This window comes from Hyla sarda, chromosome 2, assembly GCF_029499605.1.
Source record: "Hyla sarda isolate aHylSar1 chromosome 2, aHylSar1.hap1, whole genome shotgun sequence".
Taxonomy (NCBI): domain Eukaryota; kingdom Metazoa; phylum Chordata; class Amphibia; order Anura; family Hylidae; genus Hyla; species Hyla sarda.
This window is the reverse complement of record NC_079190.1, coordinates 420,248,509-420,370,404: the sequence shown is the minus strand read 5'-3', so window position 1 is coordinate 420,370,404 and position 121,896 is coordinate 420,248,509. Positions and strand designations below refer to the sequence as shown.

The following is a 121,896-nucleotide window of genomic DNA, read 5'->3' as shown; positions in this document are numbered from 1 at the left end:
AAGGTGAACACACAGTGACAAAATAAATGTGACATGCAGGAAAAAAGGGGGGGGGGGGAAAAGAAGGGGGGGGAAGAAAGGGGGAAGAGGGGAAGAGGGGGAGAAAAAAGAAACCTATATAAAAATCTACCTAGTAAAAAAGGGGGGGGAACCATAATGTCAATGAATGTGTGAAAAAGTGGAAATATGAAAAATGGCTTAATAATTAGTACCACTGTCATAATTAAATAAATAAATGGGTAGCAGTGAATGTTAAATATAATTTAAGCAATTAGATTAGAGCCCCAAACATAATATAAATAAACAAAGAGGGGCATAAAAATGTGGGTATATAGAAAAAATATAAAATAGGGGAGTGACAGTGTAGTGTGAGATTAGTGTACGGAGTGTAAGATGGGATGAAAGAAGTGAATAGTATGAGTGAAAAACGTATATATGTGATTGAAAGGCCTGTGTAGAAGTGTGATGAGGTGATAAGAAGAAAGAGGGATTGTAATCATGCATAAAAAAAAACATAGGGTATAAGAAGTGGGAGTAAAAATATCGTATCAAGGAATATATAATTAATTGAAAATTAGTAATAAAATTAATAATAAATATTAAAAAAAAAAGTATTAAAAATATATGTAAAAGAATATATAGAGAGAGGATTGTGACCCTGGAAGTGTACATAAAAAAGTATGTTTTAAAATTGATAAGAGAAAGAGAGTCCCAACATGATTCCGGTGGTAAGGTCACTCCAACGATAGAAGGAGGCTAGAAGTAGTCACGTGATGGCCCTGGTTGGTAAGTCTCATAACACATCTAGATAGACAATCAGATAAAAAGGAATAAATTAATAAACAACAGTTAAAACAAAATGGAAGCTGCTAAAAAATCACTTAAAACCCATTAATTACACACACTAATAAAAATCCGAGCTCAGAAACCAACCAATACTCCTCACAAAAATGGGGCATAGCTGTTTACCTCATTTAAGCCGTGAGGTACAAGTGTGTCCAGCCTGAAGATCCATCGCGTTTCTCTTTGTGCAACCAATTTCTTCCATTGGCCACCTCTGATACCCACCGGGACGTGGTCGATACCTATGAATTTGAGGAGAGTGGCATCACTGTTATGTTTAAGTTTAAAGTGTCTTGGTAGGGTTTTCAAAGACTGAAGGTTTGTTTCATTGGCTGCCGCATTAATATCCAGGATATGCTCTCTGACCCGTCGGCGGAGCTCCCTGGTGGTCATGCCCACGTATAGCAATTCGCATGGGCATTGTGCAACATATACCACCCCTTTGGTTACACAGTTTATTTTCTGCCTAATTTCATATGACTTGGTACAGGATGAATTGCGAAACATATCAGTCCGTAATATATTACTACATGCAAGGCATTTACCACATGGGGAGCAGCCGTTTTTGGGGCCCTTGGAGCCAAATAAATATGGCTCCTCAGTCTCATAGTGGCTCCTCACCAGAAGGTCCTTCAAGTTTCTATTCCGTCTATATGCAATCGCTGGTCTCGAAGGTATCATACCATTTAGTGTCTCATCCACTTGTAGAACGGGCCAATGCTGTTCAAGTATCTGCCTAATCTCATGGCTACGAGAGTTATAATCTAAAATGCACCTCACCTGGTTGTCAGTTGTCTTGTTGGTCCTTGTTCTATGTAGGGATGACGCACGATCCGTTTTTTTCGCTCTCCAGTATGCCCTTTTAATGCTCCGATTGCTATAGCCCCTTTCACGGAATCTTTTCTCTAGATCACGGGCCTGCATTTCAAAGTCCTGTTCCGTGGAGCACAGGCGTCTTGCACGTAGGAATTGACCTATGGGAATATTTCTGATCAAATGTGTGGGGTGAGCAGAGCTGGCGTGTAGTACGGTATTAGCTGAAGTAGATTTACGATGTAGATTCGTCTGGATAAATCCATTGGCGTCCGCCTGTATCTGGATATCCAAAAACTCAATATTAGTTTTATTCACTTTATGCGTTAGATGAATGTTTAAGTTGTTGTTATTGAGGGCATCCATAAACTGTTCCAACTCGTCTAGTGTACCCTGCCAAATAAACAGGATATCATCAATGTATCTGCCCCATGACAGTACTTTTTCAGCCAAGGGGCAGGTATCCGACGTAAAAAGGGTCCTCTCCCACAACCCAAGGAACAAATTGGCATATGAGGGCGCACAAGCCGCCCCCATAGCCGTTCCCTGCAGTTGTAGGTAGAAGACCCCTTTAAAGATGAAAAAATTTCTCGTTAGAATGAAGGACAACAGTTCCAGGATTAAGGCACATAGGTCTCCCTCCAAATTGCTGGATTCCAGAAAAAATTTAGTGGCTGCTATACCGTCATTGTGTCTTATCGACGTGTATAGTGATTCTACATCACATGTCACAAGGTAGGAGTTATCATCTAATTGGACACCATCAAGTCTACGTAGAACATCATTTGAGTCCTTAATGTAGGAAGGTAACAGTTCGACTAGAGGCTTCAAGAAAAAGTCAATCCACTTACATATTGGTTCAGTCAGGGAGTTACACCCAGACACAATAGGTCTTCCAGGAGGTATCAGTGCGTTCTTATGGATCTTCGGCAATAGATATATTGTAGGGATGGTCGGGTACTGTATAATTAGTCCTTGTTTCTGTTTCAAATTCAAGATGTTTTCCTCCACAGCATTGTCCAGAATATGAGCTAATTCCTGTTGATAAGACATCAGGGGGTTAAAAGTGAGTCGCTTATAGCAATTGGAATCACGTAGTTGTCTAAACATTTCCTTCTCGTACATATGAGATGGCCATAGGACAACATTACCCCCCTTGTCTGATGGTTTTATAACCACGTTTTTCAAAGCCCTCAGTTCTTGAACAGCCTTTCGCTGGGGGTATGTTAGATTGTCACTGGCTCTTGTTTCTGCCAGGCGTCTCAAGTCCCTAATTACCAATTTGATAAACATATCCACCTCAGGAACCAAAGTCGTAGGAGGGAAGGTGACACTCTTAGGTAAAAGGTAGCGCGGGTACTCACCTGTTCCTAGTTGTGGCATAGGATCCTGTTCATCCAGTAATGATTGTAAGTTTAAAATAGCCTCCTGTTCTACCGTGGAACCCAACAGGTTTTCAGTATTCAGATCAAAGTGTCTTGTGTGCAGTTTTTTGAGGATCAGGCGTCGTGCAAATAGTTGAATGTCTTTTACTGTACAGAAAAGATTAAAGTTAGCCTGAGGACAAAAAGATAAACCCAGGCTAAGCACAGATTCCTGTTCATTGGTTAAGGTCACATCTGTTAGGTTAATTACCTTAAGGGAAGGTCCAGGTGCCGGTGTGTCTCCTCTCTGTCTGGTAAAACGTCTTTCATTGGAGCGTTGGTTATATTCAGGTTTGCGTCGTGATTTCTTAAATTTATTGCGTTGGGAGCTAGATGAAGATGTGGCCCTGGCGTATTCTCTGTGGCCCTCTAGCAGCTGATCAACCAGTCATTGGAAATAGGCTTGGGCATTTTCCATCCCAAAAGGCATGACACAGCACTCAAACAACCCAAAAGGAGTGATAAAGGCTGACCGCTCCTGGGCCTCTGGGGTCATAGGGATCTGCCAGTACCCTCGGCTCAAATCCATGATAGTCACATATTGGGAACCTGCTAGATGATCAAGCAGTTCATCTATTCTGGGCATGGGATAAGCATCAAAGGTAGTCACTGCATTTAACCTTCGGTAATCCACACAGAACCTGGTGGATTTATCTTTTTTTGGGCACCAGAACTACTGGGGAGGCCCAGTGGCTTTTTGACTTCTTTGAGGGGTACTCCGGTGGAAAACTTTTTTTTTTTTAAATCAACTGGTGTCAGAAAGTTAAACAGATTTGTAAATTACTTCTATTAAAAAAAAAAAATCTTTATCCTTCCAGTACTTATTAGCAGCTGTATGCTACAGAGGAAATTCTTTGTTTTTTGAATTTCTTTTTTGTCTTGTCCACAGTGCTCTCTGCTGACACCTCTTCCTAGCCCATCTCCACAAAATTTTGGCATTGGTAATTCATTGTCATTACATTTTACAATACACCCCATTTCACTTTTGGAAAACATCACTGGTTCAGTCCCAGGTAAATATTTATCAATCCCCTGCACTCACTCCCAGTTATCACATTTCACAGTGTCTCCCAAAGTCTCGCTCAGTACCTCAGAATGAACCGGGCTCTCTCCTAGCCCATCTGGTGTGCAGGTAGTGTCCTCCCGAGCATAATGACTGAGAATCCAACCCAAATCATTCCCCAGCAGAACATTAACAGGGATGTCCTCAGAGACCCCCACCTCCTTGAAACCTTTGCCTGTACTCCAATCAAGGTACACACGGGCCATGGGCACAGCAGTTCGCACACCTCCAATTCCTTTTAAAGCCATGGTTCTTCCAGGGATGATGTCCTCTGTATCCACCACTTCAGGCCACACCAAGGTAATTGAGGCTCCAGAATCTCGTAAACCCACTGTCACCCGGTCACCCACAGTTACACTCTGCAAGTTATCCCCTTTTCTCCATCACTCCGGACACCAGAAGAACGGCTGTGTGTCCTCCAGCTGCCGGTGGAGAATTATTTTTATTGGGGCAAGTGGCACCCAATTGGGCTCCTGTTGCTTTTGGTGATGATGGCAAGAATTTACCGGCTGGCCTGGTGGTGCTTTGTGGTCGTGTGGCTCCCCTCCAGGTACTTGCTCCAGCTTGTGCAGATTTGCGCTTTGCGGCTGGGTCCCAGTTATTTGCAAAGTCATCTCCTAGTTCTGCTGTTTCCGCTGCTGTCTTGGGCTTGTGGTCCAAAATCCACTCTCTGGCTTTAAAGCTCCGTGTTTGGAGAAACTGATCCAGGACCATCAAGTGCTCCAGGGCCTCATAAGTAGTGACTTGTAGGCCCCTAGTCCATAGCCTGAATGCAGTCCTTAGCTGACCGGTATGTTCAATGCAGCTTTCTGTGGCGCTTTGTTGCAAAGTCCAAAAATTTTACCGATAAGCCTCTGGAGTCAGATTAAAACTTTTGAGCAGGGCAGATTTTATTGCTTCATAGTCCTGGTCACTTTCAGAGGGAAGAGAAGCAAACTCATCCAGAGCTTTCCCTCACAACCATGGGGTTAGATATCATCCCCACTGTTCCTTAAGTAGATGGAACTGCCGGCAAACCTTTTCTAATCCCCTCAGGAACACATCCAGATCACCATCTTTCTCCAACATGGGGAAATGTTCCAAGCGGGGTTGTGGTCACCTTGATCCTGCACATCACTGCGTGCAGATAAAGCATCCCCTCTCAGCCTCAGAACCTCCAATTCATGCCTCCACTGGGCCTCCATATTTCCAAGATGAAACAAAGTAGGTAACACAGGAGATGGGGAGGGCAGAACTGTCTTGCACTCTTTTTGTATGTCTTTTAAAGCATTGAGCTCTTTCTTTGGAATTTACACACAAGAATATGTATGCAATTTCTTTTAGTGCTAAGATTTTCTTACAGGTGAAATCCAGCAGGCACTAAAAATCTCTAAATATATCCCGACGCTGCCACCAGTTGTCATGATCACACCCTATCGGTCCAGCCAAGATGCTAGAGAGAGTGTGATGGTGCAATGTTTTAAGCCACCAGACCTCTGGCTATCCACTACTAGTCCCAACAAGTCATCAAAGGTGAGCTCCTATATTTAGAGATCAAAGACCAGAGCTGATTAATTAAACATTAAATCTGAAAAAAAAAGGAATCACAGTGCCATGTACAGGGCCGTCTGGATGATGGAGCACTTCATTATGATGCCCCCCCCTCCCCTGACAGTTCCCCCATATTAGGTGCAGTATAGCTCCCCACATTATGTGTAGTATAGTTCCCCACATTAGGTGTAGTATAGTTCCCCACATTAGGTGCAGTATAGTTCCCCACATTAGGTGCAGTATAGTTTCCTCACATTAGGTGCAGTATAGTTCCCCCCACATTAGGTGCAGTATAGTTCCCCCACATTATGTGTAGTATAGTTCCCCACATTAGGTGCAGTATAGTTCCCTCACATTAGGTGCTGTACAGTTCCCCCACATTAGGTGCAGTATAGTTCTCCACATTAGGTGCAGTATAGTTCCCCACATTAGGTGCAGTATGTTCCCCCACATTAGGTGCAGTACAGTTCCCCACATTAGGTGCAGTACAATTCCCTACATTAGGTGCAGTATAGTTCCCCCGATTAGGTGCAGTATAATTCCCCCACATTAGGTGCAGTACAGTTCCCCCACAGACATACAGCCTTAAGCCATATACAGTGTATGACTGGAGGCTGTATGCCTGTTTACTGCCCCAGTGTTCCGACCACCACTCCTCCGGTCCAGGGTAACAATCTACTGCTATGGCCTATGGGTGGTCAGAACACTGAAGATGATGTGTCGCTGGTGAGTGGTGACTTACCATGCGCGCATCCTCCTCGATGCTCTGCTCTTCTATGGGCACATGCATGGGACGTCAGTGACGTCCCTGCGTGCGCTACTTTCCAGCGGCCTCTGCGTTGTTAAAGTAAACGTGGGGCCGCAGAGAGGTAACCGGGGCATCCATGTGTCCTGAACAGATTTTTCGGGACACAGGAATGTCCTGAATGTGACGGGGGGGCTGTGGGCCCGAGGTCCAGAGCAGGCACTTCATGAGCGCCAATGATGATCCAGCCCTGGCCACGTATAAAATAAACAAATGACATACAGGTACAAAAAATACATAAAATAGTTTGGCAAGACAAATTCAGAAAACAAAAAGAAAGTCCATAATGGTATAGTAGTCCTTGTGAGTGGGTCTCCAGCTGTTGCTTAGGGTCTTTGTCCAGCTTTGTGTCCAGCTTTGCAACCCAGGTTTGTTTCCAGCATCTAAAGTTATAGCTGCTTTTCTCCATTTCCCCCTCCCCTCTGACCCTACCAGGTGGGGGGCATCTCTATTCCAGGTTCATAATCTCAGTTTGATTTTATGATGGGCCAGAGTGCCTGAATTCCAAGGAGGTATAAAACAAACAGACAGACCCCCCAATAAAACTGGAATACACAAAAACAACGGACATACAGTCTGAATGAACTTTCACCCATGTCTTGGATTTGTACCTTATACATAAATCTATATATATATAAAAAGAGAAGGCCTGACTTACTGACTCATCAACACCCAGCCTAAACCCTTGGAACTAGAAAGCTAAATTTTTTCACAGGTGTTTTTAAGATGTAGATGAGGAATAAGAAAGGATTTTTTGAAATTCAACCCTTAAGGGGGTGAAAAAGGGGTTGAAAGTATGTATGGAAGTCCGTCATTTTTGAAGCTAGAAGCATGAAACTTTGTTTTTAGGCTAACAATTAGCGATAAAGAAACACATGTTTTAACATTTTCTAAAATTCCACCCCTGAAGGGTGAAAGGCTGCAGTTTCCTCTTAAGGTCTGTTTCGCAATGACGATTAATAAGTCACAGGGTCACTGAAAACTGCAGGAATTGATCTTAGGAGGGACTGCTTCTCGCACGGCCAGTTTTATGTGGCCTGCTCAAGAGTTAGTTCACCTAGAAGCCTGGTCATATTAGCACCTGAGGGCACAACCTCGAATGTAGTATACAAAGAGGTACTATAAATATTTTGGCTGCGTACACTGAAATGTTGGATGACTTCAAGAATCAGAGAACTAATAAAAAACTAACATTGTGGTAAATAATTCTTGCAGCTAGAAAGGAGAATCAAAAAAAAAAATAGCTTGCACAGGGTCCAATCAAGGGCGTGCGCGCGCTGGAGATCACTTTCTTAAAGGGCCAGTACCCAACTAGTTAAAGTGCTTGCACCTGTTCCTGCTCCATATGTATCTGCTCCTCCCTGCTCCCTGGGCCAGATCTTGGTTGTCTGTCTTTGTTCGTGATTCCTATGCCTGATTCAAGTCCTGTTCCCAAGTCAAGTCCTGTTCCCGAGTCTGTGTACCTGTCCCTAGTTCCGGCCTGTCCTGTTCCTGTGTTCCTGCCTTGTCCTTCTGCCCTGTCAGCCATGTCCTGCCCACCACATCCTGTCTGCCACATCCTGCCAGTCTCTGTCTGTGCCACGTAACCCGCCAGCTACCTGTGTGGACGAGTCGTGCCAGGGGTAGCGACCTGGGTGTCACCCGCCGCAGCAAGACCATCCCGCTTTGCGGGGGGCTCTGGTGAAGACCAGTGGCACCTTAGACCCCGCTCCCTGGCACAGCTCACATCATCATCCACACAGGCCCAGAGAATCCACTTCCTCTTGCTGTACTTCTGCCGTGATTCCTAACAGTAAGTTTAATATATTTAAATTGCCTGCTGATAAAATGTAAGCTCATGTTCCATTAATAGGTTTTCTTTAATATTATTTTGTTCTAACAATGTGTCTGAACCCGTTTTTGCTGTGTCCAGTTCTTTTTAAATGTTAGTGATTTTTTTTTTTGTCCATCCATTTTGTATTATAATCCTGAAATCCTACAGCTTACAGTCTGGCAACTAGACCTAAAACCCAAGACCTGCTGGTTTGTACAGATCATTTCCCAGCAGTCTCCTCCTTAACACAAACAGGAGGTGATTTAACGGTGACACTACTATAACACTGGAACCCCGACCATTCACAGCAGAGATCAGCATCCCCCTGCCTGTAGATTGACCTCTGAAAAGGTTGCAAAGAATGTCTAGTACCATCTTCCATTTATCTGAATTGGACAGGCACTGGCTATTGTTGTCTATGGTCCAAGCTTCCTACATTTAATCACTCAATTCTGGCAGTTCTTGACAGATGTGCTGTGTGTAAATACATACTTTTTTTTTTAGCCCCCATAGGGGGCTAAAACATGCAATCTTCTGATTGCATACACTGATTAGTGCTCTGCCATTGCAAAGCAAAGCACTGATCAGTGTAACCGGCGATCTGCTGCTGTAGCCTGCATGGAGCAGTAGATCGCCGATCGGACAACGGATAGGTAGGTGAAGACCCTCCCGTCATCCGCTAAGCTGATCAAGACATCACAATTTTGTTGCGATAGTCCCGATCAGCTCCGCTGAGCTGCCGGCATTCTTTTACTTTTGTTTTAGATGCCGCTATCAACTATGATCGTGGCATCTAAAGGGTTAATACCGGGCATCGGCCGTGCCCGGCATTAGCCATGGGTCCTGGCTGCCCGTAGCAACTGGGACCCACCAGGTTTAACCAGTTCTCTTCTGGTGAGAACGGTTTAAACCCGGTACACGGGACCTGGGCGTACAAGTAAGCCCTGAGTCCTTAAGGATCGGGCATGCAAGGTGCATGCATACACCCTGCGTCCCCAAGAGGATATATCCATATCTAAGGAACAAAAAAAAAACACCAAATCGTCACTTACCTGACAGATCTCCTGCTGCTCTAGTGTCCCAGGGCTCTTTGTTTACTTGACTGTAGTGATGACATACCCATATATACCCATAGCAAATCACCGGCCTCAGTGTTGCAGTAATATACAGGATGTATACAATTGTTCATGGCCACACGATCAAGTGCTTAAGTGGTGAACAGTGTGAACGGTGCAATAGTAAATGGCTGAAATCAGCACTTTATCTGACCATTAAGAAAATGTAATGTTCATTTTGTGTTTTTGCATTTCTCCATATTAGGCCCTGTTATGTATTTTCTGTTTTCTGTGCTATTCTCCCTGGCTAGGGAATAGTTAATGGAATTAGCCAATGAGAACTTGGGTGGGGCTATTTAAACCCGAGCTCTGCTACACTCTGTGCTGGTTATTAGATTTACTCTCACTATGTTATTAGTTTTACTTTTGATATGTTTGTAATATCTGAATTTTAATTATGGTTAATAGTCATGTTTATGATAAATTTTAGTCTGCCTAGTTTTTAGAACATCTTTCAGTTTTTAGGATTACGAATGATCGTTCTGCTTTAACCTTATTATCTTAGTCTGTGTTCACACTGAGTCCTGCTTGTACCGTGCTCTGTATGTAGTATTCCTGTTTGGTATCCTGACTTGTAGTCCTCCATGTTTTGGAGTTTGGTTTTGTGGAGTCTGTTCAGACTCATCTGTTTCTCAGTACAGTGTTCCGTGTATTATATTTCTGTTTCCTTCTAGGCTAGTATCCTGATCATACGGTGGAGTGTGCCCGCTGCCTAGAAGTCTATTTGGAGTTAGTATTTATGTCCTTCCATGATCTTTTGCGTTTTTAGTACTATGCACTGATCATAGTGTACAAGATTACTGTGTAGAGTGTCCTCTGTACATTACCATTGGTTTATAGTGTCCTCTGTACTTTATTGCTGATCTGTGTCCTCTGAACTTTTATCTGTTTGTGTTCTTTGTGCTGTGTCCAGTGTGAACAGTGTTTATGTTTCCTGACCTATTTAGTGGTTTATCTGGTTGTTTGGTTGTTTTACCATTATGTTTCTGGCCTGTCTCCGACAATGTACAGTATTAGTGTACCTTAATGCTCATTCACCTTAGCGCAGGTAGGGACCGGCACCGTGGTTGTCGATCCGTTGTTTAAGGTGGATGGGAAAGTAGGCAGGGAGATTGTTTCCAGGGCCAGCTTAGGGCTCAGTCACCCTGTCAATCCCATTGGTCATGACAGAAAGTGATTTTGGCAGTCTAAGGCTGGGTTCACATATGTCTGGCATCCGTCGTAGGTGAACTAAGTCTAAATCTCAATGCAACTGATACCACAACTGATGACAACGTGCATCAGTTGTCATCAGTTGTATGGCATCTGGCATCCATTGTTTCTGGCACTGGACAGGGGAACGTGGCAAGCTGCATTCCCCTGTCTGGTGCTGTCCGTTGTGTCCAACCATCTGGCATCAAAATTGGGATGCTGGATGATCATGAACTGCCCCATTCAAATGAATGGGATAAGTTCTACCATCAGTTTCCCTCCAGTGCACGCCGGGAGGAAACTATGCCGGACAACTGATAAATGTGAACCCAGCCTTACGCTCTTCGGTGGCCCTGACTGTAGACTATAAAGATGTTTTAGATGTGAATGTATTTGTTTTGAACCTCTTTAATCCTTTATTGGCGATTTTTTGTAAATAGCAGCATTTACGCTATAACCATTTGGATGTGATAGTACATGGTTGTTCTTACAGTGTGTGCAACTTTACGGTAATTAAAACAAAATGATGTAAGGAATATTTTCTACATAATCTTGTCTGAGTGATTGTACAAACTGTTCTGACAAACCAAGGTTCACTATCTAGACACATTACTTCATCGTTCAAGGAACAAAGCATCAGATGCTTAACCGACACTTAATGTACAAACATATTATAAAACCCATTTGTACTTACAAAGCTATGATCTCACTTCCACAATACAGTGTGATGTATAAATCTAAAAACAATTTATCACATATAACATTAAAAAAAATTGAAGTGCTGGTTTGACAGAATGGGGCCTCAATCTGTTCTCCATTATTTGTCCCCATCTTTAATATCTCTCATGTTGCTGTTATAGTCAATAATATATTCACGTTAAGGGACAAGTCACTGCTTCCACCAAGTTAAAGGGGTATGCTCATCTTTTAAAGCTATGGCATATTGTAAGAACCCCCCCCCCCCCCCCTGATCATGAGAACAAAGGTATAAAAAGTGATGAAAATATCGCCACGTGCGTAAATATCTGAACTATTAAAATAAAATGTTAATGATACCGTATGGTGAACGGCGTGAGCGTAAAAAAAAAAAGTCCAAAATAGCTGCTTTTTTTAAATTACATTTTATTCCAAAAAAAAATTAATAAAAAATGGATTAAAAGTTTTATATAAGCAAATATGGTATCAATAAAATTTACAGATCCTGGCACAAAAAATGAGCCCTCATACCGCCGCTTATACAGAAAAATGAAAAAGTTATAGGTCTTCAAAATAGGGGGATCTTAAACGTACTAATTTGGTTAAAAAGTTTGCGATTTTTTTTTAAGCGCAACAGTAATAGAAAAGTATGTTATCATGAGTATCATTTTAATCATATTGACCTAAAGGATAAAGAACACATGTCATTTTGTACTGTAAATTGTACGGCGTGAAAACGAAACCTTCCAAAATTAGCAAAATCTGTTAGCTGTTTTCTTTTTAATTTCACCACACAAATAGTATTTTTTTGGTTGCGCCATACATTTTATGGTAAATTGAGTGATGGCATTACAACTGGACAACTGGTCGCGCAAAAAACAAGCCCTCATACTAGTCTGTGGATGAAAATATAAGAGCTATGATTTTTTGAAGGCGAGGAAAAAAGGAAAACGTAAAAATAAAATTGTCTGCGTCCTTAAGGCCCAAATGGGCTGAGTCCTTAACCTGTTAAGGACCAAGGGCGTAAACTTACGTCCCTAGTCCCGCTCCCGTGATATAACGCGGGGTTACACGGTAACCCCGCATCATATTGCGGCGGGCCTGGCGTCATAGTGAAGCCGGGACACGCCTCTAATAGCGCGCGGCACTGATCGCGGTGCTATTAACCCTTTAGCCGTACGCTCAAAGCTGAGCTAAAAACTAAAGTAAAAGTGCCCGGCTAGCTCAGGGAGCTGTTCGGGATCGCCGCGGTATAATCGCGGCATCCCGAACAGCTGTAGCACAGGTGGAGGTCTTCTTACCTTCTCCTGCTCTGTCCGATCACCAAATGAATGCTTCAAGCCTGAGATCCAGGCTTGAGCATTCAATTGCCGAAAACACTGATTGATCCATTCCTATGGAGATGCATCAATCAGTGTAAAAGATCAGTTAATGCAATGTTATAGCCCCCTATAGGAGCTATAATATTGCATAAGGAAAGTGTAAAAAAAATCATTAACCCTTTCAATGATCCATTCCCCTAATAAAAGTTTGAATCACCTGGCATTTCCAAGAATTAAAAAAAAACATTATGTAAATAATAATAAAAATAAACATATGTGGTATCGCCGTGTGCGGAAATGTCCGAATTATAAAAATATACCACTTTTTAAACCACACGTTCAATGGCGTACGCGCAATAAAATTCCAAAGTCCAAAATAGCGTATTTTTGGTCACTTTTTATATCATGAAAAGATGAATCAAAAGTCCGATCAATGCAAAAATGGTACCGACAAAAACTTCAGATCACGGCACAAAAAATGAGCCCTTATAGCGCCCTGAACATGGAAAAATAAAAAAGTTATAGGGCTCAGAAAATGACAATTTTTAAACGTATACATTTTCCTGCATATATTTAGGATTTTTTTTCATTAGTAATACAAAACCAAACCTATACAAGTAGGGTATCATTTTAACCATATGGACCTAGAGAATAAAGAAAAGGTGTAATTTGTAACGAAAAATGTACTGCCCCACAGTGTTTACTTGGCTCTTGGTAGTTCTGGAAAGGTAAAGCACTGGGGCACATACTGAGATATTTTTTTTAAATCGAAGAACATTATAAACCTAAAGATGTACAGGTCTAAACAGAGTCCCCAGGATCATGCAGAATCCAAGAGATGTGTCTGCTGTTGCTATGAAGTCAAAATGCTCAAGAGTCAAGAGGCTCTTCCCAAAAGCTCTGGCCTCTTCTAGGAAACAGCATGAAGCCAGCTTTTTGGGATTGTATTGTTTGTAAAAAATAAAATAAAAAAAAAAGAGAATTTTTCTGTCACTTATTGGTTGTCACTCCATTGAGACACAAGGTGGCACCAGCACAGAGAGATTGGAATATCCAGCTACAGCTGAATCCTGCATGAGAATCTCCTCTGATCCTCCTTTATTATTTATATTTCTATTTACAATTTACTTTTGATTCCATAAGTTAAATTTTGAGAGACAACCTTTTTTTGAGAAATGTTATGTTATACAGTGGTCCCTCAACATACAATGGTAATCCGTTCCAAACCATCGTTTGTTGAAACCATTGCATGTTGAGGGATCCGTGCAATGTAAAGTATAGGACAGTGGTCTACAACCTGCGGACCTCCAGATGTTGCAAAACTACAACACCCAGCATGCCCGGACAGCCAACGGCTGTCCGGGCATGCTGGGTGTTGTAGTTTTGCAACATCTGGAGGTCCGCAGGTTGTAGACCACTGTTAGAGGAAGTTGTACTCACCTATCCCCGCCGCTCCGGACTGTCACCGCTCGTCACCGCTGCCCCCGATGTCGCCGTCCATGGCTGTCGCCGCGTCCCCGACGCTTCGGCAAGGCCTCTGCTTCCCTGGAAACCGCGCTCTCCGTCGCCGCCATCACGTCGCTACGCACGTCGCTCCTATTGGATGACGGGACGGCGTGCGCAGCGACGTGATGACGACGTTGAAAAGCGCCGGTGATGCAGAGGATTCCAAAGAGGACGCGCCGGAGCCCCCAGGACAGGTAAGTGACCATCACCGGAGCTCACGGGGCACCGTAAACGGCTATTCGGCGGCAGCTGAAGCAGTCAGCGCTGCCGGATAGCCGTTTATGCGATGGCCCTGACATAAAAAAGCATCGTATGTTGATGCTGCCTTCAACATGCGATGACCTCTGAGAGGCCATCGCATGTTGAAATTATCGTATGTCGGGGCCATCGTAGGTCGAGGGGTCACTGTATTGTGTTTTGCATGTACCAAACAGGTTACCATCTACCAGAGGCGTAGCTTGTAGCTTCTGGGCCCTGATGCAAAATCTGAAAATCTGCAACAGGGCCCCATATGCCAATTATAATACTGGTAGGAAAGATATAGGAAAGATGTTCTTTGGGGGCCCCTTAGGCACCAGGGCCCTGTTGCGACTGCTACCTCTATAGCTACGCCCCTGCCATCAATGTTACACACCTTTTCAGTTTGACTAGATTCATATATTATAAAGAGGTTGTCATGTGTGCATCTATTTAACTCCTTGAGTTCACAGACAATTTTAATTTTTGTTTTTACCCTTTTTCCCTTCTTGTCACCCTTCACGTACTGCATATAGTAAAAAAAAAAAAAAAGGAGAGAATATTTGTGGGTAAAATTGGGAAAAATTTGCAATTTTCCACATTTCTTTTTTTTATTGTTGGCCCACTTTACGGTGAAACTGACATCTTTATACTGTGGGTCACTAGGATTACAGACACAGGCAAGATAAATAGACAGACAGTTTTATTTTTATTTTTTATGGCATTTGGTTTTTGTTTTGTTTCTTGTTTACGTCGATTATCATGAGGGATGCATATTTTAATTGTTTTGACATTTCCAAACAAGTAGTGATACCAAATATTTTTATTTTTTATACTTTTTTTTGGGACTGAAAAATTGAGGGGATTTGGATTTTTATTATGGGGATTTCTTTATATTTTCAAAACAAAATATATATATATATATATATATATATATATATATATAATTACATGTTTTCTTTTTATAGGCAATCATTAGATTATCAATACAATATAATTGTTTTGCATTGATTGCATTGACACACAGGCTTTTCTGTAAACCATAGCCATATCTCGATTGAGGTCAGGGCCAACCAGGCAACTGCCTAGGGCCCCCATCCCCCAGGGGGCCCCCTGCCGGCTGGTCAGTAGGGCGGGGCAACTCTTTTAAAGTGACCGCAGCCCGGCCGTGGCCACTTTAAAACCGTGACCAGCTCAAGGCCCCGTGTCACATTCGGAACATCCCTGTGTCCTGAAAAATCTTTTCAGGACACAAGCCTGCCCCGTTTACCTCACAGAGGCCCCGCGTTAACTTTAAAAACGCAGGGGTCGCTGGGAGGAAGCGCACGCAGGGACGTCACGTAACAGTACAGCGGATCGGAGCAGTGAGGAGGACGCGCGGGTATGGTAAGTGACCTGCGGTCATCTTCAGTGTTCCGACCACCACTCCCGGGATCTACTGCTAAGGCCCATAGGCCATAACAGTAGATCGTGACACCGTAGCGGTGGTCGGAACACTCAAGTGGGGAAGTAAACAGGCATACAGCCTCCAGCCATACACTGTATATGGCTGAAGGCTGTATGTCTGTGGGGGAACATACTGCACCTAATGGGGGGACTACTTTATTCTGCACCTAATGTGGGGGACTATACTGCACCTAATGTGGGGAGACTACTGTATACTGCACCTGATGTGGGGGAACTACTGTATACTGCACCTAATGTGGGGGACTACTGTATACTGCACCTAATGTGGGGGACTACTGTATACTGCACCTAATGTGGGGGGACTACTGTATACTGCACCTAATGTGGGGGGACTACTGTATATTGCACCTAATGTGGGGGGACTACTGTATACTGCACCTAATGTGGGGGGACTACTGTATACTGCACCTAAGGTGGGGGGACTACTGTATACTGCACCTAATGTGGGGGGACTACTGTATACTGCACCTAATGTGGGGGGACTACTGTATACTGCACCTAATGTGGGGAACTACTGTATACTTCACCTAATGTGGGGGAACTACTGTACACTGCACCTAATGTGGGGGAACTACTGTATACTGCACCTAATGGGGGGGAACTACTGTATACTGCACCTAATGGGGGGGAGCTACTGTATGCTGCACCTAATGGGGGGAACTACTGTATATTGCCCCTAATGTGGGGGGACTACTGTATACTGCCCCTAATGTGGTGGCACTGTACTGCCCCTAATGTGGGGAACTATACTGTCCTTAATGTAGGGGACTACTAATGTGGGGAACTACTGTATACTGCACCTAATGTGGGGGACTATACTGCACCTAATGTGGGGGAACTATACTGCACCTAATGTTGGGGAACTATACAATAATATAAAATTGTACTATTCTGATCGCTATAACTCTTATTTTTCTGTATATGGGGATGTATGAGGGTCATTTTTTGCGCTGTAATTTGTAGTTTTTATTGGTACCATTTTTGTTTTGATGGGACTTTTCAATTGCTTTTATAGTATTTGAAGTGACCAAAAATGTTCAAATCTGGTTAGTGCACTATTACGACTTTTGGGGCCCCACTTTTGATTTTGCCTAGGGCCACACTAAGCTTAAAACTGGCCCTGATTGAGGGGAAAAAAGTGTCATAAATGTGGGTCAGGTCATGTAAGTACATTTTTTAAGCAAATTTTGCTAGATTTTTGGTGCACATATTTTTTTTTTTTATCACCCCAATGTACCTACAAATGAAAATGTCCAGTGATATTTTAGCTTTGTACCATGGAGTAGTAACATTTCTGCTCAATCACTTAGTAAGCTGGGAAAGTAGATAAAAAAGAAGGGTTGTATAAAAAGTAATGCAGGTTATAACTGACCTTATACACACATCATCCATCATCCATTAAAAAAAATGTAATCAATATTTTTTTTATTTCATTGTCCTAGGACTCAAAGACTCATGGGACTATTCTTAAAAAAAACAATATACCACTGCCCTGTTGCTGGATTCTAATGTACCGTATGTTTCGCCGTATAAGACGCACTTTTTCTTCCCCAAACTGGGGGGAAAAAGTCGGTGCGTCTTATACGGCGAATACACCCCTATCGTGGCGGTCCCTGTGGCCATCAACGGCCGCGTCTGAAGGGAAAGTGACACTAACCCGGCTGTTCAGTTGGGCTGTTCGGGACCACCGCGATTTCACTGCGGCGGTCCCGAACAGCCCGACTGAATAGCCGGGTTAGTGTTTACAGGACACAGGGGGGGACCTTACCTGCCTCCTCTGTGTCTTCTCCGTTCAGGGATCCCCTGTATGGCCGGCGCTCTCCTTCCTCATCATCACGTCGTCGCGTACGTGCGTCGGCGAGCGTAACAACGTGATCTCGGCGACGGAGAGCGAGGATACCCGGCCGGCAGCAGAGACGTTCCGGAGCGACGGGGACACGGCGACAGCGATGGAACGACATCCAGGGCAGCGGTGACGGGTCCGGAGTGGCGGGGACACGTGAGTATTAAATCCTATGCAGTGGTCTTCAATCTGCGGACCTCCAGATGTTGCATAACTACAACTCCCAGCATGCCCGGACAGCCAACGGCTGTCCGGGCATGCTGGGAGTTATAGTTTTGCAAAATCTGGAGGTCCGCAGGTTGAAGACTACTATTGGGTTCAAAATCTTAAATTTTTTAGATTTTGCACCTAAAGATGGTGCGTCCTATAGGGCGAAAAATACGGTACATTGTATTATTTGCTGTATGTTTACTTCCTGACGTGTATGTCTTGGTTCCTGTATGAATATTGTTCAATAAAGTTATCAAAACTAATGCAGGTCTGACACATGGAGATAACCGGGTTGTGCTGTATTGCTTTTAGAGTGGAATCTTAATAGGCTTTAAGCGTGAATTCTTGTACACACTTGAACTATCTATATATAGAACATATTATTTAGAAAGTCTATCTAGTATACAATTCCTATTGAGGATTTCTTGCTTTTTCTTTGTCTGCTTTTTACATTCTTATGCCATTTAATAGTCAAATGGGATTCTTGTTTGATTTATTGAAGGGATTTTATTCAAAGTAAGTAAAGCAGAAAACAGCACCATGTTGGCAAGTGTTAGTAACAGATTTACCAGTCTGGGCTCATTATCAGGTAATAATCTCACTTTAGGCGTTGTGGAATATTTCACACATGTGAAGCGAGAGAGACTGTGTGAGTCTGAAGGTGTTATAATTCCTTCTAGATTCCACCTAGATTAAGTTTGGATTGTAAAGTTAATAATACAACAATAACAACAATATAATGGAAGAAACATTCAGTGCATGCAGACGTCTATAGATTTCTTCTTTCGAAGAATTATTTTGATTCATTCCTAAGTGGTCTTCTTTTAACAAAAAAATGTAGGCATGATGTATTTTGGTAACAAATCAAATCACTAGCTAAATGTGTAGTTTGAAGATTCCTATACGTGTGACCTGGATTGGCTTCTAGTACATATTTAATACAGTGATTCCCTAGCTATACTGCACAAAGGTTTTGACCATGCCAGTATCATACTCCTAGTGATTCCATTCAATGGCTGCAGTTTCTTGTTGGTCTAGTAGGACAAGGTTAAAGGGGTACTCAGCCCATATACTTTTTATCCCCTATTCAAAGGATAGGAGATAAGATGTCTGATTCCAGAGGTCCCATCACTGGGGACACCAGCGATCTTGGCTGCGGCATTCCAGTCACCCATTTAGAGCGTAAAGTGCAGTGCCAAAGCGTCAGAGGCTTGTGATGTCATGGCCACCCCCCTCAATGCAAATCTATGGAAGGGGGTGTGATGGCCATCATGCCCTCTCATATAGACTTGCATTGAGGGGGCGTGGCCGTGACATCACAAGCGGGGCACGGCCGTGACGTCAAGAGCCTCTGGCGCTGCACCCTACGCATTAAATGAACGCTGGGTGCAGCAGGGAGATTGCGGGGGTCCTTTGGATAGGGAATAAGAGGTCTAGGGGCGGAGTACCCCTTTAGCTAATTATAGGGAGTATGACTATTGAGACCAGGGGGATGAAAGTGATTAGCCGTGTTCCCATTGGCAACAGTATGGTTTATAGGTGTAATCACTGCATTGGGGAAGATGAGCCGTCCCAGCTAAATATAGCACTCCATAGATCTCAACAGCTTGGCTCATGCTGGGCCAAAAGTTCACCTTCCAACAAGACAATGACCCTAAGCACACAGCCAAGACAACACAGGAATGGCTTATGGACACTTCTTTGAATGTTCTTGAGTGGCCCAGCCAGAGCCCTAACTTGGCAATTCAACATCTCTAAAGAGATCTGGAAATGGATGTCCACCAACTGTTCCCATTCAACCTAACAGATCTTGATAGGATTTGCAAAGAAGAATGTTGGAGACCATGGGGAATGAAAATGATTAGCCATGTGCAGAGAAGAATTGCAGAAAGTCCTCAAATACGGATGTACAAACCTTATGGCCTCGTACCTGTAACGGGAAACGGCAGGTGATGGATCCTCTGGGCCTGTGTGGAAGATGACGTGAGCCGTGCCAGGGAGCGGAGTCTAAGGTGCCACTGGTTTTCACCAGAGCCCGCCGCAAAGCGGGATGGTCTTGCTGCAGCAGGCGTCACCCAGGTCGCTACCCCTGGCACGACTGGTCCACACAGGTAGCTGGGAGGTGGCGTGGCACAGAAGAAGACTGGCAGGACGTGGCAAGGTGGCAGTAGGTCAGGGCAGGTAACACAGGGGCAGGGGAGGTAAGGTAGCAAGGAACAGGTACACGGTAACAGGGACACAGAACTTTCACTATGGCACAAGGTAACCAAAGATCCGGCAGGGAAACAAGGGAGGAGCTGATATTTAAGGACAGGTGTAGACACTTGATTAATAGAGCACTTGCCCTTTAAGTGAAAGAGCTCTGGCGCGCACCCTGGGAGGCGGGGGCACTCAAGCCAAGGCTGCGAGGACACGGAGAGGTGGAAGATGAGGGTGGTGAGTGACAGACTGGGATTTGCATGCGAGTGTGTCCCGCAATGCGAATCCCAGCCCCGCCAGCAGTTGAGACATAAGCAGAGAGTGCTCACGGCCCATGTGTCCGGCCAGAGCGCAGGTATTACAGTACCCATGAAGACTGGAGGATGTATGTACTAGGAGGCGGGGGCACTCGTTTCGGCGCTGTGATGACACGGAGAGGCAGAAGATGAGGGTGGTGAGTGACAGACTGGGATTTGCATGCGAGCGCGTCCCGCAATGCGAATCCCAGCCCCGCCAGCAGTTGGGACATAAGCAGAGAGTGTTCACGGCCCATGTGTCCGGCCAGAGCGCAGGTGTTACAGTACCCCTGAAGACTGGAGGATGTAAGTACTAGGAGGCGGGGGCACTCGTTTCGGGGCTGTGATGACACGGAGAGGCGGAAGATGAGGGTGGTGCGCGACAGACTGGGATTCACATGCAAGCGTGTCCCGCGATGCGAATCCCAGCCCCGCCGGCAGTGGGGACATAAGCAGAGAGTGCTCATGGCCTATGTGTCTGGACGGAGCACAGGTGTTACAGTACCCATGAACACTGGAGGATGTAAGTAAGGCCCATGTGTCCGGCCGGAGCGCTGGTGTTACAGTGCCCATGAACACTGGAGGATGTAAGTACTGCCAAAGGTGTTTTAGCTTGGTACTAAGTAAAGGGTCTGAGCACTAATGCCATTGCAATATTTTCATTTTTTCAACAAATAAGCAAAGATTTCTAACATTTTGTTTTCAGTTTGTCATTATGAGGCATTGATTCAAGAATTATGTGTGTGGGGACTGTTCCACTATGCTGATGAGGAGGAACTGGCTTGTTCTTCTGTAGGAGAGGCAGGAAGACTAGAGGCATAGAAGGTGTACTGGGATGAGAAAGTTAGTGTAGGCCTATCTGGCCTCTTCGCAACTAGAGGAGGAGTGCTGCTTTAAAAAGCAAGGCCAGGACATTATGGACAAGATGGTGACCTTTGGGTTACCTAGGGACTGGCTGTGGAAGTGAGCAGCCTGTTGTGTGAGCTTCTACTGAAGTGGTGTAGGCTAAATGAGCTATGTAGAATCAGCCTCTGAATAACTAGCTCTAGGGAGTTTTTAGGGCTGTGGGACAAAGTCAGTCTGGTATTGGTAACCTGTAGTGCGCCCTAACTGTCCCTACAACCGCTGTCCTTTCCTATTGCCCATCTGCCCTAAACGACAGATCTACAACAATGAGGTTGGTCCCTACACTGTGAAATAGTGCTGGGGTGTCAGAGTCAAACAAAACAAGCAGAAAAGTACATGTCGGGGAACAAGTCAGGAACATCACAGAAATGCTACATAGCAGCAAACAGATAATGTAAGGCAGGATTTAACATACTAAACAGGTCAAGAAATCAAGAGCACTATTCACACAAGACAAAAAGACACCCTACTCCTTAAAAGGAGAGAACAGCAAAAACAACTCCAAATGTACTCCTTGCTAGAGGCACACTCAACAGTGTGGGATGGATACAGCCAATGGGGAAATATAAATAAAATGCATGAAACACGGGCACAGACTCCAACATGCACCTAGATAGACGGATTAGCACAAAGCTCGGAACAGGATTCTATCCTATGAGATCCAGGATCCAACAAGGACTTATACAAAGGCATAATGTGAACACGGACTAAGATTCACAAAACTCAGCCAAAACAGAATACAATCTGAACATGGGTCTATAATACTGGCACATATCCCGTGAATATAATACTGCCAAACACTGTTCCCTAAATATAATACTGTGACACATTGTACCCTCTGAATATAATACTGCCAAACACTGTACCCTCTGAATAAAATACTGTCACACATTGTACCCTCTGCATATAATACTGCCACACACTGTGCCCATACATACACACATCATACATGCACACATATCACATACATGCACACATCTCACATCCATGCACACATCTTACATAACACAATAACATAGATCAATGCAATGCAATCATTTAACATTGATCTATGTAAGCCATGGTGACTTATGGTAGGCCCCAAGGGGGGCAAAAAATGTGTTAAAAAAAATAAAAAAGGAAATTTTTTTTATAAAAATGTAAAAAAAAAGCGCCCTCTTTTACCAATTTTTATATATAACACTGCAAAAAAAAATATTTGGTATCACCGCATGCATAATGGTCTGAACTGTTAAATTATGATGGTTCTAATTCTGTATGAGATCAGTGTAAACAATCAAAAATTCCAAATGCCAAAATTGCAGATTTTTTGTCACATCGCTTCCCAGAAAAAAAACTTAATAAAAAGTGATAAAAAGTCACATATATTCAAAAGTGGTACCATTAAAACTATAGCTCATGGCTCAAAAATGAATCCCTAACACACCTCCCTGGGTGAAGAAAAAAAAAATAAAAAGTTATAGGGGTCAGAACATGATATTGAACAAACTTTTTTTTTCTTTTTCAAGTTTTCTATTAAATTTTTTTTTACCATAAAGCAAAACAAAAATTATCTCATTTTGGTATCATTAAAATCGTACTGTCCCATTGACTAAAGATAGCATGTCAGATTTACCATATTGGGAATTGTGAAAAAATTATTGCCACACAAATTCGTGCAATTCCATATTTTTTATTTTATTTTAACACATTGTGACACATTGGCCCTGATTTACTAACATGATCCCAACTCTTTTTATTGGGTTATGCGACACAATTTGTGTTGCATGTCCTCTGGGACAAATTGTGCGACACATTTTACTGGTAAAAAACTGACGACTTTGAAAAGGGGCGTGGTTTGCATTATTAGGGGCTTGTTCCCGACATTTTCCTGAAAACCTGACAGTTGTATTTAAAAACCCACCAGAAAAATAGTGAATTACTGAACTTGGAAACCCAACTGCCTTGAGGTGTGGGGAATATGTTAAAAAGTGTGGGTTTTTTGAAAATCCTGTTATTTTGCCCCTTAGTAGCTTTTTATACTTAATCTTGGCCTTCATTTCCTTTTTTTTTTTTTCACTTTTTGTTTGTTAACCCATTAACGACCATGAATGTAAAGTTACGTACTGGTGCAGAGTTACTTTGCTTTATTTATTTGCTTTACACTTTATTTTTCCCATGCAACACTTTTTTTCCCCCCGTGCGACAGAATTTAATATCATACGACAGAATTTACCCGACATATGCGACACATTGATAAATACGTGTGAGAAAAAATAGTCCGGGAAAAAAAAACACTCTGAAAATAACCCGACACTCTTAGTAAATCAGGGCCATTATATACACACATCATACAGACACTTCTATCATACATACACACACATCATACACATACTTCTATCTTACATACACACACATCATACATATACATCATACACATGCTTCTATCATACATACACACACATCATACATATACATCATACACATGCTTCTATCATACATACACACACATCATACACATGCTTCTATCATACATACATACACATCATACACATGCTTCTATCATACATACACTCACATCATACATATACATCATACACATGCTTCTATCATACATACACACACATCATACACATGCTTCTATCATACATACACACACATCATACACATGCTTCTATCATACATACACACATCATACACATGCTTCTATCATACATACATACACATCATACACATACATAGTTACATAGTTACATAGTTAGTATGGTTGAAAAAAGACATACGTCCATCAAGTCCAACCAGGGGATTGAAGGGAAGGATGTAAGGGGATAAGGGAAAGGGATGTAGTTTTATAATTCTGCATAAGCATTAATGTTATTTTGTTCCAGGAATGTATCTAACCCTGCTTTAAAGCTGTTAATTGTTCCTGCTGTGACCAGTTCCTGAGGTAGACCGTTCCATAAATTCACAGTCCTCACGGTAAAGAAGGCGTGCCGCCCCTTTAGACTAAACCTTTTCTTCTCCAGACGGAGGGAGTGCCCCCTCGTCCTTTGGGGGGGTTTAACCTGGAACAGTTTTTCTCCATATTTTTTGTATGGGCCATTTATATACTTATATACGTTTATCATATCCCCCCTTAAACGTCTCTTCTCAAGACTAAACAATTGTAACTCCTTTAATCGCTCCTCATAGCTAAGATGTTCCATGCCCCATATTAGTTTAGTCGCGCGTCTCTGCACCCTTTCCAACTCCGCAGTGTCCCTTTTATGAACAGGCGACCAAAACTGAACAGCATATTCCAGGTGAGGCCGTACCAATGCTTTATAAAGGGGGAGTATTATGTCCCTGCCCCTCGAGTCCATGCCTCTTTTTATACATGACAATATCCTGCCGGCTTTGGAAGCAGCAGCCTGACATTGCATGCTATTTTGTAGTCTGTGATCTACAAGTACACCCAGATCCTTCTCTACCAGTGACTCTGCCAGTTTAATCCCCCCTAAGACATACGACGCATGCAGGTTATTAGTACCCAAATGCATAACTTTACATTTATCCACATTGAACCTCATTTGCCAAGTGGATGCCCAGACACTTAGTCTATCCAAGTCATCTTGTAACTTATGCACATCCTCTATAGACTGTACTGTGCTACAAAGCTTGGTGTCATCTGCAAAGATAGAAACAGAGCTGTTAATACCATCCTCTATATCATTGATAAATAAATTAAACAGCAGCGGGCCCAGTACTGAACCTTGGGGTACACCACTAATAACCGGGGACCAATCAGAGTACGAATCATTTACCACCACTCTCTGGGTACGATCTATGAGCCAGTGTTCAATCCAGTTACAAACTAAAGTTTCCAAGCCCAAGGACCTTAACTTACCTGTCAGATGTCTGTGAGGGACAGTATCAAATGCTTTGGCAAAATCCAGAAACACTATATCCACAGCCATTCCTCTGTCAAGGCTTCTACTCACCTCTTCATAAAAGCAAATTAGATTGGTTTGACAACTTCTATCCTTAGTAAACCCATGCTGGCTATCACTTATAATACTATTATCCCCTATGTATTCCTGTATGTAATCCCTTATAAGTCCTTCAAACAATTTACCCACAATGCACGTTAGACTTACCGGTCTATAATTGCCTGGCGAAGACCTAGAGCCCTTCTTGAAGATTGGTACCACATTAGCCTTGCGCCAGTCCCTTGGCACAATACCAGACACCAGAGAATCTCTAAATATCATGAACAAGGGTACAGATATTACTGAACTTACCTCTCTAAGAACTCTTGGGTGTAGTCCATCTGGCCCTGGAGATTTGCTTACATTTACTTTACTTAACTTACCTTGTACCATCTCTACATTAAGCCAGTTCAATACATTATATGATGTGTTACCAGCACTGACCTGACCAATGTCAGCTCCTTCTTCCATAGTATATACAGAACTAAAGAACCCATTCAGTAGCTCCGCCTTCTCTTGATCGCCCGTGACAACCTCCCCATTATCATTATTAAGGGGTCCTACATGCTCTGTCCTTGGTTTTTTTGTATTTATATATCTAAAAAAATATTTAGGATTAGTTTTGCTTTCTTCGGCCACCTGTCTCTCATTTTGAATTTTTGCTGTTTTTATTAAATTTTTACAGATTTTATTAAGCTCCTTGTACTGTTTAAATGTTATAGCTGACCCATCAGATTTGTATTTTTTGAAGGCTATTTTTTTGTTGTTTATTGCTCTTTTAACCTCATTTGTCAGCCATGTAGGATTTAGTTTTAATCGTTTATATTTGTTCCCCTTTGGTATATATTTAGCTGTATAGTTATTTAGAGTTGATTTAAAGATGTCCCATTTACCTTCTGTATCAGTATTTGAGAACACCTCCCCCCAGTCTATGTCCTGTAGTGCAGCCCTCAGCCCAGGGAAATTTGCCTTTTTAAAGTTATATGTTTTTGCTTTCCCCGTCTGTCTTTGTTTTCTACATTTTAAGTCAAAAGTAACTATATTGTGGTCGCTATTACCAAGGTTTTCCCGCACAGTTACATTACCAACCAGCTCTGCGTTGTTGGAAATGATCAGATCCAACAAGGCATCACTTCTTGTTGGGTCCTCCACCAACTGGCCCATAAAATTATCCTGCAATAAATTTAGGAATTTTCTCCCCTTTGTAGTTTTAGCCAACCCCCGGCCCCAATCTATATCTGGATAGTTAAAATCTCCCATTATTACCCCTGTACCTGCCCGGGCGGCCCTCTCTATTTGTTTATACAGCCGGCCTTCTATCTCTTCAGTGATATTAGGGGGTCTGTAAATTACACCAAATATTATTTTTTCAGTATTTCCCTCCTTTTGTAATTCTACCCACAGTGATTCCACCTCCTCAGAATCATCACACACTATGGCATCGTTCACATTGACTTTCATACCACTACTTACATACAGACAGACTCCACCACCTTTTCTGTTCATTCTATCCTTGCGAAACAATGTAAACCCCTGCAGATTGACAGCCCAGTCATGTGAGGAGTCCAGCCATGTCTCAGTGACCCCAACTATATCAATATGTTCCTCCAGTATCAAGGCCTCAAGCTCCCCCATTTTATTTGCTAGGCTTCTGGCATTTGTGAACATACACTTTACATTTCCATTAAGTTTTACACATATAGTCTCACTAATGGGATTTTCAGAGTTATTGGGGTTAATGTCATTTTTTGAGTTATAAGGGCTAATTGTACTATTTAAGTTATTGGGGCTAATGGGATTTTTTGAGTTATTGGGTCTAACGTTATTATTTAAGTTATTGGGGCTAATGGGATTTTTTGCGTTATTGCGTCTAACGTTGTTATTTAAGTTATTGGGGCTAATGGTATTTTTTGAGTTAATGGGGCTTATTGTAGTTATTGAGTTATTGGGGCTAATGGAATTTTTTGAATTATTGGGATTACAATTTTTCGGGCTACATTTATTTTTACAGCTGGTTTGTAACGCATGAATCTCCTTATCCACTGTTCTTAACCTCCCCCCACAGGACTCCTCTCCACCCGCCATTATGTCCTGACCCCTCTCTAACCTATCCATCCCACTGTCTGCTTTCTTTGCTTTATTATCCTCCCCCCACTCACCTAGTTTAAATACTCAGCCACCCCTTCCAGGATTCTCTCCCCCAGCACAGCAGACCCCCTTCCATTCAGGTGCAAATTATCCGTAGAATAGAGTTTGTACCCCAATGAAAAGTCAGCCCAGTGCTCTAAAAACCCAAACCCTTCCCCCTCACACCACGACTTAAGCCATGCATTTAACTCCCTAAGCTCCCGCTGTCTTTCCTGCGATGCGCATGGCACAGGAAGTATTCCAGAGAACACAACCTTAGAGGTCCTTCCCTTCAGCTTGGCACCTAGTTCCTTGTAATTATTCTTCAAGGACCTCCACCTACCATGTATTCTGTCGTTGGTTCCCACATGGACCACGACAGCTGGGTCATCCCCAGCCCCCCCTAGTAATTTGTCCACCCTTTCCACCACATGCCGAACCCTGGCACCAGGGAGACAGCAAACCATTCGGTTGAGGTGGTCTTGGCGACAAATTATTCTATCCGTCTTCCTGATTATAGAGTCCCCTACCACAACTAACTGTCTTGGCCTACCTGCGTTACCATCCCCCACACTACTAGTTGAGCTGTTCCCCCGGCTGTTAGGGAGACCAGTATGCACTAGGGTTGCCATCTCTGATACTGAGGCCCTCGCATCATCGCCCAACTTGGCAATTTTACTTGGGAGATCAGAAGCAGAAGTGACCTTCCTTTTCCTTGCCCCCTTTCCAGTCCCTCTAACTACATTAACCCAGCTCCCTACTTGGGCCTCCTGGCTAGTTTCTCCAACCTCCATTTCTGCCCCACTAACTGCTTGCTCTGTAAGATTGTCAATCGCCCTCAATGTTGCATTTTGCTCCTCTAGATCTCTAATACGAGCTTCCAGGTGGGCAACATGCTCACATTTGTCACAGCGGTATTCACCCTGAAGCTGCTGCTCCAGAGATGTATACATGTGGCACAATGTGCACTGAAGAAAACCTCCAATCCTGCTGTCCATATCCTTGGTGACAAACAGCTGTTATTAACTATTAAGAAAAACTACTTTTATCAAGGGAGTGTAATACTTACAGTTACAGTGGGTCCTGCTTACAACTCCTGCTTTCTAAACTTCTGCTTATAAAACTTCTCAAATGTAACACTTAATAATACCACACTTTAGAATACAGACCCAGCTTCAGCTAGACTCAGTCAGAGGAGGGCTCACAGAGTTTCCCAGTTAGTTTTATACACCTGAGAGCAGTTAATCAATTAACCCCTCCCCCAGGTGTGCTACAGACAGGAGGGAAAAAAAAAAAAAAAAATGCAAGGGCTATGCAACCGCTGGAGACACCCTGTTTGGAAAACAATGATCCACAGTATACTTAGCACATGAACTTCTGCTTATAAAACTTCTCAAATGTAACACTTAATAATACCACACTTTAGAATACAGACCCAGCTTCAGCTAGACTCAGTCATACATCATACACATACTTCTATCCTACATACACACACATCATACATATACATCATACACATGCTTCTATCATACATACACACATACACACACTTCTATCACACATACACACATCATACACATACATCATACACATACTTCTATCCTACATACACACACATCATACATATACATCATACACATGCTTCTATCATACATACACATACATCATACACATGCTTCTATCATACAAACACACATCATACACACACTTCTATAACACATACACACATCATACATATACAACATACACACGCTTCTATACACACACATCATACACACACTTCTATAACACATACACACACATCATACATATACAACATGCACACGCTTCTATACACACACATCATACAAACATTCACAACTGTTTCCCAACCAGGGTGTCTCCAGCTGTTGCAAAACTACATCTCCCAGCATGCGAAAACAGGGCATGGCTGTCCGGGCATGCTGGGAGTTGTAGTTTTGCAACAACTTGAACTCAGGTTGGAAAATACTGGGCTAAGTGAACACCAACCTAACCCCCACCCCCCCCCCCCCTCCCTAGCCATCACCCCCCACCCCTCACCATCAAACCTTGCATGTAAAGTAAAGCTCCTGGAAGTCCTAATGAAATTACAGGTTCTCCTCTACTAGCCGCAGCCTCTGGTAATGGTTGCCCCATGCTACAGGCCCCCATTACCAGATGAATAGATATTTAGTTAGCAGCAGATCCATCACTCTATGGGTCACTCACGCACATGCAGTATATCAACCTTGAGTTACAGTATGATAAATCCTAAAACAGCATGCATGGTTTACCATGGAAGAGATTTTTAACTTAGTTAAAACCCAAGCAATACCCTTATATCAACATTAGGTGTCACTGTACATTCAGTATTGTGGAACATTTTTCACTTTAGTGTAAATTCCGAACTGAAATTGGAATGTAGTTTGTATCACAATAGCCTACATTCAATTAATGTGCTATTTTGTGCTCCACATTTTTTTATGTACATTGTATTATTGTAGGATAATTACTTAGGGAAATGGTTAATATTTATTTCAGTGAGTCACTTTTTTTTGTAGCCAAATGTGTCTGTATCTCCCTAATATAGTTCTTTGTAGTTCTTTATGCATAGAAACTATAGCCTCAATGTAATTTAGGTTATAAATCAGCAGTTTCCAAACTGTGGACCTGTACATGCTGGGTATTGTAGTTTTGCAACAGCTGGAGGTCCACAGTTTGGTGTCCACTGTGATAAATGTTTAATATCAGGTTATTTATGTTCATCTCTCTGATGGCAGCATGTGAGTAGCCTGGTGGCTTAGTGGCTAGTGCTGCCTTGTAGCCTTTGTCCTTTAAAATTAGATTTTGGGCCTAATTTGAGACAGTAAGTGTGATATGAATGGTGGCAACCTCTGTACAGGGCTCTGGAATATAAATGTGCTGTTTAACCCCTTAAGGACTCAGCCCATTTTCACCTTAACCCCTTAAGGACTCAGGGTTTTTCCGTTTTTGCACTTTCGTTTTTTCCTCCTTACCTTTTAAAAATCATAACCCTTTCAATTTTCTACCTAAAAATCCATATTATGGCTTATTTTTTGCGTCACCAATTCTATTTTGCAGTGAACTTAGTCATTTTACCCAAAAATTCACGGCAAAACAGAAAAAAAAATCATTGTGTGACAAAATCGATTTTTTAAATTTTGGGGGCTTCCGTTTCTACACAGTGCATATTTCGGTAAAAATTACACCTTATCATTATTCTGTAGGTCCATACGGTTAAAATGATACCCTACTTATATAGGTTTAATTTTGTCGTACTTCTGGAAAAAATCATAACTACATGCAGGAAAATTTATACGTTTAAAAATGTCCTCTTCTGACCCCTATAACTTTTTAATTTTTCCACACACAGGGCGGTATGAGGACTCATTTTTTGTGCTGTGATCTGAAGTTTTTATCGGTGCAATTTTTGTTTTGATCGGACTTTTTGATCACTCTTTATTCATTTTTTAATGGTATAAAAAGTGACCAAAATACGCTTTTTTGGACTTTGGAATTGTTTTACGTGTACGCCATTGACCGTGTGGTTTAATTAATGATATATTTTTATAGTTTGGACATTTACGCACGCGGCTATACCACATATGTTTATTTTTATTTACACTGTTTTATTTTTTTTATGGTTAAAGGGGGGTGATTCAAACTTTTATTAGGTAAGGGATTAAATGACCTTTATTAACACTTTTTTTTTACTTTTATTTTTGCAGTGTTATAGGTCCCATAGGGACCTATAACACTGCACACACTGATCTCTTACACAGATCACTGGCGTGTATTAACACGCCTGTGATCAGTGTTATCGGCGCTTGACTGCTCCTGCCTGGATCTCAGGCACAGAGCAGTCATTCGTCGATCGGACACCGAGAAGGCAGGTAAGGGCCCTCCCGGTGTCCTGTAAGCTGTTCGGGATGCCGCGATTTCACCGCTGCGGTCCCGAACAGCCCGACTGACTAGCCGGGATACTTTCACTTTCAGCTTTGACCGCTGCTTCTAAAGGGTTAATACCGCACATTGCCGCGATCGGCGATGTGTGATATTAGCCGCGGGTCCCGGCCATTGATGAGCGCTGGACGTAGATATACGTCCTGCGTCGTTAAGGGGTTAAGGACTCAAAACTATTTTTGTTTTTGCACTTTTGTTTTTTCCTCCTCCGCTACTAAAAATCACAATGCATTCAATTTTGCACCTACAGACCCATATAATGGCTTGTTGTTTGCGTAACCAATTGTAGTTAGCAATGACATCACTTATTTTATAACATAATATGCGTCAAAACAAAAAAAAAACGTATTTGTGGGGTGAAATAAAAAAAGAAAACACAATTTAGCTTTTTTTTTTTGAGCTTTCGTTTCTACACAGTGCAGTTTTCAGTAAAAATGACACCTTATCTTTATTCTGTAGGTCCATATGGTTACAAAGATAGCTAATTTATGTTGGTTTTATTTTATTTTACTACTTAAAAAAAATATAAATACATGCACCAAAATTAGTATTTTTAAAATTGTCATATTCTGACCCCTATAACTTTTTTATTTTTCCACGCATGGGGCTATATGAGGGCACATTTTTTGTGCTATGGTCTGTAGTTTTTTGTTTTGATGGGACTTTTTGATCACTTTTTATTAATATTTTTATGGTATATGAAGTGACCAAAAATGCACAATTTGGTATTTTGGCATTTTTTGATGTGTACGCCATCGACTGTGCGGTTTAGCTAACCTTATATTTTAATATTTCGGAAATGTACACACGCGTCAGTACCACATTATTATTTTTATTTTTTATTGCATTATTTTATAAAAAAAAATGGCAAATGGGGTGGAATTCAAACTTTTATTAGGGGAGGGGCTTATTCACATTTAGTATCTTTATTTTTTTACACTTTTTACAATTTTTTGGTAGCCTTCATAGGGGCTATACCATGCAATCTTCTGATTGCATATACTGATCAATGCTATGCCATAGCACAGCATTGATCAGTGTTACCGGTGCTCTGCTGCTGCAGCCTGAATGGCAGGCTTAGAGCAATAGAGAACTGATCGGACAGCGAGAAGGGAGGTAAGTACCCTCCCGCTGTCCTCTCAGCTGATCGGGACATCGCGTCCCCTGCACCGCCCGTCTTCCCCCACCCCCGTCCCTTTCACCGCCCCTAATCAGCCTCAGAGAAAACTTAGCTCCAGGCTGCTGAGGTCCCAGGATGCTGCAGGGGGGATCATGGGGGGATAGAGGGGGGATACCCCTTTAAGGTAAAAAAATAGGTCCGTCCATAAGGGGCCGCCACCAGCAGCATGAGGTCATATGGCGGCACAATTACAGAGCATGGAGGTGACGGCAGCATAAGGTGACCATATCCCGGCAGAATGACACGGCCTGGAGGTGGCATGAGCATGAAGAGACCATATGATGGCAGAATAACACAGCCTGGAGGTGGCAGCAGCCTATGTAGGCCTCAGAGCAGCACAATGACAGAGCCTGGAGGTGGCATCAGCATGAGGAGACCCTATGTTGGCAGAGTGACACAGCCTGGAGGTGGCGGAAGCATGAGGAGACAATATGGGGGCAGAATGAAACAGCCTGGAGGTAACGGCAGAAGCATCAGGAGAAGACACGGCGGCAGAATGACAGAGCCCGGAGGTGGCGGCAGCCTATGTAGGCCACAGAGCAGCACAATGACAAAGCCAGGAGGTGGCAACAGCATGAGGAGACTATATAGCGGCAGAATTACACAGCCTGGAGGTGGTGGCAGCATGAGGAGACCATATGGCAGCAGAAGGACACAGCCTGTAGGTGACGGCAGCATGAGGAGACCATATGGCAGCAGAATGACACAGCCTGGAGGTGGCAGCAGCACGAGGAGACGATATGGCGGCAGAATTACACAGCCTGGAGGTGGTGGCAGCCTATGTAGGCCGCAGAGCAGCACAATGACAGAGCCTGGAGGTGGCATCAGCATGAGGAGACTATATGGCGGCAGAACTACACAGCCTAGAGGTGGCGACAATATGAGGAGACCATATGGCAGCAGAATAACACAGCCTGGAGGTGGTGGCAGCCTATGTAGGCCGCAGAGCGGCACAATGACAGAGCCTGGAGGTGGCATAAGCATGAGGAGTCCCTATGTTGGCAGAATGACACAGCCTGAAGGTGGCGGCAGCATGAGGAGACGATATGGCGGCAGAATGACACAGCCTGGAGGTAACGGCAGACTATGTGGCCCGCAGAGCGACACAATGACAGAGCCTGAAGGTGGCATCAGCATGAGAAGACCATGTGGTGGCAGAATGACACCTGGAGGTGGCAGCAGCATGAGGAGACCATATGGTGGCAGAATGAGACAGCCTAGAGGTGGCGGCAGCATGAGGAGACCATGTGGTGGCAGAATGACACAGCCGGGAGGTAGCAGCAGCATCAGGAGAAGACGAGACCATGAGGAGACCATATGGTGGCAGAATGACACAGCCTAGAGGTGGCGGCAGCATGAGGAGACCATATGGTGGCAGAATGACAGAGCCTGTTGGTAGCAGCAGCCTATGTAGGCCACAGAGCGGCACAATGACAGAGCCTGGATGTGGCAACAGCATGAGGAGACTATATGGCAGCAGAATTACACAGCCTGGAGGTGGCGACAATATGAGGAGACCATATGGCGGCAGAATAATACAGCCTTGAAAGGTGGGGGCAGCATGAGGAGACCATATGGCAGCAGAATGACACAGCCTGGAGGTGGCAGCAGCTTATGTAGGCTGCAGAGCAGCACAATGACAGAGCCTGGAGGTGGCATCAGCATGAGGAGACCATATGGTGGCACAATGACACAGCCTGGAGGTGGCAGCATCAGGAGTCCTGAAAGTGACCCGGTGACAGAGTGGGGAGGTGGGTGGCAATACCAGTACCCGCTGACGAAGGTGGGTGGAAGAAGGAGCCCTTAGCATCAGATGTGTGTGTGCAAGTAAGTGTTGAAGATACACATTAGCTAAAACTTAACTTTTATTAATATTGCTAGGATAAAATATATCAAACAAAAGGAAAGGTGTGCAAAAAGCACCATGTGCCACCTACACGAAGGAAACAACATATGGTTCATTGTAACCAGTGGGGGTAAAAACTTCCCCTGTAAGGCCTTGCTCTCACCCTATTAATTCCCTTCTTGGTAAGTGTTACTCGCCCTGAAAAGGGCGGCCCCACACAGGAACCTCTCCCTATTTCCTGGCTGATCCAAGCCAGATTCATCTTGACAAAGTTTAGTCTCTTCACATTTTTGGTGGACAGACGAGTTCTCCTTGGGGATACTATGGCCCCCACCACACTAAACACCCACTCTGATGCCACACTACTGGCCGGGCAGGACAGCTTTTCCAGGGCAAACTCTGCTAGTTGCGGCCACAAATTCAGTTTGGCTGCCCAGAAGTCCAGCGGATCTTCAATGTGGGTTGGCGGGGTCATGTCCAAGTATGCCACCACCTACTGTTTCAGGTCCTACTCAAGGTGTACCTGCTGCTGCTGATTAGTTGCTTCACTATGCGTGTGAAGAAAGCTACTCATCAGCGAATGTATACTCAGGCTGCTGCTGATGGAGCTGGTACTGCTCCTGCCACCCCACCCGTCCTCAACAGCCATGGCAGTGGAACGTGAGCAAGCCCCCCGAGTCAGACCTGCGAGAGGATGAATGATGGCGCAGATAGGCATTGGCCAACTGACTACGTAGGATGTCTCTGCAGTAGGTGAGTTTGTCCTTCCTCTCAGTGGGTTTAAAAAAAGGCCCCAATTTTGTGCCGGTAGCGAGGGTCCAACAAGGTGGAGAGCCAGAAGTCATCCCACTGCCGAATGGTGACAATTCGGCGGTCACTATGCAAACAAGTGAGCATGCATCGTACAATTTGTGCGAGTCACACGGAGGGAATCCCTTCCTCCATCTCCACTGCAAGGAGGGTGTGCTTTGCATTGTACGAGTAGTTGAAGTGCATGCAAAGTTTCCTTACCATTGTTAGGATGTCTAGCAGATGGGTGGAACACTTTAGGAAACACTTGACAACCAGATTGAACACGTGTGCAATGCAGGGCCCATACGAATAAAGAACCTCAGGAGAAAAGGGCTGGATTACAAAGGGCGCTGGGAGCCAGGTAATAGCATTGCACATTTATTACCCACAATGATACATGTTTCACAGTAATACCGCTTCATCAGGCTTCAGGCTTCCCATTTCCAGTTGTCGCGGAGAAAGCCATGATTTGATTTCTTGATGAATCACTTTGAGAAGTTCCTCCCCTGTGTGGCTCTGTTCTCCAAGGCGAACCAGGTGAAGAACAGCGTGACACCACTGTGCCCTGCACACATGGTATGCTGGAGGGGCACTGTGACTTGTCCGTGCAGTGGAGGAGGATGAGGAGGCAGAGTCGGACATTGTCGCAGGACCAACGGTGTTGCTGGTGTGGCCGTGCAGGAACCACATTTACACAGTGGGCCGTAAAGGACATGTATTGTCCCTGACCGTAGCTACAGCTCCACATGTCGGCACTGCCGTGCACTGCCAACATTGAGGCCCTGCCCACGCTTCACCTTCTGCCGACGCATCTTGCATGTGACCATGTTAACATCCTCTGGATGCTTGATTAAAAATACTGCCACACTGCTGAGTAGCTGATTTTTCCCCCAACAGTCCGCACTGACTGCCTGCTACTGCCGCCAAGTCCGGGAACCCCTGCTCCACTACCTGCCAGGCAGGTAGGCTGTCGCAAAGCAGGTGTTCTACCCCGTGCATGTTTGGCTCCAGACTTCCCACTGCTGCCACCATGCTGACTCCCAACCATGCTACTACCTTGCTGGCTCAGCTGCTGCCTCATCGGCAACTCTTCTCCTGATGACGATGAAGCCCCTTCTGCACCTGGCTCCCAAGTGCGATCGATAGGTTTCATCATCATCATTGAGTTGTGTCTGCACGTCACTGATGTCATCCTCAAGTTCCTCAATGGTGTCTGTTTCAGGAGCCTGAACGCTCGCAACACCACCTCCCACGCCACTCTCCTCATCACTACTTGCCCGCATCTTGGCTGTGCAGTAGCTGCTGACTGTCCTCTAGTTGATCGTCCTCGCTGTATAGTGGAGCTGAGCCCACAGCATACGATACTTCTCTGGAGGAGGGAACAGCATGGGACAGAGGCAGTTGGACGACTGGGTCTGCTCCCGTGCCATGCCAACTGAGGGATGAGTCTAAGGAACCCATCGACTGTTGACTGGGGGTGTCAGAAGTCACTTGGGATGAAGTGGATGACCGAGTTAACCAATCAATAACGGCTGCTGGGTTGCTGGTTGAGACAAGACCGCTAGCTGATACCGTGAGCTCAGACCTCTTGGTGCGACTCCTGCTTCCATGCACCCCTACTCTGCTGCGACCTCTGTCTGTGCCTGATGAATTCAGGCCTCTGCCACTCCTCTGTGCACGCCTGGCACTTCTCTGCCTGACATACTTGTAGAATAGTGGTGTGTGTATATATCTTACTTTTTATAGAGCAATACACCCCTGTATGGCTGCATCAGAAACTTGGGGAACAACCAATGTGTGTGTATATATCCCTGCTTTTACACTAACAGGCCACTATATGCTTTAATCAGAAACATAGAACTGCTGAGTGCGTATATATTTCAGTTATTTTTGGAGAATACGCCCCAATAGGGTTGCACCAGAAATAAGCTTAACAATCTAGTGCGTAAGTCTTTTAGTGTTTTTACACTAACTACCCCTAATAGCTTTAGCAGAAAAAAACATAGAACTGTTTAGTGTGTATATATTTCACTTATTTTAGGATTATACGCCCCATTACGGTTGCACCAGAAATAAGCGTAACAATCTAGTGCGTATGTCTGTTAGTGCTTTTTCACTAACTTCCCCCTAGTAGCTTTAACCAGAAAAAACGTAGAACTGCTGAATGCGTATATATTTCACTTATTTTAGGATAATACGCCCCAGTACGGTTGCACCAAAAATAAGCGTAACAATCTAGTGCATAAGTCTTTTAGTGTTTTTAAACTAACTACCCCTAATAGCTTTAGCAGAAAAAAACATAGAACTGTTGAGTGCATATATATTTCACTTATTTTAGGACAATACGCCCCATTATGGTTGCACCAGAAATAAGCGTAACAATCTAGTGCGTATGTCTGTTAGTGCTTTTTCACTAACTGCCCCCTAGAAAAACATAGAACTGCTGAGTGTGTATATATTTCACTTATATTTCACTTATTTTAGGATAACACGTCCCAGTGCGGTTGCACCAGAAATAAGCGTAAAAGTCTAGTGCATATGTCTGTTAGTGCTTTGAACAAGTGTGCCCATAAGGCAATTATTTCCTCGTAATCCCTTCTCTTATAAAGCAACTTTTTTTCAAGATTCATTTAACAAAGGAGGAATATTAAAACCAGATCTATTTCCACTGGGTGTAATCCACATAACTGCTAACATCCTACATGTTTCGCCACTATGTGTGGCTTTCTCAAGGATGACAGCTAGCAGACTGAATGCTACACGTGTCAGCTCTGGCTTTTAAGCCCTCTGAGTCTGACATCATAATCAGCTCGTGCTTGTCACATGAGATACTTGTCATACCAATAGGAATTCTGCATACTTCCAATTACAACAGACATTGCGCATGACATGGCCGTCCTGCTCCAATCAGCTGTTCCAGGGGGCATACCTGAGGCCGGACCAGGCTCTACTCCCAGACCAAAACATAAAGGAAATCCAAAGGACTTACAATTTTCCTTTGGATTTCCTTTATGTTTCGCCCAGATGTGTCTCGTCAGGGGGGTCTCTGCATGGGTATTAATGCAGCTAATATGTTTTGATATGCGCCATCTTAGGTCTTGCCAATGTACAGCATAGGACATGAACATAAAGCACCATAAATTACTCCCTGACTATGACAGTTCACAAAATCCAATAATCTATATACCTTCCCATCAGCGGGGTTGGTGAATTCCTTCCCTCTTTTGAGGTATGTAGAAAAACTACAGCTGCCACATGGGCACGTGCCTAGGATTGGATTTTGGAGCCACGTCTGTTTAGGCTCTAAGGAAAAATGGCTATGAACTAATTTGTCCCGTAAGTTAGGGCCTCTTCTATACATCACTCCAGGGTAACTTTTCAAGACATCTTTAAGATCTTCATCAGTTAGTAATATAGGCCAGTAACGCTTAACCTCTTTAGGACGTACCTGTACGCCCTGTGCCCGGTCATGTATAAAACGCGGGGTCACGCTGGGACCCTGGAATAATAGCGTGCGGCACCGATCATTGTGCCGCGTGCTATTAACCCTTTAGATCCGGCGAAGTTGATCGCCGTGTCTAAAATGAAAGAAAAAGCTTCCCGGCAGCTCAGTCGGGCTGATCGGGACCATTGCGATAAAATCGTGATGTCACGATCAGCAAGCACGAGAGCAGAGGTCCCCTCACCTGTCTCCATCGCGTCCGATCGGCGATTGATTGCTCCAAGCCTGAGATTCGGTGAAAATGGACAGCCCGCAACGACTAACCATCCCCACCGGACGGTCCCTGCAGCATAGATGGCCCGGACCAGCTCACCCTAACTTCCCGCTGAGGGGAGGTGAGTACAAAACAAAGGGGGGGGGAGGCTGGATGATGACGAAGGCCGCAGTGGTCTTCAACCTGCGGACCTGCAGAGGTTTCAAAGCTACAACACCCAGCATGCCGGGACAGCCGATGGTTCACTCGAGTATAAGCCGAGGGGGGTGTTTTCAGCACGAAAAATCGTGCTGAAAAACACGGCTTATACTCGAGTATATACGGTAAGTAGGGTATCCTTTTAACCGTATTTACCTACAGAATAAAGGTAAGGTGTCATTTGTACCAACAAATTTCACTGCAAAGTAGAATTGGTGGCGCAAAAAATAAGCCATCATATGGAATTTTATGTGCAAAATTGAAAGCGTTATAATTTTTAGAAGGTGATGAGGGAAAAATGAAAATGCAAAAACGGAAAAACGCAGAGTCCTTAAGGGGTTTCGAATATTATTAACTTCCTTCAATCTATTGTCGAAAGAGCCTCTACACCTGATCGTTTTAGTTGAACCTGATGCCTCAACTGCTCTTATAGTCTGATCACTCAGTAGACTTGATCTAGGGCTCTCCTTTGCCCTCCTATATGCTTTTTGGATCCATTTACGTGGGTAGCCCCTTTCCAGGAAGTGTTTAGTCAGTTTCATACTCTCTACTTCAAAGGTTATGTCTGTTAGTGCTTTTACACTAACTGCGCCCTAGTAGCTTTAACTAGAAAAAACGTAGAACTGCTGAGTGCATACATATTTCATTTATTTTAGTGCCCCCAGTACAGTTGCACCAGAAATAAGTGTACTCTCTCTCTCTCTCTCTCTCTCTCTCTCTCTCTCTCTCTCTCTGTGAACTGTCCCTACCGGCCTGCCTGCAGTGATGCAGGCTTGAGGTGAATGGATTCCCCACTGTAAAGATCTGATTCTGTATTGTCAGTAACACACAGTGTCTGCTCTCTCAGCAAAAAGTCCCAAAAATGCCTGTCTTCATCAATGGCTGCTGAATATATAGGGCTGTGACACCACAGAGCTGGCTGGCTGCTGATACATGCTACCATGTGATTCAGGATGATCCCTCCTACCCACCTTCCCAGAATTCCTTGCCCCATGTCCTCACATTTTAGCCCCCCGGACGGCACAAAATGGAGTGAATGAAACGATTCATTATAACGAATCGTGAAGAATTTCGGATTCGTTACAAATCTGTACGGATTCGGAACAAATTCAATTTTGATTCGCCCATCTCTATTGGCCACTGTTATCAAGCATGTTGTGAAACTAAGCTGGGTAACTAAAAAAATTCCTCTCACTCTTGTATGCCCTGTTTAACCTATATCATCATGTTATTTCCAGAGAAACAAAGTTCTCATTTTTATTATCTCTACAATAAGCTGGTATATAGACTAATTTTTAACAATATGGTTAGTGCTGTGTGAGACCAAGAGCTGATCAAAATTCTGCTGCAAGCTTTGCAGAACGGAATTTGAGTGGAATTGAGTGGAATAGTTTATTAACTCCCTCTTCTGGGTAGAGCCACCTGTTCCATTACATACATTTAAATAAGAAGTATAAATGTCATAAAAATCATAAAAATGTTGGGCTCTTTTCTCAAAAAAGTGTGATCAGGAATATACTCCATGGTCGGAAAACAAACTATTTCAGGTAGGAGTTTATGGTACTTGTGTTCCATGAATATTGGGATACTCTTTATCCTATAGGGGTAAATGTTTGAAAGTAATATGAGGAGGTATTACTTTACTGAGAGAGTAGTGGATGCATGGAATAGCCTTCCTGCAAAAGTGGTAGCTGCAAATACAGTGAAAGAGTTTAAACATGCATTGGATAAGCAAAGGCTATCCTTCATATAAGATAGAGATAGGTATAAGGCTATTATTCACATAATGTAGGGACAACAACTATTCATAAGTATTCAGAATATTGGGCAGACTAGATGGGCCAAATGGCTCTTAACTATTGACACATTCTATGTTTCTATGTTTCTATCTTGGGGATATGTCAAATTTGCCTCCCATGAGAGTAGACTTTATTTTGCCTTATTGTTGGACTATAATTCACAGAAGCATGGTTAGATATCATTCTCTTTAGAAAAATAATTGCTACCTTGCTACTTGAAACCAGTAGAGAAGTCAATAGATGAGAAGAAATAAAGGAATTTGCAGACAATACAGCACTGTTTCATGATCAACATGTCCCATTACGTTACATAGTAGAGCACACGTATCATATTTAAGTTATAAACCTTTGGTGAATACATAACTGTTTTATTACGAATGGGAATTAGTAAATAGGTGTTGGGTTTATGAAACAGCAGAGAAATAAAGAAACCTTATATTGCATTATGTGATAATATAAGTTGGATGGATTACTTATTAGGAGAAATTTCATGCTTGTCAAAAACCAGGTTTACCACATGTAATCTCATGAATCTGATCTTTTCCATTTAAATAACTTATGTATGGATTTTCCAAACTCTCAGTACGTGGGGGTTGGTTCCTCTTAAGCCATTTACCTTTCATGCCCACATTCCTGTCTCCTTTATTTCTCTGCTCAGGTTTTCTCTATAAAAATCAGATTAGTCAAATTTCACTCCTACATGTTGTAACCTCAGCCAAATGAAATAATAATGTAAAAAATTTGAAAAGAAATAAAAGCAAATGCTTAAAATTTGAAGACACAGTCCATAAATGAAGTGAAATACAGTTTTCTCCTGAGACTTCAAAAGACTTCATTTTCCTGAGTTGGTGTAGTTTTTCCTTTGAGCCCGAGTAGGGTAGGCATCATTGCTTGTTAAAAAAAAAAAAACTTGAAATCTGTTAAATGCTAATCTATAAAAATGATCATTTTCAGCTAATGTATTTCATGTGAATGTGAACACTTTTTAATAGTAGACCGCAGCCTCGGGAAAGAATGTGAATAAATGCATCGTGATTTCCTGAGTCAATCTTCATGTTATTTATTGAACTTTGTTTCTGCAGTCATCCCCAGCTTCTATACAAAAAAAAAGCTAAGACCCCAGATCAAACCCCTACATTAATTCAGACCCCCTAAATCGAAGCAAAGCCCAGATCATCTATTTCCTTGGCAATCTTTATGCATGAGAACTTAAATTTGCCCATATAAGGTAAAAGATACCACAGATACCTTATGGTTTACTTGAATATTTAAAGGGGAGCTCTGTTGGGGATAACATCTGAGGGGTGGCCGAACCCCTACGATCTCTGTCGCAGCACTCCAGTAATCCTGTGCACGAAGAGAACTCTGCTCCATGCCGGATGACTGGCGATCACAGCCGCCATGCCCCGTCCATTCATTTCTATAGGAGGAGGGGTGACGGTTATGGCATAGCTGTCATGCCCTCTCCCATAGACATAGGCATGGCATGATGTCACGATCATGTAAGCTCAAGATTTCTGTGACCGTAATGCTGCAGCACCGGACCAGAGATCGTAAGGTAGAGTTCCCCTTTAAAGTGTCACTGTCACTTTCACTCGTCACAGAGACATGTCAAAGTTTTCATCGCTCTGGGTCTCAGTGCTGAAACCCATACGAATCCAAAGAATGAACCTGGCACAGCAGTGCTGTTCAATCCCTGCTCAAAGCGATCTTTGTCTCACTGCTCCATAGACTTATAATGATAGAAAATATTATGGAGATATTATGTAAGTTTTTTTTTTCTTGAGTGCCTCTGTTACGTATTGACATTATCGTTATTGAGATTCTAGAATTTTCACCAAACCATTAATTGAAAATGTCTCCCACTTTGTGTAGTTTTGGCCTCTGTTAATCAGTATAAAAAATCTAAAGGGGTCAAGTGTTTAAAGATTTCTGTGGAAAACCCTTCATTCATTTTTCTTTACTTTTCATCAAGATTTTCCTATTTTAAAGGAAAAGGACAATGCTTTATTTGGATTATAGGTGTTGAATAGACTTAGTTTCAGGAATCCCTGCTGGCAGACATCCAGCATATTATGTTTTCATGTCCTTGTTATGCGCCAATCTTATACTTTTGCCGGTAATTTGTCTTACATGCACCATTTTTCCATCCGCAGCTATAACAATATCATTTGATATTTTGTTTTCAGTGAAATGTGAAATTGAATTAAGTGCTGTAATTTCTCTATAGATATTACATACTGTCTGATTTGTTTAAAAAGTAAAAATATTACAATAACAAAAATAAACTTTTTGGGCTAGATAGACTCAAGTTTCTTTAAAGCTAGTACTTTTTGTCAAACAGAAAGAATAGAATCACCAAGAAAGTTTATAGTTTAGGTTTTGTCCTCTAAGCATTATAATAATAATTCAATGTAATCTTATGTTAATGCAAAATACAGTGGGGGAAAAAAGTATTTAGTCAGCCAACAATTGTGCAAGTTCTCCCACTTAAAAAGATGAGAGAGGCCTGTAATTTTCATCATAGGTAAACTTCAACAATGAGAGACAGAATGGGGGGGGGGGGGGGACAAAATACAGGAAGTCACATTGTAGGATTCCTAATGAATTAATAGGCAAATTCCTTGGTAAAATAAGTATTTGGTTACCTACAAACAAGCAAGATTTCTGTCTCTCACAGATCTGTAACTTCTTCTTTAAGAGTCTCCTCTGTCCACTTGTTACTTGTATTAATGGCACTTGTTTGAACTTGTTATCAGTATAACAGACACCTCAAACAGTCACAATACAAACTTCACTATGGCCAAGACCAAAGAGCTGTTGAAGGACACCAGAAACAAAATTGTAGCCCTGCACCAGACTGGGAAGACTGAATCTGCAATAGGCAAGCAGCTTGTTGTGAAAAAATCAACTGTGGGAACAATTATTAGAAAATGGAAGACATACAAGACCACTGATAATCTCCCGCGATCTGGGGCTCCACGGAAGATCTCACCAAGTGTCAAAATGATCACAAGAATGGTGAGCAAAAATCCCATAACCACACGGGGGGACCTAGTGAATGACCTGCAGAGAGCTGGGACCAAAGTAACAAAGGCTACAATCAGTAACACACTACACCGCCAGGGACTCAAATCATGTAGTGCCAGACGTGTCCCTCTGCTTAAGCCAGTACATGTCCGGGCCCGTCTGAAGAAGATATCCCGACCAAATTTCAAAATATCAAATAGCAACTTTATGCACTACAAAGACCTAAATGCCACTAATGATGTAACAACAATCCTAAAATGCGATGGCCGGGACTTCCCCATCCATGCACGGGGGCAGCAGACCTCACGCGTTCCGTCTCCAGCTACGGAGGCTTCCTCAGGAGTCAGATTTGGTCAGATGAAACCAAAGCAGAACTTTTTGGTAAAAACTCAACTCGTCGCAAAGGGACCAGGACTTAGGAATTAGGGATCAGGGGCGTAGATATAGAGGAAGCAGTCACACTGGGGCCCTATTGCCTAAGGGGGCCCCAAAGCACAACTGCCCCATAAGAGATCAGTATTATATTTGGCATATGGGCCCTGTTGCAGATTTTGCATCGGGGCCCAAAAGCTACAAGCTACGCCTCTGTTAGGGAGTTTGTGTATAAGAAGGGGGCTTTAGTCCTGTATTCCACCCTTATGACTGCCCATAATTACTTACACTAATTTGTATGCAGTCAACCAAGAAAGTCCCATAGAGATTAGATGACATACAGAAACAAAAATCTTTGAAATGGAAAAGAGGATAGCTCTATAACATTGCTCACAATGGTTACATCTAGAGATGAGCGAACTTACAGTAAATTCGATTCGTCACGAACTTCTCGGCTTGGCAGTTGATGACTTTTCCTGCATAAATTAGTTCAGTTTTCAGGTGCTCCCGTGGGCTGGAAAAGGTGGATATAGTCCTAGGAGACTCTTTCCTAGGACTGTATCCACCTTTTCCAGCCCACCGGAGCACCGGAAAGCTGAACTAATTTATGCAGGAAAAGGCAGCAACCGCCAAGCCGAGAAGTTCGTGACGAATCGAATTTACTGTAAGTTCGCTCATCTCTAGTTACATCATGAAGTTAAAGTTGAATTAACATATGTAAGCACTATTCACATCCAGCCTTAAATGAACATGGATATCCCATCAAAGGGGACATCTTTTCTCCTATCCAAAGATGTCTGATCATGGGGGTCTTGCTGCTGGGGCCCCCCCCCCCGTGATCTCATGCAGCACCCGGCGTTCTAAAGAAGCAACGGGTTCCTGCGGCAGTGGTCGTGATGTCACGGCCACACCCCTTGTGATGTCACACCATGCCCCCTCCATTCATGTCTATGAGAGGGGTGGGTCAGCTGACATGCCCCCTACCATAGACATGAATGGAGGGGGTGTGGAGTGACATCACGATCCAACTTCGAGCATCCAAACAGAATGTTCACGCTGGACCCCCAGAGTACCCCTTTAACTTCAACGGTAACTCTCTAATTCTTAAAGTGTCCCTGACATATGGAACAATTTAAGTCATTGAGACATGTCAAAAGTTTGGATTGGTCAGGATCTCAGTGCTTATTAAAATGAGCAGAAAGATGGGACTTAAAAGTTGTAAAACTTGTCAAAGTGGGGTGGAGTTCAATGATTTATGTCTGGAAATAAGTGCATAAAAATTTTTTTTGCTTATGTAATGCAGCATAGGATTTTATTGAATAAACTAAAGGCTGTTGTGAAAATCTAGCCATTAACCTGGAACAGTTTTTCTCCATATTTTTTTGTATGGGCCATTAATATGCTTATATACGTTTATCATATCCCCCCTTAAACGTCTCTTCTCAAGACTAAACAATTGTAACTCCTTTAATCGCTCCTCATAGCTAAGATGTTCCATGCCCCATATTAGTTTAGTCGCACGTCTCTGCACCCTTTCCAGCTCCGCAGTGTCCCTTTTATCCCTTTTATGTACAGGCGACCAAAACTGAACAGCATATTCCAGGTGAGGCATGTTTTCATAAAGTAAGAGAGTGTCTGCCGCTGGATACCCGTTTAATGTGCCCCATGTGTCCTGCTCAATGATACTTATATGTCCCCACCGCTCCAGTCCGTCAGTTCGCCGCTCCTCTGGTGCCGCTGCCCTGCACCGTCGCTCTCCATTGCCCTCATCACGTCACCGCTCACTCTGCCCCGTCATCCAATAAGGGCAGTGTGGATGGCGACAGAGAGCGATGGTGAAGGGCAGCGGAGACGTAGTCATATCGCAGCAGAGGAGTGGTGAACTGACGGGCCGGAGTGGCGGGCACATGTGAGTATAATTGCGCATCCATGTATGAAACCCTCAACATATGATAGTTTCAACAAACGATGGTCCGCCTGGAACAAATTACCATCATATGTCGAGGGACCACTGTACTTTATATTACATTCAATGTACATGTACATATTTATTTATTCGTTTTTCCTTATACTCGGCATCCAGGGTAATATATAAAGAGATGTAAAAAAAGAGGTTGAAATGTTGCCACTGGTCTTAGAAGTAAATGGCTGTGTTGTTAAAATGCCATACTCAACCTGTGACTTCTCCTCTTTCTTCCTGCATGTTGGCAGTAGATGGTTGCATTTCATGTGTGATGGAGTTACTTAACCTTTTCATTCTCACTCACTTACTTTTAACCATTGCCATAATTTTGAGGTTCTTGCTTTAAACAAGGGGCTGCTTGATGTCTGTGATTTTTGAAAGACTTGTTGAAAAGTGTTAGTTGGTGCCAGCATGGCCTGTCAGGAATATTTTGTCAAATAACAGCATTTCACTCCTCTGTGATCACCCTGAAAGCCGATACTCCACTTGTTTTTTAAACTATGGAATGTTAGAGACCTCTGAGAATTTTCATTCTGGAATGAGACAAATGAGAGTTTAAAGTCCCTTGGACCATATGGATCTGAGATGGAAGATTACATTAATCTTTACTGTCTCAGTGGCATTCAGCCATGAATTGTTGAACATGAGCCAAACCAGATTTGCTCACCATGAAAAAAGAGGAGCAGTAAATACTACAAATAATCATTTCAGGTGCCAAAGAAGTGTATAACACACACTATACAACCAAGAATGGAGAAAGATGTGTTATATGAGATATCACGACTCAATAATGGAACTAGAGAGATGAATATGTCATTTTACTCTCACATACAGTACATTCCTACATATAGTATAGTAAAGTGTAAAAATTAAATCTTCAGTTAAAGCATTACTGTCCTTAGAAACAACTTTTTTCTTACTAATGACAGTAATGCTTTAAAGAAATGTGTGAATGGCATTTGGAAATGTCCACCGCTGGGGAATGTTTCAGTTATATCTATTATGCAAAACAAATACCCACAAATTGTTTAAATATATACATGCAATTTAACCAAGGTCAGAGAATGTAGGACTGCTAAAAAGTGCCAATAGGTATTTTTTTTATTCATCATGTAGCTAGTCACCCTATATATCATTCAGCTATTATTACCGTATTTATTTAGTTATTTTGTTATTCCTTTCTATCTGAAAATCCCTAGAATCCTTTCTTTCATTTGGATTATTTGTTCTCAATGTGGCTTCTCCCCCCTTTTGGAAATTACATGCGTTTCTGTGCCCTGAGTAGGGTCACCATCCCAGCTACTAGAACCTCCTGTATGACAGTTCCTTACAAGTTCTCCATGGGGAAGTAAGGGGCTCCTGTCACACTGTTATAAGAAAGGACAGTCCAACCTGCCTGACTAATAGAATTGAGGATTATTACAGTGTTCTCAATAGTGTAATGGGACACGGCAGGTGGTGGATTCTCTGGGCCTTTGTGGATGATGACGTGAGCCGTGCCAGGGAGTGGAGTCTGAGGTGCCACTGGTTTTCACCAGAGCCCGCCGCAATGTGGGATGGTCTTGCTGTGGCAGGCGGCACCCAGGTCGCTACCCCTGGCAGGACTCGTCCACACAGGTAGCTGGGAGGGGACGTGGCACAGAAGGAGACTGGCAGGACGTGGCAAGATGGCAGAAGGTCAGGGCAGGTAACACAGGTGCAGGGGAGGTAAGGTAGCAAGGAACAGATACACGGTAACAGGGACACAGGACTTTCACTATGGCACAAGGTAACCAAAGATCTGGCAGGGAACCAAGGGAGGAGCTGATATTGAAGGACAGGGGACAGGTGTAGACACTTGATTGATTGAGTACTGGCCCTTTAAATGAAAGAGCTCCGGCGCATGCGCGCTCTAGGGGGCTGGGGCGGCGAGGACACAGAAAGGTGGAAGATGAGGCAGGTGAGGGACGGGCTGGGATTCGCATGTGGGAGTGTACCGCGAGATGAATCCCAGCCCCGCCAGCAGTAGTGACATAAGCAGAGAGCGCTCACGGGCGGCGTGTCTGGCCAGAGCGCAGGTGTTACAACTAGCCTGTAGAGATGGTACTCACTCTAGCTGCCCAATTGATTGTGTGCTGATGCATCATGGGATAATTATCAAAGTATAGAGGGAGAGCTTACAGGATGAAATCTGAAAGTCAAGATGGTGGCTGATCAGAAGGACAGTGGAGGCTGGACTGAAAGTAAGTGAGTGCAATATACGTGAAAAAAAGTCTAGAACGTCATAGACTATCAGTTGCTCAGTGTATTGATGGAATAATATGTTTTTCCGGACTGCTTCTTTAACCCCGTAAGGACCTGGCCAATTTTCGTTATCGCCCCTTCATTTTTTCCTCTTCGCCCTTAAACAGTCATTACGCTTTTTTTTTTTCCATTTACAGACCTACCATATTTTTCGCCATATAAGACGCTCCGGCATATAAGACGCACCCAATTTTAAAGGGTGAAAATCTAGAAAAATAAGATTCTGAACCTTCAACCTGCGGACCTCCAGATGTTGCAAAACTACAACTCCCAGCAAGCCCGGACAGCCGTTGGCTGTCCTGGCATGCCAGGACGGAGTTGTAGTTTTGCAACATCTGTAGGTCCGCAGGTCTTCAACCCCGGGGTGTCCCCGTCGCTCTGGAACGTCTCTGCTGCCGGGTATCCTCGCTCTCTGTCGCCGCCATCACGTCGCTACGCATGCCGCTACGCATGCCGCTACGCATGCCGCTACGCACGCCGCTACACACACCACTACGCACGCCGCTACGCACGCCGCTACGCACGCCGCTCCTATTGGATGACGGGATGGCGTGCGCAACGACGTGATGACGATGAAGGAGAACGCCGGCCATGCAGGGGATCCCGGCACGGAGCAGACACCGAGGAGGCAAGTAAGGTCCCTCCCGGTCTCCTGTAAGCTGTTCGGGATGCAGTGATTTCACCGCGGCGATCCCGAACAGCCCGACTGAGCAGCCGGGTTAGTGTCACTTTCGCTTCAGACGCGGCGGTCAGCTTTAATCGCCGCGTCTGAAGGGTTAATACAAGGCATCACCCCGATCGGTGATGTCCTGTATTAGCCGTGGGTCCCGGCCGTTGATGGCCGCAGGGATTGCTGCGATAGGACAGGTTTTAATGTGTATTTGGCGTATAAGACTCACCAACTTTTCCCCCCCAGTTTTGGGGAAGAAAAAGTGCGCCTTATACGGTTAAAAATACGGTATATAAGGGCTTGTTTTTTTTTGTAGAACCAATTGTTCTTTGTAATGTACTCATTAATTTTTCCATAACATTTGCTCCAAAATGAAAAAAATAATAATATTTGAGAGGCGAAATTGAAAAAAACTTATTTAGCAAATTTGGGGGGGATTTTTTCATGCATTTCTCCTTGCGGTCAAACTGACATGTAATCTTGATACTTTAGGATGGCAAAATTAAAACAATACCCAATTAGTATAGTTTACCTCATGTTTTACTAATTCTAAAAAAAATTGAGAACTTTTTAGAAAAAAAATAAAAATGAATTGCCATCTTCTGGCCACTATAACATCCACCCCACTAGACCACCAAGGTCCATTTAAATGTTGCTTTAGATGCCCCTGTCAGCATTGACAGTAGCGATCTAAAGATTTAATAACCAGCCGCAATGATCGCCGAAATTAACACCAAGCTGACATTTTTGTGGCCTTCCTAGAGGTAAAGGGAAGCTTACAGCATGTCACCTGCACTAACCTGGCACTAACTGATTGGTGGGTGAGGCTGATCACAACAACTTTGTTGGTTTCTCTTTATGTTGCACAGTTGTGGAGATAAATTTAAAAATAGAAATATGAAAATTGGTCTCTTTGGTGCACTGGGGGCATTTCATAGCCCTTTGATGCACTGGATAGATGGTCCCTAAACAATACCACCTTAGGATAGGGTCACACGTCCCATATTTTGCTGCATATCTGCTGCTGCATATTTTCCTACCCATGAAAGTCAATGAGTAACAAAATCATGTGATGTGACCATAAATAAGCAATTTTGTACTTTGGTATTTTTTTTCTATATTTACACTGTTCCCCATATGGGATAATTAACATTGTATTTTAATAGTTCTGACATTTCCGCATGTTTTAAGTCCCATAATGGGACTATTTATTAAAATATTTTACTTACTTTTACTGATCAGTGCTATGCATAGGCATAGCAGTGATCAGTGTTACCGGTGATTTTCTTCTCTGGTCTGCTATAAGGCAGACCACTGAAGAAGAGCACAGTATCCAGCCGGAGCAGGTAAGAGGAGCTTTGGCAACCATTTTAACACATCAGACTCCCGCAATGGCATTGTAAGTGTTCCAATGAGTTTCTCTGAGCATCGCAGATTTTTCAGATGCCGTGATTGGAGGACATCAGTGGGATTGCTGTCCGCCATTATCCTTGAGGTCCTGGCTGTTGATAACAGCAGCTTGCCACTTACAATCAACGCACCAGGAAATGCGGTGATTGCTGAACACCACAGTGTACATGTACGTCACTGTCCTTTAAGTACTAGGGCACAGCGACAGACATGTACGTCACATGATCACAAAGGGTTAAAAGCTTTGAAAGCGACTACGAAATCGCCATCTAGGGGCAAGTAACACATATTTTCTGGGTTTAATCAAACATATTCAATTTCTACCTGGATTTAACATAAATACGCATTTAAAAGCAAATGCACAATAGCCATCCAAGGCCAAGATGCATTTATTTTTTACCTTTAATCAAACATACAGTATTTCTACATGTGCTTAATATTAATATGCATTGAAAGCGTTGAGAGTGAAAGTTGGCTAGTAGATGAGTATTTAGTAGAGCATACCTGGATAGCATACGGCGAGCACATATATATATATATATATATATATATATATATATATATATATATATATATATATATATATATATATATATATTGTAAGGATTCCTCCTTGGGGATTAGCTCTGGGATCGTCCTGGACCACGCCACAGGATGCATTTCAGGATCAGCAAACAAACGCTTATAATGCAGATCTGGCACCTTGCCAGTTTTATTAGACAGGTTGCAGGGAAAGAAATAAACAAAAAGCAGGAACAAAACAAAATCCTAGACCGTCTGGTCACTTACTAAACAGATCAGCTTGTCCTGACTAACAACCGCTGAGCTTCCCTCAGCCGGTTAAACATATGTCCCCTGCAACCTTCTACTCACAATTCATGGCAGTCTCTTTGAGCCCCTCATAGCTCGGGCTGTGTACTCCTCAGCAGGCTCTGTCTCTTCCCTACAGCCCACATGCGGTCTCCTAGGAAGAGCCCCAACTATTCTGTTTCTTTTCCTTTTAAACACACACTTTCCCTTCCTGATACCTCATTAATCAGGCCACAGGTGGAGCATTCTGCAGAGATAGCAAGGGAAATGCACCCTTTCCTTGCCACACTGCCACATATCCCCCCCCCTCTGCTCAGACCACCGGGAAGGAGCACTTGTATTCAAAAGGCAGAGTCCAACTGCCTTTCCTTTTCCTTGAACAACTACGTCCAACAGATTTTGAGGCACTTGGCTTCCTTCATCAGTAGATTTTATCTGCACCACTTCAATGGTGCACCCTTCTTTCATTCGCACTTTCATCAGCCACCTAGCACAAGACTTTTGGTCACCTTTGACAAATTCCTTGTAAAAAGCTCCATTCATGTCACACCTTTCCAACACCAGGTTCTTCATCTTGGTCTGTGCAGTGCTCTGGACACTAGGTGCGGACAAGGCAGATGCTCTAGGCCATTGTCTTCTTCTGTCACTGGTATGACCATTGCACGAACTTTGCTGGTGGCCAACCGAGCCTGTATCACCCATTTGCAGGTCTTCTAAGTCATCCTCCACAATTTCAGGAGGCTTCCCTTTAATGCACCTGTCCATCTTCTCCTTGAGACGGACTCTTCTCCAAATTCTACTTCTGCGGACTTTCTTCCAGTGTTTTCTAATCCAGTGCCTCTCAGGGTTTCCACCACGACCCAGTCTTCTATCACAGTGACTTCTTTTTAAGGAATCTGCTTTCTTATTAGCCCTTTCTTTAGGGACACCGACTTTCACAGGCTCATTTTTAGGCTGAGAACTCTTGGCTCCTTTAGCCAGTTTTTCACCTGCACCTTCAGATGTGTCACTGACTTTACTTGCAGCTTCTGCAGTTATCTCTGGTTTAACTTCTACCTCAGAGAACTTCTCTGCCTCAGAATTTTCACCATGCAATGTCAATATCTCTGCAGCTTCAGAGGACTTCCCATATGGTTTCACCTCAGTCTCAGCTTCTACTGTTTCTTGCGTCCATTGTTCAGACTCCGCCTTTTTTAGAGAAAGCATCCCTGTCTCCAGTAGCTTTTGCCCCACAAGCAGTTTTTCTTCTTTTACACGGACGGCTGTGGCTTTGGCCTCAGTTTCCATCTGAGACACTTTTAACCTCTCGTTAGCCAGTTCTGCTATAACTTGGTCACGGCTTTCTTTTAGGACCTTCATGTCCCCTTCCAGCTTTAAATATTTCTGCTGCTCACTCTTGAGCTTAGCAGAGTTCTTCTCACTTTCCAGCAATTCTGTCAAGTTTTTGACAGTATCCTCCAGGGACAGCAGTTGTTCTCTCATCTGCTCATTGTCTTTATTCAGTTGCGCCATCTTGGACACTTTCTGCTCATAGACTTTTAGCTGAGCCTCTTGTTCAGAGAGCTGAGTACCCAGTGAATCCAAGGCAGCTGCGCGAGACTTAATATGCGTTTCGTTCTGTGCCTCCAGGCTCTGCACCTTATGAGCCATTACCACTTTCTCCTTCTCCAGCTCTTCCATGGCTACCAACCTAGCCTTGTGATCACTTTGTAGAGCCAGATATGCCCCACACAGGACATTCACTTCTTCATCCTTGAATGAGATCTGCTTGGCCAGAATCTCCAATTCTCTCTCCTTGCTGGTCATAAGACCCTGGGAGCGGGACAGTTCCTCCTGCAGAGCCGCACACTCACTTTTGTGAAGCTCCATATCTTTCTTCAGCTGAAGCGTCGCTTCCTGCTCTTTATTCAAGTCTGCAAGCGTTTTTTCTTTCTCCTCTGTCAGGTGATGAACTACTTCTTCCTTTTGAGACAATTTAGCAGAAACCATCTGTAAGGTTTCTTCAAGGTTCTGGATCTGCTCCCTTTTTTTACCAAGACCAGCGCGTTTTTTCCGAGATCTCTTACTTACAGCGGTCTCCTTACTCTCGCTGCTGGACCTTGTGACATTCTCTTGTCCTCTGACAGTCACCTGTGCTTGGCCTGTCTCTTCCTTCAAGCCAACTCGTTCAGACTCTTCTCCACCTTTAGGAGTAGTCTCCCCCTTTTCAAGGGTCTTGGCCACTTGGGCTTCAGGGTAGTTCCTGGACAGTCTTTCTGGACTGTCTCTCTGCTCACTGGCAGACTTCTCTTTCACTTCAACACTGTCTCTCTGCTGCCCAGCAGAAAGGTCTAGGGCTCCTGGGTCTGCAACAACATCTGGTCCAGTGGTTCGACCTTCCTGGTCACGATCCATCTCTGGTCCAGACATCACATCTCCTTCACTCAGGACTCTGTCTGTGACAGTAAGCGCAGCACCCAGCTCCACATGTACTCTCTTCAGTACTTCTGCATTATCCACAGACATCTCTGTAGCTTCTTTTCCAGTCACCTCTTCCAGATGACCGCACAACTCTAGCCCCACCTTGGGCTCATCTTCAGATGGCAGATGGAACCCATGTTCCTGTACCTGATCCGTTTCTGGTTTCACTGAAGATTCTGTTTCAGTCAGAGGCACACTTGTCACTTGAGTCACTGGATCCTCTTGGACTTGACTCAGGGTCTGGTCTTCAGCTCCCCCAGCAGTCTGGCAGACCCCTATCTGACCTACATCTAGTGACTGCTGACACTCCCCGTCCTCAGCCTCTGCTGAGTAACTCTCCTCTAGTGTGTGATGCAAGTCAAGTGTTGTGGGCCTATCAGATGTACCTGCTCTAGTTATCCGACAGTCTTCCCATAATTGCTGAAAAAATTGAAAATCCGTCCCCAGTACTACATCATACTCCAAGGAGGGCTCTATTGCAACCTTGTGACCTATAGTACCATAGGGAGTAGAAATACAGACATTAACCGTTTTATAACCCCAAATACCGGCCTGCATAGACCTTATAGCGGGGTCTGGCTTTCTCCTGCTGGTCTTTACCAGACTTATTACACATCTAGGGTCTAACAAAACCATCATCTTTTTACCTTCTATTTCCAGCTCACACAGGTTTTCTTTTGTCCTGTCAGAGGTGGCAGCAGTTCTCTTTACATCTGAACACATCAACATTAGTTTTTCAACAAAAACATTATCAGATTGCACATGTTCAAAATTTACAGGACAGTTCATAGCACTAGGACCTAACTCAGGCAAAGTGTGTTTTGTTACATTTTCTCCCAGTCCTGCATTCAACATTTTCTGTTCACCAGATTTTTTCAATCCGATCTGCACAGAGTGAACAGTCCCATCAGTCTTCATGAGGGGTTCCCCACCCTCACATGATTTTGCAACTGGACATAGGTTGGTACCACCTTGAACACTGTTCACACAGTCAACTAGGGAAACACCACCCTCCGACTCAGCATTTTTATGCACAGTCCCATCATTTTTATGCACAGTCTCATAGTCACTAAACATGGCCCCCATAACCCCTGGAACAGTCTTACCAGAATCTCTTGCCGTCCAGTCAGTTAAGGGCTGGTGCTGGACACCTCTCACCAGCTTCTCTGCTGCAGAACATCGCTCCACTTGCTCTTTAAGTAGCTCTGCAACCTTAAACCCAGCATCACTGTTAGGCTGCAGTGCACACTGTAGTCTTGCAGCTTGGCTTACTCCCACTTTAGTCAGGACCTCTGTCTTGACTTTCTTATAGTCCCGTAAGATCTTTGGATCCAGTTCACAATGAACTTTTTGGGCATCTCCTCCAATGAATCCAAACACCAAGTTTCCCCAGTGTGTCTTAGGCCATGCCTCATGCGTAGCAATCTTTTCAAACTCTGCAAAGCTTGCTTCCTCCTGCGCTGCAGCAGTCTGCAACAAAGCACTTATCAGGACATCCATCTTGCAACACTTCAAACCTTGCAAACACAGTACAGTCCTCTGCCGAAATGTCAGCCGCTTGCCAACAAAATTTTTCCGTTGCCCCTAGCAAAGCCTTTATACACAGTCTCAAAACGTAATCTGCACTCTGCAGGTGGCCCGTCCACCTGTCTCCTTACTTGAGAAAGAGCGCCCACTCGCTTGATGCGATCTGTTGCCCCTAGCAACAACTTCACCACAGGCGCAGTCCTGCTCTTGTACTCCACAGCTGGGCTCGTCCCACTGTCTCCTCTCTGAGAAAGAGTACACCCTTGCAACATGCACAGTAGTTTTCTCTTGGCAACATCGTCACTGCAACTCGACCACTGGTTGCTCCTAGCAACGTGTTTGCCCGCATCCGACACCAATTGTAAGTATTCCTCCTTGGGGATTAGCTCTGGGATCGTCCTGGACCACGCCACAGGATGCGTTTCTTCTCAATAAACCAGCAAACAAACGCTTATAATGCAGATCTGGCACCTTGCCAGTTTTATTAGACAGGTTGCAGGGAAAGAAATAAACAAAAAGCAGGAACAAAACAAAATCCTAGACCGTCTGGTCACTGACTAAACAGATCAGCTTGTCCTGACTAACAATCGCTGAGCTTCCCTCAGCCGGTTAAACATATGTCCCCTGCAACCTTCTACTCACAATTCATGGCAGTCTCTTTGAGCCCCTCATAGCTTGGGCTGTGTACTCCTCAGCAGGCTCTGTCTCTTCCCTACAGCCCACATGCTGTCTCCTAGGAAGAGCCCCAACTATTCTGTTTATTTTCCTTTTAAACACACACTTTCCCTTCCTGATACCTCATTAATCAGGCCACAGGTGGAGCATTCTGCAGAGATAGCAAGGGAAATGCACCCTTTCCTTGCCACACTGCCACAATATATATATATATATATATATATATATATATATATATATATATATGTGTGAATGAACAAGTGTGTAATAAATTACTCACCACCACATCGTCTGGTCTTCTTGCAGATTTCTTTTAATTGCATGATTTCTTTACGGTCACATAAGATATTTCTTTCAAAAATATCATGGGGTACGATGGTTTACTTCCCAAACAGGTCAGATGTTGAATACCTCGGCTCCAGCCTGCCGCGCTACGTTACGGGGACCACCCCCTTAATCATGCGCACAGGTGTGGAGCTCTAGCTAGGTTATATATGCTGGTGAACCCTTTGTATGAACCCTTTTAAAAACAATCGGAGATAGACTGATAAGAAGCAATGTGAAATTTAAAAAAAATTTAAAAACAAGATTTTCTAGCAACAAAAATGAATGGTACTTACCCTTGTCTATCGTGTTCCCAATGCCATAGTATCATAAGGAGTGATTGTATTTATCATCCTACGAAAGGTACCAAAATAAAAAATACGCTTTTTTTTTCCTGTCTGGGTTCCAATGTGATTTACCTCCTAAAATGCCCTTGCGGCAAAGCCTATGTTGGCCAAACTTCAAGACAAATCAAAGTGAGACTCAGTGAGCTTAAATTAGGGATAAGGAGGTATTCACATTTGGAGCAAGAAGGAATGAAAGAAACACACTATGGAGAAACTAGCGTAGCACGCCATTTTAAACAGTTTGGACATATGGTAATAGATCTCAAATGGCAAGTAATTGAAGAAGTAGGGAAAAAAAAGAAATATGGAAGAGAACAAAAAAGCATTACTGAGATGTGAGGCATATTGGATAACAGAATTAGCAACGATCAAACCGAAAGGGATGAATGAAGTGTGCAGTTATAAGGCATTCTTGTAAATAGCTATGGTTATGTAAAAGAGCTGGTGGTGGTTATACTATGTTGAAATAAAACCAGCGCTAAAAGGGTTAATACAATAGTGTTCACCAGCATATTTAACCTAGCTAGAGCTCCACATCTGTGCGCATGATTAAGGGGATGGTCCCCGTAACGTCACACGGCAGGATGGAGCTGAAGTATTCAATATCTTACCTGCTTGGGATGTAAACCATCGTACCCCATGATATTTTCGAACAAGATTGAAAAGAAAGATCTTAGGTGACCGTAAAGAAATCATGCAATTAAATCTGCAAGAAGACCAGATGATGTGGTGGTGAGTAATTTATAACACGCTTGTTCTTTCACATATATATGTGCTCGCCGCATGCTATCCAGGTATGCTTTACTAAATGTGCATTGATGATGAACAATAGCACCAACTATCTGTGATGGACTTGTTATATGTCTAACAATATATTGTGCACAGAAGAGTAACCTACTGTTATTGAATGGCTAGTAGATGAGTGACAAATCATCCAAAAATAACAAAAATAAATAACTTCCAAATCTTTTTCATAAAAAAATAAAATTAAAAATTAAATAAAGTGTGGTAAAGGAATTGATGGATGAGGTAGAGGACAGAATCCCCTTGCCATGTCCTTTGTCAGTAAGAATGTTGGTAACAGTATCAGCACCAGTACAGGTAGCAGCAGACAGGTACCTTGTGGTAAATAAATACCACAATCCAAATTGACAGATAGCAATTTTCCAATTCTTAATAGGTATGTGGTGCACCATGGGGGTGCAATGAGGTGTATGGGGCAGATGTTGTAACCCAGGGGCAGATGGTATTAACCCTTAAATGTTCGTGACACCAGGGCGTGGTTTTCTCGGTAACCAGCCGAACGGTAGCACCAAGACCAGGTTAGGGTTAATGGTAGCTTTACTGAGGTAGACAGATGGAAATAGTCTTTACAGCTAGGCTAGGATCCCAAAGAGGTGGCCAGTAACACAGAAGGACCTCGCAGCTTGCTGGGACTTGTAGTGACATCATGTGAACACATCATGTGACTAACTCAAAGGTCCTTAAAGGTCCTTTATTCCTATTACACCTAATATACGGATAACACAATGGGGGAGAAACTGCAGGAGAGCCCCTAGGACACAGAGGGACTCAACCTGGCAGGGCCTAAGTACTGTACGGGACTATATCCCATACTGGGACATCACAGGTATATACATCCTGTGTGTAACTGTCAAAATTGGTCCTCTATCATATAGGGAAATTCATATAACCAGATGTATACATATATAAAATGAATTCTTAACAACACCCTTTGTAAATTCGTTTAAAAACACAAAATTTAATATATCACAATTTTATAAAAATATATTAATTATATTTTATAAAAATATATTAATATGGTAGATGCTATGATACAATTAAAAAATTAAGGCTAGTACAATACATAGGAGAACCCGTGGTCTGCTACCAAAATAATGCAGCTATAGTATTACTGACACAAATCCACAACAGATACACCTGGTACTAGCTCACTACTAAATAAGCTGTAAAGTAGCTTCTCCGGCTAAAAGACCTCTTCGGTGCTCACATGTATAATAAATGCACATCAACGATAAGATACATACAAAGAATGGAGAACTCATCTGGTCTTGTATTTCAGTTGCAATCTTCTTTATTGCATATCACAAACAGACACATGCAGGAGAGCGGACGGGAACAGAGGGGTGGGGGAGTGGGCGGGCAATGGTCCGTATCGCGCAATCTGGGGCCTGGCTTTGTGGGGCCTGGCGATTCTCACATTGCACGATATGGACCATCGCCCGACCACTACCCCACCCCTTTGTTCCCATCCGCTCTCCCACATGTGTCCCACATATCTTTTGATAAAGAAATATCGAAACATACGTAGGGGTGAAGGAGCGTGGTTCTGTGGCTACGAAAGGTGAGCTTTGATACGCTATTATAGCAGCACCCAGCATTACTAGCGATAATACTTGTGTTCTTGTGTGACTACATTGAGGGGCAAGATGAGCCTACTACTATGTTTACAGAGCACTAGAAGCACTTTGTAAAGACATATGTTTTGCATTGTTTCAGTAATGGTATAGCTGCATTATTTTGGTAGCAGACCATGGGTTCTCCTATGTATTGCACTAACCTTCATTGTATCATAGCGTCTAAGATATTAATATATTTTTAATTGTGATATAATAAATTTTGTGTTTTTTATATAGGTGCCTTGTGGTAGCAGTAGCAGCCACATCAGAAAGTAAAAGTTGTCTCTGTCTTCCAAAAATTGTATTGTTTTGGAGGATAGTATGCCCACAGGGGCAGACTCACCAGCCGGTCCGATCAGACGTTGTCCGAGGGCCCGGCTGGGTAAAGGGCCCGCTGCTGCCGTCGCTACTGGGGATCCAGGACACTTGTCTTTGATCCCGAGCAGACAGCGCTGCCTTCTCCTGTATGTGTAAACCGCCGCATCTGTGCCTATACAGAGGAGACGTGACCTCTGCCCCCTCTGCGCATCGGCACCTGCACTGTAGATAAAGGAAGACGCGGGCCCCTGCTGCACTCCGGAGGAGAATATGGCTGCGTGGGACATCAGTAGTGTTGAGCGGCATAGGCCATATTCGAATTCGCGAATATTCGCGAATATATGGACGAATATTCGTCATATATTCGCGAATATTCGCATATTCGTTATATTCTTGTTTTATTTTCGCATATGCGTAAATTCGCGTATGCGAAAATTAACATATGTGAATATTAGCATATACAAAATTAGCATATGCGAAAATTCGCATATGCGAAAATTAGCATATGCGAATTTTCGCACGCCAGTCTCACACAGTAGTATTACAGCCTTCTTTACACCACACAAGCTGGAAGCTGAGAGGGGTGATCACTGTGATGTGTACTGTGGAAAAAAAAAAAATACGAATATTCGTAATTACGAATATATAGCGCTATATTCGCAAAATTCGTGAATTCGCGAATATGCGATATTCGCGAATAATCGAATTGCGAATATTCGTGAGCAACACTAGACATCAGGTGAGCTTCATTTTTTTTTCAAACTGGGATTAGGGGGGGACTCTGCTGCTTACACGTACTGTGGGGGGACCCTGCTGCCTACACTTACTGTGGGGGGGGGACTGTGCTGCCTACACCTATTGTGGGAGGGACCCTGCTGCTTACACCTACTGTGGGGGGGAACCTTCTGCTTACACCTACTGTGGGGGGACCCCGCTGCCTACACCTACTGTGGGGGGACCCAGCTGCCTACATCTACTGTGGGGTGACCCGCTGCCTACCCCTACTGTGGGGGACCCCACTGCCTACACCTACTGTGGGGGGACCCCGCTTCCTACACCTACTGTGGGGGACCCTGCTGCCTACACCTACTGTGGGGGGACCCCGCTGCCTACACCTACTGTGGGGGGTCCCCGCTGCCTACACCTACTGTGGGGGGTCCCCGCTGCCTACACCTACTGTGGGGGGGACTCCGCTGCCTACACCTACTGTGGGGGGGACCACCGCTGCCTACACCTACTGAGGGGGGACCCTGACGCCTACACCTACTGTGGGGGGACCCCGCTGCCTAAACATACTATTGGGGGACCCCACTGCCTACACCTACTGTGGGGGGACCCCGCTGACTACACCTCCTTTGAAGGAACTCTGCGGCCTACACCTACTGTGGGGGGAACTATGCGGCATACACCTACTTTTGGGGAACTCTGTGGCCTAAACCTACTGTGGGGTAAATCTGCTGCCTACACCTAATGTGAGGGAACTATGCTGCCTACACCTTCTGTGGGGTAACTCTGCTGCCTACATCTACTGTGGGGGAACTGTTCTGCCTACACCAACTGTGGGGGAACTCTGCTGCCTACACCCACTGTGGGGAGCTCTGCTGCCTACACCTACTGTTGGGAAACTCTGCTGCCTACACCTACTGTGGGGGTAACTCTGCTGCCTACATCTACTGTGGGGGAACTGTTCTGCCTACACCAACTGTGGGGGAACTCTGCTGCCTACACCCACTGTGGGGAACTCTGCTGCCTACACCTACTGTTGGGAAACTCTGCTGCCTACACCTAATGTGAGGGAACTCTGCTGCCTACACCTGATGCGAGGGGCTATCTACTATGTTCCTGCCTAGCTAATATGGGAACAAACTACCAAACTAATAGGAGGGCTACTACCTGCATAGGGGTTTTCATACAGCGGCAGCTATCTGGGGGATTTACCCACGCGGGGCATAACTACCTACCTGGGGGACATTAACTACCTGGGGCATGATCTACTAGGGGCTGCTACCTCCTGGGGACATTACCTTCCTGTAACTTCCGTAAACAACAACTTATTTTCTGTCCGCTAACACAAAATACTCTGGACTAGACTCTGGATCCACCACTGGGCGGAGGGGGGTGCTGGCTACATACTTGACTAACTACCTGGCTACCTAACTTTATACTTGGATGCCTAACTACTTACCTAGATACCTGGCTATCTACTACCTACATACCTGGCTGCCTAACTACCTACCTACATATCTTGCTACCTACCTACATACCTGGCTGTCTATGTACATTCCTGGCCTTCATGCATGGCTGCCTAAGTACCTAGCTAGTCACCTACCTACATATCTGGCTTTCTGATCTACCTACCTAGTTACCTATTTACCTGGTTACCTACCTACCTGCCCTTTTACTGTGCAGTACACCAAGGAGGGCATTATTACAGTTTGTGGGCCTATAGATGGGAAAATTGTGTAAAGGAGGGGAGGGCACTGGAAAAATGCAGAGGCTAACATGCTTGTCCTGCAGATGAGATCAACATGGCGGTCTGATCCAGACGGAGAAGAAAAGGAAAGAGGACGCCGCTGATCAGAAAATACATAATTGTGAGTCTCTTTAGGTAACTGTAATCACTGTACAGCTGTACAGATCCTGTGTACAGCTGATATCTAGTGCCATATGGTCCGGTGTATAATCACTTATATGGTATACATGTCCTGTGTTTAGCTGTTTTATCTACCTCTATATGCATACCATATATAATCACTTATATAGTATATACAGACCCTGTATAGTATACTGGTCTGTGTATAGTGGTTTTATTTAGTACAGTATGTTGGTATTATCAAGTTATTGTGTGGTGGTATATATTTACTCCTTGTACGTTAAAGTGTTTCTTATATATAAAATTTAGTTTATTTTGTATGTATGGGTGATGGAGGGATTTGGGTGGAATAGGGGCAGAAGTGTGACCAGCGGCAGAGCATTGCAGGGGGCCCTTGATTTTTTTGGTCCGGGGGCCCTGAGTTTTGTCAGTCCACCCCTGTATGCCCTTGTGGACTGGTTGACTCATTCTAGCTCTTCTCAGGAGGAGGAAGAACAGTTTGACAATATGACATTGAGCAATGTGGATTCCTAATTATCCACAGTTACAGGCACAGTGGAAATGTCCATCCTAGACAGTCTGTTCCATCATCTATCTTTGTTTTCCCCCAAATGCTAAGCAAAAGGATAGCATTAGCCACAAGGAGGAGTTGTGTGAGGACAGTCTGCCTTTTTAGTGTGTTGCAGAGGTGGCGAGGGTGGAAGCTGTGGCTGATCACGGTGACGAGATTGTAAGGCATTATGGTCGATATGCTGAAGGGGCAAGGAGCCCATGATCAGAGATCAGAAGTTCATACTAAGAGGAATAGTGGGGACAATGGGAAGAAGCCTAATGATGACGATGTCAGTGATGAAAAGTGGAGTCAGAACCTCTGTCAAATGTACCAGATATAGGCCTGCTGGTCTAATCAGCTCAGGAGCAGATGACGGTGACACTGCTGCATCTGCAGGCTTGAGAAAAAAACTTCCAGAGGAGGGGCATAGTCGGGTGGTGGTGTATCTGTTTACAGTATCCTGCCGTGTGGAAATTCCTTTCTATGTTAGCAAATGCAGAAAGCCAGGCACAGTGCCCTCTGAAAGTAAAGCACCTCCAGGGTCTGACTTTAGGAATTACAGCTCTATGTAAGCACATAAAGAGGTGCATCACAAGGCCTGGTTAGAAGGATCACTAGTCCACCAATGCCTGCTGTCCACTGGCTACTACTAGCACTAGTCCATCACTATCTGCTTTCCACTTGCTGCTATAACTGCTACCAGTGCACCACTACTTGCTGTCCACTGGCTCCTACTAGCACTAGTCCATAAATTCCTTCTTTCCTGGCAACTCTTAAAAAGGGAGAATTTGTAAGAGTCCCATCTATACCCTACCACAACCTTGGCACTCTCACAGCTCCCACACATTTCCCAGAACTGACTTTTCCAAGGACTGACAGTACACTAAGTAGACATTACTCTGGCAGCAACCCACACGAAACCCACAACCTGTCCTTTCCCATGACTAGACAATTCCAACCTACTGCTCTACTGGCAGTGATTCCCTTTGACAGCTCATTGTCTGTACCTGAGAGACGTTCTCTAGACCTTGATAAGCAATATTACAATGGCACCTCCAAAGTCTTCTTCACATTTATTGTGTCCTTCATCCCACAGACACATCTGAGATAAATAAACCACTTTGGTCTTCAGCTCACCTATATGCCACCACTGATGGACAGTCCCAGATCTAACAGGGGTCGGTTGGGGGGAGTGTCATAAGTGTAAGATTAAAAGGGGTCCAAACGATGGGATCCCCTGCAATCTCAAGAACAGGGATCCGAATCATACTTCGAAATGGAGCAGCGAGTCATGTATGTGTGAGATATAGACAACTAATTCAGTGGCCTTGTGTTTAAGCAACCCACTACTCCATTCCCATAGAAGACTCAAGTCTCCATTTTTGAGATTGGGGGGGGGGGGGGGGGTCCCAGCATTTAGCACAACATGATCTGACACTAATCCTGTTTACTTTGTAATAACCTCTTTAAAAAATTCACAAAATCTGAAACATATTTGGATAAACTAAATAAAAATAATGACTCAGATAGGGCAGCACGAACATGGTGACACTCCCTTTACGGCATTAACCTATTTTCAGAATGAGTTTGTTGTAATGAGGGGTCCCCGTAAGCAACATTTGTCATCTGTTGCAGAAACTCTGATCTACATATTATTTATACAGGTGAAATATTCCTCAGGCATCTTGATAAATAGACTTAAAGAGAATCATTGCTGATTTTCACACACATAGCTTTTCCTTACACTTAATATATCTTGTATCTAGCATTAATTGATGCCACACAAGGGCAATAGTTACATATACAGTACTACACCACTGTAAAAGAAAGTCCCCAGGTCTCATTATATCTTATAGCTGTAAAACGGATGTACGTGATTAATCGAGGGAAGAGAACCTCTTTAGGTCTCCCTGGAGAGCAGCTCTTTAAATCCTATTATTTAATGTGTCTGACTAGGTCCATAAAACCATCTATCTTTAACATACATAGAGACTTCTTACTAAAACTGTACTTTTAATAAGAAAATATTTTTCACAGGATGATCTTTTTCTCACTGTTTTCTCATCACTTAATGGATATGGACTGGGGTGAAGTATATGTCATATATATCTTATATATATATTTTCAGGCTTGTCAGCTTGGAGTCTTGCCATTTTCACAATTTATACAACTATAATGATCTGTTTTTACTGTGACCCCCATAACGGAAATATAATAGATGGAGACAGTCAGACATCACACTCCTGAAATTCTCTTGCTCCCTATAGGGACCGTGACTATCCCCAACACACAAGCAGTGTCCTGTACACCATATTGGTAAATGCTCTTGTAAAAATTGATTATTTTCCCAGTGCACAACTGTAGATCTCTGGAAAAAAAAGCCTATAAACATTTGATCTCCGTATGAGAAACACTTATATTAAATGGATTCACATAAGTATAGATTTTCCACATGTAAGCATCATAAACTTTTTTTTTTTAACATGCAAAGAGTTGGAATAGAGTTGTCCTTGTATTTCAGTCTACTTTTTACTTATCAATGTATTATTAAAAAAAAATATAGTTAAAGAAGGGGCCTCATCAGAACAACCCCTTTAGATATGCCTGATTAGGGTACATGTCACAAGTCATATTGGGGGTCCCCAGCTTGAGACCCATCTCTATTAACCGCTTAAGTTGGCAGCCCATTTTGACCTGAAGGACCAGAGCATTTTTTGCAAATCTGACCTCTGTCACTTTAAGCATTAAAGGGGTACTCCGGTGAAAACCTTTTTTCTTTTAAATCAACTGGTGGCAGAAAGTTAAACATATTTGTAAATTACTTGTATTAAAAATCTTAATCCTTCCTGTACTTATTAGCTGCTGAAAACTACAGAGGAAATTCTTTTCTTTTTGGAATGCTCTCTGATGACATCACGACCACAGTTCTCTCTGCTGACGTTATTATAATAATAATAATAACACTCTATTTATTGTTGTCCTTAGTGGGATTTGAACCCAAGCCCCAAGCACTGCACGGCAGCAGTGCTAACCACTGAGCCACCATAATGCCCTTAGCATACATCTGCTATGCATGGTTGCTAAAATGAACAGAGATGTCAGCAGAGAGCACTGTGCTCGTGATGTCATCAGTATTCCAAAAAGAAAGGAATTTCCTCTGTAGCATTCAGCAGCTAATAAGTACTAGAAGGATTAAGATTTTTTTAATGGAAGTAATATACAAATATGTTTAACTTTCTGGCACCAGTTGATTTAAAAGAAAAAAGGTTTTCACCGGAGTACCCCTTTAATAACTCTGGGATGCTTTTACTTATAAATTTGACATATTCTACTTTATGTTAGTGGGAAATTTCCTTCGATACTTGCATTATTTCTTTGTGTAAAGAAAAATTTCATTAAAATTAGCATTTTTCTAACTTTGAAGCTCTCTGCTTGTAAGAAAAATTGACATTCCAATAAATTATATATTGATTCACATATACAAAATGTCTACTTTATGTTGACATCATAAAGTTGACATGTTTTAACTTTTTTGAAGACATTAGAGGGCTTCAAAGTATAGCAGCAATTTTTTACATTTTCACGAAAAATTCTAAATCTGATTTTTTCAGGGACCAGTTCATTTTAAAGTGGATTTGAGGGGCCTTTCTGTAAGAAATCCCCCACAAATGACCCCATTATTGAAACTGCACCCCTCAAAGTTTTCATACTGACATTTAGAAAGTTTGTTAACCCTTTAGGTGTTTCACAGGTATAGCTGCAAAGTGGAGAAAAAAAATCAAAATCTTCATTTTTTACACGAACATGTTCTTGTAGCCCCATTTTGTTCATTTTTACAAAGGGTAGAAGGAGAAAAAGGCCCCAAAATTTGTAACCTAATTTCCTTCGAGTTTGGAACTACCTCATATGTGGATGTAAAGTGCTCTGTGGACGCTCTAGAGGGCTCAGAAGGGAAGGAGCAACATTTGGCTTTTGGAGGGAGATTTTGTCTGAAATATTTTTGGGGGGCCATGTCCCATTTACAAAGCTCCCATGGGGCCAGAACAGTGGAAACACCCCACAAGTGACCCCATTTTGAAAACTACACCCCTCAAAGAATTCAGTTAGGGGGGGTAATGAGAATTTTGACCCCACAGGTGTTTGAGGACAGTTTGTAGAACTAGGCCGTGAAAATGAAATTTTAAATTTTGATGCTATTTTGCACTTTTAGCACAATTTTTTTCCCTTTCATTAGGAATGCAGGGATATTAGCACCCCAAATTTTTTTTTAGGAAATTTCTCCAGAACACGCCAGTACCCAATATGTGGCCATAAGTTGGTATTTAGGCACACAGCAGGGCACAAGAGGAAAGGAGCACCTTTTAAATGCAGAATCTGTTTTCTCACACTATGTGCATTTGCAGTGCCATCTGTAGAACTAGAACAGTGGAAACACCCCACAAGGGACCCCATTTTGAAAACTACACCCCTCAAAGAATTCATTTAGGAGGTAGTGAGCATTTTGAACGAAAGTAGGTTTTCCAAAAGATGATGCTCTTGGGGACTGTGCATAGTGAAAATTGTGATTGCAACACCTATGTGCCATTTCAGTACCTAATATGTTGTACCAAGGTTGCGCTACCGGAGACATACACCCAGTAATTGTTATATTTGTTTTCCTGGGTACGGCAATACCCAATTTGTGGCATGGTCTATGCGGCCTGGGCACATGGCATGGCTGAGAGTGGAAAGATTGTCCAGGGCCAGGGACGGACTGACAACACTTAGGGCCCCTGGACCAAATAAAGTAAGGACCCCCAGTTTACCCCTGGCCACACCTCTGCCCCGTCCCTTTTCTACCCAAATTCGTCCTCATGCACCACTTCTACATACAAAATAAAATGAAATATATATAATGTAGGTAAGGATTTTCCATGACCAATATCTGTATACAAGGAGGATATATATACCCCCACACAATAACTGGATAATACCAACATACTGTACTGAATTAAACTACTACACACACACCAGTTTTCCCCCATACAGTTTCCATATAGCGGTTGATACCAGCTGTACACATGATCTGTATACCATATAAGTTATTATATACAGGGCCATATAGAGATGGACACCAGCTGTACACAGGGTCTGTACACCATATAAGTTATTATATACTGGGCCATATAGAGATAGACACCAGCTGTTCACAGGTTGTGTATACCATATTTATACAGGCTGCCTATATTCTTGGAGCGATGATCTGACAGCAATGAGCCAGGTATGGCCTATTTAGCCTTTCTTTCAGCTAATTGGGACTGCCACTGTGGTCCCGATTAGTTTCCCTAACTGACTAGCACATGCGTTTTAACACTTTTAGACATTGCCATAAAGGGTTAATGTCGGACATCAGCCGAGGGTTCCAGCTAATGATTTATACAACACAGTGGGAGCAGGCACAGTGTGTACATGTATGCCTTGCGTTCTTAGGGCTCATTCACACGGACGGATCCACAGCGTATTTTACGGTGTGGATCCGCCGACAATGGACCCTATAGTGCTGCCTCCATCTGTGCCTGCTCATAGGGTCAGTCCGCTGTTACGAGCAGACACACTGCGATGTGCGAGTTGCCGCACGCATGCGCAGTATACTCGCACACATCGCGGCTACTCTCGGCCTAGCTCAGGGAGAAGGGGGAGCGGCCGCGATGTTTGCGAGTAAACTGTGCATGCATGTGGTGACTCGCACATCGTAACGTGTCTGCTCGTATCAGTGGACTGCCGCTATGAGCAGGCACAGATGGAGGCAGCACTGTAGGGTCAATTGTTGGCGGATCCGCACCGTAAAATATGCTGTGGATCTGTCCGTGTGAATGAGCCCTTAGGGTACGTTCACACTCACAGGATCTGCTGTATATTTTCTGCAGCTGATTTTGCTACCCATTGAAGGTAATGGATTGCAAAATCAGCTGCACAAAATATGCAGCAAAAATATGCAGCAGAATACAGAAACAGTGTGTTCACAGGTTGTGGTCCCAGTGGGGTCACTTTCCCTCCTCCAGTGTCCACACGGGTCACCAACAGGTCACATTACCAGAACAATTTTTTTTTTTAAATATCAGAAAAAATGGTGCAAAACCGCACCATTTTGCCACAATTTTTTCCAAAAACTGTTCTGGTAATGTGACCTATTGGTGACCTGTGTGGATACTGGAGGAGGGAAAGTGACCCAGTCCCAGGTTATACTACTAGTCAGGGGGGAGAGAAGACTCACATGAAGCGGCCCCTCTGTGTTCCCGGGAGGCCTGTCAGCTCTCGGCCCGTCCTCCTCCTGTGCTGGGAGCAGAGCCATCAATCAGGTCCTCTTCATCCCTGTGCTGCTGCCTGTCTCTGCTAATGATATGCAGACCAGGAGCAGTGCAGGGAAATTTACATCAGCTAAAACTAGTGCTAGTCTGACTGGGGATCGGGGACAAGTGTCCTGGATACTCAGCAGCTGCTGCGGGCCCTTTACCTGGCCAGGCCCTCGGACTACTTCTGAATGGACCGGCTGGTCAGTCCACCCCTGTCCTGGGCACACTGTACCACATCTTTTTGCTGGAATGGTTTTGGGATACAATGAAAATAATTTGCGGCACACTGTACCACATATTTTGCTGGAATGGTTTTGGGGTAAAAGAAAAATAATAGAAATTGTCCAGGTACAAGTGGTATCCCTGGTATAGTATGGGCTGCACCAAATCCCATACTATCTTGCCAGTAATTCCCAGGACAGGGGGGCACTCTGGGGGTTCAATTGATGAGTCTTTCCCCTCGTGTACACGGAACCTGTACGTGTATCCTGATGCCCTTTCGCAGAGCTTGTACATCTTCACACCATACCTTGCCCTTTTGCTTGGCAGGTACTGGCAGAATTGTAGCCTGCCCTTGAAGTGCACCAGGGACTCATCAATTGATATTTCCCTGTCTGGGATATATGCCACCTGGAACACTGTATTTAGATGGTCTATAACAGGCCTAATTTTATATAACCAATCGTAGCTAGGGTGGTCTCTAGTTGGACATGCGGCATTATCGGTATAATGCAGAAATCTCAGTATCATCTTAAACCGTGTCCTGCTCATTGCCATGCAGTACATAGGGGTGCTATACAGCAGGTTGGTGCTCCAATAGGCACGGATACTGGGTTTCTTCAGCAGCCCCATGCTGAACATTATACCCCAAAATGTTGCCATCTCTGATGGGATCATAGGGGTCCACCTATTCGGATGAGCATGACTAGAGGTGGGGTGTTCAGCAATGTATCGGTGGGCATATATGTTTGTCTGCACCACCAAATACTCTATCAGCTCATCCGTGAAAACAAACTTAAAAAAGTCCTTTTCCGCCAACCCAGCCTATGGGATCCCTGCATTCCCTGTAAGCCCAGGGATTTGGGGTGAAAAATCCTCTGGGTCTACCCATATGGGGTCAGTGGGGTCAGAGGGCTCCGAGGGCTCAGAAAACCCAGAAGGGCCAGGCTCAGAATGTCCAGAGGGGCCAGGTGATGCAGCAGTGGCCTGCCTGCGTCGCCTCCTTGGGGGTGGCACGTCAGAGCCGTCTGAGGATGTGAGCAGGAATGTGGGGTCCTCATCATCACTCACAGACTCCATCTCTGAGGCCAAATAGTCATAAGCCTCCTCCTTTGTAATAGGGGGGGATTACAAAGGGGTGAAAGGAAAGTTTTTTTTTCTTTTTATAACAAGGGGATGACAACAACAGGAACAGTGACAAGGGGCGACAATCACAGGTGACACAGGGGCGACAGTCTCAGGTGACAGCAGACAGCAAACTCAGGTGACACAGGGGCAACGGATGGTGATAGCTGATGACAGATTTATATTGAAAAATACCAATCAGCACGCCACAGCTACCACAGGGGACATGGGCAACGGTTTCTGGTGACACAGGGGCGATGATCACAGGTGACAGGGGGTCGACAAATACAGGGGCGACAGACTCTGGGGACAAGGGGCGAGGTTGACGGACTCTAGTGATAGTGGACGGCTGATTTATATTGAAAAATACTAATCAACACGCCACAGCTATCGCAGGGGGATTTTTACTTTTCTGAGGCTGATCTGCCATGAAAATGGCAGATTAGTCCTCAGTACTTCTTCACTTGACACTCTCCTCTGACAGACTGACTGTCAACAGCGCGATCACGGAGCCAGAACAGTCCGGTCATGTGATCTGCGCTCTGATTGGCCAGTCTGTCAGAGGACAGCCAATCAGAGCGATCGCAGGACCGGGCCACTCTGATTGGTCCTTCTGCTTCTCACAGCGATCCCCTGCTGCTGAAATCAGTGGAGATCGCTGCGGCTTCTCTGTGCAGAGCCGCGCAGTGAAGCTTTTAATACAGGACATATGCATAAGTCCAGTTGCGCAAACCTGTCGGCAGCTGGGACATATGCATATGTCCTGTAGCGGGAAGGGGTTAACAACAGTGGACAGGCACTTCAGTCAGTGACTTTAAAGGGATAAAGGATAGTGGATAAGATGTCTGATCGTGGGGGTCCCGCCGCTGGGGCCCCTGTGATTTCTGCTGCAGCACCCCAGTTTTCCGGTGCAGGGAGCAAACTTTGCCAGATGGTTAGCGAAGCAGCGTCAGAGGCTTGTGATGTCACGGTCACACCCCCTTGTCATATCACACACCCTCTCAATGCAAATCTATGGGAGGGGGCGTGATGGTACAAGGAGCGTGGCTGTGATGCCACGAGTCTCCGATGCCTCAGCTGGTGTTCTAAACGAATGCCGGGTACTGCAAGGAGAACACGGGGGAGTCCAAGCGGCGGGACCACCGCGATCAGATATGTCGTCCTCAAGTCCCATAGTCATATCCTGACTTCATATATCATTTTCATATCACGTCATCATATCTCGTCCTCATATCCTGTCCTCATATCCCGACCCCATATCATATCCAGACCTCATATCTTGTCCTCATATCCCATTACTAACAAGTTAATTTCCGTTGCGGGGACAGCCGGTGCCGGTTACCTGGGTTCCAGCGGACCGAGGACCAGGGCCAAGTGGCTGACAGTAGGTGGCAGACAAGTGGAGACAGGAGCAGCGGTTTCCCAGATACTGCAGTGAAGATTGTCGTAAAGTGATCTTCACTGCTGTATCTCGAAGTTTCAAAACTATAACTCCCAGCATGCCGGGAGTTGTAGTTTTGCAACATCTGGAAGGCCACAGTTTGGAGACCACTGTCCTTCCAGATGTTGCAAAACTACAACTCTCAGCATGCCCAGACTGTCAAGGCATGCTGGGAGTTGTAGTTTTGTAACATCTGGAAGGGCAGTGGTGTCCAAACTGTAGTGCTCCAGATGTCATTTCAAAGCATGCCAAGACTGTCCAGGCATGCTGGAAGTTGTAGTTCGGCAACATCTGGACCTTCTGGGCCTGGGCAGTCTGGGCACGCTTGGAGTTGAAGTCTTGCAACATCTGGAGGGCTACAGTTTGGAGACCACTACACAGTGGTCTCCAAACTGTTCTCCTCCAGTTGTTGCATAGTTACTCCCAACATGCCCTTCGGCTGTCTAGGCATGCTGGGAGTTGTTGTATTGCAACTGAGTTAGGAAACAGACAGTGGTGCAGAAACGGTAGTCTGTTACCTAACTCAGTGTTTCCCAATGCCAACAAGTGTGCCTCAAGCTGTTGCATAACTACAACTCCCAGCATGCATGTTTCAGTGCATGCTGGGAGTTGTAAGGGTACATTCACATGGGTGGGGGTCTACAGCAAGTTTCGCGCATGTTTGAGATGCGGCAGATTTTCCGCTGCAGCGGGAAACACACTGTAAACCCCCGCCTGTGTGAATTTACCGTAAAACACCACAATAACCCTAAATAAAGAGTAAAACACTACATATACGCACCCTTACACTGTCAAACCCCCCCCCCCCCCCCCAATTAAAATTAAAAATTTCTTGTACGTCAGTTTTTCCAAAACGGAGCCTCCAGCTGTTGAAAAATAACAACTTCCAGTTGTTTTGCAACAGCTGGAGGCCCCCTGTCTGGGGAAAACTGACGTACAGTATTTTTGGTGTAGGAGGCAAGTGTAAAGTTTGGATCCGGGTACACCCCTATGAAAATCCCTAAAATGCGCATGGCGCTCTCTCACTTCAGAGCCCTGTAGTATTTCAAGGCAACAGTTTAGGGCCACACATGGGGTATCTCCGTACTTGGAATAAATTGCACTACAAATTTTGGGGGGCTTTTTCTCCTTTTACCCCTTATGAAAAGCTAAAGTTGGGGTCTACACCAGCATGTTAGTGTAAAAAAAACTGGCTGCTGGTTACAGGGATTCTGACTGTAAAATAAATACCCACATGTGACCCCATTTTGGAAACTACACCCCTTACGGAACATAACAAGGGGTATAGTGAGCCTTAACACCCCACAGGTGTTTGTCCTTGAAAATGAAGAATGTAATTTTTAATTTGCACAGCCCACTGTTACAAAGATCTGTTAAGATTTTTTAATAGAAGTAATTTACAAATCTGTATAACTGTCTGGCACCAGTTGATTTAAAATAAATAGTTTTCCACTGGAGTACCCCTTTAAAATTGTCCTCTTCTGGGCGCTATAACCAGGGGCGTAGCTATAGGGGTAGCAGCGGTAGCAGTCGCATCAGGGCCCTGGTACCTAAGGGGGCCCCAAAACACATCTGCCCAATAAGAGACCAGTATTTTAATTGGCATATGGGGCCCTGTTGTAGATTTTGCATTGGGCCCAGAAGCTAGCTACAAGTTACGCCTCTGCCTATAACTTTTTGCTTTTTCCGTATACGAAGATGTTTGGAGCAAATTCTTTCCACAGTCATCTGTAGTTTTTATCGGTACCATTTATGTTTTAATGAGACTTTTATATCACCTTTAAAATTGATTTTTTAATGTTTTATTTGGTGAACCAAAAATACACAACTCTGGAATTTGGTATTTTTTTTAAGCGTACGCCATTGACCGTGTGATTTAATGAACATTATATTTTAATAGTTCGGACATTTACGCATGCGGCGATACCACATATGTTTATGTTTATTTTTGTTTACATTATTTTATTTACAAAATGGGAAAAGTAGGGTGATTCAAACTTTTATTAGGGAAGGGGTTAATTCACATTCATTAACATTTTTCTTTACATTTTTTTCTAAATTTTCACAGTTTCCACAGGGGACTATAAGATGTAATCTTTTGATTGCATACACTGAACAATGCTATGCTATAGCATAACATTGATCAGTAATATTGGTGCTCCATTGCTCCAACCTGCCATGGTTGACTGGAGCATAGGAGCACAGATCAGACAGCGAGGAGGCAGGTAAGGGCCCTTCCTCAGCCTTCTCAGCCTTCTCAGCTGATCAGGACATTGCACCTTGCCCGCGATGGTCCCGATCAGCTCTACTGAGCTACCGGCAGTAGATTTTCTGCATTTTAGATGCTGCAATCAACTTTGATCGTGACATTTAAAGGGTTAATGCTCAACAGCCCAATCTCCGATGTCAGGCATTACACACGGGTCCTGGCTGCTGAAAGCCAGGACCGAATAGATGTGAAGCAAGCTAAGCACACACAAAAAATGTTGAATTGAGTCCAACAGCCCCCCCCCCCCCAATGTTTTTTTTTTCTTTAAAGCTGGTAAAATTGCATCATTCATTTAGGGATCTATTGAGCATAGAGAAAAGGTAAGAAATGACCCCTCTCTAAGTCTACAAGCTCACAATGAATTCCGACTGATGTTGCAGCTTTAACTCCCCCCCCCCCCCCCCCCCACCCAAAAAAAAAAAAAATGGGGGTTGAATGAGATGCATTGTTTTCATTGCTGGACTGTATACATCAACAACATACATCCTGGTTGTTGTGGCTGCCATCTAGGGATGAACCATAAAACAGCATTACAACTGTTATTTTCCGTTACAAGTAACACATCCATTGGATTGAACTAAAGGACATGTTGTAGGCATCTCCGATGCCTCAGCTGGTGTTCTAAACGAATGCCGGGTACTGCAAGGAGAACACGGGGGAGTCCAAGCGGCGGGACCACCGCGATCAGATATGTCGTCCTCAAGTCCCATAGTCATATCCTGACTTCATATATCATTTTCATATCACGTCATCATATCTCGTCCTCATATCCTGTCCTCATATCCCGACCCCATATCATATCCAGACCTCATATCTTGTCCTCATATCCCATTACTAACAAGTTAATTTCCGTTGCGGGGACAGCCGGTGCCGGTTACCTGGGTTCCAGCGGACCGAGGACCAGGGCCAAGTGGCTGACAGTAGGTGGCAGACAAGTGGAGACAGGAGCAGCGGTTTCCCAGATACTGCAGTGAAGATTGTCGTAAAGTGATCTTCACTGCTGTATCTCGAAGTTTCAAAACTATAACTCCCAGCATGCCGGGAGTTGTAGTTTTGCAACATCTGGAAGGCCACAGTTTGGAGACCACTGTCCTTCCAGATGTTGCAAAACTACAACTCTCAGCATGCCCAGACTGTCAAGGCATGCTGGGAGTTGTAGTTTTGTAACATCTGGAAGGGCAGTGGTGTCCAAACTGTAGTGCTCCAGATGTCATTTCAAAGCATGCCAAGACTGTCCAGGCATGCTGGAAGTTGTAGTTCGGCAACATCTGGACCTTCTGGGCCTGGGCAGTCTGGGCACGCTTGGAGTTGAAGTCTTGCAACATCTGGAGGGCTACAGTTTGGAGACCACTACACAGTGGTCTCCAAACTGTTCTCCTCCAGTTGTTGCATAGTTACTCCCAACATGCCCTTCGGCTGTCTAGGCATGCTGGGAGTTGTTGTATTGCAACTGAGTTAGGAAACAGACAGTGGTGCAGAAACGGTAGTCTGTTACCTAACTCAGTGTTTCCCAATGCCAACAAGTGTGCCTCAAGCTGTTGCATAACTACAACTCCCAGCATGCATGTTTCAGTGCATGCTGGGAGTTGTAAGGGTACATTCACATGGGTGGGGGTCTACAGCAAGTTTCGCGCATGTTTGAGATGCGGCAGATTTTCCGCTGCAGCGGGAAACACACTGTAAACCCCCGCCTGTGTGAATTTACCGTAAAACACCACAATAACCCTAAATAAAGAGTAAAACACTACATATACGCACCCTTACACTGTCAAACCCCCCCCCCCCCCCCAATTAAAATTAAAAATTTCTTGTACGTCAGTTTTTCCAAAACGGAGCCTCCAGCTGTTGAAAAATAACAACTTCCAGTTGTTTTGCAACAGCTGGAGGCCCCCTGTCTGGGGAAAACTGACGTACAGTATTTTTGGTGTAGGAGGCAAGTGTAAAGTTTGGATCCGGGTACACCCCTATGAAAATCCCTAAAATGCGCATGGCGCTCTCTCACTTCAGAGCCCTGTAGTATTTCAAGGCAACAGTTTAGGGCCACACATGGGGTATCTCCGTACTTGGAATAAATTGCGCTACAAATTTTGGGGGGCTTTTTCTCCTTTTACCCCTTATGAAAAGCTAAAGTTGGGGTCTACACCAGCATGTTAGTGTAAAAAAAACTGGCTGCTGGTTACAGGGATTCTGACTGTAAAATAAATACCCACATGTGACCCCATTTTGGAAACTACACCCCTTACGGAACATAACAAGGGGTATAGTGAGCCTTAACACCCCACAGGTGTTTGTCCTTGAAAATGAAGAATGTAATTTTTAATTTGCACAGCCCACTGTTACAAAGATCTGTTAAGATTTTTTAATAGAAGTAATTTACAAATCTGTATAACTGTCTGGCACCAGTTGATTTAAAATAAATAGTTTTCCACTGGAGTACCCCTTTAAAATTGTCCTCTTCTGGGCGCTATAACCAGGGGCGTAGCTATAGGGGTAGCAGCGGTAGCAGTCGCATCAGGGCCCTGGTACCTAAGGGGGCCCCAAAACACATCTGCCCAATAAGAGACCAGTATTTTAATTGGCATATGGGGCCCTGTTGTAGATTTTGCATTGGGCCCAGAAGCTAGCTACAAGTTACGCCTCTGCCTATAACTTTTTGCTTTTTCCGTATACGAAGATGTTTGGAGCAAATTCTTTCCACAGTCATCTGTAGTTTTTATCGGTACCATTTATGTTTTAATGAGACTTTTATATCACCTTTAAAATTGATTTTTTAATGTTTTATTTGGTGAACCAAAAATACACAACTCTGGAATTTGGTATTTTTTTTAAGCGTACGCCATTGACCGTGTGATTTAATGAACATTATATTTTAATAGTTCGGACATTTACGCATGCGGCGATACCACATATGTTTATGTTTATTTTTGTTTACATTATTTTATTTACAAAATGGGAAAAGTAGGGTGATTCAAACTTTTATTAGGGAAGGGGTTAATTCACATTCATTAACATTTTTCTTTACATTTTTTTCTAAATTTTCACAGTTTCCACAGGGGACTATAAGATGTAATCTTTTGATTGCATACACTGAACAATGCTATGCTATAGCATAACATTGATCAGTAATATTGGTGCTCCATTGCTCCAACCTGCCATGGTTGACTGGAGCATAGGAGCACAGATCAGACAGCGAGGAGGCAGGTAAGGGCCCTTCCTCAGCCTTCTCAGCCTTCTCAGCTGATCAGGACATTGCACCTTGCCCGCGATGGTCCTGATCAGCTCTACTGAGCTACCGGCAGTAGATTTTCTGCATTTTAGATGCTGCAATCAACTTTGATCGTGACATTTAAAGGGTTAATGCTCAACAGCCCAATCTCCGATGTCAGGCATTACACACGGGTCCTGGCTGCTGAAAGCCAGGACCGAATAGATGTGAAGCAAGCTAAGCACACACAAAAAATGTTGAATTGAGTCCAACAGCCCCCCCCCCCCCAATGTTTTTTTTTTCTTTAAAGCTGGTAAAATTGCATCATTCATTTAGGGATCTATTGAGCATAGAGAAAAGGTAAGAAATGACCCCTCTCTAAGTCTACAAGCTCACAATGAATTCCGACTGATGTTGCAGCTTTAACTCCCCCCCCCCCCCCCCCCCCACCCAAAAAAAAAAAAAATGGGGGTTGAATGAGATGCATTGTTTTCATTGCTGGACTGTATACATCAACAACATACATCCTGGTTGTTGTGGCTGCCATCTAGGGATGAACCATAAAACAGCATTACAACTGTTATTTTCCGTTACAAGTAACACATCCATTGGATTGAACTAAAGGACATGTTGTAGGCATCTCCGATGCCTCAGCTGGTGTTCTAAACGAATGCCGGGTACTGCAAGGAGAACACGGGGGAGTCCAAGCGGCGGGACCACCGCGATCAGATATGTCGTCCTCAAGTCCCATAGTCATATCCTGACTTCATATATCATTTTCATATCACGTCATCATATCTCGTCCTCATATCCTGTCCTCATATCCCGACCCCATATCATATCCAGACCTCATATCTTGTCCTCATATCCCATTACTAACAAGTTAATTTCCGTTGCGGGGACAGCCGGTGCCGGTTACCTGGGTTCCAGCGGACCGAGGACCAGGGCCAAGTGGCTGACAGTAGGTGGCAGACAAGTGGAGACAGGAGCAGCGGTTTCCCAGATACTGCAGTGAAGATTGTCGTAAAGTGATCTTCACTGCTGTATCTCGAAGTTTCAAAACTATAACTCCCAGCATGCCGGGAGTTGTAGTTTTGCAACATCTGGAAGGCCACAGTTTGGAGACCACTGTCCTTCCAGATGTTGCAAAACTACAACTCTCAGCATGCCCAGACTGTCAAGGCATGCTGGGAGTTGTAGTTTTGTAACATCTGGAAGGGCAGTGGTGTCCAAACTGTAGTGCTCCAGATGTCATTTCAAAGCATGCCAAGACTGTCCAGGCATGCTGGAAGTTGTAGTTCGGCAACATCTGGACCTTCTGGGCCTGGGCAGTCTGGGCACGCTTGGAGTTGAAGTCTTGCAACATCTGGAGGGCTACAGTTTGGAGACCACTACACAGTGGTCTCCAAACTGTTCTCCTCCAGTTGTTGCATAGTTACTCCCAACATGCCCTTCGGCTGTCTAGGCATGCTGGGAGTTGTTGTATTGCAACTGAGTTAGGAAACAGACAGTGGTGCAGAAACGGTAGTCTGTTACCTAACTCAGTGTTTCCCAATGCCAACAAGTGTGCCTCAAGCTGTTGCATAACTACAACTCCCAGCATGCATGTTTCAGTGCATGCTGGGAGTTGTAAGGGTACATTCACATGGGTGGGGGTCTACAGCAAGTTTCGCGCATGTTTGAGATGCGGCAGATTTTCCGCTGCAGCGGGAAACACACTGTAAACCCCCGCCTGTGTGAATTTACCGTAAAACACCACAATAACCCTAAATAAAGAGTAAAACACTACATATACGCACCCTTACACTGTCAAACCCCCCCCCCCCCCCCCCCAATTAAAATTAAAAATTTCTTGTACGTCAGTTTTTCCAAAACGGAGCCTCCAGCTGTTGAAAAATAACAACTTCCAGTTGTTTTGCAACAGCTGGAGGCCCCCTGTCTGGGGAAAACTGACGTACAGTATTTTTGGTGTAGGAGGCAAGTGTAAAGTTTGGATCCGGGTACACCCCTATGAAAATCCCTAAAATGCGCATGGCGCTCTCTCACTTCAGAGCCCTGTAGTATTTCAAGGCAACAGTTTAGGGCCACACATGGGGTATCTCCGTACTTGGAATAAATTGCGCTACAAATTTTGGGGGGCTTTTTCTCCTTTTACCCCTTATGAAAAGCTAAAGTTGGGGTCTACACCAGCATGTTAGTGTAAAAAAAACTGGCTGCTGGTTACAGGGATTCTGACTGTAAAATAAATACCCACATGTGACCCCATTTTGGAAACTACACCCCTTACGGAACATAACAAGGGGTATAGTGAGCCTTAACACCCCACAGGTGTTTGTCCTTGAAAATGAAGAATGTAATTTTTAATTTGCACAGCCCACTGTTACAAAGATCTGTTAAGATTTTTTAATAGAAGTAATTTACAAATCTGTATAACTGTCTGGCACCAGTTGATTTAAAATAAATAGTTTTCCACTGGAGTACCCCTTTAAAATTGTCCTCTTCTGGGCGCTATAACCAGGGGCGTAGCTATAGGGGTAGCAGCGGTAGCAGTCGCATCAGGGCCCTGGTACCTAAGGGGGCCCCAAAACACATCTGCCCAATAAGAGACCAGTATTTTAATTGGCATATGGGGCCCTGTTGTAGATTTTGCATTGGGCCCAGAAGCTAGCTACAAGTTACGCCTCTGCCTATAACTTTTTGCTTTTTCCGTATACGAAGATGTTTGGAGCAAATTCTTTCCACAGTCATCTGTAGTTTTTATCGGTACCATTTATGTTTTAATGAGACTTTTATATCACCTTTAAAATTGATTTTTTAATGTTTTATTTGGTGAACCAAAAATACACAACTCTGGAATTTGGTATTTTTTTTAAGCGTACGCCATTGACCGTGTGATTTAATGAACATTATATTTTAATAGTTCGGACATTTACGCATGCGGCGATACCACATATGTTTATGTTTATTTTTGTTTACATTATTTTATTTACAAAATGGGAAAAGTAGGGTGATTCAAACTTTTATTAGGGAAGGGGTTAATTCACATTCATTAACATTTTTCTTTACATTTTTTTCTAAATTTTCACAGTTTCCACAGGGGACTATAAGATGTAATCTTTTGATTGCATACACTGAACAATGCTATGCTATAGCATAACATTGATCAGTAATATTGGTGCTCCATTGCTCCAACCTGCCATGGTTGACTGGAGCATAGGAGCACAGATCAGACAGCGAGGAGGCAGGTAAGGGCCCTTCCTCAGCCTTCTCAGCCTTCTCAGCTGATCAGGACATTGCACCTTGCCCGCGATGGTCCCGATCAGCTCTACTGAGCTACCGGCAGTAGATTTTCTGCATTTTAGATGCTGCAATCAACTTTGATCGTGACATTTAAAGGGTTAATGCTCAACAGCCCAATCTCCGATGTCAGGCATTACACACGGGTCCTGGCTGCTGAAAGCCAGGACCGAATAGATGTGAAGCAAGCTAAGCACACACAAAAAATGTTGAATTGAGTCCAACAGCCCCCCCCCCCCCAATGTTTTTTTTTTCTTTAAAGCTGGTAAAATTGCATCATTCATTTAGGGATCTATTGAGCATAGAGAAAAGGTAAGAAATGACCCCTCTCTAAGTCTACAAGCTCACAATGAATTCCGACTGATGTTGCAGCTTTAACTCCCCCCCCCCCCCCCACCCAAAAAAAAAAAAAATGGGGGTTGAATGAGATGCATTGTTTTCATTGCTGGACTGTATACATCAACAACATACATCCTGGTTGTTGTGGCTGCCATCTAGGGATGAACCATAAAACAGCATTACAACTGTTATTTTCCGTTACAAGTAACACATCCATTGGATTGAACTAAAGGACATGTTGTAGGCATTCAGTCAGAACATTGAGTTCAAAATCATTATAAAGTCATTATAAGGTTTGTAAATTAACTTTCCTAATAGCTTTAATTTGGTTTATGACTCTTCTGATACCTGATGTTATCTCATTGAAGAGATATAACTACCATAACACAAAACTAGAAATGCAAATAATATGAAGAGAAGGAGAAACATAATGATGAATTTCGTGGGGATCCATTAGAACAGGTGTCTCGAGAACAGAACCTTAGAAAATGATTTCTACAAAAGACATTTTGTACTCAACAAAAAATTGTATAAAACTCCTATCGCATTGGCAAGTAAACATCTGTTGTCATGTACCTGCAGTTTTTAGAACTGATCAGCCTTTACCTTTACTTCTGTTTTCAGAAGAAAATGCAAGTTGAATAAAGAAAAGAACATGCACGATGGTTTAGTTGCTTTAGTTCTTCAGCGCCAGCAAGCTTCAAATCTGTAGTATTTCTACACTTGAATAGTTGTTAAAGAAACATATTTTTGTAAACAAAAAACATAACCACACCAAAAAAAGTTGCCTAAAATAAATATATATTTATTAAATAGAAAAGTCAACTGCCACAAATTATAATTGTATCCTGCAACAGGTTCATTCAGACATTTTATTATCCCAGTCTTGCTTTAATAAAGGCCTGAGCATCATGAGCCAAATGTCCATTCTGTATAAGACATATTTAGTTTGCAGAAGGTAGATGTTTCCATAGGGGCATTGTGGCTGGCATATAGGACATAGTGGCTGGCATGATTTTTAGCGTTGCAGCATTGCGGATGGCACTGGGCCACTGTGGCTGGTGGGGGAGGGGGTGTAATGGATTTAACCCCCCCCCCCCACCCTATGGATACAAGATATTATTGCTTGGTTACAATGCAGGGTTCATAGGGCACTATTACAGGGTCTCCATAGGGCTCTATTACTTGCAGTCTTTAGATTGCATACACTATTCAATGCTATGCCATAGCACAGCATTAATCAGTTTTATCGGTGCTCCATTGCTCCAACCTGCCTTCCTGGAGCATTGGAGTGCTGATCGGAAAACGAGGAGGCAGGTAAGGAACGTCCCACCATTCTCTCAGTTTATTAGGATCCTCTGATATTGCCGCGGGTGTTCCAGTCAGCTCCTCTGAGCTAACAAAGTATGTATTTTCTTATTTTAGATGCTACAATCAACTTTGATCATTGTGTCTTAAGAGATAATGTCAGGCATCTGCATGATCGTTTATGTCCAACATTAGCTGTTGGTCCTGGCTGCTCATAGCAACTAGGACCCACTAGATATGAAGTGCGCTCAGCTCCTAAGTGCACTCCATATAACGGGAGCAGGACTAGGGCGTACATGTAGGCCCAATATCCTTAACCCCTTAACCCCTTAAGGACCGACCCATTTTTTTACCTCTATGACCATGCTCTTTTTTTTTTTTATTTGACATGTATCTCTTTAAATGGTAATAACTTTAGAACGCTTTTTCTGAGCAGAGCGATTCTGAGAATGTTTTTTCGTGACATATTGTACTTTATATAACTGGTGCATTTTTGTTGACACATGAAGCATTTTTTGTGAAAAACTTCAAAATATTGTGAAAAACTGGAAAATTTCTGGCGTTTTTAAAAATTTTTTATGGTGTACACTGTGCGGTAAAAGTTATATATTTATTTTACACTTTTTACAGGTTATACTATGCTGCAATACATTTGTACTGCAGCACAGCATAACCTGATGAGCTGCAGACTCTACCGCCTGTGCGATACAGCCTCTGACTGGATCTCACAGGCTTCCGTAGCAGGCATACAGAAGGTCATAATCTGACCTCCTGCTGCCATAGCAACCAACAGCGGCCCGCGATTGTATAGCGGCACCGCCGTTGGAGAACGGGGGGAGAGTGCTCCCTCTGTCAACACCATAGATGCCGTGATCAGGATTGATCACGGCATCCATGGGATTAATGCTGCCGGGACCAACGCGATCGCGGCTCTTGCAGCTGCGGCGGGACTCCGGCTGTGATTAACAGCCGGGTCCCGTCACCGATCTCCTGCGCTGCCCGCGGCAGTGCAGGAGATGGCTATGACGTATGCATACGTCCAATTGCGTGAACGTGTCGGATGATTGGACGTATGCATACGTCCTATAGCGGGAAGGGGTTAAGGACTGAGCAAATTTTTTGGGGGGGTTTCATTTTTTTCACCCTCGCCTTCTAATAGCCATAACACTTTCATTTTTTCACCCACAGACCCGTATGATCGTTGATGTCCAATCACTGTGACTCTTATGAGTCACAGCGAGTGGCCCTGGTCCTACTGGACCACATCACTCTTTTATGGCTGCACTGCAGCACCGAGTTGCTAAGCAAACTGGAATCTGAAGAGGATATCAGGCCTGGTGGCTTATTTAATATGTTATCAGCCTCTAATACCTTGTCTGCTCTCTGGGTTTTGCCTGATACTAACCATAGCCTTTTCCTTGAATATCACTTCTTTGTCACCCTCAGATTTGTCCCATAGACTTGTGCTTGTACTTGAGGGGGTGGGCCGTGATGTCACGAGGGGCGGGGCTGTGACGTCATGATGCTCCGACCCCTGTATCGCCCGTCATTACGCACAGAGCGAGTTTGCTCTGTGCACTAATGACAGGTGGGTGCTGCAGCTGAGATTCCGGGGGTCCCCAGCGGCGAGACCCCTGCGATCAGACATCTTATCCCCTATCCTTTGGATAGGTAATAAGATGTCTAGGGGCGGAGCACCCTTTAAGCTTACGTAAAATGCTGATGTTCACTTCAAAACACACCATATCATTCAGAGATAAGCCCTCTTTTCATGAATGGTGTGCATGGGATGACCTACATGGACTGTATGTGTTATTCACATATTACATCAGTCCTCATGTTACGTGAATGACTATGTTCAGCTGTATAAATACCCTTGACAATATGGATTTAATGTTCTTTTAAGATAGTCCATTTGATACATACAGTAGATGTGTGATATGCAGATTCTACATTGTATTTGTTAGATATAAAGAGATGACTCTATTAAACAAAACAGTTATATTTGGCATGGCTGACTACAAATATGCATCTCATGAAGATAACCAAGGACTTTTAAGTTACATTGTGGAATATAATAAATTGCAGATCTTTATTCCACATAAAACCCATATTGCAATCATCATCCTACTGCGGCTCTGGTTTCTGTCTTGAAATGTAAATGGCCCTTTGAAAATACTGCTTTGACTGTATTACAACAAAAGAGATCCCATGTGTTTAGTATTATTAAAACAAAACCAGATTCTTAGACAGTATGTATAACAATGGTTTGTGGGATGCTGGTATAACCATCTATAGTATATGAACAGTGCAAGTATACTGTATAGTGTGTATGTGAAATGGATACATATTGGCATATACATTGGAGAGAATGAAGGGTTTAGATTGCGGCCCCTTCAATATGCCTAAAAGAGCTAAATGATAAGTTACCCAATACATATGATGTATGTGCCTGATCCAAGCATTTAAAATTGTTGTCCTATTAATATGAGATCAGTGGATTCTTACTCCCAGCACCACTGCCAGACCAGATCTTTGAAAGAGCCATGGCACTCGGCCCACAGCATCTCAAGTATTTACATGCTCTTGTTCTTGCACCACCATACTATTGGTAGTAGCCAATTTTGCCTTGAAGACATATATATATATATATATATATATATAGATATATATCTAGAGAGAGAGAGAGAGAGAGAGAGAGAGAGAAAGAATGCAGCACTACTTAGACCAATCATGAAGAGAAATAGGTGCCAGCGTCCCACATCTGATCACGATCCATGAATTTAGCAAAATAATGGTGCAGCAATCCAGGTAAAGTGAAAAAAAAAATCATGGTGCAATGTATTCAGCTCAAGTCATAGCCGCAATGTTTCTATCTTTCATTAGAATCCTTATCAAGCCTGCTTGGTAATGATACTAATGAAGGATTGTGCCATTGTGTATATATATATATATATATATATATATATATATATATATATATATATACAAATGCTATAAAGACACAATTTCAGTTGCAGTAGATATTTATTATTTTCTGTACATCATACAGCAATCCTAGCAAAAATTATGGAATTACCACACCTCAAGCATTTTTACTCCTGGTTCCTGAATTATCCCTTAAACAAATGAAAGTAAATTATTATAATTCCTGTCTTCCCTGTCGTCTGCCAGCAGCACAATGATGGGGGTAACTCTGCTCCTTTGAGCTTGCCGGACCTTAGAATAATTTTAAGAAAAAACAACCTGAGTAACTAGAGCCCCCCCCCCCCCACAAGGGAAAATAAGGCTCCCTGTAACCACTCCCCCTGGGTTTTTCTGTCCTGTGAGCAGGACTATAGGACTCACTCAGCTCTGCTGTGTGTTTTTGGCGCACTCCTCACTGTTAGAGCTGGAGGCAGCATTGCTGGATGTGGCGCTATGCTTGCTGCGCTGTGCCTTTTTTCTGTCTCCGGCTTGGGCGGGATGTGAGCCACTTCTGTACAGGGAATTCTCCTGTATTACTGCTCGCTGCAGTCATGATGGTTTTCACTCGCTCCCCTGCGTGTATATGAGCATACACTGGGGGATATACCTGCTGTTATCTGGAGTGACTTCATGTAGAGGATCAGCTGACTGAGGATCTGCTGACTGGAGGATCACCTGACTGATCTGCTGACTGGGATCACCTGACTGATCAGCTGACTGCCGCCTCTGCTGGATAAAGATAAGATGTAGCTCTGTGGTCGTTGCTCCTGCTATATCCTTTTTTTAAATAGATCAGACTATAGATATGTCATGTGTATTATATGTAATTTATATGTATATTAAATTTTTATTATTATTATTATTATTATTATTATTATTATTATTAGCCTCTGTCAGGAGAGGCTTATATCTGCTTCCTCCTGGCCTCTATATAAGGAGACGTTCAGACTATAGATATGTCATGTATATTATGTGTATATTGCATTATTATTATTATTAGTAGTAGTAGTCTCTCTCAGGAGAGGCTTATGTCTGTTCCTCCTGGCCTCTATATAAGGAGATGTTCAGACTATAGATATGCCATGTATATTATGTGTATATTGCATTATTATTATTAGTAGTAGTCTCTCTGAGGAGAGGCTTATGTATGTTCCTCCTGGCCTCTATATAAGGAGGCTGGATTGATCTCAGTCTCCTGGAGCTGATTGTTACTGGTACTGCTGGTCTGTTTCTGCACTGCACTATTTTCGTTTCACATAGAAACATGGAGACATAGAATGTGTCGGCAGATAAGAACCATTTGGCCCATCTAGTCTGCCCAATAATCTGAATACTATGAATAGTCCCTGGCCCTATCTTATATGAAGGATAGCCTTATGCTTATCCCATGCATGTTTAAACTCCTTCACTGTATTTGCAACGACCACTTCTGCAGGAAGGCTATTCCATACATCCACTACTCTCTCAGTAAAGTAATACTTCCTGATATTACTTTTAAACCTTTGCCCCTCTAATTTAAAAAGGTGTCCTCTTGTGGTAGTTTTTCTTCTTTTAAATATGCTCTCCTCACTGTTTTTGTTGCTGTACAATGTGGCTTTATCCTCCATCTTACCATTTATTTTTCTTCAGGATTTTTTTTGTAGGTTCAGAATCTATTTTTTCCTCTGCTAAAAGAAGACACCTAATGTGCAAAATGGTGACAATTTGCTGCCTGATGACAGCAACTACACAACTTGTCTGTCATGCCAACCTATCCCTCTGACCTCTGAAGAGACAACTATGAAGAGACATGTATATTTGGGTCAAAGGCTCAATTTCTGTCTCATCTCTTCTAACGACTATGATTCCCCAGAGTTAAGAAAGATAATATTTCCTTCTCGAAAGACTTAAAAAATGAATTGAGCTAGTGCAGACCAAGGGTCAGTCTGCTGTTGTGGGAGGCCCATCCACTTCTGTGGGACTAGGGCCTTTATGTGGGTAGAAGTCCTCACCAGTCTTAATGGGCTGAGTTAAAAATGCATGAAAAGGCTCTAGTGGTCTCCTAAAGTCGATATGGAAATTGTCAAGTTGTCCAAGGGGGCTTAAAATTAATTCAGCTAGTGCAGACCAAGGGTCAGACTGCTGTTTGTGGGAGGTGCCATCCACTTCTATGGGCCTAGGGCCTTTATGTGGGAAAAAGCCAGTGCACAGAAGCTTTCATTGGATTGCAGTAAGAATTCAAGGAAATCTTCATCACCTTCAATTCAGAGGACTTCCCTTTGGCATAACATCAATCCCATTTGCCAAAGTTATTGCCGCTATGGTGGTGATTGTCAGATGACTGGAGATAAGAGTTATCCCATACCTGACCACTGACTGATCATTACTGCTATGGTGGTGATTGTCGGGTGACTTGAAATAAGAGTTATCCTATACTTAACCTCTGGCAGATCTTTGCCAGCTCTCTACAGTTGTCAGAATTGCCTCCTTTTAGATCTAGGCTGGATTATGAATCTGGACAAATCAGATTTAACCACGAATACATCCAGCAATCTCTAGGATTAAGAATAGACTCTCAGTCTATGACTCTTCATCTCTCACCAGCCAGGAAAGACATTTAAGTGGTCTTGGTTTCTTTGAATCCCTTGCGAAGTGTTCCTCAGAACTCTGAGGTTTCTAGGCTTTTTCTCTTTTGCCGTTTACATCCTCGCCCACTTCAGTCAGAGATCTTTCACAGATGGAACAGAAGATTGCCTGATATAGACCTGTGGTAGCCCTTGGGGGGGGGGGGGGATGTATGGTAGTGGTGGTATGGTATCTGTATATGAGGGGTTAATGTTAACCCTAGAGTTCGTGACTGGTATGCTGAATCAATGTTCCGGCCTATCGCCGCCCTTCCCAGTAACGATAGGTGCATCAAATGACTGAAGGTCCACAAGAAGATTTAACTTGAACTTGAACAACTTTTACTGAAGTGCTTGCAATATCCACGGCACAGTAACAGTCTCATACAAACAGTCTTTAGGTTGCTTAGTGATTGACAGTTGTAGCGGACCTTGAGCTAATTATACAGTCTCTGAATTTAGGAAGAGATTTGCAGATCCGTCCGGATTTAGGGGAATTATTAGGTCCGGTGATGCTGCAGAGTGTCTGGGAATTGATGCACTCTATAATTAGATTGTTCAGCCGTCGCCGCAAGGCTCAGGCCTAACTCACTGCGTTAGTTGCTGCGCAGATCCTTCTCTCACGACAGCCCACAAGGTAAGAGAGCTGTTGCTTGCTAAGCAACCCGGAAACAAGAGAGCGAGAAGATGGCCGCCGCTCCCTTATATGGGCAGGGGGCGGGGCGAATCTGATTGGTCCGAACATCTGCCATTCACCATTACATGGTGTAATGGGATTGCTTACGTCACAGGGCCTCCAAAGGTCCTTAAGCTAAATACCATAGAGTTCACCTAGTCACATGACCCGCAGGTCCTGCAACGCTATGGAAACAAGTAATTAACCATTTATTTACACATGTTATCCTATTTACATTAACCTTTGAATAAAATACCAATTATAAACTGGAATAGAGGCGACTAGGGGTAGACTGGATGACCGGGATCCCTACGTCCTAGGGACTCTGACTATGGGGACCCATACATAAATAGGAGACACCACAAACCCCCTTACTAAAGATAAGTCGGCCTCCACAGTGCCATCTTTTTTCTTTACCAGGACCAAAGGTGCAGCCCATGGACTCTGGCTTTCCTGGATGATATTGGCCTCTTTCATCTCCACGAGCATTTTCTTTATGGTCTGATACATCCCAGGAGCCACAGGGCGATGTCTCTCTTTAATGGGTGGATTGACTCCGTTGAGAATCCTATGTTTGATCATTGTGATCCTGCCAAAGTCTGTGGGAAATTTGCTGAAAGCTTCTTGATGTTTCTTAGCCACCTGGATGATTCCTTCCACCTGTTCCTTGGGGGTATCTTCGTCTCCTATCTGTAGTTGGTTCCACCAAGGTTACGCAGGGTTCTGGTCAGGTCCCCGTTGGACCACCTGTGACTTCGAGACTACATCTCGGACCTCTAGATGGTGTAAAGTAGCCACTGGGGTGTACTTGGGTAGTTGGACAGCAACTTGAGAGAGATTGATAAGTCTCACTGGGACCTTCCCATTCCGTACGGTTACCAGGCTTCTAGCAGCTCGCACCAAGGGACAATCTTCCAGCAGAAGGGGCTCCAAGAGCGCTTGGTAATCTTGATTTTTCACCCCGGGTCAGGCATGGCACCAAATAACTGTTTCCGTCTGTGGCTGTAGACTAACGGCTCGGATATCTTGAATCCTTACTCTACAGATTTCTCCATGATGATTTACGAACTTCTGTTCCGCTTGGAGGATTTTGAGGTGGTGTTGGGCAGCAGTGCACAGGCAATATCATCAAAACAGTGTCTCATAATATTCATGCCTAAAATGAAATCAGCTGCTCCCTCATCTCTAACATTTGTGACAATCACCCCTTGCCTTCCTAACACATGTTTTCCCACCTGCACCGTGGGCTCCCAGTAACCATGCCTGGGTACTGGTTTCCCGTTCCCTGCAATTACTCTGAAGTCCGCTTCCTGAGGGTCACACAACCTTTCTGGGCCCCAGTATTTATAGAAAACCTCCTGTGGAATAGTGGATACCTAAGACCCCGTATCTATCAGAGCTTGTAACCGGACACCTTCAATCATCACCTGTACATAAGGACAAACAGCTACATACATAGACAGTCCTTTCTTGTCGCTGGTTGATTCTGGACCTTCAACCTCTACTCCTGGGGTGCGGTCCTCGACCCCAGGGGACGCCCGTTTAAAGCCCAGCATTGACTCTTCCAATGTCCATTCTTGTTACAATAACTACAGACGGGTCTCTGACTCCCAGGTGGTCTCACAGGAGGAATACTAGATGGAGTGACAGGGCGAGGGTCAGCCTTCTTAGGTGGTGGTGTTGCAGATCTAGAAGGATTTGGCCGTACCGCCATTTCTTTAAAGGCCTTGGCTAACTGTTCAATGTCCTGTTTAATGTCTTGTAAGTCAGCTGTCCAAGGACTAGAAGAAGGTGTTGGTGGGGCAGATTGAGAAGGGACAGGCGGCTGGGGTGCGGGTCCCGGAGATTCAGCAGCGGGGACACTAATCTCCTCTGTCTGAGGTCCCGACTCTATTACTTTAACCACGAGTCTCTTAAAAGCTGGGAAAGCCATGTCGGGATTTTGCACGGCCAGCATCCTAAGTTGGGCCTTGTCCCATTTGTTGAGTACCCCTTCTATAAAACGGTCCATCAGTACTCGGTTGCCCTGATCGGGCGTGATACTTCACCTGGCTTCTGACGTCGTTCATAGAGTCGGAGGCGTACCTCCGAGGGGGATTGAGATTCAAACACTTGAGAAAGTCCTTCAAAAATCTGTCCCACTGTGGCCTTGTCAGCCACTGGCCAGGTGCGAAGTTCTTCCAAGGCAGGTCCTTGGAGTTGTCCCAGAAGCAGTTGTACCTGTTGATTAGGGGGAAGTGCATAAAATGCAAAGAGGCTGTAGAATTTTTCTTTAAAGTCTCTTAATGTAAAAGGGTCACCGTTGTAAGTGGGAAGCACAGGATTCCCAAAAAGACAGGTGCAGCAATTGGGGCTCCCAGCACATAGGGAGAAACTAAGGCGGACTAGTTGGGTCCTGTTCTGCCTGCGCTGGAGGTCTTGCTGGCATCACAGGCAGAATACGTCCTTGGGAGGTCGAGAGCATTGGTGAAGGCAGCAACATTCTTCTGGCTTGGGTTGGAGACCCCACTGGTGGGGCCATTGGAGCATTGCCCCCTTGCTGTTCAGGTGGGGACTGTGGGACTGCAGGTTCTGACATTTCTGTATTTGGTACGCTGGCTCTTTAAATAGATCTTGGAGTCCCAAAGAAATACGTAGTTGTTCTTTAACCCCTTAAAGACTGAGCCCATTTTCACCTTAAGGACTCGGCCATTTTTTGCACTTCTGACCACTGTCACTTTAAACATTAATAAATCTGGAATGCTTTTAGTTATCATTCTGATTCCGAGATTTTTTTTTCATGACATATTCTACTTTAACATAGGGGTAAAATTTTGTGGTAACTTGCATCCTTTGTTGGTGAAAAATCCCCAAATTTGATGAAAAAATTGAAAATTTTGCATTTTTCTAAATTTGAAGCTCTCTGCTTGTAAGGAAAATGGATATTCCAAATAATTTTTTTAATTCACATTTCCAATATGTTTGCATCATAAAATTGATGTGTTTTTACTTTTGGAAGACACCAAAGGGCTTCAAAGTTCAGCAGCAATTTTCCAATGTTTCACAAAATTTAGAAACTTGCTTTTTTTCAGGGACCAGTTCAGGTTTGAAGTAGATTTGAAGGGTCTTCATGTTAGAAATACCCCATAAATTACCCCATTATAAAAACTGCACCCCCCAAAGTATTCAAAATGACATTCAGTCAGCGTTTTAACCCTTTAGGTGTTTCACAGGAATAGCAGCAAAGTGAAGGAGAAAATTCACAGTCTTCATTTTTTGCATGTTCTTGTAGACCCAATTTTTGAATTTTTGCAAGGGGTAAAAAGGAGAAAATTTTTACTTGTATTTAAAACCCAATTTTTCTCGGGTAAGCACATACGTCATATGTCTATGTTAATTGTTCGGCGGGTGCAGTAGAGGGCTCAGAAGGGAAGGAGCGACAAATAGTTTTTGGAGGGCATGTCACCTTTAGGAAGCCCCTATGGTGCCAGAACAGCAAAAAAAAAAAAAAACACATGGCATACCATTTTGGAAACTAGACCCCTCAGGGAACATAACAAGGGGTAAAGTGAACCTTAATACCCCACAGGTGTTTCACGACTTTTGCATATGTAAAAAAAAATATCTTTTTTTTCCTAAAATGCTTGTTTTCCCAAAAAATTTACATTTTTAAAAAGGGTAATAGCAGAAAATACCCCCCAAAATTTGAAGCCCAATTTCTCCCGATTCAGAAAACACCCCATATGGGGGTGAAAAGTGCTCTGCTGGCGCACTACAAGTCTCAGAAGAGAAGGAGTCACATTTGGCTTTTTGAAAGCAAATTTTGCTCTGGGGGCATGCCGCATTTAGGAAGCCCCTATGGTGCCTGGAAAGCAAAAAAAAAAAAAAAAACACATGGCATGCTATTTTGGAAACTAGACCCCTCGGGGAACGTAACAAGGGGTTAAGTGAACCTTTATACCCCACAGGTGTTTCACGACTTTTGCATATGTAAAAAAAAAAAAAAAAAATTTTTACCTGAAATGCTTCTATTCCCAAAAATGTTACATTTTTAAAAAGGGTAAAAGCAGAAAATACCCCCCAAAATTTGTAACACAATTTCTCCCGAGTACGGCGATACCCCATATGTGACCCTAAACTGTTGCCTTGAAATACGACAGGGCTCCAAAGTGAGAGCACCATGCGCATTTGAGGCCTAAATTAGGGATTGCATAGGGGTGGACATAGGGGTATTCTACGCCAGTGATTCCCAAACAGGGTGCCTCCAGCTGTTGTATAACTCCCAGCATGCCTGGACAGTCAGTGGCTGTCTGGTAATACTGGGAGTAGTTGTTTTGCAACAGCTGGAGGCTCCGTTTTGGAAACAGTGGCGTACCAGACGTTTTTCATTTTTATTGGGGAGGGGAGGGGGGCTGTGTAGGGGCATGTGTATATGTAGTGTTTTTTACTTTTTATTTTATTGTGTGTTAGTGTAGTGTAGTGTTTTTAGGGTACAGTCGCACAGGCGGGGGTTCACAGTAGTTTCTCGCTGGCAGTTTGAGCTGCGGCAGAAAATTTGCCGCAGCTCAAACTTGAAGCCGGATACTTACTGTAAACCTCCGCCCATGTGAGTGTATCCTGTAATTCACATTGGGGGGGGAGAAACATCCAGCTGTGGCAAAACTACAACTCCCAGCATGTATGGTCTATCAGTGCATGTTGGGAGTTGTAGTTTTGCAACAGCTGGAGGCACACTGGTTGTGAAACACCGAGTTTGGTAACAAACTCAGTGCTTTGCAACCAGTGTGCCTTCAGCTTTTGCAAAAGCTACAACCCCCAGCATGTACGGACAGCGGAAGGGCATGCTGGGTCTTGTAGTTATGCAACAGCTGGAGGCATACTACTTTGCCTGGGGATGCTGGGGATTGTAGTTATGCTACAGCTGGAGACACACTGGTTTGCTACTTAATTCAGTGTTTTACAACCAGAGTGCCTTCAGCTGTTGCAAAACTACAGCTCTCAGCAGTCACCGACAGCCAACGGGCATGCTGGGAGTTGTAGTTATGCAACCAGCAGATGCACCACTACAACTCCCAGCATGCACTTTAGCTTATTGTGCAAGCTGGGCGTTGTAGTTATACAACAGCTGAAGGTACACTTTTCCATAGAAAAAATGTGCCTCCAGGTGTTGCAAAACTATAAGTCCCAACATGCCCATAAGGGAATGCTGGGAGTTGTGGTGGTCTGCCTCCTGCTGTTGCATAACTACAGCTCCCAGCATGCCCTTTTTGCATGCTGGGAGCTGTTGCTTAGCAACAGCAGGAGGCTGTCACTCACCTCCTACTGCTGCTCAGGTCAGTCCCGCCGCTGCTCCTGGAGCCCCGATCCCAACATTGATGCCGGGGATCAGGGTCCCCAGCTCCCGGGGTCCACGTCCTGCACCCGCTCACGTGCTCCGGAAGAGGGGCGGAGAAGGGTTGCGGGAGTGACACCCGCAGCAGGTGCCCTGATTGGTCGGCCGGTAAACCGGCTGACGAATCAGGGCGATCGTGAGGTGGCACCAGTGCCACCTAACTCCTGCTGGCTATGGCTGTCTCTGACGGCCCCGAACAGCCTGTAATTCCGGGTCACCGAGTCACTGGAGACCCGATTGACCCGGAATCTGCCGCAGATCGCTGGACTGAATTGTCCAGCGATCTGCGGCCATCGCCGACATGGGGGGGTCATCATGACCCCCCTGGGTGATATGCCGTGATGCCTGCTGAACGATTTCCGCAGGCATCGGGCACCGGCTCCCCTCCAGCTAGCGGTGGGGGGCCGGGATTTGACAGGACGTACTCAAACGTCCTGAGTCCTTAAGGACTCGGAAAAGGGGCCATTTGAGTATGTCCTGCGTCCTTAAGGGGTTAATCTGGAACTTGAGAGTGACAAAATGGCCGCTGCGGCACCGAGAGCTTCGATGGGCGAGGTCTCTGGATCACGTGCGCCGGGATGTTCCGCGCTAACTTGTAGCTCTACTGTACTGTTCGCCTCCCCTCTTACTTTACATGTGCACTTCCTCCACACAGCACCGTGTGCGCAACCCCTTACTCCGGAGTATAAATCACAGTACATTAATAAAGTTAACTTCTTGGGGGGGGAGTACACTTTCACTAGTGGCAATAGTAGGCACACACCCTGGCACACATCCTGTTCGTGCAACGCCAAAAAGGCTTTGTGGTAGCCCTTGGGGGGGTGTATGGTAGTGGTGGCATGGTATCGGTATATGAGGGGTTAATGTTAACCCAAGAGTACGTGACGCCAGGCTGAGGGCTGGTATGCTGATTCAATGTTCCGGCCTATCGCCGCCCTTCCCAGTAACGATAGGTGCATCAAATGACTGAAGGTCCACAAGAAGATTTAACTTGAACTTGAACAACTTTTGCTTAGTGACTGACAGTTGTAGCGGACCTTGAGCTAATTATACAGTCTCTGAATTTAGGAAGAGATTTGCAGATCCGTCCGGATTTAGGGGAATTATTAAGTCCGGTGATGCTGCAGAGTGTCTGGGAATTGATACACTCTATAATTAGATTGTTCAGCCGTTGCCGCAAGGCTCAGGCCTAACTCACTGCGTTAGTTGCTGCGCAGATCCTTCTCTCACGACAGCCCACCGCCGCTCCCTTATATGGGCAGGGGGCTGGGCGAATCTGATTGGTCCTAACATCTGCCATTCACCATTACATGGTTTAATGGGATTGCTTACGTCACAGGGCCTCCAAAGGTCCTTAAGCTAAATACCATAGAGCTCATCTAGTCACATGACCCGCAGGTCCTGCAACGCTATGGAAACAAGTAATTAACCATTTATTTACACATGTTATCCTATTTACATTAACCTTTGACTAAAATACCAATTATAAACTGGAATAGAGGTAACTAGGGGTAGACTGGATGACAAGTATCCGTACGTCCTAGGGACTCTGGCTATGGGGACCCATACATAAATAGGGACCGTATAGAATGCGTTACCAGGACACCACAGACCCTTCATGTGCTGTCCACAAACACAAGAAGACCAGTAAGTTGGTGGCGGACTTACAGGATGGTCTTTAGAAGAACCGCTATATATAATTCTCATAATGGATGCTTCAGGCTCAGGATGAAGAGTTCACCTACAAGACAGAACAGTCTCTGGAGTCTGGAACTCGGAAAAACTTTTTCTTTCCTCCAGCCACAAAGAACAAGAAGCCATTCTCCCCTCTCCTTCTAGGGAGAGCAATACAGGTAAGATAAACAAACAAGGAGGCACCAGATCTCAAGTCCTCCTCCTGGTGGTGGAGAAGATCTTTGGTTGGGTAGTATCCAGGATAGAAGGTTATCTCCTGTCTATATCAGAGAGTGCAGACTGTTCTAGTTGATCGTTTGAGCAAGAATCTGACAATTCCAAGAGAATGGTCCTTGAATCCAGAGATCTTCAGCCAGATCATACTCCACTGGGATGTACCATATCTAAGACATTCCAACTAGCATATCTTTCTTCACCAACTTCAATAATACTGAGGGTATTAATAAAGATAAAGCAGGATGCAGCCTCAGTCATTGCGGTAATTCCATTTTGGCCCAAGGGGTCATGGTTCTCCCAGCTCATGATGATGAGCCATGGATGTATTGGAGGCTTCCTGTACAGCAGAACCTGGTGTAAAAGGGCATACTGCTCTGCCACAGCATCTCTCAATCTGTCAGCTTGGAGATTGATAGTTCCAGATTTAAAGCCAAGGATTTTTTCGGACCGAATATGTGTGACCCACAATGTCGGCGATCAATTCAAATCAGCAATTTGTGGCAATTCTGGGCTGAGCAGATCTGTGGTGGTCAGAGACAGCTCCGACCATCCTGAAGGATAGTAGTGAGGTGGCAGGGGTGCCACCTCCTCCTATCCCCTGCCATTGGTCGGTCAGGACTGACCGACCATTGGCTACTGGGGAGGGGGTGGGTAGGTTAAAGTTGAAATCCCCGCTCTGCCCGCCCCCGGGACAGGCGGCAGGATAAGCGGCAGTAAGGAGGCGGAGACAGTGGTGGAGGCAGCAGTAAAGATCAGTGGTAAGTGATCTTCAGTGCTGCCTTCTAGGAGATGCCAAACTACAACTCCCAGCATGCCCAGACAGCCAAAGGCTGTTGAAGTTTTGCAACATCTGGAGGGCTACAGTTTGGACACTACTACACTGTGGTCTCCAAACTGTTCTCCCCAGTTGTTGCATAACTACAACTCCCAACATATCCTTCAGCTGTCTGGGCATGCTGGGAGTTGTAGTTTTGCAACAACTGGAGGCACATTGGTTGAGAAACACTGAGTTAAGTAACAAACTCTCAGTGTTTTGCAACCAGTGTGCCTCCAGCTGTTGCATAACTACAACCCCCAGGATGCACGAACAGCCAAAGGGCATGCTGGGAGTGTTAGAAGTATGCCTCCAGCTGTTGCATAACTACAGGTCCCAGCATGCCCTTCAGTTTTCACTGCATGCTGAGAGTTGTAGTTTTTGCAACAGCTGAAGGCACAATGGTTGCAAAACACAGAGTTTGTTACCTAACTTAGTGTTTCGTAACCAATGTTCCTCCAGCTGTTGTAAACTACAACTCCCAGCATGCACTGATAGACCATACATGCTGGGAGTTGTAGTTTTGCAACAGCTGGGGGCACACTGGTTGCAAAATAATGAGTTAGGAACAAACTCTGTGTTTTGCAACCAGTGTGCCTCCAGCTGTTGCATAACTACAATCCCCAGCATGTAGGGGGTTGTAACCAAAGGGCATGTCGGTAGTGGAGTTTTGCAACAACTGGAGGTTTGCCCTCCCCCCCCCCCATATGAATGTATAGGGTACATTCACACGGGCGGGGGTTTACAGCAAGTTTCTCGCTGCAAGTTTGAGATGCAGCAAATTTTCCGCTACAGCTCAAACTCACTGTAAACCCCGCCCTTGTGAATGTACCCTAAAAACCCTACACTACACTACATTATAACACAAATTAAAGAGTAAGACACTACATATACATATATTCTTACACAGTTACCCCCCCCTTAAATACATTTAAAAAAACATGTCTCGTACGACATTGTTTCCTTAACGGAGCCTCCAGCTGTTGCAAAACAACTCCCAGTATTGCTGGACAGCCAATGACTGTCCAAGCATGCTGGGAGTTTTGCAACAGCTGGAGGCACCCTGTTTGGGAAACACTGCCATAGGGTAACTATGGTATTGGAGGCAAATCTAATTCTTGCATCTGGGGCCATCCCTATGCAAATCGCTTATTTAGGCTTCAAATGCGCATGGCGCTCTCTCACTTTGGAGCCCTGTCGTATTTCAAGGCAACAGTTTAGGGCCACATATGGGGTATTTCTGTACTCGGGAGAAATTGCCTAACAAATTTTGTAAAGTTGGTGTCTACTCCAGCATATTATTGTAAAAAGCTTAAATTTTTTACACTAACATGCTGTTGTAGACCCATACTTTTAATTTTTACAAGAGGTAAAGGGAAAAAAAAGACCCCCAAAATTTGTAACTCAATTTCTTCAGAGTACGGAAATATCCCATATGTGGACATAAAATGCTCTGCGGGTGCACAACAAGGCTCAGGAGTAAGAACGCCATGTAAATATGAGGGGATTTGCACAGGGATGGCTGATTGCTACAGCAGTTCTGACATAAACGCAAAAAAAAGTGACCCACTTTGGAAACTACACCCCTCACGGAACGTAACAAGGGGTATAGTGAGCCTCAACACCCCACAGGTGTTTGAATTTTCGTTAACGTTGGACGTGAAAATGAAAATTTGGTATTTTTCACTAAAATGCTGGTGTCATCCAAAATTTTTCATTTTCACTATAAATACCCCATATCTGGATGTAAAGTGCTCTGCGGGCAAACTACAATGCTCAGAAGAGAAGGAGCACCAGTGGACTTTTGGAGAGAGAAAGCGTCTGGAATTGAAAGCCATGTGCGTTTACAAAGCCCCCATGGTTCCAGAACAGTGGACCCCGCCCCACATGTGACCCCATTTTGGAAACTACACCCCTTAAAGGGGTACTCCGCCCCTAGACATCTTATCCCCTATCCAATGGATAGGGGATAAGATGTCAGATTGCCGGGGGCCCGCTGCTGGGGACCCCGGGGATCGCCGCTGCAGCACCCCGCTATCATTACTGCGCAGAGTGAGATCGCTCTGCACGTAATGACGGGCAATACAGGGGCCGGAGCATCGTTACGTCACGGCTCCACCCCTCGTGACGTCACAGCCCTCCCCGTCAATACAAGTCTGTAGGAGAGGGCGTGGCGGTCGTCACGCCCCCTGCCATAGACTTGCATTAAGGGGACGGGCCGTGATGTCATGAGGGGCGGAGCAATGACGTCACGCTGCTCCGGCCCCTGTATCGCCCGCCATTACGCACAGAGCGAACTCGCTCTGTGCAGTTATGATGGAGGGGTGCCCCGGCGGCGATCCCTGGGGTCCCCAGCAGCGGGACCGCGGCGATCTGACATCTTATCCCCTATCCTTTAAGGAATGTAAAAAGGGGTGCAGTAAGCATTTACACCCCACTGGTGTCTGACAGATTTTTTGAACAGTCGTCCGTACAAATGAAAAATTGACTTGCCTTAAGGGTTGTTGTTTCCCAAATAGTGGGCCATGTGAGACTTTTTTTTTGCTGTTCTGGCACCATAAGGGCTTCCTAAATGCGACATGCCCCCAAAAAACCATTTCAGCAAAATTTGCTCCTTCTCTTCTGAGCATTGTAGTGCACCTGTGTCCACACATGGGGTATTTTCATTCAGAAATAGGGCTACTAAATTTGGGGCACATATTCCTCTATTACCTCTTTTAAAAATTGAAAATTTTTGGGGAAAAAAATGCATTTTAGTGAAAAAAAATGTTTTTCATGTACACATCCAACTTTACCGAAAAGTTGTCAAACAACTGTGAGGTGTTAAGGCGAACTGTACCCCTTGTTGCGTGCCTTGTAACATGTGTTTTATTTTTTTGTCATGGCACCATAGGGGCTTCCTAAATGGGACATGCCCCTGAAAACCATTTCAGCTAAATTCACTTTCCAAAATCCCATTGTCGCTTCTGAGCCCTCTAGTGCACCCACAGAGCACTTTACATTCACATATGAGGTATCTCCTTTCTCGGGAGAAATTGGGTTACACATTTTGGGGTGCTTTTTCTCCTTTTACCCCTTGTAAAAATTCAAAAACTGGGTTTGCAAGAACATGTTAGTGTAAAAAATTTAAATTTTGAATTTTCTCCTTCACTTTGCTGCTATTCCTGTGAAACACCTAAAGGGTTAACACACTTTCTGAATGTCATTTTGAATACTTTTAAGGGTGCAGTTTTTATAATGGGGTCATTTATGGGGTATTTCCCCTCAAATCCACTTCAAGACTAAACTGGTCCCTGAAAAATTCCGATTTTGAAAGTTTTACGAAAAATTGGAAAATTGCCGCTGAACTTTGAAGCCCTCTGATGTCTTCCAAAAGTAAAAACATGTCAACTTTATGATGCAAACATGAAGTAGACATATTGTATATGCGAATCAATATATAATTTATTTGGTATGTCTATTTTCCTTACAAGCAGAGAGCTTCAAAGTTAGAAAAATGCAAAATTTTTAAATTTTTCATGAAATTTTTACATTTTTCGCCAAAAAAATTATGCAAATAGTGCAAATTTACCACTATTTTAAAGTGGTATATGTCACGAAAAAAAACATTCTCGGAATCGAATTCATAAGTAAAACCATCCCAGAGTTATTAATGCTTAAAGTGACAGTGGTCAGATGTGCAAAAAATGCCAGGGTCCTTAAGGGGAAAATTCCAGAAATAAAGAATTTTCTAAATGCTGTGATGGGACCACAGTTTAGAAGGCCAGAGGCCCCTCGGTTTATCTGTGCAGTAAAGCATCTGTGTGCTCCTCTATGTTTGAGCCTCTTGAGAAACAAGCTTCTTCCAGGAGTCTGAACAAACTCTTAAGGATTTCTTTTCACGAGCTGTCACTTTTGCCAAAAGAGTGGGAGATGTACAGTTCTCTCACCTAGAGAACCTCACACTACGTTCTACCTGATAAGGGTTTACTGAAATTGTTGCCATCTTATACTCTTAAAGTCTCTACTTTCACTAATGGTACCCAGAGGATAGTTCTTCCACAGTACATACCTGAGGTTTTTACTGGTAAAGATAAGAATGTGAAAACCTTGGATTTGCTCAGATGTCTTAAAAAATGTATCTTCAAAGGATAACTCCCTTTTAGGAAGGAGAAAAATCTCTTTGTGGTATACCAGGGCACAAAGCGTGGTATGAAAGTTTCCAAACCCACAATATCCAGTTGGTTGTGATTGAATCTCCTCTCACTAACGGCTGACATGGATCCGCCTGTATCTACAAATGCCGCTCTACCTGAATGGTCGCTGCCTCTTGGGCTAAACAAGGTTCCACCCCTCTGAAGTTTTTTTCAAGCATTACAGACTTGAGGATTTATATTCCGAAAATCTCACTTTCCAAAGACTGCAATAGATGCTGTTATATTATATTCCCACCCTGGGGTTATGCTATGTAAATCCCCATCATTGTGCTGCTGGCAGATGACAGGGAAGTGTAATATTTAAGTAGTTAATCTTGTTTCCCTTAGTCTGACAGCAACATCAGCTTCCCTCCCTCTTAATGTTGTTTTTTTGTTATACGTTATAATTACTCAGGGGAAGTGGTTACATTGAGCCTTATATCCCTTTGTGGGGGGGGGGGGGGGGCTCTAGTTAGTCAGGTTGTTTATTATTAAAATTATCCTATGGTCCTGCAAGCTCACAGGGGAAGAGTCACCCTCATCATTGTGCTGCTGTCAGACTAAGGGAAACAAGATTTTTTACAGATCCAGTAGAGAAAAGAATTATGGAATTACTGATCAAGTAGTAAGTTATATCATGTTGTAAGTTATATTTCGAAAACCAAGAGTAGCACAAATCTAAGAATTCAGATTAGTCTTAAAGGGGTACTCCGCCCCAGACATCTTATCCCTATTCAAAGGATAGGGGATAAGATGTCTGATCATGGGGGTCCCGCCACTGCGGACCCCCGCAATCTCTGCAGCCCCACCCCGCTGTCATCACTACAGAGAAAACTGGCTCTGTGCATGATGACGGGGCGATGCAGGGGATGGAGCATCGTGATGTCGCGGCTCCACCCCCGTGATGTCAGGTCCTGACCACTCAATACAAGTCTATGGGAGGGGGCGTGGCAATCATCACTCCCCCTCCCATAGACTTGTATTAAGGGGATGGGGCGTGAAATCACGGGGGGCTGAGCAGTGACGTCACGATGCTCTGTCCCCTGCATCGCCCCGCCATCACACACACAGCCAGTTGGCTCTGCAGTGAAGATGGTGGTGTGGCACTGCAGACACTGGTGGTGTCCCCAGTCCCCGGGACCCTTCCGATCAGACATCTTATCCCCTAACCTTTGGATAGGATATAAGATGTCTGGGGCAGAGTACCACTTTAAGATAAAAGGCAAGGGGGAGATTTATCAAAAACTTTGCAGAGGAAAAGTTGCCCATAGTAACCAATCAGCTTGCTTATTTCATTTTAACAAGTCCTCTTCAAAATGAAAGAAGCAATTGGTTGCTATGGGCAACTTTTCCTTAGCACAGATTTTGATAAATATCCCCCAAAGTGCCTACTAAGGCGTTACTGAGCTGTTGGGCTTGGTTAATTGAAATAAATTGGGACTCGAACAACAGAAATGTCAGTTCAAATAATGTAAAAGAACAAAAACATTTTTTTTTTTAAATCAACTGGTGCCAGAAATTTAAACACATTTGTAAATTACTTCTATTTAAAAATCGGAACCCTTTCAGTACTTATCAGCTGCTGTATGCTCCAAAGAAAGTTCTTTTCTTTTTGAATTTCCTTTCTGTCTGACCACAATGCTCTTTGCTGACACCTCTGTCCATTTTAGGAACTGTCCATAGTAGGAGCAAATCCTCATAGCAAACCTCTCCTGCTCTGGACAGTTCCTGACATGGTCAGCAGAGAGCATTGTAGTCAGACAGAAAGGTAATTAAAAAAGAAAAGAACTTCCTCTGTAGTATACAGCAGCTGATAAGTACTGGAAGGATTAACATTTTTAAATAGAAGTAATTTACAAATGTTTAACTTTCTGGCACCAGTTGTTTTAAAATAAAATGTTTTCTAGTGGAGTACCACTTTAAGCTGTATCTAAAATCTGGTGCAAATCGAAAAGCAAAACGTAAATGTTATAAAAGTAAAACATATGGATAGACTTTAGGCCCCATTCACATCATATTATAGGACTTCATCAGTGGTATACACCAGAATACCATTAGGAACGTATCCCAATGTATACTGCAGTGTATTCATATGACTTCCATAGACCAAATGTATGTTTTGTCTGCTTTACAAACTTACATGTTGTTTGCAGAAAATAAAACCAAAGAGTACCATGCTCTTGTGTCCAGCAAACTAAATGACTAAATATATTCACTAGCAAACTTTGATTGCTTCATGGAAAGTTTATGACCTTACCCCAAGGTACGCCACAGTATACACCAGATTACCTTTTTGACCTTTATGACCATTGAAGCTCCGGAATCTTGATGTGAATGGCTCTTAACCCCTTAAGGACATAGGGCGTATCCATACGCCCCCGTTTCCAAGTCCTTAAGGACCGAGGGCGTATGGATACGCCCTGAGCATTTCCGGCCCCCACCGCTAGCCGGAGGGGAGCCGGAGCCGGATGCCTGCTGAAATCGTTCAGCAGGCATCCCGGCATATCGCCCAGGGGGGTCATTATGTCCCCCCATGTCGGCGATTGCCGCAGATCGCTGGACAATTCAGTCCAGCGATCTGCGGCAGATTCCGGGTCAATCGGGTCTCCAGTGACCCGATGACCCGGAATTACTGGCTGATCGGGGCCGTCAGAGACGGCCCCGAACAGCCATTACCAGCAGGGGTGAGGTGGCACTGGTGCCACCTCACGATCGCCCTGATTCGTCGGCCGGATTACCGGCCGACCAATCAGGGCGCCTGCTGCGGGTGTCACTCCCGCAACCCGCTCCGCCCCTCTTCCGGAGGACGTGAGCGGGTGCGGGAAGACGACCCCCGGTGCTGGGGACCCCGATCCCCGGCGTCCCTGTTGGGATCGGGGCCCCAGGAGCAGCGGCGGCGGCGGCGACGAGGGACTGACCTGTGCGGCGAGGATCGTTGGAGGTGAGTGACAGCTTCCTGCTGTTGCTTAGCAACAGCTCCCAGCATGCAACAAGGGCATGCTGGGAGCTGTAGTTATGCAACAGCAGGAGGCAGACCACCACAACTCCCAGCATGCCCTTATGGGCATGCTGGGACTTGTAGTTTTGCAACAGCTGAAGGCACATTCTTTCTATGTAAAAGTGTACCTTCAGCTGTTGTATAACTACAACTCCCAGCTTGCACAATCAGCTAAAGTGCATGCTGGGAGTTGTAGTGGTGCATCTGGTGGTTGCATAACTACAACTCCCAGCATGCCCGTTGGCTGTCGGTCGGTGACTGCTGAGAGTTGTAGTTTTGCAACAGCTGAAGGCACACTGAGTTAAGTAGTAAACCAGTGTGTCTCCAGCTGTTGCATAACTACAATCCCCAGCATCCCCAGCCAATGTAGTATGCCTCCGGCTGTTGCATAACTACAAGACCCAGCATGCCCTTCCGCTGTCCGTACATGCTGGGGGTTGTAGCTTTTGCAACAGCTGAAGGCACACTGGTTGCAAAACACTGAGTTTGTTACCAAACTCGGTGTTTCACAACCTGTGTGTCTCCAGCTGTTGCAAAACTACAACTCCCAGCATGCACTGATAGACTGTACATGCTGGGAGTTGTAGTTTTGCAACAGCTGGATGTTTCCCCCCCCAATGTGAATGTACAGGGTACACTCACATGGGCGGAGGATTACAGTAAGTATCCGGCTGCAAGTTTGAGCTGCGGCAAATTTTCTGTCGCAGCTCAAACTGCCAGCGAGAAACTACTGTGAACCCCCCGCCCGTGTGACTGTACCCTAAAAACACTACACTAACACACAATAAAATAAAAAGTAAAAAACACTACATATGCACATACCCCTACACAGCCCCCCTCCCCAATAAAAATGAAAAACGTCTGGTACGTCACTGTTTCCAAAACGGAGCCTCCAGCTGTTGCAAAACAACTACTCCCAGTATTGCCAGATAGCCGTTGACTGTCCAAGCATGCTGGGAGTTTTGCAACAGCTGGAGGCACCCTGTTTGGGAATCACTGGCGTAGAATACCCCTATGTCCACCCCTATGCAATCCCTAATTTAGGCCTCAAATGCGCATGGCACTCTCACTTTGGAGCCCTGTCGTATTTCAAGGCAACAGTTTAGGGCCACATATGGGGTATCGCCGTACTCGGGAGAAATTGGGCTTCAAATTTTTTGGGGTATTTTTTGCTATTACCCTTTTTAAAAATGTAAAATTTTTGGGAAAACAAGCATTTTAGGTAAAAAAAAAATTTTTTTTTTTACATATACAAAAGTCATAAAACACCTGTGGGGTATAAAGGTTCACTTAACCCCTTGTTACGTTCCCCGAGGGGTCTAGTTTCCAAAATGGTATGCCATGTGTTTTTTTTTTTTGCTGTCCTGGCACCATAGGGGCTTCCTAAATGCGGCATGCCCCCAGAGCAAAATTTGCTTTCAAAAAGCCAAACGTGACTCCTTCTCTTCTGAGACCTGTAGTGCGCCAGCAGAGCACTTTTCACCCCCATATGGGGTGTTTTCTGAATCGGGAGAAATTGGGCTTCAAATTTTGGGGGGTGTTTTCTGCTATTACCCTTTTTAAAAATGTAAAAATTTTGGGAAACCAAGCATTTTAGGTAAAAAAAAATAAAAAATGTTCACATATGCAAAAGTCGTGAAACACCTGTAGGGTATTAAGGTTCACATTACCCCTTGTTACGTTCCCCGAGGGGTCTAGTTTCCAAAATGGTATGCCATGTTTTATTTTTTTGCTGTTCTGGCACCATAGGGGCTTCCTAAATGCGGCATGCCCCCAGAGCAAAATTTGCTTTCAAAAAGCCAAATGTGACTCCTTCTCTTCTGAGACCTGTAGTGCGCCAGCAGAGCACTTTTCACCCCCATATGGGGTGTTTTCTGAATCGGGAGAAATTGGGCTTCAAATTTTGGGGGGTATTTCCTGCTATTACCCTTTTTAAAAATGTTAACATTTTGGGAAACCAAGCATATTAGGTAAAAAATAAAAAAAAATGTTTACATATGCAAAAGTCGTGAAACACCTGTAGGGTATTAAGGTTCACATTACCCCTTGTTACGTTCCCCGAGGGGTCTAGTTTCCAAAATGGTATGCCATGTGTTTTTTTTTTGCTGTTCTGGCACCATAGGGGCTTCCTAAATGCGGCATGCCCCCAGAGCAAAATTTGCTTTCAAAAAGCCAAATGTGACTCCTTCTCTTCTGAGACCTGTAGTGCGCCAGCAGAGCAATTTTCACCCCCATATGGGGTGTTTTCTGAATCGGGAGAAATTGGGTTTCAAATTTTGGGGGGTATTTTCTGCTATTACACTTTTTAAAAATGTAAAATTTTTGGGAAACCAAGCATTTTAGGTAAAAAAAATATAATTTTTTTTACATATGCTAAAGTCGTGAAACACCTGTGGGGTATTAAGGTTCACTTTACCCCTTGTTACGTTCCCTGAGGGGTCTAGTTTCCAAAATGGTATGCCATGTGTGTTTTTTTGCTGTTCTGGCACCATAGGGGCTTCCTAAAGGTGACATGCCCCCCAAAAACCATTTGACGCTCCTTCCCTTCTGAGCCCTCTACTGCGCCCGCCGAACAATTAACATAGACATATGAGGTATGTGCTTACTCGAGAGAAATTGGGTTTCAAATACAAGTAAAAATTTTCTCCTCTTTACCCCTTTCAAAAATTCAAAAATTGGGTCTACAAGAAAATGCGAGTGTAAAAAATGAAGATTTTTAATTTTCTCCTTCACTTTGCTGCTATTCCTGTGAAACACCTAAAGGGTTAATACACTTACTGAATGTCATTTTGAATACTTTGGGGGGTGTAGTTTTTATAATGGGGTCTTTTATGGGGTATTTCTAATATGAAGACCCTTCAAATCCACTTCAAACGTGAACTGGTCCATGAAAAATAGCGAGTTTGAAAATTTTGTGAAAAATGTCAAAATTGCTGCTGAACTTTGAAGCCCTCTGGTGTCTTCCAAAAGTAAAAACTCATAAATTTTATGATGCAAACATAAGGTAGACATATTGTATATGTGAACCCAAAAAAAATATATTTTGAATATCCATTTTCCTTACAAGCAGAGAGCTTCAAAGTTAGAAAAATGCTAAATTTTCATTTTTTTCATCAAATTTGGTGATTTTTCACCAAGAAAGGATGCAAGTTACCATAAAATTTTACCACTAAGTTAAAGTAGAATATGTCACGAAAAAACAATCTCGGAATCAGAATGATAACTAAAAGCATTTCAGAGTTATTAATGTTTAAAGTGACAGTGGTCAGAATTGCAAAAAACGCTCCGGTCCTTAAGGTGAAAAAGGGCTCGGTCCTTAAGGGGTTAAGGAAGATATCAAAGTGTCACAATAGAAAGCATTATGCTTTAAAAATAGAAAATGCTAAAGAAATGAAAAAACAAAATGCTTACATCAGAAATTACATATATAGTAGAAAAGCCAAATACAAACCAGCACTTACATCTAAAAAGAAGACATCAAAGTTACAGTGTGCTAAACAGAAGCCATCATGAATTATGAAGGATTGGATAAGAATATTTAGTGATGAATTATGAATGTACATTGGCCAAACAGTAGCAAATATGACGCTCTCAGAGTCTCCGTAGATATTCTAGTAAGATCCCACTTCTTACTGATGTAGACAATGAGACTTTGTACTTGTTCTTTTAATAATTTATTAATTTGCAATCTTAAAGGAGTAATCCGGCCCTAAGACATCTTATCCCCTATCCAAAGGGGTAAAAAGAGAATGAGGAAATAAAAGAAAAGAGGACAGCACCTCGTGTGATACCGTAAATCAAGTGAACCCAAGTGGATCCCCCAACAGGGTGTGCTCTTACTTGGTGACTCTCTTGAGGATTAAGCGTGTCTCCCCTTTTGAGGGGTATTTGTTGGTGTCCGTGCTGCAGCCGAAGGTGCCTAGACCGGTGTCCTGTGCAGGATTGCAGTTCTGAAATCTGAAGAAGGGATATGCTGATCCCGAAACGTGTCATTGCCTGCATGCTTTTTAAAATAGTTTTAATATTAAATAAACTATTTTAATGTAACCTTCCCTAAACCATCTTTGGACCGAGCAGCGCCGGATGCAAGGGCCTTCTTTTTCTCCTTCCTCATCCTATCCAAAGGGGGGCCCGCCACTGGGGCCACCTGCAATCTCTCATGCACACACCCACCTGCGGCAGCTGCACAGCGCAATGTTCGCTCCGTGTCTGAAGGGTCACGATTACGGGGCCGGAGTTTCATCACGACTCTGCCCCTTGGGACATTACACTCCGCCCCCTCAATGCAAGTCTATGGGGCCTTCCAAGTAACACCTTTTCCCCCCTCCAATCCATCCTTAACTTGTCTTCCCAATAAATTCACCTCTTCCCTGGCCATTGCTTTGCCTTTCCCCCAGTCTAGACAAGGCTCAGACGTCCCTGAAAAAGTCCTTATAGGGTAAGGTTTTCAGGAAGGCTGGCATCTCTCCTCTCGGACCTGGGTTTTCTGATCAACGAGAAGAAATCTGTGTTGTTTCCGGCAAAAGTAATTGAATTTTTGGGGTTTCTAGTGAATACCCAATCGGCAACCCTGAGCCTACCGAACAAGAAATTGTCCATGATTGGGCGGTACTGCGCAAACAGTTAGTTTCTTGCTTGGATCATTGGTTTGTAAGCGGCTTCCATTCAAGCAATTTTTCCGGTCCCGCTGCATTACAGGGCGCTCCAATGTCTAAAGACCAGACATTTAGAATAGGGTCTGACCTATGCAGACGAAGCTCCTCTGTCCCAGGAGGCCAGAGATGAATTCCTTTGGTGGCTTCATCATGTTCAGGATTGGAATGGGAGAACCAATTTCAATTCCAAACCTGATTTGATAATAGAGTCAGACGCCAGCCTCAGTGGCTGGGGAGCCCGATGCGGTTCGTCTTCCACAGGGGGGAAGTGCTCAGAAGCAGAGTTGCAATTACACATCAACTGTCTGGAACTCCTTGCGGGTTCCTTTGCGCTTAAAAGCTTTGCTTCCCACAGATCAGATTGTTGCATCATGCTATGCATGGACAATGTAGCGGCGGTACAGTATATCAAACACCTTGGGGGAACGTGGTTGAAGGTATTGGCGGACATCGCAACGGAATTTTGGCACTTTTCTCTTCAAAAGAACATCATTCTCAAAGCGGAATACCTTCCGGGGATATCCAATTCAATTGCAGATTGGAATTCCCGACATCTGATGGATTGCAGCGATTGGACAATAGATCCTTCTGTCTTTCAGGCAATCCAGTCTTTGTGGGGTCCTCTGGGTATAGATTTGTTTTCCTCTCGGCTCAATCATCAGTTACCCCTGTTCTTCAGTTGGAGACCGGATCCGGAGGCCATGGCGATGGATGAGTTTCTTCAGCATTGGCCGCAGGAGACCCTGTACGCTTTTCCACCGTTTGCGATGATTCCCAGGGTGCTGTGGCATGCAGAGAATCGGAAGTCGACCCTGGTGTTGATCACCCCGTGGTGGCCGACTCAATGTTGGTTTCCCCAGATCTTGGGGATGGCCATAGATCATCCGAGGCTTTGTCCTCAGTTTCCTGTGATCATCCGAGGTCCAGCAGCGGAGTTCCATCCGTTTGTGCTTTCCGGTCAGTTACCTTTGATAGCATGGTTGATTTCGGGTCATCAACAACTGGGGGCTGCATTTCACAGTCAGCTAGAGACCTCATCCATGAGGCATGGGCTCCGGGTACCAGATCGGCTTACCGATCAGCCTGGGAATTTTGGGTTCATTGGTGCTCACAACAGCACCTGGATCCCATTCAAGCCACTATATCAGACATTGTGAATTTCTTGTCGGAAGCAATTGATTCAGGTAAAGCATATAGAACTATCAATGTATATAGATCGGCCATTTCGGCTCATCGTGTGTCGGTGGATTGTCTAGCCTCTGGCCAGCATCCCTTGGTATGTCAGCTTATGAAGGGGATATGGTTCAAAAGGCAACGACTCCTCGGTATCAGATCACTTGGGATGTTTCTTCGCATGTTTTCTACCTGGGAAGATAATGATGTGTTATCTCTTAAGTTCTTATCTTACAAATTTACTATGTTGCTTTGCCTTGTTTCCATTAAACGCATCTCGGATGTCTGTGCTCTTGACATCTCACGGAGACAATATACTCCTCAAGGAGTTCAATTCTCCATTCAATGGCACACGAAGACATTTTTGCCACACATCCAAAATTATCTGTGGTTCGCTGTTTGAAATCCTACGAACAAAGGACAGCTTCGTTGCGGTCTTCTCAGTTTTCTCAACTTCTCATTTCTTTCTGCTTACCACATCTGCTTGTCTCTTCTCCAACTTTGGCGCCTTGGATGAAGCAGACCATGTCATTGGCTGGTATTGATGTATCTATTTTTAAGGCGCACTCCACTAGGAGTGCCACGTCTACCAAACTATTTCCGACAGGAGGTTCGCTTTCTGATATTTTGAAGGCGGCTGACTGGTCATCAGAGGATACTTTTAGGACGTTTTACTTTAGGCCTGAAAATCATGTCTCTATGTTGATTTTATAGTGTCTTCTTATTTTCAGTATGTTGTATTTCATTGTGTTCTTTAAACTTGCATTTGATACGAGCCTCCTGTCTGCCATAAAATTTAGGATTTTCCTAGTATTATGACGGAAAATATAGATTTTATAAAGACAGGAAGTGAGTATCATCCCTCCCTCATTCCCACCCCAATATTGTGTCATGTTTTTTCTTTTTCAGGTTATTGAGGGGCCGGTGATGGTCTGGATTTAAGTTTATTGACTCACGGTGTTGATGGTGTCCAGATGGAAGTTTTGCTTGTTCGCCTTGAGGCTCTTCTTCGTTCCTATGGTCCAACATGATGTCCGGAGAATGTGATGGTCGTTGAACGATACAGCTGTTTGGATGTTCGTTCCTTGGTTGGAGTTCTGTTACAGTTACTGATCGGCATAAAGAAAGAGGAAGAGGCAGAGCTGGAGACAGTTAATATTGGGGCAGGCAACGATGTGATTGGTGGAGATTATGGGGAGTTGCATATGGTTGCTAGGTGATATGCATCTTTTTTCTTCTTAATGTCATTCTTGTATTTGCATTTTTTCTTTCTGCTATTGGGCATAATAAAGAAGGAATATGCATTTGATACTCGCCTCCTGTCTTTATAAAATCTATATTTTCCGTCATAATACTAAGAAAATCCTAAATTACCGCCTATGCCATTAAAATAAACTGTATGAAAATATTAGCTGATTTTAGGCTCAATGCTGAACGTTGAGTCCTAATAATACATCTATTTAATTAATTCATCCATTGAATATTGGTTATTCTGTTGGGGAATAACTAGAAACATTTGGAAGATTCTTATTTGTGAATTTCCTGGGTGCAGGATACAGTGATCTAATCATACAATGGGCGGATTGGTTAATGCATTTATGTCACCTTCTGGGTCACATTTTTATGAAGATTTTGGGCCATAGAACACTGCACTTGGGAAGTGACCATTGCATCATTAATAGGGTAACCTAGCCCAAAAGGCCCAGAATCGGTTACACCCCCCTCCCCCCCCCCCCCCTTACAGAATGGTCAGACACAGAGCACTGGGTCAGCTTTAGGGGGCCAGGGAGAGAAGGATTTAGCCATTTGCTTTTTCCAGCCTATTACAACAATAGGTGGGGATCTGAACACCCAGACCCTGGCTGATCAAAACATTTGACATGTCTTGGTGACATGTTAATATTTTTTTTAAATGGCATGGACACTTTCAAACCACATAAGGCTACACTCTTGAGTCTAAAAAAATGATATCTTCAAAAATTGACCAAATGTAGTGACTTGTTGACTACTTTACTGAATTCAAAGGACACAACGTAGGTACACTGCGTTATGCATGAGTATACCTTTCTACCGGTATGTTAATATTTACCCCACACTTATAGCTTTTTAAGAGTGTGAATCCAAGTTAATATATTTCTCTCAGATATTTACTGTTTACTTTTATTATTCCTTTATTTCATTAAGGTTTTTTATAAGAATAAAAAATAACATTTTGCATGATCCATATAACTTTAATGCATTTTCAGCTGTGAAATACGTTCACACTGTTATGTGTAATAAGGAGCCCAGTGGAACTTATGAGTCTAATGCATCTGTTTATGACTTCGCAATAAACCTCAAATAATATCAAGTTGCTAAATGTTTTCACAAAATTTACTCAAAACAATTATATTTTTTCTCAAAATATATAAGAATTTAATACCTCACAGTACGTGACTGTTTCACTGAAATACCAAGTGGAAACTACGGATGACATAATGATTTACTCTGCCCAAAACGGAGCGCCTCGTGACACATATAACAGCTTTTAATGGTTTATATGTATTTTAAAGTTTTTATAGTGTATAATGAAATATACTTCAACAGGTTTTGTGATTTTATGCATACACAAAGGTCCTGTATATTGTGTCTTACAATAGAGGTTTGTTGCGAAAAATCACAAAACAACATGACTTGTGGATTTCCTGACTTACGTTTCTATGTTGTCAAGTTTCATTGTATTATTTTGTGCTTTCATTGGACTCAAGTTTGCTACAAGTTTTTGCAAGATATTTGAAAAGTAGAAAGAATATTGCATTCATTTTTTAACCTGCTGCAGGGAATTTGATACCAGTCATATTTAGATGTTCTAACATTTTTGCTATTTGGCTATGCATCAGTTTAGATGGCACATACCTGGAAGTAGCTACAAAGTAGCCACAAGTTTTTTCATTTAGCATTCAGAAATTCTCTATAGCGCTCACCAGTATAAGGCCATGTGTAAAAAGGCTAAAAATAATTATTGCATATTCATGGAAACTCATACAGACCTCGTTCATTTTTCGGCTGAGAAATTGTTACTATTATGCAGTGTTCCAGTACCATCTCCGGAGTTACATACACTGAGGTGTTATGGATGTGCAAGGGTAAACACTTCACTCTTTGCTGCCACCACTGGCGATAGAGTGCAAATATGCCTGTTAGTTCTCGTGTAAAGAGATTTTTGACCTTGCCAAAAAACAATTTCCAAGTTAAAGGGGTACTCCACCCCTAGACATCTTATCCCCTATCCAAAGGATAGGGGATAAGATGTCTGATCACGGGGGTCCCGCCGCTGGGGACCCCCGCAATATAGCACGCAGCACCCACCTGTTACTGCTTCGAAAGCGCTGGAGGGTCTGGCTCCCGACCATGGGGATGGAAGATCGTGACGTCATGAATCTGCCCCCGTGTGACGTCACACCTCGCCCCCTCAATGCAAGTCTATGGGAGGGGGCATGACAGCTTTGGATAGGGAATAAGATGTCTAGGGTTGGAGTACCCCTTTAAGGCCAGCTTTGGATAAGGGATAAGATGTCTAGGGTTGGAGTACCCCTTTAAGGCCTGCTACAAGCAAGTAACTAAGCCCTGGGTGGAATAACAGAGCAATGCCTCTTCTGTAAACACTTAACTCTTTGTAGGCTTCCAGCCAGAGTCAGTGCCAGATGGCTATCATGTCACGATCAACTTCAGCTTACACCCTGCAATAGAAATTTGTGCCACACTTAAAGGGGTACTCCGGCCCTAAGACTTCATATCCCCTATACAAAGGATAGGGAATAAGATGTCTGACTGCGGGGGTCCCGCTGCTGGGGACCCCTGCAATCCTGCATTCAGCACCCACCGCACCCCCGTGATGTCACACCCCCTCCCATAGACTTGCATAGCAGGGGTGGGCCATGACGTCACACAGGGGCGGAGTCGTGATGTCACAATACTCCAGCCCGTGGTTGTCACACGGCAGATTCTGAGCTGGCAGCGCAGCGTGAAGCTCCCCGAGGTGGGTGCTGAATGCAAGATTGTGGGGGTCCCTTAGGGTCAGAGTACCCCTTTAACTGTGAGTTTCTGAGTAGTATTGAAGACAACATTCACATCCTCAACAAACCATTAGATATTTTGCATATATTAAAAGACTATTTTATGAAATGCAGAAAACACTGTAAGAAAAGTTATGTATGGGCTTTGTAAAGAAGTGTAAAATAAAAGTAGGACATTTGTTTCTAATGTAGCCTTCAACTCTGGTTGGCAGAACCTCTGCGTTCAGTAATGTGATCTGAGTTCTCCCTTGCATTCTACTTTATCACCATCTTTTCACAAAGAAAATGGCAAATTTTCCATTATTTCTCCTTGTTCCCATTACATTGTATTTGGAAGTATATTGACCCTGAAATGTGCTGAAATACAGTTTTATGTTACACAACATTTAAATGTCTTCACATTGGCTCAGTATCTTAACTATTAGGATATAGTTAAATGTCCTGCGTTCAATTAACATTCCTTACTAATGTTTAATGTTCTTGTATTCCATACTGTTCAAGTCCAAACTGTTTAGAACAACTGAGGAAGAAATAACTGAGTTTTGTATACAGGAACATTTTGTGATAAAGTTTAACAACTGTAGTGTTGATAGAGTCTTTTGGCTCACGGTGGACATGAACTAAGGGTATATTTGTTATGTAAAAAAACAAGATAAAAGCTTTGGAATAAGCTCAAAAGTATCCTTATCTTATGAACATGGCCATTGCTGTACGTAGACCATTATTTATGGATGTAGTAATTATTGGTTTCAGTTAACAGAGTTCTTTTAGATGTCGACTTTCTCCAGGTTTCTTTCTTAATAAGAAAAAAAGGACAATTGGATTTCTTAACCCCTAGAGGACATGTTTGTCACTGTTGCATGATCCTAAGCAGACAGCCATATACACACACAACGTGACTGCGGAGGTACGATAATTTTTCTGCCAGCAAAAGTCTCCGTGCAGGTCCCGCAGTGATCTGCTAATAGAGTCTGCCTCAGTAAACTCTACTATCAGATCCCTGATCACACTGAGCAATGCTAGTTAACAGCACTGCTAATGAAAGGGGTTATTACAAAGTACAGGTCCCATAAAAAACAAGCCCTATATGGCTCTGTGGATGGAAAAATAAAACAGTTATGTCTCTTAACCACGTAGGAACTGGGCGGGGACCGGACCGAGGTGACTGCTAATATCTATCAGCAGGCACCCCATGCAAATGCCCAGGGGAGTCCGGGTCACACGGGTCTCCGGTGACCCATAAAATAAGGTGGAACGGGGTTATCCAAGACACCCATGATACCCATGAAGGGATAGGAGTGAGGTGGCAGGGGTGCCACCCCTCCTATCCCTGCTATTGGTCGTCCAGAAACAACGAGGAATGAGAGCGCACTATGTACATTTGAGGCCTAAATTGGTGATTTGCACAGGGGTTGCTGATTTTACAGCGGTTCTGACATAAATGCAAAAAAATAAATACCCACATGTGACCCCATTTTGGAAACTGCCCCCCTCACAGAATGTAACAAGGGGTATAGTGAACCTTAACACCCCACAGTTGTTTGACCAATTTTCATTAAAGTTGGATGGGAAAAAAATATATATATTTTCACTAAAATGCTGGTGTTACCCTAAATTTCTCATTTTCACAAGGGAAAATAGGAAAAAAGCCCCCCCAAATTTGCAATCCTTTATTCTAAGTAAGAACATACCCCATATGTGGATATAAAGTGCTCTGCGGGCGCACTACAATGCTCAGAAGAGAAGGAGCGCCATTGGGATGTTGTAGAGAAAATTTGTCCGGAATAGAAGGCCACGTGTGTTTACAAAGCCTCCATAGTGCCAGAACAGTGGATACCCCAAAATGTGACCCCATTTTGGAAACTACACCCCTCATGTAATGTAATAAGGGGTACAGTGAGGATTTACACCCCACAGGTGTCTGACAGATTTTTGGAACAGTGGTCCATGAAAATGAAAAATTTACTTTTTCATTTTCACAGCCCACTGTTTCAAAGATCTGTCAAACGCCAGTGGGGTGTAAAAATTCAGAATCAGAATGAAAAGTAAAAGCATCCCAGAGTTATTAATGCTTAAAGTGAAAGTGGTCAGATGTGCCGGGCCCTTAAGCTGAAAATGGGCTGGGTCCTTTAAGGGGTATTCCAGGCCAAAACTTTTTTTTATATATCAACTGGCTCCGGAAAGTTATACAGATTTGTAAATTACTTCTATTAAAAAATTTTAATCCTTCCAATAGTTATTAGCTTCTGAAGTTGAGTTGTTGTTTTCTGTCTAACTGCTCTCTGATGACTCATGTCCCGGTGTGATGTGCAGTTCCTATGGGGATATTCTCCCATCATGCACAGCTCCCGGGACGTGACATCATCATTGAGCAGTTAGACAGAAACTTCAGAAGCTAATAAATATTGGAAGGATTAAGATTTTTTAATAGAAGTAATTTACAAATCTGTTAAATTTTCTGGAGCCAGTTGATATATATAAAAAAAGGGTTTGCCTGGAATACCCCTTTAAGGGGTTAAAAGGTGAGGAGAAAAAAAAACTAATATTCAAAAAGGGAAATTAGTTGCATCCATAAAGCCAAAATGGGACGTGTTCTTTAGAAATTAAAGTGACATTCATTAAGCAATGATGGTACAAGCAACAACAGATGACTAGTCTAAGTCAGAGCTCTTGGTTGGTTTACAGTTACCTAAACCATCAGACCTGGTGTTGTAGCTTCTACTGTATCATACACGTTTCGGGAAGAGAAGCGACTAGTACTGTACAATGCTAATGGTTCTTATTAGTTTATTAGCATGGGTTTTCAGTTTCTGAATTGTTCCCCACTTCAACAATAGAATATGTGCCCTCTTATAGGCCATTAGGGGGATACTTTTTAAATTTGTTCTAATAAATTATAGGAGATATTTTTAACAGGTGTTCTTTTTATCCATCACTTATTCTTATTGTTGATTGTGGTAATATTACAGAAAATGAGACATTTGGATAGCTGACACAATCTTTGTTCTTATACTTTTTCTATTTGGTTTTCAGGATGCCCAAACCCATCAGTGTCACAATACGGGACTTTCTACCTTGTTTTCCAATTTTTTAGGATTTTGACCTGCCTTTTATTCCCTGAACTTATGACAATTTTCAAACAAGCTGTTTTCCTATTACAACATGAGAAATGGTGAAAAAAGGATTATTAAAGATATTTTCACATGTTTAGCTTATTTACAGGGTTTGTCTTATCAGAAAAAAATAAAAATAAAAAAAAAACAGATGAGAGCCACAGATCAAGCTATTAGTATCCCTGTAAACAGCAGTAAAGTATTCGATGGTGATCATTTAGATCCACCAGAGCAGGAACCATTCTTAGCAACTCTCTTTTTGACTTATAGAGAGCACTATAGAGCAAAGGACTCACCTACCCCCCCCCCCATTAATTTATTGTGCCCAAACATGCTATATTGACAGAGATAAGTCTCTTTTCTGAATGTAAAGCTGACCAATTTTACTCAATTGGTAGACATACAGTGGGGCAAAAAAGTATTTAGTCAGCCACCAATGGTGCAAGTTCTCCCACTTAAAAAGGAGAGAGGCCTGTAATTTTCATCATAGGTACAGTATACCTCAACTGTGAGGGACATAATGAAAAAAAAAATCCATAAAATCACATTGTCTGATTTTTAAAGAATGTATTTTATTATTATGGTCACCAACAAACAAGCAAGATTTCTGGCTCTCTCAGACCTGTAACTGTCACGATGCCGGCTGGCAGGAGGTGGATCCTCTGTGCCAGAGAGGGATTGGCGTGGACCGTGCTAGTGGACCGGTTCTAAGTCACTACTGGTGTTCACCAGAGCCCGCCGCAAAGCGGGATGGTCTTGCTGCGGCAGTAGTGACCAGGTCGTATCCACTAGCAACGGCTCAACCTCTCTGACTGCTGAAGATAGGCGCGGTACAAGGGAGTAGACAGAAGCAAGGTCGGACGTAGCAGAAGGTCGGGGCAGGCAGCAAGGATCGTAGTCAGGGGCAACGGCAGGAGGTCTGGAACACAGGCTAGGAACACACAAGGGAACGCTTTCACTGGCACAACGGCAACAAGATCCGGCGAGGGAGTGCAGGGGAAGTGAGGTATACATAGGGAGTGCACAGGTGAACACACTGATTAGAACCACTGCGCCAATCAGCGGCGCAGTGGCCCTTTAAATCGCAGAGACCCGGCGCGCGCGCGCCCTAGGGAGCGGGGCCGCGCGCGGCGGGACAGGACCGACGGAGAGCGAGTCAGGTACGGGAGCCGGGGTGCGCATCGCGAGCGGGCGCCACCCGCATCGCGAATCGCATCCCGGCTGGAGGCGGTATGGCAGCGCACCCGGTCAGTGGATCTGACCGGGGAGCTGCGGGAGCGAGAGTGTAGCGAGCGGGGACCCGGAGCGCTCGGCGTAACAGTACCCCCCCCTTGGGTCTCCCCCTCTTCTTGGAGCCTGAGAACCTGAGGACCAGACTTTTATCTAGGATAATGTCCTCAGGTTCCCAGGATCTCTCTTCAGGACCACAGCCCTCCCAGTCAACCAAAAAGAAGGTTTTTCCTCTGACCTTTTTGGAGGCCAGTATCTCCTTTACAGGAAAGATGTCTGAAGAACCGGAGACAGGAGTGGGAGAGATAAGTTTAGGAGAGAAACGGTTGATGATGAGTGGTTTAAGAAGAGAAACGTGAAAGGCATTAGGAATACAAAGAGAAGGAGGGAGAAGAAGTTTATAAGAGACAGGATTAATCTGGCACAAAATTTTGAAAGGACCAAGATAGCGTGGTCCCAATTTGTAGCTGGGAACACGGAAGCGGACATATTTAGCGGAGAGCCATACCTTGTCTCCGGGAGAAAAAATGGGGGGAGCTCTTCTTTTCTTATCAGCAAACTTCTTCATGCGTGATGAAGCCTGTAAGAGAGAATTTTGGGTCTCTTTCCATATGGTGGAAAGATCACGAGTTATTTCTTCCACAGCGGGCAAACCAGAGGGCAAGGGAGTAGGGAGGGGGGGAAGAGGGTGACGGCCGTACACCACGAAAAATGGGGATTTGGAAGAAGATTCAGAAACTCTGAAGTTATACGAGAATTCGGCCCATGGTAGAAGATCTGCCCAGTCATCCTGGCGGGAGGAAACAAAATGCCGTAAATAATCACCCAGGACCTGGTTAATTCTTTCTACTTGCCCATTGGATTGAGGATGATAAGCAGAAGAAAAGTTTAATTTAATCTTGAGTTGTTTACAGAGAGCCCTCCAGAATTTTGACACGAATTGGACGCCTCTATCCGAGACGATCTGCGTGGGCAACCCGTGAAGACGAAAAATGTGTACAAAAAATTGTTTTGCCAACTGAGGCGCAGAAGGAAGACCAGGAAGAGGGATGAAATGTGCCATCTTGGAGAATCGATCAACGACCACCCAAACAACAGTGTTGCCACGGGATGAGGGTAAGTCTGTAATAAAGTCCATACCAATCAGAGACCAAGGCTGTTCAGGAACAGGCAGAGGATGAAGAAGACCAGCGGGCTTCTGGCGAGGAGTCTTATCCCGGGCACAGACAGTGCAGGCCCGCACAAAATCAACAACATCCGTCTCCAGAGTCGGCCACCAATAGAAACGAGAGATGAGTTGCACGGATTTCTTGATGCCCGCATGGCCTGCGAGATGGGAGGAGTGACCCCATTTGAGGATTCCGAGGCGTTGGCGTGGAGTGACGAAGGTCTTCCCTGGAGGAGTTTGCCTGATGGAGGCTGGAGAAGTGGAGATCAGGCAGTCAGGAGGAATGATGTGTTGCGGAGAGAGCTCTACTTCCGAGGCATCCGAGGAACGAGAGAGAGCATCGGCCCTGATGTTCTTATCGGCAGGCCGAAAGTGAATTTCAAAATTAAATCGGGCAAAGAACAGAGACCACCTGGCCTGGCGAGGATTCAGCTGTTGGGCAGACTGGAGATAGGAGAGATTTTTGTGATCGGTGTAAATAATAACTGGAAATCTTGATCCCTCCAGCAGATGCCTCCATTCCTCAAGTGCTAATTTAATGGCTAGTAGCTCTCGATCCCCGATGGAGTAGTTCTTCTCCGCCGAAGAGAAGGTCCTAGAAAAAAAACCACAAGTAACAGCATGCCCGGAAGAATTTTTTTGTAGAAGGACCGCTCCCGCTCCTACTGAGGAGGCCATGACTTAGGATTGGCATTCTTCTTGGTTAAAGCCACGATAGGAGCCACAATGGTGGAAAAATGTGGAATAAATTGTCTGTAATAATTGGCGAACCCCAAAAAACGTTGGATAGCACGGAGTCCGGAAGGGCGTGGCCAATCTAAGACGGCAGAGAGTTTGTCTGGATCCATTTGTAGTCCCTGGCCAGAGACCAAGTATCCTAGGAAAGGAAGAGATTGACATTCAAACAGACATTTCTCCATCTTGGCATAAAGTTGATTGTCACAAAGTCTCTGAAGAACCATGCGGACATGCTGGCGGTGTTCTTCTAGGTTGGCAGAAAAAATCAGGATATCGTCCAGATACACAACAACACAGGAATATAAGAGATCACGAAAAATTTCATTAACAAAGTCTTGGAAGACGGCAGGGGCGTTGCACAGGCCAAAGGGCATGACCAGATACTCAAAGTGTCCATCTCTAGTGTTAAATGCCGTTTTCCATTCATCCCCCTCTCTGATGCGGATGAGATTATAAGCACCTCTTAAGTCCAGTTTGGTAAAGATGTGGGCACCTTGGAGGCGATCAAAGAGTTCAGAGATAAGAGGTAGAGGGTAGCGGTTCTTTACCGTGATTTTGTTAAGACCGCGGTAGTCAATGCAAGGACGTAGGGAGCCATCTTTTTTGGACACAAAGAAAAATCCGTCTCCGGCAGGAGAGGAGGATTTGCGGATAAAGCCCTTTTTTAAATTTTCCTGGATGTACTCAGACATAGCAAGAGTCTCTGGGGCGGACAGAGGATAAATTCTGCCCCGGGGTGGAGTAGTGCCCGGGAGGAGGTCAATAGGACAGTCATAAGGCCTGTGAGGAGGAAGAGTCTCAGCTTGTTTTTTGCAAAACACATCAGCAAAGTCCATATAGGCCTTAGGGAGACCGGTTACAGGGGGAACCACAGGGTCACGGCAGGGAGTACTGGTAACCGGTTTAAGGCAGTCCTTGAAACAAGAGGTACCCCAACTCTTGATCTCCCCTGTGGACCAATCCAGGGTTGGGGAATGGTGTTGAAGCCAGGGTAGTCCAAGGAGAATTTCGGAAGTGCAATTGGAGAGGACCAAAAACTCAATTTTTTCGTGATGAGGTCCGATGCACATTAGGAGGGGTTCCGTGCGGTAACGCACGGCACAGTCCAATCTTTCATTGTTAACGCAATTGATGTAGAGAGGTCTGGCGAGACTGGTCACTGGGATGTTGAACCTGTTGATGAGAGAGGCCAAAATAAAGTTTCCTGCAGATCCGGAATCCAAGAAGGCCTTAGTGGAGAAGGAGAAGGTAGAGGCAGATATCCGCACAGGCACAGTAAGACGTGGAGAAGCAGAGTTGACATCAAGGACTGTTTCACCTTTGTGCGGAGTCAGCGTACGTCTTTCCAGGCGGGGAGGACGGATAGGACAATCCTTCAGGAAGTGTTCGGTACCGGCACAGTACAGGCAGAGATTCTCCATGCGGCGTCGTGTCCTCTCTTGAGGTGTCAGGCGAGACCGGTCAACTTACATAGCCTCCACGGCGGAAGGCACAGGAACGGATTGCAGAGGACCAGAGGAGAGAGGAGCCGAGGAGAAAAAACGCCTTGTGCGAACAAAGTCCATATCCTGGCGGAGCTCCTGACGCCTTTCGGAAAAACGCATGTCAATGCGAGTGGCTAGATGAATGAGTTCATGTAGGTTAGCAGGAATTTCTCGTGCGGCCAGAACATCTTTAATGTTGCTGGATAGGCCTTTTTTAAAGGTCGCGCAGAGGGCCTCATTATTCCAGGAAAGTTCTGAAGCAAGAGTACGGAATTGCACGGCGTACTCGCCAACGGAAGAATTACCCTGGACCAGGTTCAGCAGGGCAGTCTCAGCAGAAGAGGCTCGGGCAGGTTCCTCAAAGACACTTCGAATTTCCGAGAAGAAGGAGTGTACAGAGGCAGTGACGGGGTCATTGCGGTCCCAGAGCGGTGTGGCCCATGACAGAGCTTTTCCAGACAGAAGGCTGACTACGAAAGCCACCTTAGACCTTTCAGTAGGAAACTGGTCCGACATCATCTCCAAGTGCAGGGAACATTGTGAAAGAAAGCCACGGCAAAACTTAGAGTCCCCATCAAATTTATCCGGCAAGGATAGTCGTAGGCCT

At 44.0% G+C, this 121,896-nt stretch overlaps 1 protein-coding gene across 1 annotated transcript; it reads right to left on the bottom strand.

The window, feature by feature from the left end:
* Positions 1 to 708: 708 nt before the first annotated feature.
* LOC130357489 (uncharacterized) lies at positions 709 to 69,807 on the bottom strand. Its single transcript, XM_056560188.1, has 4 exons — positions 69,352 to 69,807; positions 3,292 to 3,456; positions 970 to 3,213; positions 709 to 804 (listed from the first exon to the last, which is right to left on the bottom strand). Exons 1-4 carry the CDS (start codon positions 69,805 to 69,807, stop codon positions 757 to 759), a joined length of 2,913 nt encoding a protein of 970 aa, XP_056416163.1. The 3' UTR covers positions 709 to 756.
* Between the last annotated feature and the right edge of the window lie 52,089 nt (positions 69,808 to 121,896).

Coding starts and splice junctions, on each gene's coding strand:
- LOC130357489 (XM_056560188.1), bottom strand. CDS start 69,807: ATGGGGCTGCTGAAGAAACCCAGTATCCGTGCCTATTGGAGCACCAAC. Junction 3,457..69,351: donor TGGGAATTACTGGCAAGATA/GTATGGGATTTG, acceptor CTGGTTGATCAG/CTGCTAGAGGGCCACAGAGA. Junction 805..969: donor TACCTCACGGCTTAAATGAG/GTAAACAGCTAT, acceptor TTGTCTATCTAG/ATGTGTTATGAGACTTACCA.